Source organism: Neolamprologus multifasciatus, chromosome 1 (assembly GCF_963576455.1).
Source record: "Neolamprologus multifasciatus chromosome 1, fNeoMul1.2, whole genome shotgun sequence".
NCBI lineage: Eukaryota > Metazoa > Chordata > Actinopteri > Cichliformes > Cichlidae > Neolamprologus > Neolamprologus multifasciatus.
Genome location: NC_140439.1, coordinates 38860548 through 38999671, shown reverse-complemented (window position 1 = coordinate 38999671; position 139124 = coordinate 38860548). Strand labels below are relative to the sequence as shown.

Genomic DNA, 139124 nt, shown 5'->3' with positions numbered 1-139124 from the left:
TTACCGACTTTGAAAGATGTATGTGTCGAATCAAAGCATTTTGATGTCACTTTTGAAGTACATCAGTGCATTTGGGGATAATTTCCAAAATCTCCCACAATTACACAACAATTTTGTAAGCCTTAAACAAGATGGGAGGACTAAGCCCCGGCAGAGTGCGCATCGCTTTGCATTCCACCGCATCCCTGCTATCGGCGCCGCCCGCGGGGACGTCAGGGCAGCTCGGCTGGGCTCGCTGCGTCCACACGATGGACCGAACTCTGCGGGATCAAACGCTCGCCGCATAAGACAGAAACCAGCGGGGAAACAAGGATGCTTACTGTACCGCTCTCTCTCTGCCGAGCTGTTATTTATCTGTTGACCTCAGATTTTCTCGTCTGGGTAATCTTCCCCGACGGGAGGCTGAAGAGGAGGGAGAGAGGTGGGTGAAGGAGGGAGGAGGAGCATAAGGGAGTTCAATGACCTGTGAGCCAGACTGCTGTTGGGCTGGGGGCTAAACAACCACAGGAACTTGGACCCCCCTCCTCCTCTTTACCTCTAACTGGATTATAGACCTCGCCATTCCATCTCTTAAGCAGCCCTCACCCCTCCTTCCATCCGAGGCCTCTTCACTCTTTCTCTACGCTCCTCCGTTCCCTCCAGGTGGAGAGAGGAGGTGCAGGGATAGGCTGGGACGCAGAGCACCTACTCCTAGATCCTAACCCCCCTTCCCTTCGCTCCTCGCTTGCTGTCTTTCCCTCTGTCTCTGTGCCAGCAGCTGACCCCTGACAGAGTGGTATGTGTTGGAGATAAGTATGTCAGGACTCAGGAGGAATGTAAGGTTCAGTGGTTTGGGGTGATCTGCAGCGTCTGGCTCTGTTTCACCGCCGGGACTCACTCAGCTTCCAAAGACGGCCTCTTATCTCAGCGCGCGCACACACACACACACACACACACACACACACACACGCACACACACACACATTCTCGTTTTGATATCTTAGTGAGGACATCTAATTGACATAATTATATAATGAATGCCTAACCCTCAGCCTAAAAATAACCATAACCTAAACGTAACCCTGACACTAAAACCACATTTTTAGTCTCAAAAATGCCTTCAACTGATGAGGACCTTTGTCCTCACAAGTGACTGTTGGTCCCCACAAAGATATCTAAACAGGTACACACACACACCTAAATAAAAAAAGAAAGCAGTTCCTCTAACGTCCAGCAGAGGCAGCAGTGAGTCTATCCCCATAGACTCCCATGTTAAAACTTGATGATATACTTGATGATACCTTCATAACACCTGTGCAGGCAGAGAGGATGTTTTTATAACACCTGTTTAAACTGTATTAAGTTTGAGCCCCGCCCACAATGACAGTCCAGAGGCAGCGCAAACAGGTAAAAAAACCCATAAAATCAGTCCTAAACCTCCAACCAGCAGAAGCAGCTCCACCTGTCTTTACTAACGCCCCTCAGTGGTGTTGTGAGTGTGCAGTTGTCTGTTGGAAACAGTTTTGTTCATTAAGGATTGTGTGCTTCATGCTTTGCGTATCTGATTGATATGATTGGAGCTGTGAAGGAGACAGGTGCACAGGTAATACAGGTTTTCATTGCAGCTGGTTGCTTTCTTATAATCCAGGATAATGCTTGAAATCCTCTGTGAGGATTTTGTAGCATTCATGAAAGACCAGTGCACTGATGCACGGCCCAGCACCACGATGCACCCAAACAGTCTGTGCATGCAGCACGCTGTCTCTACCTGGGAAGAACCTAAACTACAACGCAGCAAGTTCAGGTGGACTTTAAAGAACTTTGACAGGTACAACCTGGAAACAGAGTAGAAATCAACCTGTTCATCCTAATGTGGCCACTTCTGGTTCCAAAAATCCACATGGCAGTGCCAAAGTCAGAATCATGTTAGTCACAGTAGCTACCTCCATCCTTTATGTACAGTTTAAGTTTAAAGAGCATAAAGTGGTTCAAACTGTGTCTGACTGTTTCTTAGGTGAGGTGTGTGTGTGTGTGTGTGTGTGTGTGTGTGTGTGGGTGCTGTTTCTATTTTGAACAAATAGCCGTTTTTTATTCACAAAAAAGCTCTGAAGAGGATGCACTGCTCAGCTCACAGAGTCAGGCTCTGATGTGCAGTTCGGCTCCATCCTGCAGTGTTTTCTGGCCGAGGCGGGTCACCGCATGCTAAAACTGGCTCATGAAATATCAGCCTGCACAGGAACAAACACTCTTGCAACAAACGGCCTGTATTAGTGTGAGTGAACGATCACAGGGCAGGATGTGCTGGGCTGCCCACCTCTGCAGCTCACTTCCTTCAGCTGCGTGCAGCCTTGTTGTGTATTTACTGCTGTCGTCCGCAGGGTCGGCCTCTAATCGGTGTTGTGTGTGTTTTTCGGGGTATGAACTGATGCAGCAGCGGCCGTCGGCCCTCAGCGTCTGTCACTCTGACTCAGCGGCTCAGCTCAATGCTAGCCTGTAATTCTTCTCCCCTCTCTTGCCCCTGGAGGGCAACATCAGGCCCATAAACCCAGAGAGAGAAGGGCTGACACGCACTCACTCTCAGAAAACACAGTGTGTGTGTGTGTGTGTGTTTAGTCCTCTGGAGCTGTGCTTGTACCTTACCTCTGGGCAGAATATGGGTCTCAGCTTGACAGCCGACACTATAATTCCCCACTGCGACCCCTGATAGGCAGGGTCAGTACAATATCACCATCACGCTGGCCGCCATGGGCCAGCCTGAGGAGAGGAGGGGTTTGTCCCCCGCCCCCCTCCTCGTAGATACAATGTGAATCCAATTACCCGCTTTGTCTCTGGCCAGAGTGCAATCCAAGATGCATGGCAGGGGAACGCGGGGCGAGGAGGAATAACACCGCCGTCACTGCAATTTCACAACCCGTCCTAAACGCTGCTCTGCAAACACAGGAACACTGCATGTGATTATATGATTTATACGTGTTGGGGTTTTCATACAATAACAGTCTGAATGTACTGAGTAGCTTTGCAGCAAGCCGAGCATAAAAATAACAGCCTTGCACAGAAACAGGCACAGTTCAGTTCACATTGCACCAAATCAAAACAACACTCACTTTATAGGTGCTTCATATTGTGAAGGTGAAGACGCTGCAGTAATACAGAAAAACCCATCATGCTCCCTGTGAGCAGCGGCGACAGGGGAAAGGAAAAACTCTATTTTAACAGGAAGAAACCGAAAAAGACTGTGACTCAGCTGCTTTTGAGCCAATCAGAGGTGGACTTACAGGTGTGTTTCAGATCATTGCATTACCCGAGTGCTCTCGAGCTTTGGAGCAGGAAGCGACAGACGGACATCCTCCTTCAGGGTTTTGTGGTCGAGAGAGTTCATGGTTCCTTCAGTTACAGCAGCAGCGCAGCGCAGACCGTCACACCACCACCGACTGCTGCTGTGCGGACGTAACGAGACCTTCAAACCTTCCGGAAAGTTCCGCTTTTGTCCCGTCTGTCCACAGAATATTTCCCAGAAGTCTCGGGGCTCTTCCAGATGTTTATTGGCAGATGTGAGATGACTGTTTTGGTCAGCACTGGATGGAGGCCATTTTGGCTCTGTCTCATCATTGCAACTTGACCTCTGACCTTAATTGAACCCGGTGAGGCTTGCAGTTCTTTAGATGTGGTGATGGGTTCCTGGGAAGAACGAGAAGCTTCTCCATGTGTGGATGATGGTTCTCTCTGTGGCTCACTGGATCTCCAAAGCCTCAGAAATGTCTTTGCAGACTGACTTTGTTTCTTTAGCTCGTGGCATGACCTGCTGCTTGTTGCCATCTCTAAGGCTGCTTCAGCTTCTATTACAGGGATTTCTTGCCTCAGCAGGTGTGGCAGTAATCAGGCCTGTGTGTGGGAGAGAAACTGAACTCAGCTCTCCAAATGCAGGTAATCACAGTTAATTCATGATTTGACATTAATCACTTTTTTCACACAGATGGTTTGGATACATTTATCCCATTTAATCAAAATGAAATAATTGCCTAAAAACTGCATTTTGTATTTACCCAGATGGTCTTTGCCTAATGTTAGGATGAGTTTGATGATCTGAAACGTCTAAAGATAACCAATCAAGATGGGCAAAGACTTGCATGCATATAGTTTCATCTTTAATTTTATTGTGTGTGACTGTAATGCTTTGATGAGAGCAATAACATTACGAGTGTGCAGAAATGAAACCAAAGGTGACCGAGTGTCCCGGGCTGGCTGATGACTCGCACAGCTTGTTGTGCCTCGATGATCTGATATCGTTGTGTTGGTGTTGTTCCCAGATCAACATAGTAAATGTTGTTCCAGGATCAACTTTGCAAGTGACCAATCACATTGTTGTGACGTTATTCTTTGGCGCTCCAACCCATTCGTGCATTTATGAAATTCCAGTGTTGCAAGGACAATATCAATTCTGCTCAGCGTTTATTAAAGGGTTAGGGTCCGTTGATCGGCGGACAAAGGCGGTTTCTCGCAGCTTAAATATAGTTTTTTGTTTTACGGCGGTTTTTCCCGAAGTTGCAAAAGTCTGACGTCACAACATTCTGATTGGTCACTTGCAACAACATTCGGTATGTTGATCTGGGAACAACACCAACACGACGATATCAGATGCACCTTGTGCCTCACATCCTGCTGCTGTGTATTTAAACCAGTTCCTGAGAATAGAACAAGCAAACAGTTAAATGCAGGTTACCGAGTGTGGAAACACGCTGCCACTCGTGATTGCAAAAAAGTGACTTCAGGTCCATTTATCGACTTATTTTTGTCTCTCTACCAAACGCGCTCTTGCAGGGATATCTTTGACAAGTGCTGCGAACACGCCGTGCCTCGCAGCAAAGTAAATATCACAGGCTCGTGTTTCTGCAGCCGACCCAAACTTATTGATTTCCCCCCCTTTTGAAAAATACATTTGAAAAGGCCCCAAGCTATCTGACACTGCTGAGGGCCCTGACACACACGGGCGAGTCTCCAGGCCCCTCGGGTACATCTTGGGACCCCGAGCAGCTCTGGCAGGAGGAGAGGTCAAAGGTTATCCTGTCAGGCCATGTCCTGCAGGTCCCCCTCCCCTGATACTGACGTCCAAATAAATCTCCAACCACCCCACCCCTCCTCCCGACGAAGCAACATGAAAGAGGGCAGAGCCATTACCGCCGGTTACCACAGCAGACGAGCACCACCTCTCTCTGTTTACACTCCTCCGTCTTCTCTTCCTTCCTCCAGCTCTCTGGCTTATCAGCCCATCCCTCCTCTGCCTGATTCCCTCCTTTGATTCTACGCTTCCTGCGCCTGGTGAAGCTGGCCTTGGACAGCCCGGCTGCTCTGACAGAAAAACGAAGAGCACAATGAAGCTCTGTGGCTTCCTGGGTCCCTCTATCTAATCGCAGCACTTACAACAGCTCAAGGCTTCCAGCTTGCTGTCCCTGAATTCGTCAGTTTCACTGAAGATGCACATCAGGATGTTTATTGCGCCCAAAAAATAATAGAAACTGAACATTTAACAGTGTTTCCTGAAAACCCTCTCCTGTCTGATCATTTCTTGATAACATTTACATTTACAATAATTGATTACGCAGCAGTGGAGAGTGGACTTTATCACAGTAGATGTCTTTCTGAAAGCGCTGTAACTAAGTTTAAGAATATAATCCAGCCACTGTTATCATCGTCAATGCCCTGTACCAACACAGAGCAGAGCAGCTATCTGAACGCTACCCCAACAGAGGTCGATTATCTTGTTAATAATTTCACCTCCTCACTACGTACGACTCTGGATACTGTAGCTCCAGTGAAAACTAAGGTCTCTAATCAGAAGTACCTGACCCCGTGGTATAATTCTCAAACACGTACCCTAAAGCAGATGACTCGTAATCTGGAGAGGAAATGGCGTGTCACAAATTTAGAGGATCATCATTTAGCCTGGAGAAATAGTTTGTTGCTTTATAAGAAAGCCCTCCGCAAAGCCAGAACAGCTTACTACTCATCACTGATTGAAGAAAATAAGAACAACCCCAGGTTTCTCTTCAGCACTGCAGCCAGGCTGACAAAAAGTCAGAGCTCTGTTGAGCCAACCATCCCTTTAACGTTAACTAGTGATGACTTCATGAACTTCTTCACAAATAAAATTTTTATCATTAGAGAAAAAATTACCAATAATCATCCCACAGATGTAATATTATCTACAGCTACTCTTAGTTTCATTGATGTTAAGTTAGACTCTTTTTTTCCAATCGATCTTTCTGAGTTAACTTCAATAATTACTTCCTCCAAACCATCAACGTGTCTTTTAGACCCCATTCCTACAAAACTGCTCAAAGAAGTCCTGCCATTGATTAATTCTTCGATCTTATATATGATCAACCTATCTCTAATAATCGGCTATGTACCACAGGCCTTCAAGGTGGCTGCAGTTAAACCTTTACTCAAAAAGCCATCTCTAGACCCAGCAGTCTTAGCTAATTATAGGCCAATCTCCAACCTTCCTTTATATCAAACATCCTTGAAAGAGTAGTTGTCAAACAGCTAACAGATCATCTGCAGAGGAATGGTTTATTTGAAGAGTTTCAGTCAGGTTTCAGAGTTCATCACAGCACAGAAACAGCTTTAGTGAAGGTTACAAATGATCTTCTTATGGCCTCTGACAGTGGACTCATCTCTGTGCTTGTCCTTCTTGACCTCAGTGCAGCGTTCGATACTGTTGACCATAATATCCTATTAGAGCGATTAGAACATGCTGTAGGTATTACAGGTATTGCACTGCAGTGGTTTGTATCATATCTATCTAATAGACTCCAATTTGTGCATGTAAATGGAGAGTCCTCTTCACACACTGAGGTTAATTATGGAGTTCCACAGGGTTCAGTGCTAGGACCAATTCTGTTTACATTATACATGCTTCCCCTAGGCAGCATCATTAGAAGACATAGCATACATTTTCACTGCTATGCAGATGACACCCAGCTCTATCTGTCCATGAAGCCAGATAACACACACCAATGAGTTAAACTGCAGGAATGTCTTAAAGACATAAAGACTTGGATGGCCACTAACTTTCTGCTTCTTAATTCAGATAAAACTGAGGTCATTGTACTCGGCGCTGAAAAGCTTAGAAATATGGTATCTAACCAGATTCTTACTCTGGATGGCATTACCTTGGCCTCCAGTAACACTGTGAGGAACCTTGGAGTCATGTTTGACCAGGACATGTCCTTCAACGCACATATTAAACAAATATGTAAGACTGCGTTCTTCCATTTGTGCAACATCTCTAAAATTAGAAATATCCTGTCTCAGAGTGATGCTGAAAAACTAGTTCATGCATTTATTACTTCCAGGCTGGACTACTGCAATTCATTATTATCAGGAAGTCCTAAAAACTCCCTGAAAAGCCTTCAGCTAATCCAAAATGCTGCAGCAAGAGTTCTGACAGGGACTACAAAGAGAGAGCAGATTTCTCCTAACAGACCCTGTGCACGAGAAAATGCTAACTTCCTGGTTTTAGGGTTGTACATTTCCGGTAGCTTTACTTTGCGGTCAATCGCTACTGCGAAGATATACTCCACAATCATGTCCAAAACTCGAAAACGGAAAGATTTACAAAGAGCAGAAGATTTTTTAGTGCAAGTTTGTTATTATTCTTATTTTTTTTTACGTCACATTGCGTCCTGATCGCTGCAGACGATCTCCTACGTGACGTCTCTCCTGTACAGTACAGAATCGCTGCATCGATCGCTGGCAGTGTGACTCTGGAGTGCAGTGCTGTATGTCCACGATGTCCACGAAACATTTTGCACCGCCAAAAAATAAAATTGGCTACTTGATTTCACCTATCGCTGGTTATTTTTAGAACCTAACACCCGCGATAAACGAGGGACAGCTGAGAAATATAACATTTGAATCCCTTTTCTCTTTTGCTCTGAGGCGCGGGGAAAAAGATCGACAAGTCGATGAACATCATTTACAGATATATTGGGTAAATGCCCATGACATCTACAGAAATGTAAATCGCCGCTTGATTCATTCATTTGCTTAACTTGTTTTGGACCGTAAACAGGACGCGAATAGGACACCGGAAACAAAGCTCCCCACAGGAGTTTCCGCACCGGAAGTAGCATATGCTAACGTGCACATAGTCTATTGGCTTCCCTTCATTGGCTTCCTGTTAAATCCAGAATTCAAAATCCTGCTCCTCACATACAAGGTCTCAAATAATCAGGCCCCATCTTATCTTAATGACCTTGTAGTACCATATCACCCTATTAGAGCACTTCGCTCTCGCTCTGCAGGCCTACTTGTTGTTCCTAGAGTATATAAAAGGAACAACAAGTAAAACAGCAGATGGCCCCGCCCCTCCCTGAGCCTGGTTCTGCTGGAGGTTTCTTCCTGTTAAAACTGAGTTTTTCCTTCCCACTGTCGCCAAAGTTCTTGCTCATAGGGGGTCATATGATTGTTGGGTTTTTACAATATAAAGCGCCTTGAGGCGACAGCTGTTGTGATTTGGCGCCGTATAAATAATATTGAATTGAATTGAATTGAAAAAACTCAAACCCAGCTGAACCTGTCAGGCACAAACAGCAAGAGCTGTATCTTTGCCTTGGTTTAGATAGTTAGTATACTTCTGTGCAGCATGCGCTGGTGCCACGTACTCCCTGCTGTAGTATAACTCATGACCCAGTTTGGGTGTTATAGATTTGGAAATGATGACAGTTGACCATCTCTGCCACAATTTCCAGATGTTTACACCTCATCAAGCTCCGTCCTGTGTATACAATCCTGTTTTAACTGCTGTAAAGTTTTAACATGGGAGTCTATGGGGACTGCCTCACTGCTGCCTCTGCTGGGCGTTTTGGTGGAGCTGAGGTGGATGTGGGTTGCAAAGTGGCTTGCAGATCTGAAGAAACTGGAAGGGCTGTGGTGTGGAACAAAGGAGGACAGGCGGTGATGTTACATTATAGGAAGAACATTTATGGAAGACTGCTGCTCATTTCCTGTTTCAGATGGTATAACTCCATCAGCACATTAGCTCCAAAATTAAACTGTATGCCAGATATGAAGACAAGTGGGGCAGATGTTGTTGCCTCACCTGTGACACCAAACCTTAGGTACTCCAACCTGGCAGCTGCAGTAGGAGGCGCGCCGAGCGAGCTGACCACAGGTGGTAGATTGATCTATCTGACTGACTTTACAGAGAGAGGTGAGTGGCCGGACTATCTGTCCAAAGTCATGAAGTTGTTTTGTACATGATTGTGTCAGGATTTGCATCTATTGATGTTTGTGGTTGGAGGAGCATGACTGAGCAGCGCATGCATCAATACTTAAAGCCAAACAGCACGTAACAGCAGTACAGTGGAATATATAATGATCCATTTTACTCATGGACATTTCTACTAGAAATAAACAACTAATTAAATACAGGAGCTCGGCTGGTGGGTTGTATGTTCTGTGTCCAACAGCTCAAGCTGATTACAGCGCTAGCTGGCAAATGAGCGAACGTGATCCATGATATTAACTCGTGTATGATGTCACAGAGTATTGATTTTAGCCATCAGTGAATCCTGTTAATGCACAAAACAAAAGTGTGTAACTAACATGTGCTTTCTGCAGTGTTAGCCTAGAAAGCTCTGTGTCCCATATTGCTCACATGCCAAGAGCAATGTGAGACTCAGAGCCCGTCTTAGCAGTAAACCGGTAAATTATTATCATATCTTATACCACTGACAGTAAGCAGCAGCTCCAGCGGGTCCACAAAGGTCAAGAAGCACATGGGAGCTCGAAGAGGGTCAAACGGCTGAGAATAAAACCAAATGTAGGCTTCTTTCAATCAAAGGGGAGGCAGAGAAAACACTGGCAGTTTCCACCCACAGCTCCATCCAGCAGAAACCAGCAGCTCGTGCTGCTCAGCCATATGTGTTTCTCTTAGCTGCTTCACAAACACGAGCTGCACAGCGTGTCCCCGTCCCAGCCCATAAGTCACAGTCCAGTCCTGACCCGAGGCACCGAGAGTGATGGCTTCAGGAAAGGGGGACTTCCTCTGAGGGTAAGGAAGAGCAGAGGGGCGGTGGTGAGGTATGGCTCGGGCAGGAAGCGCAGTGTGCGGCAGTCCTGCGAGGACGGACTGCTCGACACTCGACACTTCTTCGTGGCCATGTGCTGCTGGATCACAAAATGGACCTGAGGGAGATGAGAGGGAGACCTGGGGAGAGAAAAGACTAATTTATGCCTCAGTATGTCCAAAAAGGGCCCGCCGAGGACTCGTCGTATTCCCCGTCTGTTCGTCACGTGCATCGGTCAGAGTTCAGGGAGGACACAGCTGAGGGGAGGCTGAGGGCGTCGCCCTGCAGAAACAGATGAATCACATCGAGGGAACAGAGGAGCAGCCACAGTCAAACACAGTTCCCGTTTCTTTCTTCAGACTTTAAAGTGGCTCTGCTCTGCTTTTCCTGTCATCGATCTCCTGCTCTGGTGGTCGATGTTCATGTTAAACACGGCCAGAGTTTCTATTCATGAGGTCGGTGCGTGCACAAGTAACCCTTATGATAGAAGAACGTTTGTCACAGCTGTTCTGCTCCTGCATATGTATGATGTCACAGAGTGTCCTGATATGGTACTCTGAAGCACACAGTTCTGGCTTGTAGGTAGTGTGCTGTAAAGCTAACATGGAAGTGACCATGGATGACCACCAGGGGGCTTCTAGAGGTTGTTCTAGGCTCCGACTGCGTCGGTGCAGCAGGGGGCGCTCTAATGACTCTCAGTGAATGAAGCTAACGTCTAAAATAATGATTTCCACCTGCTTCCAGACAATAATCATTTATTATATTTTTGTCATTGTCACAACGTGTCTGAACTGAACTAAAATAACTCTTGACGACAGCTTCCTGCTACATTCCTGCTAATGTGTGCTGATTGGTCGGTTAAGGGTTTAGGACAGGATGTCCTCCCACAATGACACCCTTGTCCAAATTATAGTTACAACAAATAAGATAACTTTTATTAGTCCCACACGTGGGAAATTTGTTTTGTTACAGCAGAAAGTGGAGAGTGCAAAGTTACATAGCAAAAATTAGAAAAACAGGATAATAATAAGAATAAGATACTGTACACGATAGAATAAACTAAAATACTATATACAATAGAATAAAAATAGAATAAAAATACTTTATACAACTGAGTAAAATACGAGAATTGCACTTAGTGTCATTGCTGTTGCACATGTGTGGATGTGTGTGTGTTAGGCGCGTGGTATCCATGGGGCTTCATCCTGGACGAGCTAAAGAGCGCCCCCTTTTGGAACAGGAAGTCCTCCCTCTGCAATATTTGTAAATTTGAGTTTCCTCTGGTCACTTGATGTGTGATTTTGGTTCCCAATGAATGTTTTGGTCTCAATTGCTTGTTTGAAGCCCCGCCCACCTACTGCTCAGATCTATGGCGTCACATCTCTGTCTGTATCCCAATTCAGGGTCTGCAGCCTTAAAGGCCGCATTTTAAGGCCAATTACGTCACTGAAGGCTGTCCCAATTCGAAGGCTGCTCGAAATGCGGCCCTCAAATGCGTCCTTTATTTCCCTGAATTTTAAGGACGTGGCGGTGTAGACTTCGTGGCCCAACATATCCCAGAATGCACAGCGCGGCGGTGGGTGTGGATAATTTTGCCGAAAAAAAAAAACGGTGGATGAGGGGCGCCCGAAGAGTAAACTTTAAGTAAGTACTGAATATTATGTCACTTATTTATGTGCAAATGTTTAATAACGAAGAACATTAAAACATTCCTGTTGGCCACATGTCGGCAAAGTCATGTGACATTAGTGACGTTTGTACTAACTTGGTTTTAAAGCCTTTACTTTAAAATAAACGCCGTTCAATAGCTGAGCTTAATCAGAGAATGATCAAAGCTCATGTAGAAACAAACAAACAAATGAACAAAAGATTTTCTTCATTTCTGTCAAACAAAGCTGTATGAAACGTTTCCAGCTGTTAGTATCATGGTTGCTAGGCAACCTGGGCAGCACAACGGAGGCTACACCGTCCCATTTCACAACCCTCGCACTTCCGGCCTTAGCGGTCTTTAAGTACGCGGCCCTTGTGGTTCGTTGAGGCTGCAGACCCTGAATTGGGACACAGCCAACGTCTCTCTTCCACATCCCATCTTCCTTCTCTCACCCCAACCAATCACAGCAGATGGCCCCGCCCCTCCCTGAGCCTGGTTGTGCCAGAGGTTTCTTCCTGTTAAAAGGGAGTTTTTCCTTCCCACTGTCGCCAACGTGCTGCTCATAGGGGCTCATATGATTGTTGGGTTTTCTCTGTATCTATCATTGTAGGATCTTCTGTTTGTGATGAAAGCTGGCTAACAGGGGGGAGGAGCTAAAACAGTTTGAACTGCACTAAGAACCAGTATAAAATAAGTAAGGATTATTTTGAACTGTGAATCATGCAAAGCTCCTCTGATGGAGTCCAAGAATAAAATTGTGGAGCAGATTAGAAACGTTTTCCAGGTTAACTGTGGCAAGTTTGTGTTTTAAAACATTAACAGCTCCTCAGGTGTAGACGCGCTAAAGGGGAAACCATGCAGTGAACACTAGATCATGAGTTCACGACTCTGGGCTTTCTCCTTCTTGAACAGCGTGAAGCCAAAGATTCGGGCGCAGATAAAAAAGAAGGACAGATTCTCAACAATTATTCTGCTAACACCGTCTGAATGTCAAGTGACTCTCAGGTCCTGAACCGAAAGGTCTTCATCAAAGACTAAAGCCTGATGCTTCTGACAAGCTCCCCGCCCGAGTCTAAACATCTTCCTCATGCCCGATCTGTTCTGGTCCTTTACCCAGACGGCCCCCACCAAAACGCCACTCAGCTTTTTATGTCTCTCTCTTACTGATCCCCAGCGTTCCCCTCTCTGAGGCGTCCCACGAGGGAGACAGGTGAGATGAAACAGGTTGGGGGGAGGCAACGAATCAAAGGAGGAAGAGCAGGTGGGGGTTAAGGAACAGAGTGCATGTGCTCGGTGTCATCTGACTTTCAGGCTGGCTTGCTGATCTCCTCTGATGTACAGTACATGACATGGGCCTCGGAGTCCGGCCCCTAATCAAGCCAGCAGACACTGCGGTTGCCCCCCGCCCCCGCTCCTCCACCCCCACGGGAAGGAGGCAGCAAACCAGCAGCTGTGTTCACCTCCTCTGCCTCCTCTCCTCCAGTCAGGTGGAATGAGAGGATTGGAGAGGACTGGAAGTGGAACAGAAGGGTATCGGAGTAAAGCCGGAGATATTTGCATGCCTCCCAATGCTTCAGAGCCTCCAATTAGCATCGGAGGCCCTGCTGCCGGCTGCAGGACCCGAGCGCGGCTGGGCCAGCGGTGGCATTCCTGGGCCTGAGGAGGATTAACACACCCCCTCCTCCTCCAATCCTCCGGGTGGGGATGTGCCAACGCCGTGACCCGACCGTGACCGTGTACCTGTAACACCCGAGGTCACTGCGGTCCAGGCGAAAGCGGTCATTAATAACTTGTTCACAGGTCAAATAAAATTTTTGGTCTAAGTTAAAATAATCTGAAGTCAGGTCATCATGACGCACAGGCGTCGTTAGGCCGGAGGTTCGCTCTAATCCTGCGTCAAAGCCATAAAAAGCATCATAATGATCACTAAATCAGACTTACTTCATCACACACGAGCCCTCAGACTGTTCGCCAAACCGCCGTCATGTCTCACGTTTGTCCACAGGTGGGGGTGGCGCTCTCAGCTGCAGCGTTTGTGTTTCAGGGCTGACTTCGTTGTTCAGCCAAGGTGGTTGCTGCTCTGTTTGTGGCCTCTGCTGTTTGTTTAGTCTATATTTGGAAGTGAGCCTCTCGCAGTGGCAGAGAGAGGGTCCTGGGTTCAGTCTGAAGGGCCTTTTTAATGCAGGACGGTTTGGATAGTTGTTCATCGTTTTAGCAGCTAAAAGGTCTGAATGTGGAAATAAACAGGTGATAATGTGTGAGTGTCTACAGCTTGTTGAACCGCCAATTTATTTCACGCAGCCTTGTTGCCATATAAGCCTCTCTGTACAGTATATGCTACTGTACCTAATCAGGCTGCTGTTTCACGTGTTTCATCAGCTCGTCGTTTTCAGCTGTCGTGCCAACTCGGTCCAGGGCGAGGCCCCCGAGGAGCGGTCCGACTCGAGTACGACTACAAAGACAGCGGCTCAAGCGACTCCAGTTCACGTAATCGGTGCTTTGGGAGCAGATTCAGAGAAGAAATGAACGTCTGCAGCTGAACAATCAATATTGTCACTGAAGGCGCAGCTCGGAGATCTGAGAGCGGCTCAGAGAAACGGGGTGAAAGTAGGCTTTTAATGTGAACATGTGCAGTCTATTAACACGTTCGCCCATCCGCTGCACGCTTTGTGTGAACCAAGACAACAAACAGGCTTAATTAGCGTTCATCGACACATGGACGTGGTCCCTGAGGCTCACCCGGAGCCTGACGCAGCTCTGAAAGGTTCCTCAGCTGTAAAAACACAGCAGATAATCACACTGACGGCCTGCAGAGGGTTCATGTTGTCTGCAACAGGAGCGAGGTTCAAACAGAAGCACGACAGGAACAAACACCAGGACAGCCGCCTTCTTACCGGACAACAGTTAGAGCTTAATACTGCCGCTCGCTGAGGGTCACGTGACATCTCCGGACCGTCACAACATTAACGTCAGAGCTGGGAGAAACATTTTGGGTCTCAGGCGTCTGATAAAGTTAGACAGAGTAATGACACATTACTCTGACAGTAGTGCATTACCAGAGCTGGCCTGCACAGCAGGGGGCGCTCTAAGACGGTTCTCAAAGAACAGAGCTTAGCGGCTAAAATGATGTGGTCGATCTGAGCTGAAATAAAACCGTCTGTCCTTGACAGAGATGGGCAGTAACGCGTTACTTGTACAAGTAACGCGTTACTTGTACAAGTAACGCGTTACTGTAATCCGATTACTTTTTTCAAGTAACTAGTAAAGTAAGGGATTACTATTGCAAAAACAGTAATTAGATTACTGTTACTTTCCCGTAGGAACGCTGCGTTACTGCGTTACTAAAACCGTGATTTTTTTGCGAGAATGTCTCATGACAGTGACGTAAGCGAGTGCGACGTTGGTGACAACAGCTGTGTGCAGATCAACAATGGATCATATATCGAGTGCAGAGAGAGTATGAGCGTGCAGCGTTTAAAGCGTGGAAGTACTGACCTTACTTTGAGTTTGATTCCATAAAAAGTGACAAAAACATTAGTGTCCGTTGTGCGTGGGAAGAAAACTTCTTTTTACAGCGAAAAACCCTAAACTTCCAAACAAGCACCGAGTAGCTACGACGTAATGGGAAACTCACAGAGAAACTCGCGGATTCTTCCACTGACCGCTGCACACCTGCACCAGGGTAACCCTCCGCCTACCCCACTCCTGCTTTACAGGTGAAAATAGAGCAACAGGACCGCTAGTCTTTGACTTTATTTATTTTCTGCTGTGTTTTACTTGCATCTATTTGAAAGACTGAGTGTAAACACACAAAATATTTTATTTTATGTGCTGGAATGTGCAGAAAATAGGTTTAAATATTAAACTAATTTCTTCCAGTCAGAGAATGTTGCAGATAATTAAATTTTTGCTTGATGCATAAAGTTAAAAGATTAAAACTAATAAAACAAGTTTTAAAAAGAGACTTTTCCATTTGATTACATTTTGTATGATGATTATGTAGAAAAAGTAGAATTGGGCTGAAAGATCTATCACTTTATCACCTATTCAGGTTGTAAATCGTGTTTTTAAAAAGTAACTAAGTAACTAAGTAATTGATTACTTTTGAAAATAAGTAATCAGTAAAGTAACGGGATTACTTTTTGGGGGAAGTAATCAGTAATTCGTTACTGATTACTTTTTTCAAGTAACTTGACCAACACTGGTGAGGACAGTAACTGACTGATAGTGTTTCAGTTCACTGATCAAAACACACGCAGACACAGACAGGTAAAAATATTTGTACAGCTCTGAATCACAGGTGTTTGCTTGACCTAAGATGGCATCAGTAAGGCAATTTGAAATGAGTTACTGATTACTTTTTTCAAGTAACTTGACCAACACTGGTCCTTGAGTTTCTCTCACAGCAAAGCTGATTTTAACTGTAAAACATTCGTGCTGATTGGTCCGTTAAGGGTTTAGCACACGCCGTCCTCCCTCGATGGCGGCAGTTTCCTGTGGATGTTAGCAGGGCAGTAAGACCCAGCAGACACTTCCTGTACGCTTTTATTGTGAAACATTTACAGGAACTAGCACCTGTGCAGTGCAGTTTTGTATTTATTCATCCAAATTTGTTTTTTCCTGACGTTCCAGAATCAGGTGCAAACCAAAGCAGAAGAGAGAAGGCTGATAAAGCTGCATGTGACTCATTTCCACGTATCTCTGCCACATGTCACATCATAAATGACCACAGCTCGTTGTTTTTGCTATGACACAAGTATTTACAGAGTTTAAGCAGTCGAACATAAAACTACACAGCTCTGTCTGTGACAGACGTTGCACTCGTTTACCGTCGACTTCTAACCGACGTGTTTTCAGGTGTTTAAAGGTGCGGCGGCGGCATCCTGGTGTTTAATGATGCAAGGCTATAACCTGTTCTCACTATCTGTGCTGCAGCTTTCTGATGGCCGAGGGCGAAGCTCACAGACATCAGACACAGTGTTTAAGGAAAGCAAATACACACAATACAAAAGCACTACTGTGATAATATTCACTGAACTGCAGAGAGGCTTGTGTTTCACTGCTGTGACCTTCACTGTGCCTGAATCTCTAACCGTCTACAAACGGTCTAAACGTGTCCTGGTAAAGTTCTGCTGTTTTCTCTGTTTCAGGTTTCTATAAATGGCAAAATTCAACGTGTGATTAAAAAATGTCCTTTATTTTAAAATGGTAGTTCCCTTATTTTTACAGCTTCATGTACAAACAGAATTATGATCTAACTTCACAACGTTTGCTGCATAATTTGTTGAATGTAGCTAAAAATCTCTCAGATAATAAATATGATGCTGTTTCTTTTATCAATGAGAGGAGCGCAAACAAACGTTTCGCTGTAAAATCATAAATGCTTTGGTTTATTTTAAAAGTGTGGCACAGATTCATAAATAGCTAAGAAGCCCCTCGGTTTGCACGATCTGGTCCCGAGCCGTGGATTTCACATCCGGGCGCTGCAGGGTTCACACGAGGGACTCTACGAGCGTTTCTCCGTCTCACGGCGGCGCAGCAATGCTGAGATGTTTGAAGCTGGACGGACAGACTGACAGTTATCAATAGAGCTGAAAAGAGAAGTCTGCTGAGAGCTGGACTGTGGATAAAAGATGAGCCTAAGAATGGCATAAAAGAAAGACGCACACCGGCTTACAGAGTTTTATTCTTTTACTAGATTTTCTGTGAATGCAACAAAGATTTCATTTATTTATTTCTTACAGAGGAACAGCGCGCGTGTTACTCAGACTCTTATCCTTGAAGCAGTTGTATCCTGAACAACGGCAGCTCCGAGCTGCTGCAGACTTCCTATTGGAAGCTGGTGAGCGTCAGGTTCTCCAGATGACCTGAAGGCAGCGCCGGGCCCATTGTCACCTCAGTGATGAAGGCGGAGCTTCAACTGTCACCTGTCCAATCACAGTTATTGATGAGCTGCAGGTGTTGAGCAGCAGAGGTGCGAAAGCTTCACTACTCTGCTGCTTATTTCTGTTTTTCTGTGATTGTCACAAAGCGGCTCTGATGAATCAGATGTGGACGCGTCCTCAGACAGACATGACACCGGTGAGTCGACCGCTGACGTCCAGCTGTAACGCTCCAAACATGTTTCCTCCAGAAAAGGTGAAACTGGTAAAAATGCAAGAAGGAGACACAAAGTTTTACCTGCTTTCATTTCAGCTCATGAGGTGTTTGATGGGTTTGATGGTTTGATGGGCCGTGTTTATTGCCTTTAAAAACACAATAACTGCAGCTGTGGATGATGTGGATCTTTTAATGTGATATATATTATTTTAACATGTAGTCATGTAGCTGGGGGTCTTCAGACGTGTCCCCAGCCCCTATAATCAGGTGCAAAGTGTTTTAAGACTTTACAAAACCTCTACATCTCATTTGAAACGTTCCCCATCATAAAACGATTATTTTTACGAGGTTATTCGTTGGTCACAGCACCAAGCTGGACTATGGTGGCGCATTCATCCCACAGACAGGAAGCAGACGCTGGGCGAGCTGCAGCTTTCGGCGCTCGTCTCCAGCTCTGCGGGTTGATCGTTGCCTTTAGCATCAACTTTAACGCTTGAAGGAAACATCGCACATTTCTGGTCTTGCTCATCTCTTTGTATCCAAATATCTGAATCCATCAGATTTAGTAACTGTGCTGCACACATCTGGGGTTTGTAACATGTGATAAATTGCCAGTGAGCATTTTGCAGATACCCTTAAGATGAAGTCGGCTATTTTATTAATAATAAAAAAACAGGAGAGCGAGCCGAGCAGCACTCGAAGGCGGCGTGAGTTTACGTCCCTGTTTGCTGGCTGCAGACCAGCACAGGCAGCGCGTAGGAGAGCAGGGAGTGAATATTTCAGCATGGTTGGAGGCATCGGTGGTTGTCAGTGTGAGTGGTGTGTGTGTGAGGGGCTGGGGTGTGCAGCAGATAGCAGAGCACATCTGGTGTTGAGGAAGGGAGGTGGCGGCGGTGGGTCGGGGCCTTGGGAGCAGCCCGTGGCAGCTACCTTCCCGTACCAGCCTCTGGAAGGGAGCTGCCTGCCTGTCGCAGCCTGATTTATACGCGGCTAATGTCAGAGCAAAGCGATGTCGAAACTGTGGCATAAACAGAGTTTAGATTATGATTCAGTGTCGGGGAGGACTGCTGTTCCTCCAACGCAGCCTGATACACTCCAGCAACCTCCAGTTTTCAGGGCTTATCTCAGCCGTGACCTATGTCAGGGCGGTTTCTTCTTCACGCTCCTTCGGCCCGGCTCAGGTAATCCACTTCTCCATCTGACATCATTAACCATTAACAGGTAAAGTCATGAGGTCACCTGAGACCAGTGTGAGGTGAGGAGCAGGCGGTGGAAAACATTGTTCCCATCTCAGATGTAAATGTGTGCAGATACATCAGCTGAACGAGAAACTCACAACTGTGAGGTTTTCAAACTTGAAGCTGGAGAGCGCTGACCGCACAGTCTGGGGGGGTTGTTTTAAAGAACTGCAGCGTGATAAAAAGACGAGGAGACGCTCGGTCAGGAGTCACGGCTGATACGTCAGTGCCAGGTGCGCTAGCCTCTTCCTCTGCTCCCGAGATTATCCAACCTCTGACTGCAGATCAGCCTCAGTTTGAGGCGCCTGCTGCATCGCGTCTGGGAGGAAATCTTCCCGTCGACATGTCCTTCTTTCTTCTGTGTTGTTCTGCGTGCGAGTGTAAGCAAACCTGCGAGCCGCTCAGCAGCCTTTTGTGTCGATGTGTTTGCTGCTTATTGTGCAAGGCTGCACTGAGGCCCTGAGAACAGCGAGACGGGCAACGAGTTCTCCCAGCGTCTGAAACATTAATGCAGAAACCCGATTAGCCATGCCATCACAGGCCTCCTGCTCCTCGCCTATTGATTTTCCTTCCGCTCACCCTCCCCCCCCTTCAAAAAAGCCGGGAGGGAGTCTCTCAAGAGCCAGAGCACCTCTCCTCCTCTCCAAGGCCTCCTCTGGCCTGGGCCTTCTCACCGATCCGGCCCTGCTGATTTCTACTGAGACTTCGGAGGGGCTATAGACTTCTGACGATAACCCTAGGTGCTGCAGGAGAGGGCTGGGGGGGTGGGGGCGGCGATGGGAAGAGGTGGGGGGAGTCTGTGAGCTGCAGTGATCACGGAGGGCTGAATCGGCCTGATCAGTATGCCGGGGTGGAGGAGCGTAGACTCCAGAGAGAGGAGCTGTGTAATCAGAGATGAAAGTTGTGGAGGCTCTGGTCAGCCCGGCTCTGCCTCTCCCCTCTGGTTTCACTGACCTGGAGCGCTTTCACTGAAGGGAGAGATGAACATCTCTGATGGCTTAGCCCAGAGACACGCTGCATCCATACGCTATCTACCTCCACACGGTTGATCAGGGAACTCGGCTGATGTTCCCTGGTAAAAAAGGAGCGTTGTGAATGTAAACGAGTGTTGTGCAGAAGTAACTTTGCTCTCAAACTTTGCTCCTTCGGCTCAGTTTGAGTAGAAAACGTCAGAGCTTGTAAAAATGTTGGATCCACTCATTTCGTAGCTCGGTCAGAGGAATCAATTGTGCTGTTCGCTGAAATGATGCGTCAGTGTTTGGCCCTCGTAATGCGTGTTTGGCTTTAGAGGCTGAGGCGTGCGCGCGATTAAAAATCCTCACAGCTGACAGAAGAGTTTAGTTTTTTAATTGTAGGATGAATATTTGTGATATTTACTGTTTCTATGATCTGATGTTTAAAATGAATCTTCGGTGTAAAATCTGACGGATCACCTCCAACCTCAACAGTTCTCCAGCTTTCTGAACCATCCAGACATAAAGACTTGACTATTTATACACATGGCAAGTCCTGTGTGTTTATACACCTCCCTGCATTTAATCATTAGTTATTATTAATCTTTGGCCCCTCCCACCCAACACCGGTCGCAGCGGATGGCCCCGCCCCTCCCTGAGCCTGGTTCTGCTCTCCTGCTTCTTCCTGTTAAAACTGTGTTCTTCGTTCCCTCTGTCGCCGTGCGCTTGCTTGTAGCGGGTCGACTGATCGTTGAAGTTTCTCTGTGTTACTGTAGAGTCTTTACTAGGGATGCACCGATACCACTTTTTTGGAAACGAGTACGAGTACTTGCATTTCCAACACGTTCTCACTCCCGAGGCGTAACATTTTACGCTAGGTGACAAATCGTCAACATATTACGTTTTCGGCTACCCACCACGTTCCTAAATGACGACCTCGGAAAAATGAGGAAATATGAGAACCGTATGGACTCAATCTACACATGTTCGCTCTTTTTCTTCAAATCGCTTAGAAACACGCTATTTAACATCATTAAAGTCTTGGTTAAGGTCAGGAAAAAGGTTATGGTTAGGGCTGGAATACAGGGCTGGAACGTCTATTACCGCGGGAGCGTCATTGCACTGGATTTCAGCCATAACCCGCCGCGTACCATAAGAACGCCGAAGGTCTCCTTTCGCGTTCCTCAGGAACGCCGCGGGACGTGACAAAACGTCGGCATGTTACGCCTCGGGAGTGAGAACGGGCTCGCATTTCAGTACTCGCCGATACCGATAACTTAATAAAAACATGATTTAAATTTACAGGTAACAGCTTCAGTCCTATAATTTAACAAAAAAACAACAACAAGGGACTGGTTTGGAATTAAGAACATTTATTTAAAATGAAAAGCATGTTGTTAAGTAAGTAAACTTTATTTCTTAAGCGCTTTTCACAGACAGACAATCACAAATATTAAAACAAACAATAAAATCAATAGACAATATACACAATGTAAAAGATCAAATGCAAATAATGCAAAAAATATAAAATATGTAGATAAACAAAAGGCTTGTTTGAACAGAAGAGTTTGTTGTATGCAACATATTACAGAATAAATAATTATGACATTTTTTTTAGCATTATATTGCACTCGGCGCCTGTGATTAACCCCTTACATGCCGCTCAAACACGGACAGATCTCAGATCGTGGTATCGGTCCCCGGTATCGGGGGACTTTTAACGAGTACGAGTACTTTAGAAAATGTGGTATCGAGGCCGATACCCGACACCGGTATCAGTATCAGTGCATCCCTAGTCCTTACCTTACAATATAAAGCACCTCGAGGTTACTATTGTGATTTGGCGCTATATAAATAAAAGTAAAGTGAATTGAACCGGAGTGTTCGGAGCCGAGTTTTCCAGAGTCTTCCATACAAACTACAGGAGACCGTGGCAATTACAGTTGTGACCAGTTTCACTCCGGTCTGCAACCTCCAGGAACCTCTCACCAATCATCTTTGGAGATGTGTGACAGATTTGGAGGCATATTCAGCATAAGAACAAACTCTTAAAATGAGAAGACGAGTTACAACAAAACGAGCCGTCTCGTCTCCAGAAACGTGAAGTTTATTCACACAGCGGTCAAAAGCTGGGTTTTGAACCGCTGATGGAGGATGAACGTCGGGTTACGGCGTGACTGCTGCAGTGCAGGACGCAGTGCAGGACGCACAGCTACAACAATGCTCTGGCAATATTCTCATTAAAATGCATGTAGATCTGCTCCTAAGGCTGTGAGCACATTTGTTACCAGCTGCACTTAACTTTTCTCCAACTTTAAATCAATACGGCGCTGTGGCAGGGGACATCTCTGCCTTTAGAAATGCTGAAATCACTCTGTGTCGAGCATAATTTGCTATTTTTGAAGACAATCGTACCCTGCAGTGAAAAACTTGATTTGTGTGCTGAAATCATGTAGGAGTTACCGCCTCTGCTTTAGGTTCTCTGAACCAACCCCGAAGCTCGGCCTTCCTTCCATTTGTGCTTCCAAACTGCAGCGCTGCATCTTGATGGATGAACCAAAGCGGATGGTGTGCTTTAAATGGCAGCAGGATCAAATATCTGGTGGGAGAGGAGCTTTTTTTTGTTTCCCTGCCTGTGTAGAACAGGATAGGGCCGCCACACGATGAGCCACCTGAGCGTGAGTACAGCTTGTGCTCCGTAGATGTGACGATGACTGGACCAGATATCTGAAGGGAGAGGTGGATTTGTGTGGTTGCTATTGTCTCATGAATAAACAGACTCTGCGTAGGCGTGCTAAAAAAGACTTGATACGCATTGCGAGAGCACTCTGGAACAGCTCTGCTGCTCAACTGATGCAGAAAACAGACTGATGCACAGATAAGACGGAAAATGTTTCTGCGCCGGGGAAAAACGGTGCTAAAACATCATCGCTCACGGCGTAATCGCTGTTAAGTAGGTTGTTGACATACACAGCTGACTGTGTGCAAACAGCTCATTTGGCCAATTAGCCCCTCCGTGGAGGTGGCGTGCTCTACATGAGCCGGTATTGGGCAGAGACGGAGGGAGGAACTCTCCCCTGTGCTGCGTTAATGGAGCTACCAGATGTGTTTTAGAGGAAAAGGAGGTCTGGGTGGCCCGCCACATGTCCAACCCGGGAATGTGCATTTGTGCATACCTTTAGTCCGTGACCACGTCTGTGTGTGTGCAGGTGGACCGGGGGACCACCCTGTGGTCCTGCACTCTCAGAAACACTCATGCATTTCTACAGGCACAATCTGCTCTAATATAAACCTCCTAATGTGCATCAGGACACCAGCGACGGCTGCAGGGTCGCGTTTTTCCAACATTTAGAAACTAAAACCATAGCTTTAAATAAACATTCTGATTTTCTGTTAAGCTTTTTCAAACATCTAAACAATCATATCTCATCTCTGACCTTTGAGCATTAAAAGTTTATGGTGCAGTGTCAGGAAAGCATCAACTTCACTCTTTTATGTTTATATCTTTAAGTTAAATTTGTGTGTAAGTTTGCATTATCACAGGTGGGTTGGTTTGTTTCCTGTCTAAAGACCGCCGCGTCACGCTAACCTGCCTGTGAACCTCTGAGCAAATGATGCAAACCACCAGATTAATGACTGACCTCACTGTGGATGCAGGTTTGGTTTCTTGTTCCTGCCGTATGATAACGTTTCTCACCGAGGACTAGGGATGGGTATCGTTTAGGTTTTATCCGATACCGGTGCCAAACCGGTACTTTTGAAACGGTGCCGGTGCTTAGAGAATGGAGAACACAAACTTTGTCCAAAAACCTCTCATGTTCAGCTGTTTTTTTGTAAAAAGATAACAATGTTAGCCTTTTCTGCAGCTATGGGGCATATATGGTATCACTCTTGGCTGGAAGCAGCTTAAACAATGGAAAAAACACAAACTTTGTCCAAAAACCTCTCGGTGTGAGGTCTCGCAGCAAGCTATCAAATACGGCGCATTTCTCGGCTTTTAAAAAACGCTATGCGTCGCCAGGTGTTTCATCAGATTCGAGGTGTTACCTCCTTTGACAGCATCACAGTATCAGCTTAAAGCACTTGTTGCAGCTGCTGAGTTTGCATCTTTTGCTGTGAAGTACAGCCAGACTTTGACCGCTTCGCCTTGGGCATTTTTAATCTGTAGCTCTGCTCTAAAAGAACGTACGTACCTGGGCCCGCCTACTATCCTCGGAAACTAAAATGATTGGCTAGAATCTAAAGTGTATCACAGCTCAGGAAAATAAAGCACTGAAATGTGCGCTGCTTTTCGGTCTGGTTACTACCGTTTATGACAGAACTGGATACCAGTACCCATCCCTACCGAGGACTCTGTCCTCATGTGCTCATGTTAGCCTAGCCATAGCTAGCCACCAGCTACCACATCATCAGGTGACCCGACTTTGTTGCTGCTGTTCAGTTTTCCATCTTCAGCATGTTTGAGTCTTTTTTGGAGGTTTCTCGTGGAGGTTGAACTTTCTTGCGACAGCCAGGTGAACAGGTGAAGGTTTTATTGGAGCTCAAAGAATTGTTATCTCATCTGGATTTGGAGCTGGAATCGGTTAACGACGTCGGGTTTAAGAAGCTGATCGTAGGAGACGGACGATGCACAGAGGTTCAAACTGGGGCAATGACCGCACCTTACTGGGAACCGTCCCAGTTACGAGTTGCACGATTAAAAGCATTGAGGCACTTTATTTGGCAGAGCGCACTCCCCACGCTGGCAGAGCAGAGCGCCAGCCTCCATCACACTTGAAAAACGATCGTATGATTGATGATTCTCGGAGGAAGCCGATGACTCAGTGCCGCTCGCGCTGTTATCAGTGTTTGCATTCCATCTGTTTCCAGCACTGATAATTGAATAAAAGCGGGACGCTGTGAGTGTTTCTGCACTACAGAACACATAATGGATACGTGTGAGAGATCTGAGTGGGGTGGCTTTTTTTTGATTTCCTGATGGTGTGTGTGATTCCCCGGCAGTTAGAGATGGCTGCTGCTAAGCCTCACCACCTCCACCGCCTCCACGTAGCCTACGGCTGCAGGCCCCTCCTGCTGTAATCAATGACATGTTAAGCTGGCAGGCTTTTGAAGTGAGGGGTTCCAGAGGGGTGCTGAAGGGTAGTGGAGGGGGGTGCACCGAGGAGTTGAGGGGTATTGATGATGTGCGGCGATGGGACACAGGGGAGAAAAGCCAGGGAGGGAGGGATGAAGGGAGTGCAGAGGCAGGCTTTAGGCGGGGGGTTTGTGAGTGTAAGGGGGGGTGACAAGGAGTGAAAGCCAGTCTGGAACTTATCACGGGAAGGAGAAGGACTGGACAGCTGGCTGATGGCTCACCCTGACGGGTCCCAACAGGTCAAACCCGTCCCCGAACAGACGTCCATGTGCTTTTCCTCCTCTGACTCCCTGTGATCGCAGCAGGAAAATATTTCAGATCCAAGAGTTCCTGGATTTGTAGTCCAGGAGGTGCCAGCTGTAGTTCTGCACGCGGTTTATATTCATGAAACAAGCAAAAGCAGTTTGAGCTCTTTGACTGTTTGTTTCTGCAGCAGAGAGGAGCAGAAACCAGTCTTCCTGTTTCATTACGCTGTTCTTGTTTCCACTTCCTGTTTCTGTCTTCCTCCTTGTTGTTGAGTCCCGTCCTCGTCCGAGTGTGCCTCGTGTCTCCTGTTCTGTTAAACTCCTGTTAAACTTTGATTTAACAGGATCAAAGGTGACGTAATCCCAGCGCATGTCTTAAAACTGGAAGACTTACAGTCTGGGAATGATTGTGGACGATTCTTAAAGACAACAGTGCTGACGATCAGATCTCTCAAACTTAACCTCACCCTGCGGCGCTCACTGAAACGCCTGATGCTGCGATAACGCCGACCCTCTGACAGACGCCATGTTCATGTCTAAGTATTGGAAAAGAAGTGAAACACCATACATAACACAACTCGGCTCAGATGTCTTCATGCAGGCAGATATACATTTTATTAAAAACTAGAATATTTTCTAACAAATGCGTGACCCTGCTCTTCCTCAAACTCAGCTGTTGCTTTTCAGAAAGCGCGTTTGAGCTCGCTGGCTGCGGGGATGAGACGAATCAGAACAAAAGAAATCCATTTTCCTGGTAAAATGTCTCTGCTCCTTTCCCTCCCTCCCGTCTCCCTCTATCTCTGAGTACTGTGGAAAAAAAGACGGGAATGTCACCGAGGAGCACGGCGGAGGATATTATGTGTGCTTTTAGTAACTCAGCAGAGCTCATATTTGAAGTGTGAGGCTGTACTTGTGTGTGGGTGTGTGTGTGTGTATTACTATGCACGCATGTGTGACTGTGTCTTCACCCCTGCATGAATATGTACTTGTGTGTGTGTGTGTGTGTGTGTGTGTGTGTGTGTGTGTGTGTGTGTGTGTGTGTGTGTGAGCCCTGAGAACTTGGCAGCGTGTCAGCGGTGAGCTCCAGCAGTGAGGGGGAGCTGCTGTGTTTCTCTGCCCTGTGCTGGATCCCCTTTCAGCCTGACACAATCCCACAATCCCACAGCTCTGAGCCTCTCAGCTGCAGCCTCCACAGAACCAGCGCTAACCCACAGCGCTCTCATACCCACCCAGATCACCGTTTCAGCTCTCCGGGATCTGCCCGCTGTCAGCATCTGTGCCGGAGAGCTCGGCCGCTCTGTAGTTTGGCGGGAGGGAGCCCGGGAATGGGAAACATTCCAGTTTACACGTCCAGGTTTGTTTGTGTTTATCGGGAACCCCGCCAACCTTAACTGCTCCTCCCCGGGTCCTCCATACTGCTCGCACTCTCAGAGACACACAGACTGTAGACCCGCTGTTAAAATCTGAGATTTCCACAGTAGGTAGTGAAAAACATTGTTTACGTATTACTTGGGTGTATGAACGTTCGTGGGCGAGGTCTTCATTATTAGCAAAAGCTGTAAGACTTTATCTAAAAATACAGATAAAAGTCCAAAATCTTCACTTTCTTCAGAACCATCGAGTCGATTCTGGTCCCCAGGCCTTATATTTGATACCCCCGTATAGACCATGTTAACTGGTCTTCTTCCTCTTCCTGTACCAACTTTCACTGGTTTGGTCACAAACTGTATATAAAAGATGGACATGGCCACTATGTTTCTGAAGTCCTGTTATGAGAACAGACGTTTTTGTGTTTCGTGACTGGATGTGATTAGAGAGCGGTGGATTATGATCGCGAGCTTCATATTTTAGTAAGTAAGTAAAATTTATTTATATAGCACATTTCACAGATAAAAATCACAAAGTGCTTCACAATAAGATCAGACATACAAGTTAAAATTAATTAAAAACCCGTTTGTATAAAAATGTCTTCAGCTGCTTTTTAAAGGAGTCAGTAGAGTCTAGACAGCGTAAAGACAACAGCAGAGAGTCCCACAGCCTCGGTGCCTGAAGAGCCCGATCCCCACGTGTCTTAACCCTTTAAAACCGGTCAGAGCGGCACGCTCCGTTTTGCGTAACTATTTTTAAATCCCGGTAGCTCTGCAACCACGTGAGCTAGCGCAATAATTTTTTTGCATATGAAACCGGAGGAGTTGTACTTACATCTTATGCCATCAGCTTGTCCTCGGTCACAGTTTCCTTCCACATGTAGCTTTGCAAAAACTGCATAAAAAGCACTTGCAGCAACAAAAACATAATATTCCAGAAACACGCTTTGCCGATCCGATCAGCTGTTTGTAACACTTCCTACGTCCATCAGCGTGAACTATCGCATGTCCGCCATGACCTGCCCGAAACAGGAAGTGACGTCATTTCACGGGAAATGTAGTTTTTTACCATCAGGGCCTCATGAGCCTATACTGGTGTTTTTAAAAGTTATGTTTGACTTTATGACTTTCTGTGTGGTTTCTGGGATGCTTAGGACTCATATTGCACTGCTGGAAATAGTTTATTTTGATGCATATGCTGCTTTTTTGCAAATTTGCATTATAATATTTATTTTTGTTTTTCCTGCAGTGTATAAAAATTGGTGTATTTCAAAAATAAAACTATGAAGACACTCAAAATAAATTTCCTGTGGTGGGAAACTATTTTGTGCAACTTTTTTGTATTTACAGTTTTGAGGGATAAGCCTCTTAAATTTCTCTAACTAGAAATATATGTTAAAAAAACAAAAACGATTTTCAATTTTTTTGTAGTTTATTGCACTTTCTTACAATTTATGTAATTACTATGCACTTAATGCAGACATATTATTAAAATTTAGGCTGTAATGGTTGTTGATGTATATCAACTTGAAATGCTCCCAAAAATGGCTCCACAGCATGTAAACATATAATATAAGCTCTGGCGGACTTGGTTCTATGGTAGGTCTTAAAGGGTTAAACCTGGTACGTGGGACCACCAGTAACCTCTGACCTGAAGATCTAAGTGCTCAGGATGAAGCATGAGGTTTCAACAGGTCAGAGATATACTGGGAAGCTTCACCGTGCAGAGCTCTAAAAGTTACAACTAAACTTTTAAAATGAACCCTAAAATTTACAGGCAACCAATGAAGAGAAGCCAAAACTGGAGCAATGTGTGACCTCTTGTTTGTACCAGTTAAAAGTCTTGCCGCTGCATTCTGTACAGACTGAAGGCGATCCAGAGCTGATTTGTTGAGACACGTAAAAAGTCCGTTACAATAATCCAAACGAGAAGAGATAAAAGCACGAATCATCTCAAGTTCTGCCTTTGACACCAGTCTGAGTTTAGAAATGTTTCTTAGATGATAAAAACAGTTCCGGACAAGTTGTTTAGAGTGTTTCTCAAGAGACATTGAACTGTCAAATATAACACCTACGTTTCTGAGACTCGACTGAAATGAAGGGTCTAAAAAACTGATATGCTGCCTAATTTCTGAGAGCATGTGATCAGGTGCAATAATCAAAGTTTCTGTTTTTGTCTGTGTCCACCATGACCCGGGTCATCCAGGTCATGGTGATCTAAGGAGCTACTTCATATTTTATTCAACATGATTTGAAATGACCATTGGGAACTGTGGTTACAGGAGTTAGTCGGCCATTTTTATAGCAGTGCAAGTCTTTTTGAAACCAGTGGAGTCGCCCCCTAGTTTCCAATTAAAACGTTTTACTAACACCAGAGTAGTCTCCCACGCGCTGCGGCTCTATACTGTGTTGCTCATCACTTGAACATTTTGCTGCACACATCATTGAGTCATCAGCAAACTGAGCAATCCCTTTTTACTAAAAATGAAAGCAGCCCGATGCATCTGCTCTGAGGTGTTCCTTTAACCTCATTTTTGCTTCTTGTTGGTCAGATTGTTTGTGTGTGTGAAGCACTTTGTAAATGGAGAAAGGAGATTAGATTTCTCAGAAGGATCAAAGTGAATTTCAGCTTCAACATAATTCAGTTTGTGTTGCTTATTTCTTCATTCTGGGTGTTGCTGCATTTAAAGCTTCGAGGATTATCATCGAGAGATGTTGAAAACTTTATTTAAGACAAGTTAAGGTGGATAATCTCGTCTGTGTGTGTGTGAGAAGGTAAGTGAGGTGTTTTATGAACTTTAGATTGAATGTTTCAGACAGTTTTTGGCTTCAAAATGCATTTCTCACACAGCCGACATCATCACGGCGACGTGATGATGTAACCAAGGGGTTAATTCTCAATTTCCGTCCGTCGGTACCCGGCTGTGATTTCTGCTTCCACCCAATGAAGGCGTCAGAATTTCATTCATTGAATCCTCCCCTTCTTCTAAAACTAGCGACTCATAAGCGCGGTGACCAGTGGCTTTATCTCCGTGGTTCTTAACCTGGGTTCGATCGGACCCTAGGGGCTCGGTGAGTCGGTCTCAGGGGTTCGGCAGAGCCTCCGCTGCGGAGGTCCAGACACACCCGAATTATCGTGTAAATTCGTGATGACACGCCCCACTTGGCCATCACTGGCTGCAGATGATCATGCTCCACTGCTTGGCCAATCAGTGCTGCCGGGAATTTGAAGATGAAGAGATTCGATGAAAGGCCCACTCTGCCTGCTCTTGGATTTGTACCCGTTAACAATCCGATCCTCACAGCATCGTACGAAGCTGCTCACCTGATCGCAAAGCAGGGCAAGCCACACACCATTGGTGAAACACTCGTGAAACCAGCTGCGTTAAAGATGGCGAATCTGATACTCGGAACAGCAGCCGAAGGTAAATTATCCCAAATTCCTCTTTCAAATGAGACCATCAGCGACAGAATAGAAGACGTGAGTAAAGACATCTTGGCTCAAGTAGTCGTGGATCTGATTTCAAGCCCTGCAAAATTCATCCTTCAGCTCGATGAGAGCACAGACGTTGCTAATCTAAGCTAGCATGCTATTTTTGTGTGAAAGATGACGTGATAAAAGAAGATTTTTTAATTTGTAAGCCTCTTACAACAACAACTAAGGCAGCCGATGTGAAGAAGCTTGTGGATGACTTCTTCAGAGACAACAATCTTTCATGGGATATGGTTGCAGTTTGTACAGACGGAGCTCCAGTCATGCTGGGAAGAAACTCTGGTTTTGGTGGGCTAGTAAAAGCCGATGCACCACACATCATGGTGACGCCTTGTATTTTGCACAGGCATGCGTTGGCAACAAAAACGTTGCCTCCAAATATGGCAGAAGTATTAAAAACTGTGGTGGAATGTGTGAACCATGTGTGAAATAGTGCTCTGAGGCTCCGCATCTTCAGTGAGCTGTGTAAAGAAATGGGCTCTGAAGTCGAGGTACTTCTGTACCATTTTGATGTTCGGTGGTTGTCCCGGGGACAGGTGCTGAATCGTGTTTTTGCCATGCGTGTGGAACTAGCCCTGTTTTTGCAAGAGCACCAACACTGTCATGCAGATTGCTTCAAAAATCTTGAGTTCATTTTAGCGAACATGGCTGATATATTCGCAGCTCTCAATCATCTCAATCAGCAGATGCAGGGTGGTGGCGTCAATATCATAGAGGTGGAAGAACACCTGAAGGCTTTTCAAAAAAAGCTAACGTTATGGAAACAACAGACAGAGAACAACAACTTTGCAAACTTCCCCCTTCTGGACAACTGTGTAAGTAAGATCGAAGATGTGTCTGGAATCGGAGATATTTCTGTATCCACAGAACTGAAGCAAACGATTGCAACGCACTTAGATGAGTTTGCAAAGTCTCTCCACAGATATTTTCCTACAAGCATCATATCCAGCATGGGTGAGACAGCCGTTCACGTTTGCTGTTGAGACAGCAGATGTCAATGATGAATACCTTGACGAAATCATTGAAATTCAGCAGAAGCAGGTTCAACAGCAACTCTTCAGAACAACAACGCTCTCAACGTTTTGGTGTCGACAAATGGACGAGTATCCAGTTATTGCTAAGAAAGCCCTGGATGTTTTTTTACCATTTGTTACAACTTATCTTTGCGAGCAACCCTTTTCGAGGATGCTGGACATAAAAACGAAGAAAAGGAACAGACTTTGCTGTGAAAATGACATGAGAGTGGCACTTGCCAAGGTCTGGTCTCTCAAAGGCAACAGCAGAAGTCACACTGATTTGCAGGTATGTAATTTGTTGTGAGTTCATGCATTGTGTTGGTTTTCTTCTTTGAACAAGGTGATGTCCATGCACGGCTCATTTTGTGCACCAGTGAAAAACATATCTATGTAAATCCTATTTTATTTTTCACTAAAGAGGGGTTCGGCGAATGCGCATATGAAACTGGGGGGGTTCGGTACCTCCAACAACGTTAAGAACCACGGCTTTATCTTCTCATAGAATTTGCTGGACATCGCCCCCTGCTGGCCATTAGAGGAATCGCAGTCCAGAGGTTGGTTATGTTACTTTGCTCCCAACTGCTTAAATTCTTATCTAGAATATTTTAATTTAACTATTTAAATTATTTTTCCAGTTATTCAAATAAGTTTGAAATAATTAAACTGCTAAAAACAAATCTGTTTACATAACTTTTATACTGCAGTTCAAAACGTCGGACGCCTTCTGACTTTCTCTCTGTGCGATTGTTTTACATGTTAATGCAGCTCATATAACGGCCATTATCTCGGCTGTGTTGCACCAGTTAAAGCTTCAGTATTGATTATTGCTATTATTGTTTTTATTGTTATTGATCCCTGCTGAAGTCCTGAAACCTGAAAAATGTCCCGCTGAAATGCAAAGACTGCACATGAGGAGGTTTCGCCCCAAAAGCAGAGCAGGTACTCACAGTGCCATTGTGTAAATAGATTTATGTAACCCTGAACATGAGTAATACAAGCGCACACACACACACACGCTGTAGGATTTTCACAGCAGTGTTCGAGATGTGGTGCTTTCATACTGATGAGTCAAATTTAACCCATAAAATTCACCTCAGCAAACTGGATCTGTGTGTTTGCAGGTGCAGCCTACTCTACTTTTATCTGGTGTTTTTCTGCTATTTTAGATTCAGCGTTCATCCTGAGATCAAACGCTCACACGAGCGTAGTCATACCGGGTTACAACGTCATCCTTTTTATGTCGCTCATCATTTTAGATGATGAAAACTCTGGAAACTTTAGTCTTAGTCATGAGGAGCCCTGTAAGCTTTATGAAATTAAAGTTCATCTTAATTCAAGGTCAAATGTGAGACCAGGTAAAAATCCAGCTGAGGCTGCAGGCTGCGGCCTCCAAGACTCTTCTGCTGTGTTAAATAAATGTTTGCCGTCGTGTTCGTGTGCAATCAAACCGCTGATTCACTCCTCAGTTTTACTGTAAGCGTGAATCAGCAGATTCCTTCATGGATGAGGACGATGTGAGCGCTCACATTTTAAGCACATGAACAGCAGGCGTGACACGGGTGGATGATGGGGTGAGATGGAGTTAGATGATCTCTAAAGGAAGCAGCAAAAAGAAGAGGAAGCTATAAAAGCAAGGAGGAAATCATCCACAGAGACGTAAACAGTTTGTGTCTCAGGCTGTAAACGTGTTTATTTGAAGTTTTAACAAGCGAGTCTATGGGGACTGACTCACTGCTGGAGCCTCTGCTGGACGTTGGAGGAACTGCAGTTTGTGGTACTTTCTTTATGTCACCATGTTTATTGGTTTATTTCTTGTAAATCCAGGTTTTCCGAGTTCAAAGGTCTCTGGCGTTTCCTCCATTAACACGTGTAGTACATAAGACAGTATGGGAACAATTATGTCCATGATGCAGCTGGCGGTCTGCACGAACGTGGTTAAAAAGCAAGTTTATCTCCGGCCTCAGTGTGCATCATCATCGTCATCAGCAGCAGCAGCTCTCCCAGATGGACCTTCACAAAATGGGTATTGATTAACTCTTCTCAGAGTGGTGGTGATAATGTGACAAGCAGCAGTCATTTCCCACTGAAACATCACTTTGGTCCTCCAGTGAAGCCTTTATCATGAGAGTATCAGAGGCTTACTGGAAGCGGTCTTCCGGCACTGGGGACCTGTCAGGCCAATGAGCCAGTGGATCAAATGACACTGTGGAAACCGTCTTAATGAGCCTGTCGTGGCTCCAGGAAGTGACCATGACATGTCTTGGTTGGAATAAGTGTAAGAAAGAAGCCGAGGGCCTGCGATGAACTTCAGGCTCACAGAAACGTAATGGACATCTGCACGCAGGACGCATTCAACAAATACGATTTGTTTATTAAGAACTATTGATCCTGCAGACAGACCGACAGTGAGTTTCTGAGATTGACCGTTAAAATAAAAGGCATATAATATAAAATATTTCAAAATAAGAGCATATAATTATATGTGCATTCAACTAATTCTGCTATTGAAAAAACCCTGTGGAAAGACCAAATTAAATAAAAATGTCTCTGTATAGATTTTTGAAGTTTTCCGTCTTGAAAAATCAAACGAACATAAAAGCTACAACGCCAAAAACGCTTGTATCAAACGAAGCGTTTTCACCGCCTTGTGTTTTTGTCACTTTATTTTGAATTCATCACTCAGTTTACTTCCTGTTTTATTGTAAAGGTTAGTTCTACAGCATGTCTTTATCCTGTCTTCCTTCTCTCACCCCAACCAATCACAGCAGATGGCTCCGCCCCTCCCTGAGCCTGGTTCTGCTGGAGGTTTCTTCCTGTTAAAAGGGAGTTTTTCCTTCCCACTGTCGCCAAAGTGCTGCTCATAGGGGGTCATATGATTGTTGGGTTTTTCTCTGTATCTATGAAGCGCCTTGAGGCGACTTTTGTTGTGATTTGGCGCTATATAAATAAAATTGAATTGAATTGAATTGAATTCTCCATGTTTATCTTATTTATATTTAAACTGATAATATCCATCAGTGCACTGCAGTTCTGTTTCTGCACTACAAATACTACTGCTATTATTGTTATATGTATTATTAATAAAATTTCCCAAACGTGGGTTAAAAAGATTTATTGATCATCTTTATTTGAAGGCCTCGTTGAACCGTGAGATTGTGCTGACTGTGGAAACGCAGTCACACGTGCTTAAAAAACTACAAAATAATATAGTTTGTTTTATGCTCCTGCAAAGGAAACTATCTAGGTAGAGACTGACCTTTCAAAATAAGAGCGTAAGAATTGTTAGATAATCACAGCACACAACATATAGCATTCTGTATGGGGAAAGCTGGACGTGGATTATAAGTCATTCATTCTGAACAAATCTGAACTGGCTGTTATGAGACTTGCATTTGAAATATGAATTCTTATTTATAAAGTCGTTCTGCGTAGACATTAATCAGACTGTGAGCAGAAGACACAAATAATGAACGCTGTGCTGTTGGATAATATAAAAATACACATCTGTAAACTAAATATGTATTTTATTTAAATAATGAAGTACAGTTTAATAAATTACAATAACGAGCTGAATCACTGAGGTGCTGAAGCCTTGTGAGAAGCAACATTTTCACGGCTGCTTTCAAACAAGCAAACAAACTTGTCCTGGTTCTGCCAGATGGATTTGCAGCAGGTCAGGGGATCAAGGATGGAGATAACAATGTGCTATGAAGTGAAAGAAGTGAGTAGAGAATGTGGAAGGAGAACTGAGAAGCTGATGAATCTTCATTGTGAGCGAGCAGGATTGTTGATGGACGAGAGGGACGGCTCATTCCTGATGATGCTCCTCAGAGAGGAGGATCACGGGGCGCAGGGACGTTTCCATCGCTGCAGGTTATTTTCTGACTGTTTCCTGTTGAGACAAAAGGTTCCAAACTTGTCGTGCAGAGCAAGGATGTGCTCAAACCACGTTTACTGAAAAAACTTTGGTCTCTGTTGGATGTTATCGCTTTAATTTCTATTAAATATCCCATTTGTGGATGTGAAAGGGAGATTTTAATCTCCGGGGACTTCCTGGCTGGATAAAATAAAATGCAGCCAAATCTTTGCAAACAGTAACAAATTGTCCTGTTGTGCTTCTCGGTGAGCGCGCCAACAAGTCAAAGCAAATGAAGTAATTAGAAATCTGTCAAAGCATCCCTTCATATCCCAGCTCATTTGATATAATCGCGCTTGGGGAGCCACCCTGCTGCAGACGGAGACAGTGCCACATCAGCACAGCGTTCGTGTGTGCGTGTGTGTGCATCTCTGCATGTACATGCATGCGTCTCGGGTCTCTGTGTGCGTCTGTGCGCTCTAAATGCTGATTGATGTATCTCTGGCTTTGTCAGCCCTTTGGCATAGGTGGAACAGGTGTGACTCTGCCACAGAGCGCGGCTCAGACAAGCCATATCACGGCACAATGAGGTCATTGTGCAACACGCACATTCCTGCACAAGGCCCTCGGACTTTTACAGGCTGGAGGTAGCCATCTGTGCGTGTGTGTCGCTCCAGGTGAGGGGGATTTGGACGAGATTTGGTGTATGAAAGAGATGCGTGCTCACCAGCTGCATGTCCCTGCACACTCAAGGAAACCTCCGAGGCTCACACACACACACACACACACACACACAAAGACAAGCCAAGTGACGATTCCTGAGTGTTGCAAAATCAGCGTCTTGTCTGAGAGAGTGGGCGTCGGGTTAAGTGGGGCTGGCTGGGTTTTTTCCGACCGTGTCACCGCTGTTCCCCATGCAGACCCCGGTCCATTAGAGCAGTATGGACGTTACTACGGCGATGAAGTCATCCGGAGTGACTCAGGCGGCTCAGTCAGTGGCATCTGTGTTTGTTTGGCTGACACTTCACAGTCCCGAGACGCAGTGAACTCAACTCTTCCTCATATCCCCCCACCGTCTGCCTGTCTGCATTTTTCCTGCATTCATCCTGGAGAAGGAGCGCCATTTCTGAGGAGGTGGGCGACGTGAGCGGCGTCTGATGCAGGGCAGACATTTTTATAGATGTTGTTCAAGGAACTCTGAGCGATATTCCACAGGAATAGTTCCCCACTCCATGACGGTCGTCACATTCATGCCTGTGTTGATGGTGTGGAGCCTCTGGTGGTTTAAAATGAGCCTGATGCTGAAACCCCAAAACATGCAGTTCCACTGATGCCCACTAGTCTTCAGCTAGTGTGCTCTGTCCATCTTTGATACATGGCGTGTGGTGGTGGCCTTTTATTAAAGCAGCCGAGATCAAGTGAAACCGGTGTAGGTGTGACGCTGGATTTGAAAAACCCAATTACAGGAAGTACAACCCGAACGCCACGCTGTCACGCCTGTGTTTGAGGAACACCTCAATCTATGACATGTGATCGGAGATCCCGTGGTGGCGGCTCTGTTTGCGTCAGTGTCAACAAGCAAAGCCGGCGTAATGAGCGCTCTTCTCCTGGGCAGGATAGCGGGATGTGTGTGTAAAACAGGGTACGGTTTAACCAGCCTCGACTTGCTGTGCGGTGACATGTCTGCACCGCACCGACTGGGAGGATCTGCTGTGTGTGTGTGTGGATCAGTGGGTGTAAGGCTGCAGGCTGACTGCTGGGCTATGCTTGAAAGACTTCTGGCATGTGCTGGTGCCTGCATTTTTCACCCTTGACTGGAAGCATATGCTGCTGCACAATCGAGACAGTGTTAGACGGGCTTGGCGTGAGGGACCCGGGCGGCTTCCTCCACATCTGGCAGCGCTTGGCCCTCCTTCCAGGTGAGTCACGTCCCACGGGAGGGTGGCTCCGCTGCGGTCCTCGGCCCCTCGGTGCCCAGGCATCTGGAGGTGTCTGGATCTGTCCCACAGTCACAGCTATCTCCACATGCTTTTCCAATTTCATCACCCCAACCTCCCCCTCCTCGTCCTCCTCCCCCACCACGGCCCCCAGCCACTCGCTGACCCCTACGGTTCCCCGATTAGCTCCACCTCCAAACTTCAGGTGACACGGTTTCCCAATAGAAGATCTAAAGGGGCAGCACAGACAGGAAGTGTAGAGACAAGAAGGCAAAGATGAATATTTAATTATTATATTACGTATTAAAATCAAGCTGCTTGTTGTTTAGACTTGGAGATGTTCTTCATTCCTCGAAATCTTACATTTCCATATAAATCAATGTGACCTTCATATTTCTCAGAATTTTCTCATTGTGAGTTAATCGAATAAATAAAAGAAAAATGCATGAAATGAAAATACGATTGTAGGCGATGGAGAAAGAACCTGAACTATAGAGACGCATAAAGAGATGGTTTGATCCTAAATACTTTCAAATATTGTGGTTTTAATCATTACCACTTCATGAAGTATTAAAGTATAGTAGTATATTCATAGTAAAAGTAAATATTAATAGTATGTCTCCTGTTTCCAACAACATGCTTCTCAGAAACATCTGATAAACACTGAATCTTCGATTTCTTTATTGGTAAAAGCCAAAGATGAGATTTTATTTAAATCCTAAAACATTAAGCACATATTAACCTTTTTTATTTAGATACAGAGATTATTCTAAAAGGTCGAGCTTTCACAAACACAAAACTGATCACAGATCAGCTTTAAATGCTACACATTAAAAGCACATTCGGGAATTTCCCGCCCTTAGGGATAAATGACATAAACCTTATTATGAATAAAAAGTGTTTTGTTTCCTTCCACCGATAATTTCTTTATAATAGCTCACAGATGTTGAATCTTTTCTTTCTTTCTTTCTTTTTATTACAGATCATCTTTTTTTTTTTAACCTGATGTCTCAGGAGAATTTTTTCTTTTTAACTTCTTCTTTCATACTTCTGACTTTCATTGCTTTAGATGTGCAGACTTTTCTTTTACAGCATGCTTTCCCCACTCTGCTGTCTTCATCCACTCACTACATCTGGTCAGAGCAGATGGCCCCGCCCCTCCCTGAGCCTGGTTCTGTTGGAGGTTTCTTCCTGTTAAAAGGGAGTTTTTCCTTCCCACTGTCGCCAAAGTGCTGCTCATAGGGGTCATATGATTGTTGGGTTTTTCTCTGTATGTATTATTGTCGGGTCAACCTTACAGTATAAAGCGCCTTGAGGCGACTGTTGTTGTGATTTGGCGCCGTATGAATAAAACTGAATTGAATTGCTTTGCGGTAAATCCCCGCCCTCCCTCCTGCAGTAAGAACAAAACTGAACATGGATCAGAACGTCTTGATGTTAGTGGATGAGATCCAGCGCAGACATGTTGGGCAGTCGTGTTAAAAGCGCTGTCCTTATGCCTCCAACTTCTCCCCATGATGGTACAGTCATGGGATATTGCACATGTGTAGAGTGTAGCATGTACTTGTGAAGCTGTAGGACAGCGTCTGTGTTGTGTGTTGTGTTGTGGTTGGGGTGTCGTATGGCTTGATGGTAAAAACTGTTTTTAAGTCTTGTAGTCTGAGCAGACTCCTGTAACGTCTGCAGATGGTAGCAAGAACAGCTGATGTGCTTTTGCGTCGTTATACGTTGCAGTAACAATATATGTTGTTGACACAGCACTGGATAAGGCTTTTATTGTGAAATGTGTAGAACATTATAAGCAGTCGTGTGCATTGTTAATGTGACGTCTCCAGTAGAGCTCAGGTGGTGTCGGAAGATGAAACAGAAGTAAAATGAAAGTGAATTCAAGAGAAAAATAGCCCCCACAAAGTAATAAAGAAACTATAAAACCTCCAGGACTGTAAACTTGACTCATACATTACTGTAACAGTGAAAGGAAAGCTTACGTATTTATAGGTGAAAATTCTGGATTGATCGTTTCTGTCTGTCTGGAAACTGTGATTCATGTCACATCCTGCCAGGTTGTTCACAAATGACGCTACGCCATCGACCTTTCCTCTCTGACAGAAGCTTTCCTGTGCCCACAGCCAGCACATGAGCCTCTGTCGGAGTTCCCCACGGCTCTATCGTTAGCCCCCTCGTTTTTTGAAATCGTTCCTAGACGATGTGCTGCTATATGTCCCTCTGTAATCCAACAGCCTTGATCTGACTAGAAAACGCAGAACGCCATGGCTCAGTTTGAAACGTGAAACTGATGATCACACAACCTGATGGTTTATGTGTGTCACCTGATAGCTAACTATAATATATAAGACGATTTAAAATGAAAAACACATCTGAAAATAATGAATAATAGTTTGTTTCTTTTGAACTCTGTGCCTTTGTTTCATGAGTCAGTCAAACACACGTTATTAAATCTGTTTGGATTTAATGTTATTGTTATTATCATTTGATTAAATGGACCCTATTCTATACATTAATTCCACAGAATTAAGCTAAAAGATAAAGAGGGGCGACTATGCAATCTTTCGAAATGTAAGAATTTGAGTTAGTTGTTGTTTTAAAGACGGATTTATTGGAGAGGCTCAGTGGTGGGGGTGCAGAAGGTCCAGATTTTAGTCCTCCTCGGCCTAAATGAAGGACTCCGGTCCAACCGTGATCCTGTGTGGAGAAGCAGAAGAGGATGGCTGGACGTATGGATAAAAAATGCTGTCCCACAGCTCCCTGAGTCTCCAGTCTGATTTATCAGCCGTCGGTCTCAGCAAATTGTGCCATCGAGGCCGACGGTAAACACGGTCTGGGAGTTACTGACACTGATGTCTGTTTGGAGTGTTGCTGTTCCTTTAACTCTTAAATTAGATCTATTACGAGCTCCCTTGTGCCTTTTATTCCTCTCTCTGATTATTAAATCCTTTCTCTCTGGATTCATTTTTCTCTATCAAACTTTTCCCATTGAGATCCAAACGAAACCTTCGTCACTGTCGTTTAAATTGCTTCCTAAAAATGTTTTTTTTAAAGATCTCGATGATAACTTTAGGTTTTTGAAGCAGGACTGAAGGGACGGCGTGTATCGTTGGACTTGTTTGGTGTTGTTTCCGCTGAAAGTAAATAAGAAAGTCATGCATGAAGAAGCGTGAGCATGCGTGCAAAAAGGAGGTAATAGGAGGTGGAGGGGGAACAGCTTCACCCCCGACCCTTAAACAGAAATGTCACAGGCAGCCGAGGTAATTATGTCCCCTAGCCTGATGGCGGTCGGGCGGTGGGGGTGGGTAGGGGGGCAGCTGTGTGTGCTTGCTGGTCTGAGGAGGAGGGGGGGGGGGGGTCTGCTGATGTGTCAGAGCGGATTGATCATGACACAAACAGATGTATGTTGGTGGAAAACACGCCGATGTCCGTGTGGAGTGCGTCTATCTCATCATTAAAGAGACGAAAATAAACATCTTGCTCTGATTAACGGCGGCCGTCCCGGCGGACTCGTCAGCCGCGCCGTTACACGTGTGTGTGTACAGATCCTGGTTTTACATAAATGTGTTCCTGTTCGGAAACGGGTGAGCCATGTCACAGCTGTGTGTGTGTGTGTGTGTGTGTGTGTGTGTGTGTGGGCCAATCATGTGGGCTGTTTTTCTTTTCTTAGGCATCTAAACAGAGAATGAATAGAAAAGATGTTTGTTTTTTGCTGTTAAAAATATAAATTGCACGCAGAATCTCTGTCTTTCACTCTTATATACACACACACACACACACACACACACACACACACACACACACACAGAGTCTCCATAGAAAGGAATGCTGCTGGAGTCTCACATTTCACTAAAGAAGCAGAAAAGAGTGAGCGAGTGCCATCGAAATAGAGGAAAAGGGGGGGAAAAAGATCAAGTGGAGGCTCGTTTGAGTCCGTGAGTGTGTGTGTGTGTCTGTGTGTGTGTGTCAGCTGAACATCATTTTAAAGCTGTAGTCCATGTGCGTCTGAATGCCATTATAGGACAAGCATCTGGAGGGCTAATGAAGCCGGTCTTTGATTCACTGTCACACACAGGGGTGAGCCTTGATTGGCAGAGGGGATGCCACAGTGTGTGTGTGTGTGTGTGTGTGTGTGTGTGAGACGGTCTTTCTTCTTCACTGTCTTGTGCCATCTCTGAGGCGACCCGGTTTCTGGCGTCTAATGGAGGGAGACTGGACGTGTAGCAACAGTAAACAATCCGGCGCGCCCTCCTGGGATTACCGCTGTCTCTTTGTCTGCACGTGTCGAGGCTGTGGAGCACGTTCGAGCTGACTTTTACTGAGAAAAAATAAGTGAAAATTGGCTGCGTCGAGTCCCGCGAACGCCTCCTGATATGGGTCTTGTTTACTGATAAGTTTAAGTCTTCAGTCCTGCAACGGCAGCTTTCCTAATGAGGCACCTCTCCTCTCTTATGTTGAAATGATAGCCTCAGAGAAGATTTTCTGTGCTCGCACCGCGCGAGCATCGATCAGTCCAGGCTTGTAAAACAGCTTCCACAATCCAATTTTCCACCTTGCTGTATTCATTTCAAATTGCCTTACTGATGCCATCTTAGGTCAAGCAAACACCTGTGATTCAGAGCTGTACAAATATTTTTACCTGTCTGTGTCTGCGTGTGTTTTGATCAGTGAACTGAAACACTATCAGTCAGTTACTGTCCTCACCAGTGTCGGTCAAGTTACTTGAAAAAAGTAATCAGTAACGAATTACTGATTACTTCCCCCAAAAAGTAATCCCGTTACTTTACTGATTACTTATTTTCAAAAGTAATTAATCACTTAGTTACTTAGTTACTTTTTAAAAACACGATTTACAACCTGAATAGGTGATAAAGTGATAGATCTTTCAGCCCAATTCTACTTTTTCTGCATAATCATCATACAAAATGTAATCAAATGGAAAAGTCTCTTTTTAAAACTTGTTTTATTAGTTTTAATCTTTTAACTTTATGCATCAAGCAAACATTTAATTATCTGCAACATTCTCTGACTGGAAGAAATTAGTTTAACATTAAACCTATTTTCTGCACATTCCAGCACATAAAATAAAATATTTTGTGTGTTTACACTCAGTCTTTCAAATAGATGCAAGTAAAACACAGCAGAAAATAAATAAAGTCAAAGACTAGCGGTCCTGTTGCTCTATTTTCACCTGTAAAGCAGGAGTGGGGTAGGCGGAGGGTTACCCTGGTGCAGGTGTGCAGCGGTCAGTGGAAGAATCCGCGAGTTTCTCTGTGAGTTTCCCATTACGTCGTAGCTACTCGGTGCTTGTTTGGAAGTTTAGGGGTTTTTTTCGCTGTAAAAAGAAGTTTTCTTCCCACGCACAACGGACACTAATGTTTTTGTCACTTTTTATGGAATCAAACTCAAAGTAAGGTCAGTACTTCCACGCTTTAAACGCTGCACGCTCATACTCTCTCTGCACTCGATATATGATCCATTGTTGATCTGCACACAGCTGTTGTCACGAACGTCGCACTCGCTTACGTCACTGTCATGAGACATTCTCGCAAAAAATCACAGTTTTAGTAACGCAGTAACGCAGCGTTCCTACGGGAAAGTAACGGTAATCTAATTACCGTTTTTGCAATAGTAATCCCTTACTTTACTCGTTACTTGAAAAAAGTAATCGGATTACAGGAACGCGTTACAAGTAACGGGTTACTGCCCATGTCTGGTCCTCACAGAGCAAATAACAGGATCTGACACAATGCGGTCAAACGCTGATTGTTATTGTGATCGTTTATATTTGGTGTTCTGAGGCAGCGAGAGCAGAAACAGGAGGAGGTGGGTTGCAAAGTGGCTTGCAAAGCAAAACAACTATAAGCTAAAGCAGCTTACATAGTGAACTCTGTGATGTTAGATACATGACAGCTACACTTTTATAGGAAATCTTCGCAGATTCATCAAATCAAAACCATCTGACAAAGAAGCTGAAGAGTTACATCTTCTAGTTTAGATGGTTTAATCTAAGCTAGGCGTGTTTAGCATGTGGTTAAAATGTAACCTAACCATTGGCTCGAGAAAATTCAGAAGATAATGTTCAACTGACAAGAACCAGCAGCAGCTGTGAATCGTCCATTCAGCTAAAGATTGATCTGTCCACAGATGGATGTCATGGATGAAAACAAACATATCTAAAGCCTTTTATCTAAATCAGGACTGTCTGACATGTAGAGGATAAATGTGGCGGATATTTGAACCACGTTTTATTCGTGTCTGCCTCTGAGCTCGACACATGAACGTCAACACACGTCAACTTTCCCCGGGAGGCTGAGCAGTTTAAAGCGAGTCCACCAACACACCCCCACATTGATTCTTTAGCATCTCAGGGTGAATGTCATCCGTTCTTGATCTGGTGTTTGGATGAGGAACTTCCTGGTAGGACCTTGCCAACAGGGAGCTTCTAAACAACCCCAGCAAGTTTCTCTGGAGTCTTCAGGCTCGTCTCTTCCAAATAGGACTCTGTATTTGGCTCAGGAGCTTGTCAGAGTGCTCCCTCCACCTCCTGACAATGTCCCCAGCCCCCAGAACATGGCTTGAACCCAGCCCTCCTTTCCCTTACTGAGTTGCTGAATGGCTTGCCAGAACGTCTTTGAGGCCTGCTGAAAGTCCTCCCAAACCTGAGGTTTTGTTTCCACAACAGCAGACAGGTATTGGCCTTCCAATACCTGTCTGCTGCTTCAGGAGACTGCTGGGCCAAACAAGCCTGGAAAGCTTCCTTCTTCAGCTTGATGGTGAGTGGTAAATCATCAGAGGGAGATGTTGCATCGAAAATATAAAATAACTGACTCACGGTGAAAGTGGGAAAAAAGAACGTCAGTAGATGTGAGATATCCGCACCATGATGAAACTAAACTCCAGCGGTTCTGATATTGATTTATTTCACATGGTATTCACAGTTTTTATAATAAACAGAGCGTAAGCCACCATTTCTGAACGCCGACCGTAACCGTCCCTGTCTCGGCCCCAGCAGATGGGACGAATGGTTCCATCGTCTCTTTGTGCCTCGACAAGGCCACCGTTGCATGTTAGGGGCCCTCAGGTGCTGCTGGGCTCAGTGTCAAGACTCTGCTGCTACAAGTCCCAACACGGCCCTGACACAGCCGTGCCACAACACAGAGCCTGAGGTGATCTGTTTCTGTGCCTGTGCTTCCACACGCAGACTTTAAAGCTTTAACTGGAATCATCATCCCCCCTCGCAGCCAGGGAGACGTGAGATGGATCACAGCGCGCCGACGATCAGCAGCCCCGACCCCAAGAGAATCGGTAGCAGGTCTAAACATAATGTATGACGTTTAATTGAAATAAAATTGTGTGTATTGAATGTAATTTGTTCAAAAGTGACTCTGTCCGTCCCTCGACCACGAGCTGTTTTCACTGGCGTATTCACAAGCCCCCCCCCCCCTCGTTGTTGGCTGAGATTACAAAACTACACACACCCTCTAGATGTCGAGTTAATGACGCGTTACATTCTTCATATGCACGGCTTTATGTACAAAAGCCACAAGAAACTACCGGAAAATGATTTACAGCCTACTGGCATCGTCTTTACAAACCTGACAGCAGCACATTACATAAAGGACTCGATGTGTTATTGCTTTTATACATTGTGCACGTTTCACACGGTGAGACTTATACGCCACAGACTCAGCAGTTACTCGTAAGCTAAAAAGCAGCAAAAAACACATTGTTTGGTTTTTGCTGACAGCTCCTCAAAGATGGGGAAGTTTTAGAAAAAGACAAAGGCCAGGATTATCCTCGCGCAGGGGACGGGGAGAAGCGCCCCTACCTGAGCTGAGCGCTCGTAACTTTAGGCGTTTTATTTACCGAAGCCTCTCTGACTTATTTAAAAAATGTATCGTGCAGCACCATCGCTAGGGATGGGTACCGGTATCCGGTGCCATCATGGCACCGGTTCTGACATAAACGGTAGTAACCAGACCGAAAAGCAGCGCACATTTCGGTGCTTTATTTCCTGAGCTGTGATACACTTTCTTCTTCCTTACATTTGTATTGGCGGTTGGCAAACAACTGAAAGGTGCATTACCGCCACCAACTGGTATGGAATGATACACTTTAGATTCTAGCCAATCATTTTAAGTTTCCGAGAATAGTAGGCGGGTCCAGGTACGTACGTTCTTTTAGAGCAGAGCTATAGATTAAAAATGCCCAAGGCGAAGCGGTCAAAGTCTGGCTGTACTTCACAGCAAAAGATGCAAACTCAGCAGCTGCAACAAGTGCTTTAAGCTGATACTGTGATACTGTCAAAGAAGGTAACACCTCAAATCTGATGAAACACCTGGCGACGCATAGTGTTTTTTTTTAAAGCCGAGAAATGCGCCGTATTTGATAGCTTGCTGTGAGACCTCACACCGAGCACATCTACTGCTTGTGGGTTGCCTGTTATCGGACCCGGAATTAGCAACATCCCCCAAAAACCCGAAGAGGAGAGTCCTGGCCCCTAGCCCTGCCAGTGTAGCAGAAATGATGAGGATGATGATGCAGCAGCAGCCGTTCTTCTCTGCGTGAGTAGCTTAATGTTGTTCGTGTGTAATTTACGTTGAGTAGGCTAACCACGTTATTACATTAATGCATGTAAGGTGAACTAGCAAACACCATCATAGCTACATGCAGCTGTCTTCTTGTTTGATGGCAGATACTCCCTTCACCCTGGACAAAAAGGCTAAAATGACCAAAGAAAAAGTGGAAAACAGTTAAACATGAGAGGTTTTTGGACAAAGTTTGTGTTTTTTCCATTGTTTAAGCTGCTTCCAGCCAAGAGTGATACCATATATGCCCCATAGCTGCAGAAAAGGCTAACATTGTTATCTTTTTACAAAAAAACAGCTGAATATGAGAGGTTTTTGGACCAATTTTGTGTTCTCCATTCTTTAAGAACCGGTTTGAGCACCGTTTAAGCACCGGCACCGTTTCAAAAGTACCGGTTTGGCACCGGTATCGGATAAAACCTAAACGATACCCATCCCTAACCATCGCTTATGAACTCCACATTTGGTAGCCTCCATTTCTCTCGTGCTACCTCTGCCTACCCCCTGCTGCAGATGTGGACCCCGCTGGCCTTTGTACAATATGATGGTGTCATTGAAAGGAAACACGAGTTTCCGGTCATTGCAACGTCAGATATCAAACACTGGATTTTGAGCTCAGCATTTAAAAACATCAAGTTTATCTTTCTGGTATTTCTTTTATATACAGATAAATAATCTGGTGTACAATCATTCCACAAAGAACAGAGTCGTCGTTAAAATAAAGAGCGTATGTAGTTTTTGGGGTCTAATAAAAAGCATGAGGCACGTGTTACACGTTGACGTGTTAGTGCGAGGTGTAATCAAAGCCATCAGGTTAAACAAACTTGGATATCGTTTGTGGTTCGGTGTGAGGAACTATTTTTGCCGAGTGCGTATTTCCCGGCTCGTGTCTGCCGCTGGCTAAAAGAGGGCGATGTTCTCTCTCGTAGGTCAGAGCGAGAAGCAGCAGATCAGAGATGAGCAGAGGCAGGGGGGGGAGATGTAGTGGTGTGTTTGTTTGGACCAGACTTTGAGGAAAGTGGAAAGTCCAGTGGTGGTTAATTGGTGTGTTTAGGTCTGAGGTCATGAGGATGGCAACGGGAACACACCGCTCGGCCCTGAGCGGCAGATGGATATACAGCCACCGCAGAGATGCCGGTCGCTCTAATCACAGCTAAACACTGTGAAGACACGCACAGGCCCTCTCTTCTTCTTCTCCTCCCTCACTCCCTCCTCTTTCCCCGCCGTCCTCCCCCCTCTCTGAGCTCTCGCTGTGCCCAAAGCCCAGGGGAGGTCACAATGTGTCACAGCAGCAAAGGCCTCCATATGAACCTGTTGGTACGCCCCCCCTCCACCACCCCACCTCTCCTACCTCCACAAACTCCCCGGAGACTTGCATGACCTCCGGGGCGGGGGATCAAGCGAGAGCAGGAGTGATGATGAAATGAGGATTATTTTTTCCAGAAGCCTTTGAGTTCATCCTTGAGTTGCTTTTAAATCTGTGCTGATATGTGAGACAAACTCAGAGGTGTCCCTGACGTCCAGCTGGCCTGCTGGCCGAGGCGTCGCCGGCCGGTCGCCCCCGCGTGACTGTGCATTTTTATCTTTGTCTTGTAATAATGTGTGTCAGACTGGGGTTGTTCCAATATGTCAGCCTGATTCACATCATAAAAATCCCATCTATGTCTTCCACCTCTGTTATCACAGACACTATAAGTGTTTCCAGAGACCTGAGGCTCACACACGATTGGCTGTCCCGGGGTTTTTGTTTAATAAGGCCAATAACCGATTGAATAATTGAGGAAAAGTGCAAATATGCCAAACGCCCTGACCCCAGAGGTGCACGTCAGCTTAAAGTATTAAACTGCTCGTTCTTTGCACACACCTGTATGTGACACATTGTTTGCCCTTAAACATGTTGCCCTGTCTCTCAGCAGCACCAAACACACTGGAGAGTCCACACATGAGCGCTAATCGCGGTACGAGCCGAATAACTGTGGTCTCTCTCTGTGGAGCTGCCTTGCACAGCCTTGTGTTCAGGTCTGACACAACACTGGACGTCATTATGAATCAGTGCAACGATGATGGAGCAGATACACCCTCAGAGTTGTTGCCAGCTGCTCTGATTTAATCAGTGACTGAAGCAGGAGACGTGTTGGAGTCGCCTTCTTCCATGTTGCAGACAGCTAGCAGCTACAACCGCCTCTGTCACCATCCACCTGTGAGAGGCCACGCCCCAAACTTTAAACACGTGGGCTGCTGTTATAAAGGGTGGAGCTAGCAGCTTTTGTATCAGGCTGTAAACACGTTACTCTGAGTTCTCAGCTGCATAAACGTCTGCATATTAATAAAACACTATAAGTGCACACTGCCAATGCATGCAGAGCCATCCTCATCAGCTCTGACGGATGGGCGGAGTCACTTGGAAACAAACAGCAGCCTACCAGAGGTGAGCCAGCTGAACTAGGCCCGCCCTCCGTGAAGGTCTGTGTGCATGCGACTGGAGCCACTCATTGTTAGTCCCCAGCCACAGTCTGATGTGATGACACTGGGAGAAAGCTTATGAAAGGTGCTGCTCCTGATTAAATTATTCCCTTTGTGATGTGCTCTCCAACCAGCCGCCTGCTAACAGCGTGTGGGAGTGTGTGACTGCTAATTTAGTTTCCACTGAGATCACGTGGCTATCAGAAGTGGGGACAGAGATGTACATAACGCTTCCCCCTTCAAAAGCACTGATCTCCTCTTTGAAGGCAGCAGCACGTAAGGCTGCTGATCCACCGCAGTGCTCAGGGCCGATGTGATGGCACCAGCGGCCCACAGGGACCGTCTCAGTACCACACAGGGTTCCACTGATGGTCCCAAAATGAAGAAAATTTCTCTGTGACAGGCCCCAATTATTTTCTCAAAGTAGTAATTTTACCATTTGTGCTATTGCTTTCATACTGGCTGCTCTTTGTTTCAGGAAACCATGGAATGGAAACATGGTCTCCAATACAACAGAGGAGAACGTGTGTGATGTTACCAAAGGGCCATTTTTATCCAAACTGTATAAAAACCAGGATGTTTTGGGAATTAAACCAAACAAATTGTGACATCGCCAAAGAAAAGTCAAACAAAACATTGTGAACAGGACAGTCCCACATTGGGACTCGGCTGAACTTTGTTTTTATGCAACTTCCAGGAAGTTGGATGCAAACATAACTTTTGGGAGACAGAGCTGCCACTTTGGCCCTGATGATTCTACAATATCAAACATCACCTCCTGTTGGACAAGGTGGACATTTTAATATGGGAGTCTATGGGGACTGAATTAGTGCTGGAACCTCTGCTGGGTGTTAAAGGAACTGGTGGTGTTTGGTGCTTTATTTTTCAAAAGGTTTTGACGCTCAGTTTCACGTCATCAAAAACTGAAACAGCACAATTATGAGGTCAAACATGGTAACATGGCAAAAATATGGTTAAAAAAAATACTAATTTGCATGCAGCGAATAAGAAGTTCACATCCCACTGTATAGTAAAGTGTACTAAAAACAATATTTAATCTTTATATTTAATATATATATTTAATGTTTGTAAGAACTCATCATGATATGAGACAATTAAATATATTGTGATATTTTATTTTTTATAGCCCCAAGATACCTCAGAAACTATGGCCACCTGTAGTGAGCGCACACAGAGCCTGTCACTCGACTGCTTACTTCTGCTGTCAATGCCAGGTGAGGAGCATCCATGTGTTTTTACACTCGAGGAGGCTGTAAAACTTTCTGAAAAGAGTCGATAAGTCAGTGAAGCTCACTTCTCACGGATAACAGCTAGACTGAGGTGAGTTGTTAAGGATATACTCAACTTTTCTGTCTGTTAATGCTGTTATCTCATATTATCTGCCGTTAGCCTTTGTTAGCTGCTGCTAGCTATTGGCAGTTGCTGTTAGCCTTTGTTAGCTGCTGCTAGCTAGCTATGGTTGCTCTTAGCCCTTGTTAGCTGCTGCTAGCTATTGTTGCCGTTAGCCTCTGTTTGCTGCTGCTAGCTATAGAGATTGACAGACCACGTGACTTTCGCGCATTGCATGCCGGTAACTCGTGGCAAAACAATCCAAGTACCGCATCAAATACAAGCATTTGCAGCACCGCAAAACGTTCATTCTCCGGTTCCAATACCTTCTTGCTTTTTCTTTGCCCCCCAAAAAAGTTATGTACAAAACGAAGGAGAACAATGCCGGTCTGTACAAAGACAGACTTGATGAAAAGTCAAAGAAAAGATATGAGGAAAAAAATCAAAGGAGTGAAAGGGTTAGACCCTTACGAGCACAGAGTGGACAAAATACGTTAGCGTGCTGCCCAACTTTCACCACGCTCATATTTATAATCATACGGTTCTTGGAGTGAGTGCATACACTCATGAAGTTTAGTAACTTCAGGTCACTGCAACAAGCCCAGGAACAGTTTACCGACGGATGGGTACAGGACCTTGAAATGCACCGTGTAGAACGAAAGACCATCATACCTATCATAAGTTTACCAGTCTCACAAATCGTCTTCATAAATACACATTCGTTAACCGTTTATTAATAGGACCTTTAAGCTAAACAGTAATTAATTAGTAGTGGAAATAATTTCTGGTTCGCATTACAGAAATGTAGCAGTGACAATAATACTGTATGCTGTAATCATACTGGGCAATTAGTGATACAAAAAAACCTGCTTTATCCTGTGAATAAACGTATATGTTTTTGTCAATGTACCATGGTAATAACAGAAGCGAAACGCAATATTGTGTCAGGACAATTCACTATTTATGCACAATAAACAAATGAGCATAGCGCCACAATTTCTGTTCAGCGCCAGACTTGCTTGTAATCTATATCACCAATTATGTTATGAAAAATGACCTATTAACTACAACAGAAGACTGACCTTTGTGGAAATGTTTGGAGCAAACTAACCTGTGAGCTGGAGTGTTCTGGGACGTTATATTTGGTCTTTGAATGGCTGCAATCCAGGCCATCCGTCGCCTCTTTTTACTTCGGAAACATGTCTCGAACAATTTCTCTTCAACGACGTAATCCGATAAAAAAACGATCTCTTTACCCGTCGGCTTCCCGTGGCTGTCATGCGACCGGCTATTGCAGTTAATAATACAACAGCTTCTTGACAGTTTTTTGTGTTTCTTTTTATCGCTGTGTAACTGATTTCAATTGAAAGCCTGCGTGCGCTAGTACCTCTTGCCACGAGTTCCCAGAATTCTTTGCGGTTTTACCCTTGAATGACGTCACATTTTCAATCTCTATTGTTGCTGTTAGCCTCTGTTTGCTGCTGCTAGCTATTGTTGCTGTTAGCTTCTGTTTGCTGCTGCTAGCTATTGTTGCTCTTAGCCTCTGTTAGCTGCTGCTAGCTATTGTTGCCGTTAGCCTCTGTTTGCTGCTGCTAGCTATTGTTGCCGTTAGCTTCTGTTTGCTCCTGCTAGCTATTGTTGCTGTTAGCCTCTGTTTGCTGCTGCTAGCTATTGGCGCTTGCCCTTAGCCCTCTGTTAGCTGATGCTAGCTATTGGCTGATGCTGTTAGCCTCTATGAGCTGCATTACCTACCTACTTTTTTAGGTGGATGCTAAATTGTTAGACAAAGACATTTTCTCTGTATTACTGTAGGGTTTTTACGTTACAATGTGAAGCACTTTGAGGCAACTGTTGTTGTGATGAGAATATAATCAATCTGTTTATCAGCAGGAAAGCGTAAAGTTTGCTTATACGGTTGCTTATAACCAGCTAATCAATGTAAATTTATGAGCACAACATTTTTTTCTATTAAAAAAGCTGAACAAAATGACTACCTGCACCTTTAAAGAGAAATATTTGAAGGAATGTTGATGGTGCTGAGTCACTAACAACTCAGGGTTAGGCAGGTTCTGGACAACCACACAGTGAAAACCAACTTCAATGCCAAAATCTTGAAATGTTTTCATCTGGATCTCCCATATCAGTGAATACAGTGTGCTGCTTTCCCACTTTAGTCCTTTGAGGGATGAAAGAGTAGCAGATGTCCCTGTATGATTCACTGCGCCCATGAATTTTCTCGGGAAGCATTTTGCCAGCGTGGTGGATGGGAATATGAGTGTTTGTGTTAGGGAGCGTAAGCAAGCTGGGACGAAGTTCAAAGGTCAAACAACGATGAAGGTTGTAGTCACAGAACTCTCACACACTGACTCACATTTTCACTCACAGTGTATCTGCTTAGCTTCTGTCATCTGCCTACACAACCAGCTGATGCTGACAGCAAAGAGGACAGAATAGTAGTGACTAATGCAGAATAGTACCTGTGAGGCTGTTCAGAGATTGTTCAGGTCAAAGGTCAGAGAGGTCAGAGGCTCCTCTAAACAGCGGCAGGCCTGGAGCTGGCTCTGATTTTGCTTACAGGCACTAAAGTGAGAGAGACCCTCTGTCTGAAAAGCATTTTGAAGGCAGATCGCCTGTAAAAGGATCAGAGATGACTTTAAAGTGAATATTTGTCAGCTTGGAAACCCAAGAGCTGAAGCTGACAAAGGTGAAAAGGCCAATATTTAGTTCAGTTTTGTTTATATGGCACCAAATCAGAGCAAGGCGCTTGCAAGCTAAAGACTTGACTGTTTATCATGCGGAACTCCACACAGAGTCCCGTCCAGAGGGCGGAGTCAAACTCTTCTTCTGCTAACCACCATGCACCGTGCTGCCCATCTCTGTATACATATTAATATAAATATGCACAATAGGAATATAATGATTATGAACTTGATGTCTACAACGTTATGGTAGCCTGAGTAATAAAGTATATTACGGTAACACATTCATTGAGTGGTGAGCGGGGCAAGGGAGTAATAATCTCAGTCCCTGTAAATCTAAATGTCTGTCTGCTCAGACCTGGTTCTGCTTACTTGCACTCAGCCACAGTCTGGACCTCCATAGAATAAAGTCTGTCTACCCACCAAACTGGTCTGCTTCCATCTGACATCCTGAATCCTGTCTGTGTCGTCCCTCAGAACCACTGAGGGTTAAAAACAGTCCAGTCCACAGTGTGGCTGTTACGATAAAGTCAAACAGGAAAACAGGATCTGTGAAGTTTAGGATGGTTAGCTAGTGTTAGGCTAACATGGACACATTACCAGACCTGAAACCAGACTGAGACTATAAACTGGAGGCCAGAGGAGTCGCCCCCTGCTGGCCTTTGTAAAGAATGCAGGTTTAAGGCATTTTACAGTTACAATTTTTTATCACTCCTTTAAACCAAACACCGTGTCTTTATCCTGTCTTCCTTCTCTCACCCCAACCGGTCGCAGCAGATGGCCCCGCCCCTCCCTGAGCCTGGTTCTGCTGGAGGTTTCTTCCTGTTAAAAGGGAGTTTTTCCTTCCCACTGTCGCCAAAGTGCTGCTCATAGGGGGTCATATGATTGTTGGGTTTTTCTCTGTATGTATTATTGTAGGGTCGACCTTACAGTATGAAGCGCTTTGAGACGACTGTTGTTGTGATTTTGTCAATGAAACGTTGACAGTTAAAAGTTTTAACAACCTCAGGTTGCCTAGGCTACAGTGGCTCGCCTTTCTAAGTAATCATTATTTCAGATTTGGATTTGGTGGTATTACAAAACAAAAGTGCAATTCATCTAATTACCACAAACTAATTACTACACAGATGGAGTGAGCCAAGAGTTTTCCCACAGACTTCCAGATGAGTCGCCCCCTGCAGTCTGTCAGAAACAATACAGGTGTGAAGCTGCATCCACCTTTAACAGTGACCAACCTCAAACATGGTTGGTCAGTACCAAGAAAGCTTCCAGCCACAAAGACCTTAGATACTTATATGCAGATATATTTGTACACACTAGCAGTGCAGTATTATTTGTAGTTTATATAAGTTGTAAAATCGCCGTCTTTCTGTGCATCAGCGGCCTTACCACTTTTTCCTAACAGCAAACAAGCGTGAAACTCACTAATGAAAAAGTTGAATAATTCAGGAAAAATGTGCAGTTTTCGTGTCACCATTGGATCCCAAACAAAAGCTACTAAGCTTTTGTTTTGTCTGTACTGTAGGTCACCGGATCTGCCCGACCTCACCACATGTGTGTCCTATAATCATTTCCTGTTTCTGGAGTTTCTCAAGTCCCTGCTTAGTACGGCTCAACGTGCCAACTATTACTACAGTTCTGGCTATTTACCACACGAGGTTCAAGTGTTTGGCAAGCCACTTGTCCTGCCAGCTGTGCGTAACTCTGCTCTTTCTGCTTATGCAAACTTCATTTCCAAACAGCAGCTGTACTGAGACAGGAAGTGTGAATGCTGTGAGACGATGAACATAAATGGCAGCACTTTATAGGAAACCTAAACAAATGTGTCACATGTGAGGAAACCTTCACACGTAAAAATGGTATCAGGAGTTTACTGTCAGTAAAACGTAACACGTCGTCACAGTGACAGCGAGTGTTTCCAAATTTGCCTGTTTTTAGTCTCTCGATGACAGAAGTCGTCATTCTGGACATTTATGGAGTCTTTAGATGTCGTCCACTTATTTCAAACTTTTTTCTTCTCTTCAGTTGATGTTCTGTTGGAGTTGGACAGCAAACTGCTCAGATGTGTGAGCGACTGTCACTAAATAATAACTGGTAATAATTACGTTACGTTGTTTTCACATGTTGGTTACATTTAGGTTGTGTGGACGTTTACAGCGTCTTCCTGTTTCTACTGTCTTTCCCTTATTATGGATACCGTTAGCCGTGATGCTCCTGACGGTTGTTTGACTGAATCATCATTTCAGTTTTGCGTTTGTAAGATTACTGGAGCTAATCTGTGCAGGAACTCTCTAACTGCGGCTCCAGGAGCGTTTGTACCCCTGGCTGGGAATAACCGGCTCACAAAGCTCCAACATTGATGTTTATTGTATAGATTGCAGACATCTGGGAAGAGTCCAGAACAGCTTCCAGTTGTGCCTCATCATCATCACCCTTGGAGCCCCCCACCCCCTCACATACCCATCATTCCTGACGCATGAAATATTGTCAATATGCATTCCTAAGTTACAACTGCCTACTACCACGGGAAGCTTAGGCTGAAATTTGTCCAACGGTTTGCAGCCGACACCCACTTCCTGTTCTTCCTTCTCGTCCGATTTAGCCTTCAAAGTTTGGCTCAATAACAGAAGCTTGTCAAACCTGGTAAGTGGAGATACTTGGCACGGGCTGAAATGGTGAAAAAGGTGAGGCGACAGCGCTCGCTTGGCGTTTCTTCTTCATGTTGAGGAGCTGCAGGTTGGGTCTTGCACCCCGGCCTTGCAACTATCTTTTTTTCCTGGCCTGGTGAATGTGTCTCTGTGTCCTCCGTCCCCCTGCTGAGAGATTCCAGAGGCACCTCTCTTGGCCTCTCAGGGCTTCTGGGTCACTCGTTTGTCATTATGACCTTTGACCCCTGTAGTCCAGTGTGCCGGGAGGAATGTCGGAGATGTTTACCTTGGCTGAGACTGATGGTGTCCAGGTGGCTCTCTCTATCCTTGTATTTTCTCCTCTCTCTGCTGTCGGCTGCTGAGTGATGTGAAGGTAGAGCGCTGCCCGGCGTGATTCCCGTCACGGGCGACCCACCTGCCTGGATCTCTAGCTGAGCTCAGGCACATTTGTGGACGGACTCTTTAGGTTTGTGTCAGAAAGTATCGGGATTGTCTTGACTGGAAGGTAATGAGAGAGAGAGAGCTATTGATTGACCCCGTGTCTGGGTTCGGTCGGAGAACGCACTCGTCCAGAGCTCCACTTCCGAGAGTTCGCCATCAGACAGCCAGCTGAGTGGCGTGGCTAGACAGAGAGGGCATTCAGTAATAGGTAATGGACCCCCACTTCCAGCCCCCCCGCCCTCCACTTCACCGTAGTGCCATCTATCACTCTCGCACCGGACCTTCCTAGTGGCTCCTTGCTGGGTCCTCATCTACTGGAAACTCTTGGAAAGTTTCCTGCCCCCAGGCCCCCCCCCGCTCCCCCTCCAGCCCCTCTAAAGAGCCCATTAAACAGTGTTGTAATGCAAACAGTGAGTCCGAAGAGAGCGAGGGCCAGGTGTCGGGTGCGGAGGGGATGAGCGTCTAATGCAGCCATTACGAGTGGCGGCTAGGGTGGGTGGATTATCATAAAAGCATCTCCCCTCCCTCTAATGTGGACATGTCTGATCAATACCAGACTCCAGGGAGGGGGGGTGGAGGGATGGATGGACGGATGGATGAAGGATGAGAGGAGAGGGAGCAGCTTTATTTATTAGCTCTGTCGCCACAGCGCGGGATGGCAGCGATGGGAGGAGAGAGCACGAGCAGCGCCGCGCTGTTTTTAGTCATCCGATGCCATATCTGGGTCATGTGACAACTTGAATTTAAAGTGCAAACCAAAGCAAGCTATTCATTTATTAATGAGCATGAAATGATTTAAATCCCTGTGTTATGAGACTGCAGCTAAACTGATGATGCTAAATTCAGGCCCCGCGGTAATTAAGTAATTAAGAAATCGCAGCTTCATTCTGGGCTAAAACGATAAATGCTCCCATTTATTTGCATGTAATTGGTAAACAGAACAGCAAATGACAGCTGTGAATATGCACTACAATTGTTATTAGTTATTATTGCTGTTTTCCACAGTTCATCATAAGAACGTATTAAACATTATATGTAAATATAATGTTGGCCCACTGTGGGCCACAATCAGGTTGCAAAGCAGACGCATCTTATTGTTACTCAGTCAAACCAAAGTCTGATGATTTTGACTCGAAAAGAAAAACAATCACGCCCAACATGTAAAGTAATTTAATTACATGTAATTTTATTACATAGAAAACTGTAAAACTGGTCAAATTGATTTTACATGATTAGAATCTATTCAGTTCACATCCAGCATGTTGTCCTTGTGCTGAGGGTGTGGGGGCTCGGAGGTGTCTTTGCTGTGGATCTCCAGCTCGCAGCCCAGTGAAGGTTACACCTGCAGCTGGAATCAGACTCAGCACCTCCCATTCTGAGGTTTTGATGTCGACATGTACAATGCAATTTAAGCTCGTCAGGTTAAAACATTTGGAATTGTTGTGGAGGAGTGGCAGGTTTTTGATAAATGGTGTCACACTGTGTGGTGTATGCAGCCCACGTTTTATCTTAAGTGGGCCGGAAGGTTTTTTTATTTATTTATTTTACTGACAAAAGTAGACATTTCTATAGTAGAATAAAAAGAAGTTTTCTGTCATTTAATTGTTTTACTTTGGTGTAGACGGCCATGGGGGAGGACTTGTAGTGGTAAATGGCCTGTATTTGTATAGCGCTTTACTAGTCCCTAAGGACCCCAAATCTGAAGCGTTTCTCCCACAAAACGCTGCGTCCAGATGAACAGAATCAACTTTTGGAGATTTACTTTCCTGGATGATTTTGGTGTTTTTCATTGTTAGCTTAAATCGCGATGTTCTTGCTACAGTTCTGCTGCGAACATGAACAGACTAAAGTTGCCTCTCAAATGTTAACAGAGAGTCAGAGGCACTGACCTCCAAAGCAGGATGAGTTGACCTCCAAACTCAACTCGTCCTCCACATTGTGAGGATGTACTGGAGACCCACCCCAAATTCCCACAGGAAACAAAGGACACGTCACAAACGCCTTGGTACACAGCTCCAAATGTTCACATGTGCGTTACAGGAACGAGGTCGTTGGTTTTCACGGTGCAGCTGATCTGCTTTCAAATGGGTGTAGTCAAAGCTGACGACGGTGTTGGATTCTGGGTAAATTAACAGACTCATCCATTTTCAGACTTCCTATAAAAGAATTGATCTTCCAGTCTGTGAATGTCAGTGATCTCCAGCCTCACGAGCACCATTCGACATCAAGTACCTGCGATTATTCCACTGTCTGGAGGACGGCTGCTTGTCTCGTTGCTTTACAGCAGACTGTTTAATGGCTTTACCTGCAGGTGTGTCCCACATGTCTTCTGCGGGGATGTCCTCACATCATTTCAGTGGCAGTGTGAGCAGACAGCCAGCTGGTTCGCATCAGTTTTCCTCATGCGAGCGTGACAGGTTTCCAGAAACAGCCTTCCTCGGCAGCTCTCATCTACACCCAGCAACTGAGATGGATCCGTGTTGGAAGGCGTCCTGAACGCTGGGTGGAAACGAATGTTTAGCAATGATGGCTGTTTAACGGCTGCACAGAAAGTTGGACTGACAGATAGATGGCAGTTGCAGACTGAAGTGGGAATGCAGGATGAGTGTGTGGTTTCCAGCACTGACAGTTGTTGTACAACAGCCGATCAGAAGTGCTTCCTATTGAACTTCCCACAGATGATGAGTCCCAGATTGTGTATAAAGGAAGCCTGTTTGCATCTCGGCGATTGTTCTCAGTGCTGCTGCTGTCATTTTTAAAACGTGTTTATGCTCGCCGAGCTGCCAGAATCAACTCGATATTTAGCCCACTCGCTGTTCGGTGGTGCCACCAGCTCGATCGTGAGCTTTCCGAGATTAGAAATGGGTGAAAAAATAACAACTGTGTGCCTCAGAAAGCCTCCAGGGCAGCTCCAGCGCTCAAGTCTCCGCTGGGAGCGATGATCACCATTGTTCCAAACACGCCTCCTCATTCGGTGCTGTGATGATGATGATGATGATGATGGTGAGCGCTACCGTGACATGTCCAGAACGGTTCACCGGGCTGGGATACAGTGAGTGAGAAGGCCTGAGCATCTGATTCCCATTATCTTCATCTTCATCCCAGCGTTCAGTGAGTCTTAATGCTCTGTGGATGGAAGCAGAGATCAGGCCTCTCCCTGAAGCTCGACTGCCCCAAAAGCAGAAAAGCGAGGCTGTTAGGTCGGTGCAACCATGGGAGCAGATGCATGCAGGGACAGCGAGCTGCTCCACCGTGCATCAGTGTGTCACGAGCAAGATGTGCGGCGTGTTCTTTACTTCAGCTCTGCGTCACATCGCTGTTCAGCCTCGTGCTTCGGCGCAGTCAAACTGTTGAAATTATTTATTTTATCATTTTGTTTTATATGTAAATATCACAAAGAATTCAGTTCAGTTCATTTTTATTTCAAACATTTCAAACATGAGCCTTCACAATCATTACAATATATTATTCCATTATTTGTTTGAAAAGGAGTAGGTAGAAGTATTTACTTATTTGTCCCTACCCCCTCACGTTTTACCTCTCATTCATAAATTTTCTTAAATTAAAACAAACAACATATGAAACAAAAGTAAAGCAAAACAAAACAAAACATACATAAATCAAAAACAAGAAATTAGCAATCCCCACCAGGGTATAGTTTCTTTCATATGAAAAATAACAGAAGGTTTATATTTGCAGATTCGATTTAACATTTATTAAAATTAAACAGGTTGAATTAATATTTTTGATTGTTATTATGACATAAATGAGTTTAATATTTTATCTGTTTTTCACATATATATTTGTAATGTTTGGTAACAGGTTATAAAGCAGCTGCAGTATCAGTATTTACTCAGACACAGCAGTAAAGGCTCCGTCTGTCAGCGACACGCTCAATCCGTCACTGGATAAATGCAATCATGTCACAGAGCAGTGAGCTGGTGTCGGTAACAGGGCTGCGTGTATGTCGTCAGAGAATTACTGTTTAAAAAACATGCTGATGTTAAATAAATTGGTTTAAGTTATTAGAGGAAGGCATCAACAGAATCACCTAAAATAGATTTATAATTTCAACAGTTAATTTTCACACAGACGAGAGGAAAGTGCAGCGTTTGAAGGGGCTCGGGAGCTATTTTATATATTAAATGATATTTTGTAACCACTTTTAAATTTTAGATTTACATTTTGTCTGTGGGTGGGTGTAATTTACACAATACATGTTGTGTTTAAGTGTTTTTGTGTATGAATCATTTTCAGATGAACAGGTGGAGCAGAACATGTGCTTGAAAAAGTCCTCGCAGAAGAGCTCATTCAGTAGAAACACTTTGAAAAGGACGTTGGCAGAGCTGTCAAACTGTGCACGTGAGGTGATTCTGCATTAATGTTCAGGAGCTCCGTCCTCAGCTCAGTGTGAATAAACAGTATTGAATCATCAACAGTCAGAATGTTGAGAGCTGTTTTCCAGTTTTAGCCTGAGATCTGTTTGTGGAGCCAAAATCGTACCTCAGACTCATCAGCCGCCCGCTGACGATCATTTTGGAACTTATTAGCATGGAACAGGAAGTCTTGGCACAGATATCCGCCGGCTAAACCGGAAGTCTGTCAAGCGCCGAGGCTAATTCAGCGACAAGCTAATGGGCTGCCAGATTGAGTTACCACAAACAAAACAGATTTAAAATTGCTCAATTTTATCTGCATAGCCAAGTAATGCTCACAATGTAACGGCCTGCACACACCGGAAAGTCTGTCCGAATATTTTGTGTGTTGAAAATATTTTTCAGCCCAATTTTACCTTTTTTTTGGTTTTTTTTGCATGTGAATAACCGGATCTGACCAATCAGACGACTGCGTTTGGAAATAAGTGTGCTGGATATACTATGATTTAAGCTCACACACAGAGCTCATCATTTCTTCTTGAATTCTTTGACTGTGGTGTGTGTATATATGCATTTATACCACATGACAAGTTTGCGTCTGAAAATTCTGAATTTCACGTTGTTTATTTGCAACGCGCTTGTTGTGTGAAGCCGTTATTCTAGTTTGACTGCAGATTATTTTAAATGTAATCTGCGGCGCTTATAGAAAACATCCTGCCATCCAAATTTTAAATTGTATTAAGGATTAAAATTTGCATTATTAGGGGCGTGGCCTCTTTGACTGACAGGTGGATGGTGACACAGGCGGCTGTAGCTGCTAGCTTCACCTGAGCTGGACCTCTGCACCGTGTTTGTGCTGTTGGAGCCTTTTGGAGCCTTTTAATGACAACATGTGACCAATAATATGGCTGCTGTGAGGTCACTGTACTAACAGACCGTCCAAGGAGGCGGAGCTCCAGTTTTGATGAAATTGTGGGTGTTATTAATTGTCACGCCACCCTCTTGTACAAATATACACAGAGTTTGATCGTTTCTCAAACACGTCGTGTGCTTCGATATTTTACTCCATGAGGAAACCGGTGACGTCAGTGTGAAACACAGGAGCTGAAATATGTGCATGATTTTAATTCGTGACGGAGGAAACGGCGACGGGGACGCGGTCGGCTGAAAACGTGAAATTGGTCATCTGTGCACAGAGCTCCGTACCATCAGCTTCCATGTATATTTACATCGCCATCCTCCACACTTTACTCACAAACTAAAGAGAGAAGAATATATTAATAGTAAGCACTAATACTCTGTGGTCTTGTGTTAACATTTCGAGTGCACTCAGTAGCTGGTGCTGCTTTCACTGCTGCTGTTTTATATAAAACCAATCTGTATGAAAGCCCCGCGCCTCCCACACGCGTGAACAGCTCTGACCTCCCCTCATGCTGCATGGCGAAAGTGCTCTCCTCACTTTTTTCTTGTTACAGTGTTTTCCATCTCCTTCACACACACACACACACACTGCTTCTCCACATCTGCAGCTGTAAGCAGATCACTCCAACATCTTCCATCTCTCACTTTAAAGCAGCCTTCTGCCTCTGTAATCCCGTGTGATTTACAGTCACCCCGTGAGCGTGTCTGTGCTGAATAATGCCACCGAATGACGGGCGGACCTCGGCCCGTTTGGCGTGGTGGTGGCCGGAGTCTGGTACGGGGAGTGTGCAGAGCACGGTGAGGTAATAGCTCCCCTCTTGGCCTTTCTTACTGTCAACTAAAGTGAGGAAAGGCAGGCCGACACTTGGATGACACACATGGCATGTATGCAAACACACACTGTGCTGTGTTGGGGCAGGTTCTGCGTGATGTGGTAGTCGAGATGAGAGATAAGACAGCACACTTGGAAGCAACGCTAACCAAGGACGAGCTCCAAGTGCATCTAAAGAGGGATATCAGTGCTGGTTCACCCGTGCAGTGATCCAGTTCTGCCGTCTCTCTGCTGTAATGGGACTAAACGGCGTTCACCGCGTGTTCCTCTAAGCACCAAAAACCTTCAGCAGAAATGTCTTTGTTTAGAAATCATGACCCGTCACTCTGAAAGTCCACAGACTTTGTTGTAAATGAAGTGTGCAGCTAAAATTACTGCAGGTTTATCCTTCAGCGTCTGCGCCATCGTGCTTTCTTAAAACTATCGTGCACGCATTTACTCTTCAGCGTGCAGCGCGGGGGTTTTTCTGCTCAAATCTTTAATCCGACCGAGTCGTTTTCACTGCTTACGCCAGGAAATAAAAGAAACACAGTATGTCTGTGAAGGTTCTCAGTCATCCAGGTCATCGTAGTCAAAGGAGCTTGCAAAGAAAAGTGTCTGGACTTCTTTAAGTTACTTGAAAAACTTCAAGTAACTTAAAGAAGTCCAGACACTTTTCTTTGCAAGCTCCTTTGAAAAGAAACAATATCAAACTATATCAAAAGTTCCCTTTGACTCTTTTGGTGCTGCTGAGTTTGTCGCCCTTCACGGGGGGACCGTTATCAGCTAGCGTCTGATAGCACCACAGCTGTGACTCTGAGCCTCTCGCCATGCAGCGATGCACGTTTCCTTCTCCACTGCGATGCGATTGCAGGATGTAATTCCAACATGGAGCTGCCCTCAATGAGTTTGGTAGACTTTAAGTCGTCAGGTCATCGTCTCTGGACTTTGCTGTGTTTATGATGTTTGGTTTTTTGGCCGTTGCACGCCACGTGGACGTTCACTTTCACCACATTTAAAGAGAAGGCAGACATCTTTACAGCTGATGGTGTGACGATGCTACGGGCCTTTTATGTAATGGCACAGTCATGGAAACAACAGGACGTTGTTGGAGTCTTAAAACATGTTGTAGGTTACCAGATTCTCTTTGAAGTCAGCGGGTTTGCATTCGTTTCCTGAGTTCATGTCAGATTTAGACTTTTGGCTTCATGTACGTCAGTAAATCCCCCGCTGGTGAATATGAAGCTTGTTGGACTTCTTTCTTCACGCAAAATTATAAAAGTGGCTCCAGTTTGTGGGGCTTTTGTTGAAAAATATAAATATCACAAACTTTTCTTTTGTCAGGGTTCCTGGGTCGGTGACCCAGTGTTTTCAGTTTTCCCACATCAATGTTTTCACTTCCTGTTTTTCCCCATGTCGGCTTGTCTCTCGTGTCATTAGTCAGATTATGTTCAGCCCTGTACTCACCTGTTTCCAATCAGTGTCATCATTCAACCTGTGTATTTAAGTTCCTCGGTTTCACCAGTTCTTTGTCGTGTCATTGATGTTCGTGTGATGTTGTCCTCCCCGTGTTCTCTCAGTTCAGTCAGCCAGTCAGTGTCCGTTCACCCTCTGTTCCTCCACTCCTTATAATAAACCTTCACCAGTCTTCACCTACCTGTGAGTCCTGTGTTTGGGTTCCTTCTTCCTCGCCTCCACACAACGCCTGACATCTTTCCTTTTGTGCAAAAATGCAAAACCAGCTCTTTGTTCATGGAACAGGAGTGATGCTGTTTTCATGATTATCCTGCAGAAACAACCAAACTGTGCACAGCTTTCAGGGTAAATGTTCATTTCATATTTGATTTACTCATATTTTCATTACTTTTGACTCAAATTCATATTTAAAAAGTGATCGTCAGCCACCCTGCTCCCCGAGCCTGCTTCTGCAGGACGTTTCTTCTTGTTAAAAGGGAGTTTTTCCTCACCACTGTCGCCAGGTGCCTTATAATATTAAGCACTTTGGCTGCTGTAGTGATTTAAATTGAGCTGAACTCTCCTGCTGTTCCTGTAAATCAAACACTGCCTGTTTCAGACGCTGTTTACACAAAAACAGGACGTTTGGACGCCTTCCCGGGGTCAGAGCAGCTGTGATTTTCTCTTTCAAAATCAAATCATTTGTCAGCCCCTCAGATTAATTATCTAATGTTCAGCTTTTCTCTTTGCTGGGAGGCAAAACACTCAAAAGAAAGCGACTCCTGGAATCCCTCCCGGTGCCTCGTGTCGCGTTAAAGGCCGGTGAGTGTGCGATCGGGTTTTTTGCAGGGTTTTTCTTGGCTCCAGCATGTAAAGAATATGTAAAGGAGGGTGTAATGCTCTCCCAAAGCTGCTCATCTGCTGGAGCGCTCAGCCCCGTCCGCTCTCCCCTGCAGGAAGGCTAATGACAGACGTGTAAGTAGGCAGCGTGACCTGTTCTGCTGCACATGGAGTTTATTTGCTGCAGCTTCCACCTTCGGCCCCCGCGGCACAAATACGTCTGCGGCGCTCCGGCCCAGGGAGCAGCAGCAATCTGACAAGCGGCGCAGACCTAATCCAGGCCAGGTCTGCGGCTGTGTTTGCTATGCATCCCCTAGGTCTGGAATAAATACAAGGCCGGTAAGCAGATCTGCCTGCCTGGACGACCGCAGGGGGAGCGCGGGGCTTTCCAGCCTTACGATACATGCCTTGACGGGATGTCTCTTATCCATATATGTAACCTCATAACACTCTGCGCTTTTCACGAATAAGAACAGCTTTGATCTCCTGTGGAAAGTAATGCAGTTTTAATGTCCAACTTCAAGGGCCATTAGTTGCATTTTTATCAGTTAGCGAGGCCGCTTGGCGAATTTCTGAATGTCGAGTGGAGCGGGTGTTGCTCGCCTAGAGGTTAGGGGAGCAGCTTTGTGATTGGACGGATGTCAGGTCGAGCTCCTCGCTGGGAAGAATGTGGGCGGGGAAAGCGGATGAGTAAAACTCTTCCCTCCCTGCAGCGCTGCAGCCGAGCTACCTTTGAGCAAGGCAGTGAACTCCCTCTGCTGCTTCGGAGGGTCAGAAGAAGGAAAACGAGATTATTCGAGGAGAATGGCGAGAAGAGCCGCTTCGCCGACGCTCTCTGCGCGAGTTCAAACTCAGAAAAAGGAAAAGAGTCAAAGCGAGGTTTCATGCTTTCAGTTTCAAACCCGTCAGGTGGCGCCGCCCCCTCCCCGCCCTCTGTCTCTGCACAGGTAGAGCAGACCAGGTGTGCCTGTTTAAACTTGCTGTGTAATTTGTGGATTAGCAGATGCCTCTAATGGCTAAAGTCAGCAGAGCGTTGCCTCTGATGCAGAGAGGAGGAGGGGAAGGAAAGGAAGAAAGGGCAGAAGCTGAAAAGTTACTCACACATCACTTGTCGAATTTCTCGCTCCTTCACTCTGTCAGTGTTCCTGCAGTGTCAGCGCTTTAAAAAAGCTCCTTTTCCACTGTGTGTTCATCGTTTCACACGGAGCTGAGCGCAGGTACGTCGGCCTTCGAGCTGCAGTCACAGGACCTGCACTTGTGCAGCTTCTGGCTAATTTGTGGGCCCAGGTGTGGCCCACGACACACCTGATGTTTGGACTCGGGTCCAAAAAAGACTGAAAATCACTCATCCCCACATTTCCACAGATACAGACACAAAAAGGACATTTCATGAAATAATCCAGTAGCTGTTTAGTTTAAAACATCTGTATTTAATGGATTTGTCCTGCAGGTGTGTGAGGTTTGCATCATCATGTCACGTGACAGCGATGCGTACCACCTGTGCTGTCAGGTCAAGTTTTTATTGGTGCAGTTTTGCTTTCCCCCCCTCAGCCTCAGTTACCTGCACACATGAGACCAGGTGAGCGTTTCACCTGTGACTGTCTGTCTCCGTTACCCCAGTTATTAATTAATAGTAATAATAAATTATCAGAGGTTCTTGGAGGTAGTTTTAAATTTAAATCAGATTATTTGAGCCGTCAGCTGATGCTCGCTGGGTCGATTCGACCTTAGAAAAAGGAAAAAAAGAGGAAACTGATGTAAGAAGTGTTAAATATATGTAAAACGGTGATCTCACTGTTGTTTGTTTAGTATTTCCTCTGTGAATCACTGGCTGATGTCATTGGCTCACAGTTGGGATGTTCATGAGAATAAATGTTCCTTCAGTGGCTGCTGGTTTAAATCTGGAGTTTACATGTTAAACTTGAGGTTACACATGTGTGTGTGCATCATACTGCAAATGTTTAGATTTTATTATCTTTTAAGAGCTGTGCTGTTTCCACTATTCCTGACGTTTGGCCACATTCTTTCAGTCCCACCAACATTTTAGCCCCAAATTTTCAAACTGAATAATCGCTGTGTGGCTCTCCTCCCGCCCGCCTTCACACCTTTAGACAAAGCTTAGGTAATGATATGTTTTTGTTATTCTTCTTGATTGCACAGCATCTCCTGAAAACAGAAAAGCGCTCGACTGTACCGCAGAGATCTGCCGCCCCCGGCCCGAGGTGCACGTCTTCCTCCCGGTAGCGCAGATTCGGTTTTCGCCATGCGCGGCGTCCCCCCCGTCTTCCTGAGAAACGCTCGGCACAGACACTTACGCATTCCTGACGGCACAAGGCATAACTTGTTACGGAGGCCGTTCACAGAGCGGCGCTAAGGTGAATCCAGACGCGCACAGTGGGCTGTGTGCAGCGAGAGGGGCAGCGTTGATTTAGAGCATTACTCAGACGGAGAGGGGAGAGAGGGGAGAGAAGGGAGAGAAGGGAGAAAGGGAGAGTCTCCCCTGACTGCATTAGGAGAGCCTCCAGCCTTTGTGATTCCTTTTGATCAAATCTCTGTGAAAGATGAGTGTCATGCCCTCTTCCAGCCAGCTGTGAGGGGACTGCCCTGTGACTCTGAGGGGGGAGGCGTGTGTGTGTCTGTGTGTGTGTGCGCACATGTGTGAAAGAAAGGCATGCGCACCTCTGCGTGCACGTGTGAGTGTGTGTGTGTGTGTGTGTGTGGGATTGGGAGGGAGCAGCTCCTGAGGTGAGAATGCCGAGTAGGAGGATCTCATTCCAATCCCCTGTGCCCAGTTTCAACACACACACACACACACACACACACACACACACACACACACACACACACACACACACTGAACATCTTGAGTAGTTTAGAGCGAGTCCGGCATTAGAGGAGAGAAAGCAGAGGAGGCGTGTGTGTCTGTGTGTGTGCAGTGAGAGTAAAAGCACAGGGACTTCTTCTTCTTCTCTCTGTTTTTTGTTCGAGTGCCGGCTGCGTGTGTGTGTGTGTGTGTGTGTGTGAGGGAGAGGAGCACATGTGTGTCTGCTGTTGAAGGAGACGCTGCTGGGTGTGATGGCTCTTTCGCGTTAGTACTTGTGCGGACAGGAGAGTTGGAGGCAGTTGTTTTGTGGGACTCGCAGGGAATGGCAAACTCAGCGGTATCCCTGGAAACATCCGACTAATGACAATGGCTGAGGTAAGAGCGCTTCGCCGCCGTCCTCCGTGTGCCACGGCTCGTCTCGCACATCATCAGGACGCGATTAACAAAGATGGAGTTGTGCCGACCGGAGTGACAGGCGCGTTGGGTTGTTGAACGTAGACGTTCAGCGTGTCCTGATCCTGTTACTGATCAGGCGAAAACAGAAAGGTGGTCTCGAGCTGATATTCAGGGTTTCTGTTATCACACCAGCTCTGTGGATTTTTACACTTTACTCCTGCAAAGTAAAGAATTCATGCCAGAAAAACTGTGTTTGAAGTCCTTTAATAAGTTTAAAAATGTGAAAATGAGCATCTGTGCAGGCGGAGAGTTTAAATTCACATAAAGATGATTTTAAAGTTTTTGAAACTTTCTTTCGTGGCGTGTGTGCATCTCTGACTCGCTCGCAAACACTCTGATGGAGACGTTATGTTTATTCTCTCTGGTCACCGACAATCCAAAGAGAAAACAACCCGGATGAGTCAAATTCTGCACTTCTTTATTTCGCCGTTTCTTCCTCTTAGATAATTTTCTGCATTCGCCTTTTTCTCTTCTTTGGATTTATTCTAAGGTGATTTCTGAGGCGCTGAGAGGCCTGTTTGTGTGTCTGTGGGTTTGTTTGCAGAGCGGCGTGGCCTCTCGCTGCCTCTCGCTGCCTCTCGCTGCCGGCCGGGTCCTCGCGGCCGCAGCCTGTCGGAATGTAATTTAAGAGCCGCCTAATGTTTTGTTGCAGCCATCATGTAACAATTAGCTGAGCCGTCTGTGTGGCGGTGGCGGCGGCGGTGTCGGTAGCAGCTCTTCACGCCTGTGTGTGTGTAAACAGTTTAACCAGCGTGGGTTTATGCCCCGTTAGCGGTTTCACTTACACACTGGTGTGTGTGGAAAACGATAACTAACTGTTATCAGCTGAACTGTCTGACCTCGTGTTTGAAATGCGTTGACATAAATCTGAGATTTGAGGACATAATCAGTCAAACACAGAATAATAAAACAGCCTCTCGAAGGTGTGAGGAGCAGATTTATATCTGCGACGTCCTCGTTTTATTTTACAGCAGAATAAAAAAAGTAAAAACTGTAAGAATGTAAATTTCACTCATCGTGTTATTGTGTTTGCGTCCGCACACTTTGTTCCTCTAACAGGTTGTTTTTCTGAGGAGGCCGAGGCAGCGATTATTTGTGCGAGTCGGCCCTCGGTGACTTTTCCTCTCGTCCTGTCTTCATCTCCACCTTTGTTTCCTTCTGTAGCTCCGCTGTTTCTGCGTGTCTCTGCTCTCCTCCAGCGCTGCAGGGCAACAGACCCCGGCCTGTGTTTATAGGGCTGCACTTTGCTTTGTGTGTCTTTATATATAAACGTGTGTGTGTGTTGCAGCCTCATCAGCTTCATTAGCTTCACGAGGGTCCATCCGTGAGAGGATGAGGGGCGGGCGGGGGTATCTGTGTGTATCTGCTCCAGCCTTTTACCCCCTTCAGCGTCTCCTTGAGCTGCGATCCGCCCCTCGTGGCCCCCGTCCTGCCCCCCTAACACACACACACACCGCCCCGTGCTCTGCGCTGCCACCAAAAGGCTTGTGAGGATTTGTCAGCCAGATGTGACAAGATTGTCAAGAGGCGGCGAGGAGAGAGGGAGATCTGATATTAATCAGAGCGTAGCTGGGAGCCAAACTCCCTCAGACTCGGTGTACTAACATGTTCCCCTCATTTACTCGCTCTGCGAGCCAAACACTCCCTACGAGTTCCTAACGGGGAGCCACGAGCTCCAGGAAGCCAAGCAAACTTTGGCTCGCCTCCTTCTCCTTCATCTCTTTGTCTGTGAAGAGGCCGCTCTTCTGCTCCTCTCATGGATCTGCAGGTAAAGATCTTTTATTGTCTGCTCCAGTGTTCAAACATGCGCTGCATTCATGTGTGATTGATTGCTGGATGAGTTTGAAATAACGAGTGTTTCTCGCCGTCGTTGGGCTGTATGGAGTCCTAATAGGCTCAAACGCAGCCTGTCACTACTTGCACTCGCCCGGGCTTTTCCCGGGTTTGTCTCCTCCTGCTCAGGACCGGCCGCCGGCTTCCACAAACACTCTGCTTTCATTTAAGGGAATTTTAAAAGCTGTGCTGATGTGCAGTCCGCCCTGCGAGGAGGCTGGACGGCCCGACAGCTGAGGGTTTGTTTAAAGTTCACGTTTTTGATTTTTTAATTTCTTATTGTCAGCTTCTTCCTCGGAGCTTCAGAAGCTCACGTATCCTAACCTCACTGTAGCTAACGCTCGTCATCGATAAAGACTCAACTCCTGGCTGTCTCACACACACACACACATACACACACACACACACACACACACAGGCTGTGTCCGTGGTGAGTTCAGGTGAAGCTGCAGGTTTTGGTGCTGTGTTGGTTTCACTGGTGGGAGATAAGCGGTACCAGGAGCACGGTCCTCCCTCCGAATTCCTGACTGATACTGTGTGTGTTGGCTTCTATCAAATATTCATTACTCTGTGTGTGTGTGTGTGTGTGTGTGTGTGTGTTTTATTAAACATGCATGGATGCTGCTGGTTAATTTCAAAGTAAAGCTTCAGTTTTCTGAATGAACAGAGTCGCGTTGGTCTCAGTTTTTAGTGACCAAACTGCTGCTGTGTCGTTTTTCTCCTTCATAACTTTAATGTCTGAGAGATCAAATTATATTTGAGCATTTCTGCAGTTTTATGAGCGTTTTCTGTTTGAAGGAAAATGTCGTGTTTGGAGAGAAATTCTTACGTCGTCTGAAAATCCAAACTGGAAAATTTAATAAAACAGAAAAGTGAAAAAAATTCTCACGCCATCGATGTGTGGATCAGATTTTTCTGCTTGGATAAACAACATCGGGCGTTTTAATTTGAAATAAAAATCGTATTAAACGTCATTATTAATTTTATGAAGAGATCAGTTATAAAACAGGTTTGAGGAGGATTTTTACATTTTATCTCTCATCATGAATAATGTCAGTAAATAGTGTTTTCTGAATAAACTGGACGTTTGTTGGCGCTCGTGATAAATCCTAAAAATAAGAATAATAAATGGTCTTTCTCTGATTTGTTGTTTCCAGCGTGAAGAGGAGAAATACGTCCTGGCAGCTCTCGGTGGGCTCGAGGATGTTTTCGCCAAGAATTTATCAGTTTACACAAAAAAGTAAAGCTGAGGGATATCTGTGCCGAATCGCAGACGATTTCTTCACGCACACTTCCTGTTTTTATCCCCTCTGTGTAATCGTCGCGTTAACTGATTAATGGCTGACAGTAAAATGTGGTCCCTCGCACTTGGCCGTCAGTCTCTCCCTTCTCCTCGCGGCTCTTTGGCAGCAGTCAGAGTCGAGCGAGCTGCTGCTAATTGATTAGTTTTCCAGCGCATTAGTCCAACGTGTCCCCGTCCATCCCCGCACGGCCCGCGTCCAAGCAGCTGTTCGCTCCCGCGAGTCTCCGAGGACGCGGACATATTTTAAAGAGTTTATTTTAAACGCCAGAGAGGACGATGTCATTTTCTCTTTGTGTGTGCGGCTGCAGCCGTGGACGCACACACCACGTTCCAGCTTCTTTTCTTTCTGCGTCTGGCCTTGAAGCCGTGTTTGTGTTTTATTCCACGTCTTTTTAAGACGCGGCGGAGCGAGAAAGCAGATCTGATCACCAGGAAGCAGCTGCGTTTAAAGCTTTTAATAATTCTCATAAAAGTGTCAGTCTTTGTAACGGCGGCGCAATAACGTGCGCAGGTTAACCTGCAGCCAGTAAAATCCAGTGAACCCGCTGCTGAGCGTGAGATTTCACATCGTCAGAGTATGGATGCTGTTTTATGGCATACTTACCTCCACCTCCTCCTGCTTCTTCTTCTTCTCTCACTTTTGTCTCGTCCTGCCCTCACCTCCTCTCCCTCCACGGCCTCCATCCCACACACGGCCTCAAACAAAATGCTGAAACAAACCGGAAAGACGGTGTCAGAATCAGAACGTGCACGCCACGAGGCGGAAGCGCAAACGTGTCACACGAATGTATACAGAGAGAACCAAGGCTGCATCGCTTCCTTTGATTCTGCATCATTCATGCACCTGTTTGTTTAACCAGCAGAGCCGAGGTGTCGTCACACGACCTCGGGATACCTGAGACGTGGAGCAAAGCTCCGAGAGTGGATTTTTCTGTGAATGAGAGGAACTCGCATTAAAGTGTTCACGGTCGCTCACCCGGCGCGGTGAAATGAATGCGTCCCCTCCTGACGACGGCGCGCTTTCGTTTTGTCGTTTATTCGATGCCCCGTGCTGTCACGGTGCTAATCGAAGACGTGTAACGAGGCGGAGGAGGCGGAGGCGGGGGGTGGGGGTTACACTGTTGTACATCGGCGATACAAAGAAAGTGACACCGTGTTAACTTTAGCTTGAAGAAGTCTGACGGGGACGCATCATTTTGTGCAATTAGTCTTCTTGTCAGCGGCGTCGTTGATGCGTGCGAGCAGCTGCCACTTTGTTGTGACAACAGCAAAGAGAAAGGGATGGTTGCGGCGGCGGGGAGGGGGGCGGAGAGTTGGTGGGTTCTTCTCGGTCACTGAGAGCGGCGGTAGCAGTGGCCCCGCGCCGCCATATTTCCTCCTCCACCTCTTCTTCTTCTTCTTCTCAGGAACTCATGAAGTGACTCGCTAATTAAGATAAACGACTCCAAGCACTGGAATGTGTGTGTGTGTGTGTGTGTGTGTGTGTGTGTGTGTGTGTGTGTGTGAGATTGAGATGTATATTAGGGGGGGCAGCAGCAGGAGGTGTGTGTGCACCCGCAGCGAGACGGGATTAGACTAATTGGGCCGTGTTGGGTCTCGGCGCTCTGGAATGACGGGATTATGTTGCTGAGAGATGAGCAAAGGGGTTTTCACACCTCGCCGCTGTCCCGAGGAGGCCGCCGTGGTCCTCGGGAGGTAAAACCCAACATAAGAGGCCGGCGGAGAGGGTGGTAGATGGGCGTCACGGGGCCGGAGGCCGGAGCTGCCACCCCGCGCTCAGGTAGCTGCCACCACCTTCACCTCGGGTCCGTTTATTCGTCCTAACGATGCGAGGTTACCGCGAGGTGAAGGACGAGCCCAGCCTCGAGCGTAGAACTGACTAAACGAGGAGGAGGAGGCTTCTTACCCGTCCGCCCACGCTCTCCTCGTGGAGATGAGCATGCTGCTCATGTATACTAAACCCCTGCTGATCATGCATTATAGATGCGGAGGGAGAGAGGTGGCGGAGCGCAGCCACCCCAAGGTTTTCAGCGTGTAGCGCTAACAACAGCGGCTTTGATCATGAATCTGATGATGCTCCTCCGTTCAGATATGACTCTTTTTTTTTAGAGAGAGCAGGAAGTGGAGTCATTTTTAGTGTCGGGCTCCTCTCTGCAGGTCGCTGCACAGTCAGCAGCTCCGCACAAAACTTGACTCATTATTGTCGTCATCACTTCCTGCATCTTCATCCCATTAGCTGAGGAGGTAATGGACAGAGCCCTCTGAACCCTGTGCGTGTGTGTGTGTGTGTGTGTGTGTGTGTGTGTGTGTGTGTGTGTGTGTGTGCGCACGCCTCAGGCTGCCATTGATTGGTTTTGTAGTCCAGGTGTGGCCGACCTGCCCGGCAGCCCTGCACACACACACACACACACACACACACACACACACACACACACACCTGTGCTAACGGGGAAAACCACGAAGTGATGGGGGAGAAATCACCAAAGGCAGTCGTGCTCCTTCTTTCAGTTTCCACGGGCGACTTGACGATTGTACATTTTTTATGTAGCTTTGTAAGGAGAGCGAAGCTACAACTGCACACACACACTCACACACATGCACACACACACACTCACTCACACACTCTGAGCACTTCTTTTTTTCCTTGACTGCGTACTGAGGTGGAGGTTGTGGAAGTTTGTTGTCGGCGTTCCAGATTCAGATCACGTTTGCAAATTTTCTTTTATTTAATAAAATTTTTTTGACACCCAAAATAATCTTCATGTGTTTTATGGAAACACTGACATAAATTACTCTAATTACAATGAATTACTTTTCCTGCACAAACACAAAAGCATGTTTGTGACTCTGCTGATCTGCTAACCATCAGCCAATGATTCAAATAAAGACTAGAATAAAAACATCACGATGCTCGTACGAACAGCTAAACAATCGTCGAGCTGGTTTGCAGCACAGGAGGAGTTTGCTGCTAAATCGACCTGACGTGATCCTAAAATTAATTTTAAAAAACAGAAGAAGGTTTTATATATATGTGGCACACTAAGCAGAAGAAGGCTGCTGGAGAGCACCACAGCTCTCAGGTGCAGCGCTCACCTGGTTTCCTCTGCAGCCGCTGCATCGCTGCATGGACAAAACCAAAAAACTGCACAAATAAATACTTTATGATTATTGTTGTTATTGATGTTATTATTGCCACCTGAAGGTCAGCAGAGAGGAGACTCGCTGACTCGCTGCTGACCTGGAATCTAAAAATGATACAAATGTAACAATAATCATTTTATTCACTTGTGTCAGTTTTTCCTTCTTTTTTTTTCACTGTAATTTTAAATGTTTCATTTTCACAGTTTTGATAATTTTGCTGATTTTTCGTTTTTGACACTTTGATTATTTTTACTGCCTTCAACACCAAATATAAATGCAGCGCTCTGACGCTTATTATCACCAAAGCTGCCATTAAGTGCCTGCCTGTTAATTCATTAGGAACTTTAAAATGTGTTAAATGCTTTTAAAACCTGCAGCTGATCATCTCCACGCTCTGCTGCTCAGATCTGCTTTGGTTTTTCTACCAGTCATTTTAACCCCACACAGGTGTTAAATTACTGGTGATTTTCTGTAAGAAATACATGAAATATTTTTCGTTGAGTAATTTATAAAATTACAGAGAGGCCTTGACATCAGTCGTGTCAGGTCTTGATGTCAGGAATTTGGCGTTTCCGTTTCTTCCCACATCCAATGTGACTAAATGTGTGAAAGGCCTCTGCAGCGTTTTAATGTAAGTTTATTTTATTTATTTATTATTTTATCTGCTTTCATTTTAAAGAATTCTGTGTGTGTGTGTGTGTGTGTGTGTGTGTGTGTTGACAGGCTATCTGCTGCACTTTGGTGAACTGTAACTGTGACAGCTTCAAGCCGGGGAAGCTGAAGAGGAGGCAGTGTGAAAACTGCAAGCATGGCTGGGTGGCTCACGGTAAGACGAGAGTTTGTCGTTATTATCAGTCAGAAATCTTTGATTTAAAAAGCTTTCACACTGAAATCTGAATCTATTTATCTGTGTGCCAAAGGAATCAAATTTCTAGTTTGCTGACAGACTCACAAATAAAACCATTAAAATGGAATAAAGAAAGTAGCTTCCTATTTTTAGTTTTATTATTTTTCAGATTAACTGTAAGTGAAACGTGCAGCTGTGTCCTGTGAGACGATAAGATGTGAGCTGTGTTTAAAAATTAAATAAAGAAGAGCAGAGCACTGTTGAAGTTCAGACGCAGTCGGAGGCTTTGAGAATCAGATGGATGCTGTAGTCAGGGAGATTCTACGACCACGCGGCGTTTAAATTCAAACAGAGATGCAACATGAAGTGTGGCTGCAGAGCTGCACAGTGTTGTTCACATGGACGTGTTTAAATAAAGTTAGAAAAGACTCTGACAGTGAGCGCAGCGATGACACTGTCGCCTTTACACGTTAAACTGTTTTTTACAGCAGACCCAGGTTAAACATCACAAACCGTCACAGAGAGAAAACCTGCGTGTTTAACGTAATCGAGTAACCTGCGGCACACGACGACATGTTTGACCCTCTGCCTTTGTTGGCGTGCGTGAATCCTGAACTTCATGTTTGCTCACTCAGGAGAAAAAGTGTTGATTTTAATGATGACACAGAACCCTGAGCTCCTCCCTGCACTACATCCCAGTTTACTCCCAGCAGACACCAGCTGAGACATCCCAGATTACTCCCAGCAGACACCAGCTGAGACATCCCAGTTTACTCCCAGCAGACACCAGCTGAGACGTCCTAGTTTACTCCCAGCAGACACCAGCTGAGACGTCCCAGTTTACTCCCAGCAGACACCAGCTGAGACATCCCAGTTTACTCCCAGCTGGTGTCATTCTTCCTGACATAAATAAGACGTTTCCAGAACCCTGCAGACACAATCGGTCTATTTAAAAGAAAATCGCAAACAGAAAATCAAAAATAATTAATTTTTCTTGACTGAGGATTTTATTCACTAAATATTATTTATGCAGCTTTTTTTTTTAAGTAAAACCATGAAGTAAAAAAAAAAGTTCTCACAAAGGCCAGAAAAGTGTGATTTAAGTACTTAGAGTAACGCCTGGAGTCACCTGAAGGCTTTTTGTCTCAAGACAAAGAGCGTTCGGATTTAGGTGAACCGAACCTTTAAAGGTCCTTTAGAGTCATCGCTCTGTGGCGTAAACACAGAGGATGATGGTGGACTAACAGGGTGACCGCAGCGGGATTTTAATGATCGCTGAAGCTCTGGAAGTCAGAGTTTACAGAGCGAGAGTCACATTTATTTCCTGTAATTATTCTAATGTGTCCAACACTCCGCATGAATCACCATCATTTTGTGTTCTGATGATTATTTCTGCAACACAGACTTGAACGCTGCGTTATTTGCTCCAGTTAACATCGTCCAGTAATACCCACTCTGTCACACACACAATGTTTCACTTTACGAACACGAAAGTCAAATATCTCTGATTTATGTCCGTCCGCTCAGCGTTTCATTACTTTCATAGAGCACGAAGTTAAAGCCAAATTTCTAAAGGACAAAAAAGAGTTAAAATAAAAAGTGAATGACATAAAAATAAATAACTAAAGAAGTTCAATAAATAAAAATCTAAATAAAAGGTAATAATACCGAATAAAAATAAGCAAAATTAAGGTGTTATAATAAAAAAAAGCTAAATTAAAATTTAGTTAAATAAAACTTAAAGTAGAAATTATATATTTCTTTAAACTAAATAAATAAAATGGTAAAAATAAAAAATAAATAAATAGAAAATAAAATAAAAATAAATAGAAAATAAATAAATAGAAAGAATAAAAAGTAAATTTAAAAAGTAGTAAAACGATCTAATAGGAAATTGCTCAGTGAATGAAAACAAATAATAATGATGATAATAATAAAGATTAAGTTGCTGAGCAAACTGAAGTGCAGTGAACAGATTTCATTTGTTGTCCAATATTTAATCACATAACTAATGAAGATTATTGTTTATTTATTTTTCATTCTTTTTCTTTTGTTCCTGTTTTTATTTGATTTGTTACATTTAGGCCCAAAGATCGATCAAAAATAGATTAATAAACGCTTGAACTCAATTTAATAATGCAAGCGGAGAGAGAGCGGACAGGGATGTGAAATGTGAACATGCAGCAGCACAAACACGCATGCAGCAGCACAAACACGCATGCAGCAGCACAAACACGCATGCAGCAGCACAAACACGCATGCAGCAGCACAAACACGCATGCAGCAGCACAAACACGCATGCAGCACCCTGCTGAACTCTGTGATCTCAGATTAATCTGCTCAAACGTGACCCCTGTGTTTCAGCCCTGAGCAAGCTGAAGGTGCACCACATGTACCAGAGCAGCCAGGTGGAGATCGTCCACTCCAATGTGGTGTTCGACATCTGCAGCCTGATGCTGTACGGCACGCAGGCCATCCCCATCCGCCTCAAGATCCTCCTGGACCGCCTGTTCTCCGTCCTGAAGCAGGAGGAGGTGATCCAGATCCTGAACGCGCTCGACTGGACGCTGCAGGACTACATACGAGGATACGTGCTGCAGGTGAGCGCTTAGGACCGAAGAAGCCTCGGCTGGTGTGCGCGACGTTTCAGGAACGGTTTGACTGAACACGTTAGCGTTCAGCAACGGCCTGCTTGTGTGGTTCATTGATCGTGGTTCACGTTTGAATATAACAGTAAGCTTGCACATTAAAAAATGTGCCTGATGCACCTGTGGACGCCTCATGAGTGACAAATTTAAGGACACCTGTGCTGCATGTGGCTGCAGCTGGAGAAGCTCTAGAAAGAAAGAGGCCTATCGTCAGTGTTCATACAGTTTAAGACTTCAGTTTAGCTGCCTCCAGGGTTTATCCTAAGCTAAGCTCAGCGCTCTTCTACAAAGAAAAGTTCTATAAAAATTAATTTAATAATTTTACAAAAGAAATCAGGAGGTGGGACGTTTACTGCTGATAGCCACAGACTCTCCTTACAGTCGTATCCTGAGTGTATCAGCCTGTAAACGTGTTTAACATGAGAGTCTATGGAGAGCGACTCCCCGAGACTGGAGCCTCTAGTGGATGTTAGAGGAAGTGCAGGCTGATGTCTGACTGTTCACTTATTTCACAACAATCTGTGCATTTCTTTGTTAATCGTAACCATTTGATAAGCACAGACATGTGATCTCTCACCCCAACCAATCACAGCAGATGGCCCCGCCCCTTCCTGACCCTGGTTCTGCTGGAGGTTTCTTCCTGTTAAAAGGGAGTTTTTCCTTCCCACTGTCGCCAAAGTGCTGCTCATAGGGGGTCATATGATTGTTGGGCTTTTCTCTGTGTGTATTATTGTAGGGTCGACCTTACATTAGCCTTGAGGCGACTGTTGTTGTGTATAAATAAAGTTGAATTGAATTTAATGTTATGTAGCTGGTAGAAATGTAATTAGTTTAATTAGAAAGCTGTTGGATTCAGTTTTGTTGTGGCCAAAATCTCTTTCGGGGAAACCTGAAATAATCCTCTACAACTTCGTGTACTGCATGTTTTTTGAGTGCATGGAGGAGATGAGCGTCTGTGAGACAAGAGCGATTATTTCTGATATTATTGGACTTGCATTACGACACAATATCAATGCATATTTTTAAATATCACGCCTTCATTTCCTCCTGTTTTTCCAGCATTTTGTGGACTCAGGTTGTGTTCAGACTCAGTTTTTTGGCCGCCGCAGTGACGAAAAGTTAAAACCCTTTCCTGGATAGTCGTGTGAGCGGGACACCTGAGAAACACCACCACAGCGAGTACATGAAGGGAGAGACTGAAGGAATTTCTGAGGAAGGCGAGGGAGGAGGGGGAGTCAGAAAATCATGGTTGACGCCAGGCAGGAAAGGGCGGGGGGGTGCCACGGCAAAGCGATGCCATGAGCCGGTACCCCGCCGAGGCGGTACCACCGGGCTCGGGGAGGTCTCCGAACTGCCCGCTACATTTGTAAACATTATGTCTTTTGCTCCAGATTTCCTCTCAAGCCGGCGCCAAGCCGGCCGGGTCCAAGGCTGCGGGCGCCGTGTCAGGCGCGCACACAGATCTCACTTCGATTAGTACATCATCAAGTATTCAAGCTGGGCTGCGTTTAATTCATGTTAGCTCATCTAATGGCGAACGTAGAGTCAGAATCCTCGACAGGCACCCAATGAATGCTCTGTGATGAAATATTAATCGCGGTTATGGCACGAAGCCGCTCCTCACTTTCAAAGACCCCCGAACTCACATGTGATTACAGCCGGCAGAGGGAGAGAGGACCCGCTTGATCAATGCACGGCGCCTTCTGCTCCCCCCGCCCTCGCCGCAGATATGTGTGTGTGGTATGTTGTGCACGTATTTATTTGCGCTCGCCTTTGGGAGCGTGCGCGTGCGCATGTGTCCTGTCGATGCAGAGCAGGCACATCCACATGATTTAAATGAAGAGAAATGACCTGCGAGATGAAGCGCTGCGTGTCTGCGTAATGAGCTTTCTCGGGCTCTGCGCTGCCCGCTCGCATTAACGCTCCGTCTGATTCCTTTATTTAGCCGCCCTGCCAATCTGCTTCATAAGGTGTGTCGTGCAGCCCACTGTGTGAATATGTATGAGACACTTTTAATGCCCATGATGAAACCGCTCTCTCCTTTCTTTCTCCTACTTCCTCTCTTCTCTCTGCAGGATGTCGCGGGGAAGGTGTTGGACCGCTGGGCGATCATGACGTTCGAGGAGGAGATCGCCACGCTGCAGCAGTTCCTGCGTTTCGGGGAGACCAAATCCATCGTGGAGCTGATGGCTCTGCAGGACAAAGAGGGCCAGGCGGTGCTGGTTCCCAGCACCCGCACCAACTCCGACATCCGCACGTTCATCGAGCGAAACACGCCCCGCACGGCCGCCAACCTCTCCGCGTCCAAGACCGAAAAGCTGAGCGGCAACAGCATGCACCACTTCGAGAACTTCATCAACAGCATGGCCTTCATGCTGCCGTTCCAGCTGCTCGGCTCCGTCCCGGCGCCGTTCCTGGGCTCGCACACGGGGGCGATGCAACACCAGCAACACCAGCAGCACCAGCCGCTGTGCCGCGGGCCGATGGAGCAGCAGGGCCAGCGGCAGGACGTTCAGGGGCGGGACGGTCTGCTCAGGGACAATCACCCCTCTCTGTCGCACCCGTCGGAGAGCACGCTGCTCAGCTCCGGCGCCATCTCCTTCTCAGCTGACCTCGACCGAAGCGGAGACAAGCCGACGGACGGCCTCTCCGCCAGCACGAAGATCGAGGCCGAGGACTTCTCCACCAGTGACAATTACTCAGACGGGCCCTCCACACCGTGCACGCCGTCCATCAGCTCCGACGTGACCCAGATGTCACCGGAGAGCAAACTGCGCTCATTGGACAGAAACGGGAGCGGCGGCGGCGTCTCGGGAGGCATCGGCGGAGGCTCTCTGAAGAAGGGTCGTGTGTTTTGCAACGCCTGCGAGAAGACGTTCTACGACAAAGGCACGCTGAAAATCCACTACAACGCAGTGCACCTCAAGATCAAGCACAAGTGCACCATCGAGGGCTGCAACATGGTGTTCAGCTCGCTGCGCAGCCGCAATCGCCACAGTGCCAACCCAAACCCACGCCTCCACATGCCCATGAACCGCAACAACCGGGACAAAGACCTGCGCAGCAACTTGTCCGCTGATGAGAGCTCTGAAGGAGAGAAGAGGCCTGAATACGGCACCCCCATCTCCATCTGCTCTGCGGAGAGCCAAAAGTCGGTGTCCAGCTACATGGTGAGCCACATGGACTCGGGCTCCAAGCTCCACAGCAGCTCGTTCCCCAGCATGGGCCAAAGCGGCATCCTCTTCCCCAACTTAAAAACAGTCCAGCCAGTCCTGCCTTTCTACAGAAGCCTGGTAACCCCGGCTGAGCTCGCCAACACCCCGGGAACGCTGCCCTCGCTTCCTCTGCTGTCCTCCTCTGTGCCCGTCAAACCCATCACAGCCCCCGAGCCCTGCACGGCTGACCCCATACCAAAGAAAAAGTCTCGCAAGTCCAGCATGCCAATAAAGATAGAAAAGGAGATGGTGGAGCGAGACGAGCAGGATAAGGAGAGCAGCTCCGAGGATGAGGCTCCCGTACACGGCAGGGACAAGGACGAGTGCGACGGTAACAAAGAGGAAGGACGTCTGTGCACGAGACGAGCTGGGGAGGAGAAGGAAGCCAGAGAAGCGTACCAGGGCAAAGACGTGGAGAGAGAGCAGAGTTTGGAGAGAGGAATGACAGAGAGGGAGGACAAAGACGACGGCTCGAGGCTAGCCGAGACCGCCGTCATCACCTGCGCGTCCTCCCCCTTCGAAAACAGGCTGATGGACAATCACTGTGACGACAGCTCGCTCTGCCAGGACCCCGACAGCAACGCAGAGAGGGAGGACCGCGAGCACGCCCTCAACAAGATGTCAGAACTCAAGTGGGACGACGGCGAGCGCAGGCTGACGAACGGCGGCGGCCTCCAGCTCATAGAGAGGGAGGCGTCCGATGGCTGCGGAGATGACTACGGAGACTCGGGGTTATCTCACCTCGATCCCGACGCCGTCCTGCCGCACCACTGTGAGATCTGCAGCAAGAACTTCAAAAACCCCTACAGCGTGAAGATGCACTACCAAAACGTCCACCTGAAGGAGATGCACATGTGCACGGTGGACGGCTGCAACGCCGCCTTCCCCTCCCGCAGGAGCAGAGACAGGTGAGAGGAGCTCGATTTCTCCTCCTGACACGACTGCACGTTTAAACAACAGTGACTTAAAGTCACGACTCGAAAGACTGCATGTCTGTGCAGCACCGCGTCAGGTTCTGGTTGCACTGACGCTGCAGCTGAAAGTGCCTCTGCTTTAGCAAACTTTCCTCGAGCCTCGTCAATCAAAAACAGAGTCGGGTTCGGCGCTCACAGGGTAAAGACTGTACGTGTGTGATGACAGCCTGTTCTCATGCTGGCTGCGTCTCACAGATGCAGATCGATCCATTTGTACTTATATAGCAGCAAATCACAACAGCAGTCGCCTGAAGGCTCATTAGTGTAAAACATCAGTAGACAATCAGATGACCCCCTATGAGCATTTGGTGACAGTGGAGAGGAAAAACTCCCTAACAGGGAAACACCTCGCCTGCTCAGATTCAAGCTCTTTGAAAGGGGACAGTTCAGCATCACCATAGCGACAGAACAGCAGTGTGGGAGTTTTTCTTCCCCGGTGTCGCCGACTGCTTCCTCGTAGTCCTCACTGACTGTCGAGTCTTTACTGGGTAAAGTGATCGTTGCTGTGTTGTGTTGTTTTGGTGCTTCCATCAGCTAATAGCAATTCTACATCTGAAGGTGGTTCTCAGATACTTTGTACCCAAACCACAGCAGAGGGCTAAACGCTGCCCTGTGTTAATGTGGAAAACAGCCACCGTGTCACCTGAAATCTCGTCACCTTGTTTTGATTATATTGTTAAAAACACTGAAGACACTTTTTATCCGAACCTTCCAAAAGTGATCCAAACTCTTAACCTTCTCTCTCTCAGTGCACCTGGCTGCAGACGGATGCTCATCGCTCTTTGTGCAGCTGCAATAACAATAAATGTTTCAGATGAAATTTTGAGGTAAACAGTAGAGGTGGGAATCACCAAACATCCCACGATACGATATTATCACAATACTTAACGCACGATACGATATTATTGCAATTTTTAAAAATATTTTGCGATATTCAGATTCTGTACATAAAGGTAAACTTTATCAATATTCATTTCCTCTAATATCAAAGTCTCACACTCAGTCTTTCTCTCATTTCAGTTTGATTGTTGACAAACTGAACGGTTTGTATTACAGTCTAGTCCAACTTAACTGAATCAACCATCTGGTACAATTATAGCTATTCTGAACTATGCAGTTTATGAAAACTATGCAGCCCCTTCAGCAACTGAAGAATTTGAAAGTAAATTAAAACAAAATATAATTTTACATTAAATAAAAAAGTTTTAAACTTAATTAAAATAAAACATGTCTTAAATTAAAATAAGTAAACTGTCACATTTGGACAGTGAAGGAATGTCAGGATTCTTGCTCAGAAAAAGGATCAACATGCTCTGAAGTCAGAGTTACAAGTTGTAACAAAGTATCGATTTCTGCTGTCCCTGTATTGATACATTATTAGCAAACAAATATCACGATGCTACACAGTATCCATTTTCCCCCACTCCTAGTAAACACTGTAAACTGACTGAAACACTCACCGTGTCATTTTTGTTTTTCACCCGCAGACACAGCGCCAATCTGAACCTGCACCACAAGCTGCTGACCAAAGACTCCTTCAGCCCGGCCAACGCCCTCTACTCTCACGCCTCCCTTTGTCGAGACAGAGACTCTGCCGGGCTGGACTACTGCCAAGAGCAGCGGGACCGAGACCCGCCCCACCGGGATCCGAGCGGCCAGACCTCCGTCATCTTCCGAGGGCACAACCGCATGGGTCTGGTCTTCCCGATGAGCAAAAGGTCCACGGCTCTGGATGGCGCCGAGGCGTCTCCGGTGGGAGAGACTCAGGGATTGGGAGGTGGAGAAGGCGGCATAAGTGGGGAGGATGGGGCAGTCCTGGACCTGAGCACCTCATCCTCCGCCCCGCCTCGTGGCGGCGCTCAGTCTTCCTGGGACTCAGACGGAGCCGGGAGCGAGGAAGGGGAGGGGGCTGAGGAAGACGAGGAGGAGGCGCTCCCCGTGGAGGACAGCGATGAAAGCTGCGATGGGATCGGCGCAGGCAGGCCCGGGGGCGACGAGCTTGCGCTCGAAGGGGGGAGGACCCTGGGCTGTGGCGAGGGAGGACAAGGAGGGCTTCAGGGAGGTGGGGGTGGATCTCCAATAACGTGCCACGTCTGCCAAAAGGTCTACAGCAACAAGGGCACGTTCAGAGCCCACTACAAGACTGTCCACCTGAGACTTCTTCACAAGTGTAAAGTCCCCGGCTGCGACACGTCGTTCTCCTCCGTACGGAGCAGGAACCGGCACAGCCAGAACCCGAACCTCCACAGGAACCTGGCTGTGAGCTCGGGTTCCCCCATGGAGCAGGAGTAGGGCTCTGACCTACTTTTGTTGTTTTTCCCGGGCGCGTAATAAAGAAGGCTCACCGTTAGCACTTTTGAAACATCACGCCGTCATTCATCCGTTACTTTAGGCGAGAAAGGGACGAGAGAGAGGAAACCAAATCCATTTAAAACAACCAAAACCTGCACAGGTCAGCCAGCTGGTTTCAGCGTCGAGTTATTTTGGTTTTCCTTTGAGCCCTTTAAAAAAAATCATCCGTGTGGACTAAAGTTTTCCTCGTGTTGTCGAATCCTGCAAGTGTTTTTTTCTCTTCCAGTGTTTCTGTCGCCGGACGTCCACGTCAGCCCGTGAAGCCGTAGTGAAGTAACTCCTCCACTCGTCGTTTCACTCGTTCCAGCAAAAGCGTCTCTGTTGAAAAGCTATTGTGTTGTGAGGTAGAACAATAAGTTATTGTACGGTGTTTGATCTGTCTTCACTGTTCTTTGTTGCAAACTGCTAATGTTGACCAAAGATTTATTCTCAGTTCACAGTTGTGTGTGCGTGTGTGTGCGCGTGTGTTTGTGTGTACGGACCCTTCGTGTTGTGGGAGGGGTTATGCAGTATTAAGAGGTCCGCCCGGTCTCCGCCTTCATCATTTTTAACAGCAGTATTCAGGCGTGGGCGTGGCCTAAAACAGTAAAATATATAGAAAATGTCGACTGAAAGGGTGAAATCCTGTTTTTTGTTGGTGTTTTTGTAAAGAAATGTTCAAATGTTCTCACGCAGCCAGACTTGATGTTGTTCGCGTGGTTTCTCGCAGTAACCTCACCGACTGGACAAACGGCAGAAAGATGCCACCTCTGGAGGCAGGAAGGATGTACTGTGAAAGAGTCAAACACTGAGAAATAATCAAGACAAAATGCAGTTTCTGAATCTTTGCCCTGAGCTTCCACAAAGAGCCGGAAACAAAACGTTCGAGCTGTAGATTCTGTGAATAATTTGTTCTGAAAGACACCAAAAGACAAGAAGCTGTGTAAAACGGAAGAATTTCACCACTAACATTACGTTTCTTTACGTGAACACTGTGTTGTACATTCCTGATTTGGTTTACTGTTCTGGTTTCGCTCGGTTTTCTGCATATTTCCTTTCAGTCTGTATTTAAACGCGATGGCTCAGATTTAAGGTCGCACTCGTTTGTTGTTTGGATTCGTTCATATTAAAAAAAAGAGCAAAAACCGAGACGTGTGGATAGATGTTCATGTTTCTTTTGAATTAATGTTACAATATTCATTCAGTTAAATAAAAAGCCATATGTTTGCAAGACTCCAGTCACTCATTTTGAATTCCTGCATTAAAAGCATGTCGGTCTGTACGCTGCACAAAGCTTTTCATCAGGTCACTGAAAACTACTGTTAACAAAAGAGTCAGAGCATCAGGACTCTCAAAAGTCCCAGAAATATTTCTGTCATGCAGTGATGCAACTCCGGAGGTGCAGCTTGTTAGCTAGCTCCTCCGAAAGACAGGAAATCTCTGAAGAAATGAAGAAATAGTAGCAAACTTTATAGTAATAACCAGGAACAAGTAATTAACTGTAAATTATGTTAATTCATGTAATATTAGAAGAAAAAACTGATTCAGTGTGACTTTTTTTCTGCATTAAATCTCAGCTAAATAAACATTATAGCGCGCAGCTGCAGTGTTACATTGACACTACAAACGTGTCCGTGTGTGTCCACTGTTGGACACGTGGAAAATAACTCAAACTGCTGGTAGTTTGTGGACACATGTAGACTCTGCTCTACTGGCGGTTTCGCCGTGTGCGACTTGCAAACATTCAAAGATTGAAAGAGCTGCTCTGTGGCTATGAATACAACGTGAGAGCGCACACTGGACCAGACTCACGAAGCCTGATTTCTCCTGCTGACTGTTGGCGTCTGCGTGATGTCACAGCTCGGCCGACGCAGAGCGAAGCTGGGAGACTGAAATAAACAGAAAAAGGTTTAAAATATAACAGCAGCAGAAGAATCAGTGAAAAATGTTCTAATGTTGAATTAAACAAAATAAAGTTTTTTCAAATCATGACAACAGTCGACTTTAGGTGCGTTGTACACTAAAGATGTTTTTATACAGCGCTTTTCTACTCATTCATCCCCGTTCATCATTCACACAAAACAGTGTTTTCTCTCTACCAATCACACACAGCCGTGGCTTCAGACGACCCCCCGTGAGCAAGCGCCGGCAACAGGAAGGAGAAACCTCTGGCAGAGCAAGGCTCTTTTTTGCTTCTCCTGTGTAAAGCATCCTTTTTTTCTTGAAAGGTGCCAAAACAATTTAACAAATTATTATTGTTATTATTATTAATACAGACCGTATCAGTCTATAATGTTTACACAAAGTAACAGGAACAGCTACTTAATTTCATAATTTACGTTTCAATTGAATCAATTAATTTAAGGTAATTAAAACACCTGATGTGATGCACTTACCTGTCCAGCTGTCCACCAGCTCAGGTACCTCAGGAGGATTCAGGACCCACAGACTCTCCCTGACTCTTTATTCCTGTTTTTATTAAATCAAACATTTTGCATCCCAGCGGTCGGGTCTTTGTTTGTGAGAGAAGAAGTTCAAATGTGCTTGAATATGATTCATTTATGTATTTATTGTTGTTGTAATTCACAGTTACAGTAGGATTGTTCTTTCTCCACCTTGGTGTCAGACGGATGACTGTATATGTAAACTCTTATTATATCATTCAGCACACAGCAGCAGACTGTGAGATAGAAAAGGACAGAACTGTGTGACACGCTGAGATTTGACTAATCACAAGGAACATGAATATTAAATGTGTTTATATGTATAAAAACAGACACGTCTAAACATAAAAACTGCATTAATACCATGAAAGGGTCAGTTAGAAGCAGTGAGCCGTGTTTTCACAGCAGATTTCTGCAGGACGGAGAAGCTCCTGTTACGCAAACAGAGGGAAATATATTTGAGTTTGAACTTTCCCTAAGCAAGCACACGCGTCCTCGTGCTCGTGCACTGAATCATTCAAACATCACTGACAGTCATCTGTCCTCTGAAGCTCTTAAAATCAACGTATCACTGAAATTTCTTAAAGCCTGAAATTCTGTTATTACTGAAGCCACAATGCAGAAAATAACGAAGCCCAGTTCCAAAAAATTGTGCAAATAAAAAGAGAAATCAATGACTTGCAAATGTCATAAACTTATATTTTATTTATAATAGAAAATATATGAAATGTTTCAACTGGGAAATTTTACTATGAGCTCATTTTCAATTTAATGTAACATGAAATGTTGTTATGGAGCAACAAACAGCGAGAAAATAAACCCTGAAACCATAGAAACAGCTGGAGGAACAGGTCACGTGACCTCGTGTAAAAGGAGCGTCTTATAGAGGCGGAGCTTCTCTGAGGTAAAGACGGACAGATGCCTGATTGACGTATGAGGATGTTTGGTGACAGCAGCTGCATGTCCACGTGTTCCTCCTTCAGCTTTGCCGCCATGTTTCTGTGGCCGACCTTGTTTGTGTTTTCCAGGCGATGCCCATCCTGGAGCGATCCGAGGACACGGCCGAGCCGCCGTGAGCACTTTGTCTGTGTTTAGAGCTCTCTGCTCGACTGACTTTTGGCCAGATGTGTCATATTTTCAGAGGCATCCATTGTGAAAGCTTTTAATCTTATGCCACCTTTCACCATGTGCCAGCATTTCAAACCACAGAGGAGAGCACCGCCGTTTACAGTCTGACCTTTGTTCTGCACGATATGAACTGTACGTGGATGAACTGTACAGCTGTGACTTCTTTGCTTGGCAGCTTCCAGAACATTTTACTTGGTTTGCGAGCAGAAGCCAGTCTGTCAGCTCTGCATCATCTCCGGCAAATGCAGCGGTATCGTATGAACCCACCAACGCCAAACGTGTCCGAGCGTGTTGGGCTCCAAACCTGCGCTCTTTACCGCCAGGTCAGAGACACCTCGCTGACTCACTGGTTACCTACAGTTAACTGGACTCCTAAGTAGGCCGGTAGTGGCCCCCGGGCCATATGTTTGACACCCCTGAACTAAAGCGTCTCTGTAACGGAGACGAGGACTCGCTGGATGATTTAATGATGTCAGCAAATGCTTTTGGCTGTTTTCTTTAAACAACAAGGCTTTAGAAGTGATATGAGGCAGGTTATCTTTCCATCGGGCCTTGCTCACAGGTCAGGGAGGGGCGTGGCCTGCAACATGACTGTGCTCAGGTCAGCCTCGGCTTGACCCTTTCACTGCTACGCCACCCAGACGTGGCGAGCAAACAAAGCAAACACAAACTGCTGCAGACGCACACACAGGTGACGTGTTTAGTGTTGACGTTGATTAACAGGTTTGATATCTCTGTGATTTTTGCTTCTTTTGGATGATAACACGGGGGAGACACTGAAACTGCACTGATTAACATTTACATCCCTGCAAAATGGCACGCTCTCCACTGTCCAAAAAGAAGCTCTCAGAGTTATTGAAGAGGTGAATTAATCACTGTATTCCCGCTGCACAAAGGTAAAGGGCAGGGATGGAAATGGACGGGGACAGTGGAAGCATCGTTGGACTTGCATTAAAAAAGCGAGGAGGACAAATCTGTTACGCAACATGCCAAAGTATTGCACTATTACAGAGGGCTGAAAGCCTTGCATAACTCAACAATCCAACCCACCCGTCACATTTACTGTACATTAGTGAGCCTGCAGAGCCGTTCTCATCACTTAGGAGCTGAAAAACCCAGTTCTGACAAGTGGCCCCCATCCTTTTTCTCTGGCACATTGCAGAAATCTAGTACCACTCAGAGAGGGCACAGTGGGTTATTTCAGTCCCTCCTGTGTGCTGCATGTAGGCGACAATATCCAGCAGAGAAGCTGGTTGATCTGTAGAGGTGGAGCACTCGCTCAGCTTCCTCCACAGAGTCGTATCTGTATCCGGAACAGCTTGCATCTTTGGGGCTATTTTTAAGAAGCAGTGGACGCTTTCAGAAGCTGTTCGCTGGTAAATTTGGAACAGATCGAGGAGACTACGGAGCTGCAGAGGTTTGCTGTGGTTAGGACTGATAGTCGAGACAAACATGAGCTGCTGCTGAGCTCAGTAACACTTTCCTGCTAAGTTTATGGTCTCAGTCTGACTGAACCAAACACGAGGTCCATCGATGAACATTGTACATTTGTTTTGCCCACTAGGGGTCGCTGCAACAAACTCAGAAGCAGAGTCAGGAATCACGTGGCAGACGTATGACTCGTGAGGCAAGATTTAATCTTAAACACAGACTTCATTGGTGGCGACAGATGGAGTAAACCATAACAGAGCAGAACAGGAGCAAACTGAGGGTTTAAATACACAAGAAAAGTTCAGGGGAGGATGGAGACACCTGGTGAAACACAGCTAAACTAAATCTACCTGATGAGACCAGAGGAAGAAACTGAACATAAGACTCACAGGAAGTAACAGACATACAAACCTGATCTAAACAGGGGAGCACAGAGACTGAAACAAAGATCTCCAACAGGTTCTCCTGGACAACGCAGGTGAGCCTCATTAGCTCACAATGCTTCCATGCAGCATGTCAGGCTTTCTTGAGGGAGTTGACAGGGGAGACAGAAAGAAATCACAAAAGAAGGTGAAACTAGAATACACACAGAGGATATATATCAGTGACCATCTCACTCAAACATCATGAACTCATGAAGCTCACTGGGATGAAGAACATTAGCATTCATTTGGAGCTGTGTTCCTGTCTGATATTTACTCTAATCCGTCTGTTTCGGTGCATCACCTCTGACTCTTCAGCTTCTAAATTCCAGAGTTCAGAGAGGATTTTCTTTACATGAGTCTTTTCAGTGAAAATGACTCCCTGCTGCTGCAGGAAAAGGCTGATACAGCAGCGAGGCTCAACCAGACAGCAAAGCGGTCAAATTAATGATGCAAAGGAGCCTCAGATCAGCTGAGCCGAGATAAAATCTCACGGTGTATTAGTCTAAGTGGCAAACTTTCCACAACACATCTTTTAAAAATATATTTATTACCTAAAAAGACAGAAACCTAAGCACACTAATGTTAAAAAGTAAGAGAGAAAATGTCTCGATCCAATCACTTAATCCTTAAAGCATTCTTGTAAAAACAAAAGCGTCCTGTTCATGCCCGAGTCTGAAAAGTTGATTTTACACAATGATGTTTTTAGAAAACATGAGCTGAGCGCTCGCCACGCCGGGCTCCTTTTTTGTGTCTTTATTTCCTCACATCTCAGTGAAACTGTCCTCTGTTGTAACCAGAGAACATGGCCGTCGTCCAGTGGCTTAATTATATTATACTCATGTAAATGACATTTAAAGCTAAGACTCTATGTTCATTTTAAATCTGAGATACATAAATATGAAGCAGGTCCACATTTGAACACATGCATTACATCTGAACCAGCACCAAGAAGGTTAGCTTGGATCTGAACCCCACTGAGTGTCCTCACTGTTGTGAGGAGGCACAGAAACCTGCAGCTGTAAAGCAGCTGCAGAGATTTTGGAGAAAAAGTGGTCAACAGATTTTTTTTCTGACTTTGGTAAATGTTAAAATTAAATTTTTTGTATTTCAATAAATTTTTGAAATACTGCTTCTCATATAAATGCATTCAGTTTAATCATGTTAAATTAATAACAGCAATATCCTTTATGTTCACATGAACCACGTCTTATAAAACCCCATCCTCTTCCTCGTCATCTCAAGCCTCTTCCCCTGAAATGAAGTCAGGGCTGCAACTCACGAAAACGTCCTCATTTATTCCCAGTAATGCTGCTGTTACTGATTGTCAGGGGAGTGGATACTGTCTCCAGACAGCTACACAGCAACAACAGCTGGTTATAAGCTAACATTATGCTAGCTAATGCTAGTTAGTCTAGTAAAAATCAGTCTTCACCTCTAATAAACAGTTTGATTACGTTCTCATATTGTATGAGAGTTTTTAACTGAGCGTCAGCGACTGACAAAGAAAGTTTAACCAGTGCCAGCTAACAGCAGCTAACTTCAGCTAACAGCAGCTAACAGCAGCTCTAACAGCAGCTAACTCCAGCTAACTCCAGCTCTAACAGCAGCTAACTCCAGCTCTAACAGCAGCTAACTTCAGCTCTAACAGCAGCCAACAGCAGCTAACTTCAGCTCTAACAGCAGCTAACTTCAGCTCTAACAGCAGCTCTAACAGCAGCTCTAACAGCAGCTCTAACAGCAGCTAACAGCAGCTCCAACAGCTGCTAACTTCAGCTCTAACAGCAGCTAACTTCAGCTCTAACAGCAGCTCTAACAGCAGCTAACTTCAGCTCTAACAGCAGCTCTAACAGCAGCTAACAGCAGCTCCAACAGCTGCTAACTTCAGCTCTAACAGCAGCTAACTTCAGCTCTAACAGCAGCTAACAGCAGCTAACTTCAGCTAACAGCAGATGTAGCGTACTGACAGCCTACACTCACTACAGATGAAGGGCAGCCAGATTTGTACGGTAGCTCGGTTACATACAGAACTCAGCTGACTCAAATCTACAATCTACTGACATCTAGTGATGAGAATTTACACGCTGCAAGTTTAAATACCTGCTTTTATTTTTATTGACAGTTTTTATTAATTAATTTGTTTTTATTATTTTAATAGCGTTAATGTTTTTGTTGTTGTTTTTCAAACTTGTTTCTTGTAACTTAATGGTTGTTAGTGGTTTTTAATTCGTCTTAAGCCTGTAATGACATCTCAGTTGCCTTTGTTGACATTGCATATGTCAGTATGCAATGTCCATGACTGTTTTTTTTTTCAGACATCATTACTTTAGCATGTGGAGTGTGATTTAGACGGACGTTAACCTGCAGACTCACAACGTGAAAATCTTCATCGTGTCAGAGGAGCTCTTGTTTTTGCTCTTCGTGAGAAAACTTGAGCACTTTTCTGTCCCGGCTTTGCTGCGAGCTGCCAGCACCTGGGAAGCGTTGGATATGTTGCAAGCTACTGTGAGAATCCCAAACAGTGAAACTGAGCCCTCTGAGCAACACTGCTGCTGATCCCCCACATGTTCCAGAGAGAGGGGTCTTTCTGGGGCACTGACACCGGATCCCACCTCTCGGTCCTGGGACAGGGATCGGGGCCAGTGGGGGGTTGTGGTGGAACTGGAGGGTAAGGCAGGGACGGGGAAGGGTGGGGGGGTGAGAGAATGGATTGTCCACGGGTGCTTGGGAAGCAGAGGAATATGAGGGGGTATTACCGCCCAGCACAGCAGCCAGATGGACAGCAGATGACTTTTTGTTCTTCCAAACACTCTGCAGGCTGGGGGAGGAAGAGGAGGAAGAGGAAGATGAGCTGGGCAGGAGGGAGGGGGGAGAGGAGAAAGGCTTAAGTGAAAGTTTTGGTTTTACAAGGCAGCTTTTTTCCCTCTCTGGATCATAAAATGTTCATCAAATCCATTTGTGTGTCCCAACATGTGGTGCTGTGAAAGAAATCCCCCCCTCTGCATTTTTATTGAATCCTTCACCTTAACTTAACTGTGAGGTTTGACTCATGTTTACCGGCCTCTGAATCTCAGGACAAAACACGGCCCCGACTCTCAAATTAGAACCTGGTCACCGTCAAACAGCGAGGACACCATCACAGGAGGGAGAGCTGCTGCCAGTCTGCCCTCTGCTGCTGTGAACCACATCTGTACTGAGTCTGCATCACATCTGTACCAGCGCCTCAGCAGGTCTGTGCTGCCCCCTGGTGGTCCAGAAAACCAGTCACAGCTTTTTCCAGTCACCTCAGCAGGTGTTTAAGAAATGTTTATCCTGATCTGGAGCCTGTGCAGTATGCAAATATATGGTGACGTGCACATTATCTGAGGTACAACAGTGCAAACGCAACACGGCTGCTTTGTTCTGTGTGATGCAAAGTGAGAAAAAGCCGCCTGCGAGTGGCTGTTTACAGGTCAGTAAATATCAGGACATTATAAAAGCTCTGGAGGCAGTTAGTCCAGGGTCTAAATGTTCAACCTATGATAGCTTAAAGTTTTTGGTGTTTTTGTATTTTTAGGATTATTTCTTGTGTTTGTGTGTATATTAGAGGTCTTCAGAACGATGTTTAGAATCCCCAGATACGTCCCCATCAAAAGTTTAAGACCACTTGAAAAATGACAAAAAATCATATTTTGCATGCTTGGATTTTAACAAGGTTCCAAATCGAGCTTCAACGTGCAACAAGAAGCGACAGGAGTGAGACACAACATTTTTTTAAACATGCAGTTTATTAAATACAACACTTGTTTTTACAGCTGATCAAAGGTTTAGGACGCATACCTTTAAAAGGACAAATCTGTGCAGAAATGTGGATTCACTGTGATTTTCTGTCAGGTAGTCGCACTCATGACGTTCTGATGGCAAAGGCAAGAAAACATTCCCTTTGTGAACGTGGTCGGGTTGTTGAACTGCATAAGCAGGGTCTCTCGCTGAGGTGGGACACAGTGAGACAGTCATTTGGAATTTCTTAAATCATCCTGAGGGTTATGGACCAAAAGTCAAGTGGAAGACACAAAAAATGTCACCAGCACTGAGCCAGAGGATCCAATTAGCTGCCCGTGGAGACGATCCTCGGCCTAAATTAGAGCCGTTTCTGGTGCCCACTGCAGCGCCATAACCATCAGACGACATCTGAGACTGAAGGGCTTCAAAAACAAGAAACATCTTCAAAGGCTTCGTCTCCTTGAACGCCACCAAACTGACCGTTTGGACTTTGCTAGAGAGCGCCAAACACAGGACCTTTAGGCGCCGGTGATGTCAGGTATCTATTGGAATTTCTTAGTGAGAGCTGGTTCCTTTCCGCCTCACTCACGTTTCCAACTCGCTGATGTTTCAAACCTTCCTTTGCCGTTTATCTCGTATGTTCTGTTCACTGCTCTCAGTTCTTGGAGGCTCGTTTGTTTTATTAGCTGCCTGAGCTCTCAGAGGACTTCAGATAGGTCTGCAGGCCTTCCTCGGGTCTTTTTTTAAGACTCAACCTGTCGAGAGTCAAATCTGAACGAGTAAGGCTCGTCAAGTTCATAAGTTTTACCTTAAACCAGATGATCCTCCTGGATCGCCCCTCCTGCTCCTACTTCATTTGTCAGGTAACTTTATCTGTAGGTAGATTTGTTCTGCAGTCGTGAGTCATTCATCCACACATGAACACTCTCAGTACAGCCACAACAATAACACATGCAAAACTATAATATGTCCATCTGAGTAACGGCTGCAGCTATTTTTAAAGCTTGTTGTTTTACATTTTGGGAGCAGAAACCTCCAGAAGGACGAAACTGAAACTGGCGTAAATCATCCAGGAAAATGAAACCAGCCCACCGCTGTAACCGTGTGCTGTGCTTCACCAATCAGCTGATTGACTGAGTGAGTTTTTTAGATAAATATCCAAACACCAAAGGAAAAGATCAATCGGACTAAGGAAGATAAAATCAAATCATCGTGGTTTTATCAACGTGGAAACGAGAGAAGCTTCTCGAGCACGAGCGCTGCTGCTTCCTGCACACGGCGTCAGGCTTTGCTTCAACACTGAGCTTTGAATCAATAACTGTTCCAAAATATTTATAACACTGAATTCAGCCTGACGCGTGATAAAAGAGAGAAATCAACGTTCATATCAGGATCATTTTAGCTTCTACTTGTTAAAGTAACAGAATCCATGTATTTTATTTTATTTTGTCACAAATCTTTACAGTTTTTGTCTCCACAGCTTCAGTGTGGACACCACCCAGATGTTCTCTGACAGCGATGGAGACCCCAGTTTGGGATGTGACATCACGTCCTGGAAACCAGGATAGAAACGACTGGAGAATAAGTTTCAGAGTGTCTCTGCAGGAACCTGAAGGCTTCGACGGTGAGATGAAAGTTTCAACATTCATTTATTTCCCAGAATAATCTCAGATTTTTACGTTCGGGGATGTGACTGCTTTGCTACGCGTCCACCAGGACAGGAGTTCAGAGTTTCCCCTGGAATCAGTCCAGTTACAGTTACTGTGGAAATACTGCATATAAAAATTTAGAGCTACTCTCACAGCAGCACAACATTATCCATATTAATCTTTAAAATTATTGATTAAGTAGGATCGTTTTTCACAGTATTTATCTCGCTGCATGTAAGTAAAGTCAGCCTAGAGAGCTTGTCTACGAGTCAAACATATGCAGTATGGTCGTGTACTGGTGGACATAATACAGTAAACTACAGTAAAAATGTATTTTAATAAACTCAGACTCTCGCGTCTTATTGTTGTCACACCCGTCCCACTGCGCTGTGCCGCCTGTGTCGCAGGTGCTGCATGGTTCAATAGTTTTATGCAGTTTTCATCAGTGTGTGGGACACATGAATGCAGCAGCTCTGCTTTTCTTCAGCTGTGCCTTGTGTGCATTCATATGCTCCACACATGACATCAGTTTTTACATGAACACTGTATCTCACGATGGTGGTAAGCAAAGCTCCACACAGACATTAGAAACCATCAAACAGTGCACCTGAAATCATCATTACAACACTACATAGCAGCAGGTGGCGCTGTTCACACGTCTGTACGAGCCTCAAAGAGTTTGCACCGACTCTTAATATTTCATATTTGGACAAAACCTCTAACATCTGGCTCCACGTGCAGTTATTCAAATAACGTCAGAGGCGTTGTGTAAATGTAGTCACGTCCGTTTCTGTTTCACAGACTTTTCTACAAATAAAAAAGCAGAGCGTGCGTGGATTGAAATGTTGAACTGAAAGTGAAACGCGTCGCTCTCAGATCTATGAGCTGTTTGAACACGCAGAGCGTGATTCACGGTCAGGTGAGACTCTCGAATCCCACACACGAAATACAGGATGTGCTGAGAGAGCCGCTGATGCAGACCAGGGATCCGCGTGGGAACCTCAGGAGGCGCAACTGGACTGACGCTTATTTACATGATTTACGATGACGCGTGAGTCACAGACACGTGCGTGGGACTGAATAAATAAATATATCGAGTATATGAACGTTCATCCTGTTTACGAACATGGTGACATCATCAGTTCTCCCCGCTCTCACCCAATGGTCTTTGAGAAGTGGCGACATCTCTGAGAGTCAGGAAACCCTCTCTCCCGGAAAATAAAGCGAGAGCACGTGAATGCAGCTTCCGGTCCTTTCTTTCCAAAATAATACGCGCGCCTCAGCTTGAGTGTGACAAAACATTTCACACTCAGTATTAAATAATTATAATAAAAATTCAATTAAAAATATTTTGTGAATTTTTTTTAATAAATGTATGACGTAATCATCTTGAGTTTATTTCTTTTATATTTATTCTCCTTCGCCCAGACCCTTCATTTTCTTTTTAAAAATGTATTGTTATAGATATATTTATAGTCCTAATATGCTACTGCTAAGAGGTACTTTTTAGTTTTCAGAAATGTGGAACTTCAAATGTCACTGAGAACCACATATATGCCTATAAAATATGTTTTTAAGCCAATTTTTTCCAACAGAAACAGCTGCAGGGCTGGACCGGTAATCTGGCATTTTCCCGGTGACCTGATGGGTCATTTACCCACCGACCCAACACACACTGACAGCATCCATTCGCTCATTTACAATACCGACGCTGCCCAATCAAATCCCTGAACTCCTCCCCTCATGCAACTTGTAAAAGAGAGTTTACCTTGGAGGAAGTGATGAAAAGGTCAAAATGTGTCAACAAAATGTGTCAAATTTAGCACCAGCAGAGAAAAAGTGCAGGAGGCGGGACAACAGCAGAGTGAGGAAGAGGCAGAGGAAGGTGAAAATAATGTGTTAAGAACATAGACAGAGGGACTAAGTGATCCTCAGGACTTTCTATTCAGGTGCTGTGGAGAGCATCCTCACACAGAACATCACATCCTGGGATTAGCTGTGTTCAGCACCGAAAAGCTCTTCACAGAGTGATGTGTGCTGCAGAGCGCTGCTGCTCAAGTCAAAATAAACTTTATTGTCATCTCTGCTGTACACAGTACAGTATATAGAGACCGGATGAAGAGGCTCCAGTTACATTCAGTGCAAAAGACAAGCAATAAATATAAGAAGTGTAAGAAATAAATATACACTTTAAGACTAAGGTAAAAGGATCAATAACAGCATCTCCCTTCCCTTCAGGACATTTACACCAGGAGATGTTGGTCCAGAGCAGCTCCCATCCCAGTAACTTTTTTTTGCAATCAGGTGGAAGGTTCCACACCATCGGGGCAAAAACAGAGAGTGAAGAGGAGCTTCTATCCTCAGGCCATTCGAGCCAGGACATGCCCCCACTCCCCTCATAGCATCACCATAAGGGTCTGGAACTGGATTTTATATCATATTCTTGTTACATTGCAGAACTTTCACTGTCATAATTCATATCATGTCTGATTTATTATACGTCACGCGCTGCTACACTGATAACGCTGCTTCACTATGCTTATATTACTCTGCTCAGTACGTTACTTTGGTAGTTTTGGTTACTTTTGGTCACATTGCTGTGCCAATGTGGCACGAAGCACTTTAACATTCCATTTGCACAATGTACACTTTCAGGTTTTTTATTTAAAATTTCAGATTTTTGATTATTGTTTATAATGTTTTGCAGTGTCAGGACACATTTCACTGTGTGTTGTACTTGTATGACAAGTGGCAAATAAAGAATCTTGGAATAATCAAGGATTCACGTAAAATGCATGACCACTTTGACCAGGACCCACTCCTAACAGCTAAAGTGTGCAACAAAGAAGGAACCAAGCAACAACTGAACCAACCGAGAAACAATTTCAATATCAGGAATCAAGCAAAATGAAAAATACACATGCACACATCATATTCTCCACCTCATATACATTTTTTTATATCCAAGTCCAGCCCTGCTGCTCAGTGATGTCATGCATTAATTATTATTTATCTTTTTAAATCCTCGGAGACCTTTATTTTGAAGCAGTTTCCGGTTGGGCCGGCCTCCCGCCGTTAGAGCTTCACTGAGCTCGGGGTCATGCTGCAATCTTAACGGAGTCTGACTGATGAGTGCGGAGCTGTGGTGTCGGCTGCTTCGTTCTTGAGCCCAGCCTCCGTCGGCCGTGTGTTGAGTCGTTTTTACCGGAGTATTTTGTGCGGGGTTGAAGCCGTTCGTCCAGGATGTCTGTGGCCGGGCTGAAGAAGCAGTTCCACAAAGCCAGTCAGGTATGGAGGCGCCCGACAACAGCGGTTCGGATGCGGACCCTGATCTCCGCTTTAACGTCAAACCGTTAACGGAATCAGGCTTCAGTTGGTCTGAAAACACGACGAGTCTGAGTTGTTATCGCTTAAAAATCGAGGGTTTCGAAACGTGTTTGCAGGGTGTGGATGGAGCGTTACTTTTCCACCCAGATAAGTTGTTTTTATCGGAGATAACGTCACACCAAACACTGCTGGGAAAATCTGATGATTTAATCTAATTTCACACACACACACAAATAGATTCATCTTAAGCCACAGTTATGGACTTTTTATCAACTTATGTAATCCGGTGAATAATTCGTCTTCATTGTTGTTGCCATATAAGTTCTTGTGAAACGTCAGACTTTGCTGTTTCCACAGTAAAACCAACAGGAAACACTAACAGAGAAGTACACGAACTGTTTTTATTATGAATATTTTGAGAGGCTTTAGGTCGACGTCTGGTTTGATTTTATCCCCTGAAAGGAAATCACACATGAAGCCCGTTTTTAAGGCATCATGGGTGTTTGCGTGACTGAGGCACCAGCCAGATGTTTCGCACCTGCCACAGCTGCCACACAGTTTAAAGGCAGGTGGAGCAGTCTTTATCAGGTGGATTTCACTCCCGGGCTGTACGGTTTGTGTTATCTGGGTGAAGCTCCATTAGACTCAAATACCTTTTAACATTACATGATAAAAATACCATTGAACCAGTGGAAGGACCTGCTATTCCCACTGCCACCAAAATACACTGTGGTTTGTGGGCGGCTGTGAGTAACATCTAACATTTGGACAACTTGGGAACAGCTCGCAGACTGTTAGTCTCAGTGAACCTTCATCTTCACCTTTAAATAAGAATTGGCTCCAGTTATCAGTAGACCACAGGCTGGTTTCCATCAGTCTCAGTGGGATTCGCTACACGACACTGAATCTGTACTTTTAATACCATGATATGTACTGGTGATGCTGGGTGAATCTCTCTGTTGCATTTGATACAGCAGAGCATGCGAGAAATATTGATTTCCATCAGTATCGGTGACTGTGCTTGTGGCGCACCACAGGGCTCCATTGTGGTCCCTTTGTCATGTTAGCAGCTGTTCCTTGTGCTCATATTTAAATCACTTTTATGCTGATGATACTCGGATATATCTGCGCTTTAAACCAAGCAGAAGCTCCTTAATAAATTCAAAATAAATGTAATTTATTTTAATTTAATTTAATAAATTTAAACCATCAAAACCTGATGGTATAAAAGATAGATGTAGCTGCCATTGTCATCTTGGTGTTTTTAAAATGATGTTAAAAGAAGGATTCTGACGGTGAAAGCTGCGAATTTGGGATATGTTCTTAATGTTAGATTCAGTATGTCCGTGCAGCTTCTCGTGGTAGTCTGAAGGTGGTGACTGGACTGTTTTAAGAGTTCTTTAACAACCACCTCCTAAGGGGACAACCCCGACCAGGGGTTAAATAGCTGGGACTCTCCACCTTTGTTTTTAGAACTGAAGACGCTTCTTGGATGAGAACTGAAAGAAGTCCGTTTTATTCAGTACGACCCCAAATGAGTCACTGAGTATTGAAGTGTTAACAGAGGTCCGGGGCAGCGCCGCTTTGGAGCTGCAGGTATCACCCGGTGGTGGAGATCCGTCATCAATGCGAGCATCTTCTTTTTAAGACGTTTTAAACCACTTCGTTCTTGTTTTAACCTTGAGAACGTTATCTCTGCTCTTCTCTGATTTGCCTTTTCAGTTGTGTGTTTCTGTGAATGGTGTAAACTGTTTGTAATTACGTCCCCTGAATAGTTTCCAGGTTGTTTTTTGATCTGCTGTTGATTTGTTGTTTCAGATCTGCTCTCAGGCTCAGTGGGGCAGTAGAATAAACTGATTTGATTTGTCATAGGAAGCGGGACTTGTGTGTTGGTTTTAGTCTATTTGTATTGTGTGTTATGTCTTCACATCGTGGCAGCAGGAAGACACTGCGGTTTGCTGCGGTTATCGAGGCAGCTTCATGTTGAACCCTGTTTGTGAAGGTGGTTCACATCTCACTGGGATAAATTGCCACGGTAACTGATGCTGCGGACCCAACCTGCTCCGAAGCACTTACGTTTGAGATGAGCGCTCGATAGGTGTGAAGTCACCGCTGACTGACCAATACGATCTCTGGAAACTAGCGTCAGAATTCCTGAAAGTTCCATGTGACCTCAGAGAGTACGGAGCATCTGTAAGATAAAGACTCTGAGTCACAACTTTATTGCTGATTCTAGTTTTTACGGCCCTGTAAGCGCTGCTATCTGATCCCACGCCTGTTTGTATTTGTGGACTCACAGTCGCCACTTTTTCTGCTTTTACTTCCTGCTTCAAATAAACTTCACGCAGCAGATTGGGAAACCCTCAGGAGACTCATGGACCTGATAACCATCTACGTGTGACCACTGAGCCTGATGATGATGAAGGGGAAGATGTCCTGGATCCCGTTAAAGTCGCTTAATAGTGCAGAGTTGCAGATGAACCTGAACTAAAACGTTAGGAGCTCGGTGTGTTTAGTAAGACCGTAAACTCATCAGCAGGGTGTGTAATGAGCTCAGAGATCACGTGAGCAGCAGGCTCGTCTTCTCATAGACTGTAATCAGATTTCTTTTATAACCAGAGGAGTCGCCCCCTGCTGGCCATTAGAAAAAATGCCGGTTTGAGGCCATCTTTCCGTCTTTGGTTTCCACCTTCGTGGAGCTGTGAGCAGCTCTGGTCAGCCTCCGTTTGAGGCTTTGTTTCAGTCAGTGCAGATTTCTTCTCTTTCCCAGCAGTTAAACACTCGCACAGTGACAGTGAGGCGTTACAGGCCTGTGTTATTATTATCTTTAGCCACATAACGCGATAATTAGTCAGCTAAAGGCTGCAGCCCCGTGTGACTGTGCGCATGAATAAGAGAAAAATCATCCATTATAAAGAGCGATCCAACCTTTTATTCATCAGTGATCTGTGTTCAGTATTGCTTTTTTTAAAAATGACTTTATGTTTTTATAAATAGAATAAAATAACCCTTCATTGTCAGTGTACATGTGCAACAAAATCGTGGGTGCTCCACACCAGCTGTGCTGGAGTAAAATATAAACAGTAGAATGTACAAAATAAGAGAAGGGCCCACGTTAGAGAAGACTCGGTCTGAATAGAGTCCGTGTATGAGTGACGGGGGTTACTCAGGTGGGTGAGGTGGGTGGGCAGGCGTGGTGCTGCAGCCCTTTCACCATCGACTGAGGAGGTGGCGTTGTGTCTGTCTCTGTGAGTCTGCAGATGTGGAGTGTGAATAACAAACAGCTGGCTGATACAGCTCCCACTGTCAGCTCTGAGGTTTGGAAACGCGCCACATTCCCCAACCGTATTTTTATCTTCACCAAACTTGAACATGTACCCCTTTACTCCTTGAAGGGGGAGTGGGAGTTCCCCTTGAAGCTCTTCTCTGAACTGAGGCGTTTCCGTCATATTTCAGGCTGTTTACAGAACGAGACGACTGGGTTTGCTTCAGACGTCAGTGCCGGTGCTCTCTGCCAGTCCAGCCGCCCTCACAAAAACACAGAAACTGCTCAGCGTCATCAAACGGTCACAAAACCAAGACTTTATATACTGAGGTGTCATGTGGGTACTGGGAAGGTCGTCTTTAAGGGGGAAAGAGTTCAAGAAAATACATAAAGGCAGGGGAGGGAACTCCAGGCCTCGAGGGCCGGTGTCCTGCAGGGTTTAGATCCTGGGTCAGCACACCTGAATCACATGATTCGTTCATGCAGACTCAGGACCTCGAGGCCTGGAGTCGCCCACACCTGCATTTAGGTGTCGAGTGATGATGGTGGATTGATCTCTCGTGGTTGGAGGACAGGCAGGTTATGTATCGTGGGATCTTGTTCAAGAATGGTGTTAAGGTGGAGCGCGTGGTGACTGGCAGCATGGTGCTGGTCCACCTTAACAGCACCATCTGTGGAGGTTGGCGGTGGAGAGAGTGGCTCCGCACCTTTTCAGCGTCTTTAAGTGTTTCCTGTTTTACACAAACAGGTTCTCCTTCTGTTGAGAAGGTTTAATTTACCCATAATTCCCTGCACCAGTATCCTGCTTCAGATGGGCTCTAAGCTGCAGCCACACTGGAAGCGGTTCATTCGCCGTGCGTCGATTTGAGGCTGATGGACGGTCACTAGTGGAGCCAGGATTCCTGGCTCTGGTTGCCTAGGTAACCAACTAATGCATTTACTACCAGGTCGTGTGTTAATCATCGGGTTCCTTCACTCTCATTGGGAGTGTGTTCACCGCGCTGACAGCTGCTCTGAGTGTTTGTCTCCACACATGCTGCTGTGCTTCGTGGACGGACACCTCGCTCCGGCCTCGCCTGCTCTGGGCTCGCCTGCTCCGGCCTCGTCTGCTCCGGCCTCGTCTGCTCCGGGCTCGCCTGCTCCGGGCTCGCCTGCTCCGGGCTCGCCTGCTCCGAGCTGCTCCGGGTTTCTTTGCTTTGTTCAGTCTGACCGTGCTGCCATGGTCCTTCAGACAGAAGAGGCTTCTCCTGCAGCCTTTCCAAACAGACATACTTGTTCAGTCTTTTTCTGCTTGTGCTGTCATGAACTTCGACCTTTAACCGAGGCCCGTCGAGTCTTAGATGGACCTCTTGGGTTTCTCTAAGCGTCTCACGGTCTGAGCTTGGGATGAATTTGCTGGGACATATTTTCCACACCTGACTGCTCCAGACCTGACTCTGCTGTTCAGGTGAGTCCACAGAGGCAGCTTATTCGAATCTGACAGAATAAAACTTGTAGGATTGCAGCTGTGATTAACGAACGCTGCATACCTCGGCCTCCGCCCTGCAGAGTCTCCTGCCTCATGAAGTAGCTTCAGTTATGTGAGTGGTGTGAGCGCTGATGCTGAGCTTAGGACGACGCTCAGGCTCTCTGTTTAATCACGGCGTCCTCTCACCGCAGGCTGTATGAACGCTGTCGTGTCTGTGAAATTATTCGCACGTGCACAAGCTGAAAGTCAACCTGCCACTTCCTGTTTGTGCATGACATTACAGATTGTGTTTTATTTTAAACACACGTGAAAGATAAACTCGAGGTCGACTTGGTTTCCACTTTCACTTATTTTCCGACGTGAGAAAAAGATGCAGACTGAGTGAAACCCGATGAATGCTCAGCGTTCCCCGCCTGTGTGTTTTTCCAGGCACCTTTGATCTGTTTGTTCGAGTCCTGCACTGATAACAGTAAAAATCAATGCAAAGCATTTCAGAGCTTCTCTAACGCTGGCGTCACCCGCTGTGGTTTCCTGCTGCTGGAACACAGCGAGACAGACTGATAGTGGCGCTCGTCAGCGTCGGCCTCTCCCGCACAGAAAAAACAAATCAGACGTTCGTTTGTACAGCGAGCAGCTCGTCGTGCGTTTCACCAACATTGTTTGCTGTTCACCTGCTTCCTGACACCGGGGTGGAGACCAGATGAACCAGCAGGAGATAACAGGGAAGGGAAACGCTATCACTTCCTGTTTATTTCAGCCACATCTCTCTTTGTTTCCACTATTGTTGGAAAAGCAGCACAATTAATATAGTAGAATATTTTCCTCAGTGCTGCGGGGTTTATATTTGCACTCAGGTCCAAACCGCTGCTGCATAAGCCTCAGATCCAGAGTTCCCTCTGATCTGTCCACTGTTAGTCCAGTATAGTTAATGTAAGCCAACTGGAAACAAGATTGGAAAACGTGGTCTGGTTTCTGTGGCGGCGTTTAGGTAGTAGGGTCACAGTGTGCAGTAAACATCATGAAAGCACGGCTCCATCCTGCCTCGTATCAAAGGTTCAGGATGCTGCCGGTGGTGTTCGTGCTACACTTTGAGCTTCATTTAAACTCCACATCCTGCCTGAGTATTGCTGCTGACCGTGTTCGTCCATTTGCGACCGCCGTGCATCACGCCACAAAGCTCAGATCGACTCAAACAGGTTCATTGAACGCGATGACAAGTTCACGGCAGTCAAACGTCAGTCAGCAGAGCGCCTTTGGAAGCAGGGAGGACGGGAGGTTCGTGTCACGGATGCAGACGATAAATCTGCAGCAGCTGTGTGACGCCATCCTGTCGACGCGGAGCAAAATCTGCGCGTTTAATCTGAGCCGCGAAGGAGAAGCTGTAGCTTCAGTCTCGTTCCATCAGAACTTTGTGTTTGTGTGTGTAGTTAGATGTTGGATGATGCTGTGATCAGGTCCAAGATTGGTTCAGAGTGCTGGATCAGGTATCACCAGAAACTGCCCGTCTATCCATCTCACTCCATGACGCTCTGTGTTTACTGAGCTAGCATAGCGTGGAGCTCAGAGGAAGCTAACAGCACCGAGCCGTCAGTGTGGAGGAGTCTCTGTATGATGAAGGTTATTTCTGTTTCTCTTCTGCTTCAGTCTGCTGCTCAGAGACGCTCTCACAGCCAGACCGAGAGCAGGAAACCAGGAACTAACGTGACGAGAACAGAAAGACTCTCACACTGAGCTGAAATCAGCCTGTAATTTATCCCAGTTTACTCCTGAATTCAGTAACTGTTTATTCTTGGATTTATTTACTTGTTAGGTTTCAGTGAAGAAGAGCTGAAGCTGCTGTTTTTACTGATGGACACAGTGTTACACACAGAGACTTCAGGAGAACAAATGAGGCATTTTGTGTGTAAAACAAAGATCTGAACTTTAATGAGTAACAGCAGGAAAAAGCTTCGATGGTCACGTGGACTCGAAGGAAGATTGGAATAAAAACTGAGGAAGAGGAGCTGAAGTTTCAGCTTGGAGAGGATGTCATGTTCAGGCAGTGGATGTGGATCTTTAAAGGTCCACAGCAGACAGGACAGACTTCACCAGAAATAGTGACGATGATGTCATCTACTTGAAACCACAGGCGTCTTTATTTAATCTTATTTAACCTTTGGGTGATTTTTCTGGTTGAAGCTTCAGGTAAACAGACCGGTCGTGTCTCAGCGGCTCGATAAAGACGAGCTGTGTGACCTGAGCGCGACGTGGGTTTGCGGTGTGTCGGGGTCGCGATCTGCCCCGGTCTGTCACTCAGTCACAGCTGTGGTTTCCTGATCTGCTGCTCTCTTTGCCGTGCAGTCGCTGAACAGGTGGAGCTCGCCATCCGTGACGTTTTAACACCGTTGTCGTCTCGCACACTGAAACCAAACGAGAGCCATAAAACTTTGTCTTCATCAGAGCGAGCTGATGAGGCTTGTTCGGGGATTTTTAGCCCAACCTCGACTTTCAAGCTGACGGGTCTTTAGTCTGATGCAGCTCACGTACGATTTCACCGTCTCGGGCAGCTTTGGGCTGCAGAGCATCGCCTCCATGTCGCCCAAGCGCTGCGTCTTTACCAGCGTTGTCCAATGAATGATGACTTTGGGATCAGTGATGTTCATCAGCAGTGCTTCAGGTTATACTGTCTGATCCTGAAAGGCTGATTCGATGCTGTAAAGCCTGCAATACTTTGTCTTCACGCTGGAGGATGGAAATGAACTCTGTCGTAGGACTGTTGTGTTTGTGTTTGGGCCACACGGTGTGATCGCACATTAACACCCCGCCCCCCCGACGATCAATTACCTGTGATTGGACGGGAGTCCAGAGAAGACTGTTTCTGTTCTTTAGCACGCTTTAAGAGACAGACCGCGTTTCCGTTTGCTGCGAAGTGATCTCTGTTTTTAGGTGATTGCTGACAGGTGAACTGTGCAGGTGTAGCCCACCTCCATCCTCCAGGATCCTGACTGAATGTCGACACATTACATCCTGCTATATGAAGTATTTTTGTCTAGTTTTTATGCAGATATTTTTCTTGCTTTCACCCATCAGAGAGTTTGTCAAAGGCGTTGTTGCTCCTGCAGTTTTGACTTTGACGCGCAGCTTTAGTGCTGAAGTCGTTCTCACACTCGCTGTTTTCTTGAACTTTAGTTATTAACGGCTGAATGTGAAGCGAGTCGAACCTCAGCGGGCGCTGAGGCGAAACCACAGGAATGAAATCGAACTGCGCAGAAATCGTTGTTTCGTGTTCTTTTAAAAACACATTTTGGCAGAACTTAAGAAGCATTGATGTGAAACGATCTCAGGTGTGAGCGGGGGTCTTGATTTGGGGTCGGGTGGAGGCCTCGCTGCACGCCCGCAGCATCAACGACCTGGTCTCTCTGCAGCTGCAGTTTGTTTTCACGCTAACCTGCTGCGTTCGCTCGCCGCCTGCAGCAGGAACACGCTGCTCAGAGATACAGCAGACGCCTCGCTGCGCCGAGCCCATCCATCTTTAATGATCGGTGATGGAGGACCGAGCCCCGGTCGCCTGGCGGTCTGGCAGGCGGCCTCTCAGCTCATTAACATTTCAGCAGCTCATCATCATCATCATCACTGTGTGCTGCTTCCCTGTGACGTAAATCAGTCGGTTTATGTTGGCAGTGCGAGACGAGAGTTCTCGAGCCGAGCAGCAGATTTATGATGCAAAGATTTCAGGTGAAACGTTAAACTGGCTTCTGTTTGATCCCCGAGGAAACGCCCGGTTCTAGCACAGCACGCCGTTTCCTGCTGAGTGTCGTTTTAACCAGGTTTTATTTTGTTCGTCAGGATAGCAAAGGAAAGGTTTCTGTCAAACAGGGCAACAGTCTCGGTGCTTCAGCTGTGCTACTCGCCGAGCAGACGAACATCTGGAGGCAGAAACCTGCAGAAGATTCCAGTGTGTGTGGTTTCACGTCTGTGTGGTTTCACGTCTGTGTGGTTTCACGTCTGTGTGGTTTCACGTCTGTGTGGTTTCACGTCTGTGTGGTTTCACGTCTGTGTGGTTTCACGTCTGTGTGGTTTCACGTCTGTGTCGATAGCAGAATATTTTAAAATCAGGTGGAAGTGATTTTATTGACGAACGCTGGGCTTTTATAATGTCCTGTTTATCTGCAGTGGTGCTTTAAAGGTGTCAGGTTGTTACTATTGTTACTGCTGTGTAACAATCATGTTATTTGAATTGCTTTAGTTTTAGTTTATTGTGTAATAACCTTTGATCAGGAGCTCGTGTTTGTGTGGCTGAACTGACGCATTCGCCTGATGGACCTGAAGCCGCGGTTGGCGTATGGTGACATCATCACAGTGGTGCAAACATTTATACTGGTTTCATATATCGGCTCTTGCGGTCTTCTGCTGAGTGATGGTGCAGATGAGATCGTTGTTTTGGTCTCTGCAGGACGTCGTCTGTGCTGGAGAAACTCACTCAGACTGTTAGCTGCAGATGTTGCCTTCAGTGTCACTGGGGGTTAATTAAGCGTTGGTAGCTTAACTGGGAAACTCTGACTGGTTCTCATCTGTGACGTGAAGCTTGATGGTGGCCCTGCAGCTTCAGCAGAGCCCAGTCAGCACATTTTAATCATTTTATTTTATTGTGAGTTTGTTGAAAGTGGAAAACGGCCCGACGGTCAGACCAGCTGTTTAAAACTGTGGTTTTAATCCCGACTCCTGGAAGTTTGTATTAACGTCTCCATTCACCCGATGGAGACGTTTCCTCAAAGACACGGGGAGTCATTTATCAGCACGAGCCGAACGAAACGACGAGAATCAACAAACCAAAACGAAATGATTATGTGAAGAAGGTCAAACAGACACATGTGCACCGGCACAGCCCACACTGCAGCACTTTATCACTAGTTCACTTGTTCATCTCCCTGACCTTTGACCCTGAGATGTTTTAAATCTAATATTCTCTCATGGCGTCTCTCGGTCGTCTTATCTGACCTTAATGATTCAGAGTGCATCGTCACTGCGCACTTTATTAACTCAAGTTAACAGGTGAAGAAAGAAAAGTGTCAGATTTGTTTGTGACAAATACGTGATCGGTGTGATCAGCTGCCTCTGCAGCCCACAGACGGACTCCATCTCCTCCTTACTCTGCATCTGTGACTCCAGCTTCATGGAGGTCTCCACCTGCTGCAGGTTCTCGTTAGAAACCCATCCAGCTCACGGAGGACCTGCAGAGCAGAACCAGGATCACCAGCTGCAGGAGGAGGAGGAGGCGGGAGAAGCAGCTGATTAACATCAAGAACCGAAACGAGCAGAGCGACGTGCCTGCAGGGAGGCGGGGACTGTGTCGCTGTCGAGAGATGAGAAATAAAACACGAACAAGTAGAAATTGACATTTTTCTGTAACCATGTGATCCATAAACTGAAATGTTGTGTTTAATAAGGGTTGAAATTTGAACTCGAGCTCATCAGACGAGTGTTTACTCGGCTCTCGGAGCAGCTGAGCAGCACGCTCTTTTTCTGCACTGCGTTTACAGCTATAAGAGTCGCCCCCTGCTGGATATTAGCAGTAATGCAGGTTTAAGACACCTGTGCATTGTTTCACTTCACTTGTCAGAGCTTGAAGCTACGCCTGACTTATGATGACATTCAGGGATGTTCGAAGGTCTGCTTGGTCTGTGAACACAAAACCCCACAGCCAATCAGAATGAAGCTGGCCTAAAGGGGGAGGGGTTGAAACTGTATCACAGGTTTCTGCTCTGAAGGCCCAGCATGGTCAGCAGACCTGACAGGAAGTATGTGAGGTGATGTGTCTGACTGAAGGAACCATGATGACATCAGTCGTGACCATCAGCAGTCGACGCGCGTCCCTGCTGTGGCCTCTGAGGCAGGTTTGACCCGGCTGTAACCACGGGGGATTAATCCAGTAATTTCACGCCGTCCTGTCTGACGTGTGTATTTTATTTTCCCGTAAATCCTCTCGCGTCTGTTTTCTAGGAGACGACCTCGTTAACTCGTTCCTGTTCGAGCTTTGATTCCCTGAAACGGAGCCGCTGTTTGTAGGTCGCGCTCAGAAACAGAAGTGACGGGAAACGCAGCACAATGTCTGCAAGGCTGCTGCTTCCTTCCTGCTGAACGCATGAGGGAAGCTCCACCCACGGCGTGCGCACACACACACCTGACTGTGAACGCTGTGGTTGCATTCACTCACTCTGTAGAGTAAAGGCTGCTTAAATATAAAATAATGACTCTGGTGAGTGTTGATCAGTCAGCTGGGGGCCTTAAACACACCCCTGTGTTACTCCTGCAGTCATGAGAAAGTTGCTCCTCACGCTCAGACCAAAGACTTTCTGGACTCGATCACAGCTGTGATGCGTGTGCGTAAGTTTAGCGTGTCCGAGGTGATGGCAGCGCAGCTTTGATGATAAATCCAGTCGCAGGTCTGCAGAGTGTGTGCGCCTCCTTTAGTGCGCTCTTTTATGGCGCAGTCAGATTGTTGCTCAAAGTCCTCGAGTGTAAGTTCAGTCTTATGAAGTCAGCTTTGACCTGACGATGGTTTTCATTAAGGTCACAGGAAGTGTTTCCACAAAGCAAAGTTTTTTATTTTTGACTCTTTGCTGATTAGCTGAGGCTCGATTAGCAGCAGACACAACAGAGAGCCAATCAGAGAGCAGGAACAGGTCAGGTTGACCTAAGACGTGATGAGGTTGACGTGACCTTTTCCACATTGTTAGTGGGAAGTTGTTGAAAGCCTCCTGAGGCTGCTGATTCGTCTTTTTTGTTCCTTGCGTGCTCTGACTTTGTTGTCGTGTGCTTTTGCCTTTAAACGATGTCTGACTGTCGCGCGTACACTCTGACGGACGCATCGGGGCAGCCTGAGCTCGTCATCCTGCTTTGTTTCGTTTTGCCTCCTGCACGCAGCGAGGCGGTCACTTTGCTCCAGTCTGCTTCCTCTCTCCTGTTTCCCTGCAGGCCTCCGGTCAGCTCCCTGTTTTCTTTTTCCTGGTTCTCGGTGTCAGTCGGCTGCTTCTCCACAAAGTCTCTGGGTCACTGTTTCCAAAAGCTGCAGCAGGTGGAGAACCGGCTCCGGCCTGAGCAGAACAAATGAGCTGAAGTTTATCAGTGGTGTTGTTCGTGTACACGACGCTGTCCGTGTGGGGAAACACCGACCGAGCTTCACGCAGACGTGTAGGAGCGTCTGAGGACCGAGTCACAGCTTTGTTAGCAGGACAAAGCGAGCACTGACCTCCAGCCTGTAATCACATCAACCTATCAGCTTGTTGATGGCGTGAACAGCAGCGAAGCTTCAGGCGAGCGTCCCCTCCAGCTCAGCTCTGTGCTCGGGGAGCTCGCTGAAACAATACGTTCCTGCAAACACACACAAAGCACACACAGCTGAATTCCTGTGTGCGTGCGGAGGCCGGTGACTCAGCGTCGCGAGAGATTCCTCTTTGTTTTGACGGGAATCTGCTGCTCGCTCCGGCGGGCGCTGCGGTTTGACTGGTGTCACACTCTCCCCGTCGTTAATAACACACCTCAGCTCAGAGCGTGACGCTGACTCACAAACGCACAACAGCTCAGCTGAGCTCCTGTTTCTCACTTTCTCCACTTCTCCAGACAGATTTTCCGACATGATCCGTCACGCCGTGAGGCCGAGGCGAAGCGCCGAGCGGGGACCGGAGCACGCGTCGGTGCGGACGAGTGTTAAAGCGTTTAATTAACCTCCGGATGCTTTTGATTAACCTTAAAATCTGAAGTCAGACGTTTTCCAAGAGGTTAAAACAAAAACTAGTTTTTAGTTTCAGGGGAGAAAGAGATAAAAGTTTTGGACCTGAAGATTAAATTAAGTTTAATGAATACTTAACGAACAAACTGTCTTTGTTCAGTGTGTAGAGCTGTCACATGGACATTTATTCAGAGCATTTATTGAATGTTAGGAGGAGGTGGGACAACGGGCCAATAGGACCGCGTTCCTCTTCTTTGGTCAGCCGTCTCACAGAGGCGTCGCAGACAACTTTCCCTGGACTTCCTGGATGTTGTTGTGTGTGTTTCATTTGGACGTGCTGCAGACGCTCAGAGACGCAAACAAATGCCCCAAAGTTTGGTTTGATTTTCAGACGTCGGGCATGTTCTTGTCCCAACTTAAGATCTTCTGAAGAGCTTTTAGAGTCATACATTTTTAGGTCTTTCCTGTTGGGAAAGTCAGAAATATTCAATAAAAATTGAAGAGAATGCAACAGGTTAATATACGAGGCCTCGGACGCCCTCGCAGAGGCTGGAAGCTGATGTTTACATGTGCGCTCTGGCTGCAGCGTTATTGCTTGGCGTGTGTGTGTGTGTGTGTAATCTGAGCTGCACAATCAAAGAAATGCTGCAAAGCTGCTTTGATCTGTGAGGAGACGTTAACATCCTGATGAAGATGGCGGCGTGCGGAGAGTCGGCGCGTTTTCACTGCTGAGCCTCGCGTTCAGCGCTCGGGATCATTTCAGCTCTAATGTGTCGGTTCAAGTGGAGTCTGAGTCTTTAGCCACCTGTAACCTGCTGCTAATGCATCTGCGTCTCCTCCTCTGACATCCATCAGCTGCCAAAGGCTGCGTTACTTCGGAGAGATGCAGCCTTTGGAAACAGTTACACATGGTTACATTTACAAACAGTTACACATGGTTACATTTACAAACAGTTACACATGGTTACATTTACAAACAGTTACAGTTACACATGGTTACATTTACAAACAGTTACAGTTACACATGGTTACATTTACAAACAGTTACACGTGGTTACATTTACAAACAGTTACGCATGGTTACATTTACAAACAGTTACGCATGGTTACATTTACAAACAGTTACACGTGGTTACATTTACAAACAGTTACGCATGGTTACATTTACAAACAGTTACAGTTACACATGGTTACATTTACAAACAGTTACACATGGTTACATTTACAAACAGTTACACGTGGTTACATTTACAAACAGTTACACATGGTTACTTTTACAAACAGTTACACATGGTTACTTTTACAAACAGTTACACGTGGTTACATTTACAAACAGTTACAGTTACACATGGTTACATTTACAAACAGTTACACGTGGTTACATTTACAAACAGTTACACATGGTTACATTTACAAACAGTTACAGTTACACATGGTTACATTTACAAACAGTTACAGTTACACATGGTTACATTTACAAACAGTTACACGTGGTTACATTTACAAACAGTTACACATGGTTACTTTTACAAACAGTTACACATGGTTACTTTTACAAACAGTTACACGTGGTTACATTTACAAACAGTTACAGTTACACATGGTTACATTTACAAACAGTTACACGTGGTTACATTTACAAACAGTTACAGTTACGCATGGTTACATTTACAAACAGTTACACATGGTTACATTTACAAACAGTTACACATGGTTACTTTTACAAACAGTTACACGTGGTTACATTTACAAACAGTAACAGTTACACATGGTTACATTTACAAACAGTTACACGTGGTTACATTTACAAACAGTTACAGTTACGCATGGTTACATTTACAAACAGTTACACATGGTTACATTTACAAACAGTTACACATGGTTACATTTACAAACAGTTACACGTGGTTACATTTACAAACAGTTACACGTGGTTACATTTACAAACAGTTACAGTTACGCATGGTTACATTTACAAACAGTTACACATGGTTACATTTACAAACAGTTACACGTGGTTACATTTACAAACAGTTACACATGGTTACATTTACAGTTACATTTCACTTTACATTCAGCCGAACTTCCACGTCGTCCTTCATGATAACACGTTGCCTTTAAAACTGCATCTTTTGCACATGTTTTAAAGGAGACTTGTTAGCGTAGCTTAGTATAAGTCACAGTTCAAACTAATCCATCTTTTTGTTACACAGTGTCTTAGTTTAACTCCTGGTGCTCTCGAGGCTGCTGCAGGCCTTTGTCTCACTCTCCTGTCTCTTCCCTCATCATCCTCACCGTGCAGCTCATCTTTAAGCTCGGCGTGTGAGAGCCCACGGGGGTCAAGGTGTCCCGGACAGGAACCTCCTTGTGATGTCATTTGTCTGCTCGTACACAAACTTCCATTGAGGGTCATTTAACCCCCATCGTCCTCCTGCTCGCCCGTGCTGACTGTGCTGATCCAAGGATAAAAACCTGTGAAAATGTAGCCTGAGCTTGGATTACTGTAAATACGCTGAGCTCATTATTATTAACTTCAAACGTTCAACGGGAACGTCCAACGCTGGAACGTCCAACGCTGGAACGTCCAACGCTGGAACGTCCAACGCTGGAACGTCCAACGCTGGAACAGGAGATTCACGTCAAATGCGGAAAAGAAACCTGAACGTTAAACTGATCATTCTTTGTTTTTAGGAAAAGTCCCGGTCAGCTCTGTGCTTGTGCTTCTGTGATGATCTAGACGGAGCGTGCAGCGAGACATTCAGCCTTCCTGTTCAGCCCCCCCTCCTCTGTCCTAGAAAGGCTCTGCCTGTCAGATTGGGCTCATTTCTCTGAGTCTGCTAATTTTACCCAGGCTTTGACCCACTTGGTGAATCTTTCCTGCTACTCGGCAGCACTTGTAGTCGAGCCTGAAGCGCTCACACACACACGCACACACACAGACACACAAACACACACACCCCACTCTGCGGAGTGTTTGGACTCGACGGTTGGCCGAGCGATCGTGTTGTGACTGCGTTCGTTAAACTACTGAAGGTGACACTGATGCTGTCGGGCACGGTCGGCTCGTAGCTCGGCGTGCAGCCAATCAGAGCTCTGAGTTTATTATGAAACTGAGCTCTGATTGGCTGCAGCTTGACTTCCTGACGTTTCAGTATCAGGTGGATAACATCCCAAAAACCTTTCTGGGCTTTTCTCAGAGGTTTATACACTTTTATCTGCTGTGGTAAAAGTGATCGCACAGCTGGACAGGTGTGCAGCTGGACAGGTGTGCAGCTGTGTGCAGGTGTGCAGCTGGGTGGGCAGCTCACAGGTCTTAGGTTGGTCGGGAGGACGTAGGCTCAGCATTAATGACGCTGTGATGAAAGACTACTTGTTTTGGGACAAATGCCGGCGGCGGCGTTTCCGGCGCTTCGTCTCGTTTATTTAAATGAGATCTTCAGGCTGATGAGTTACCAGGTAAAGCTCATGTAAGGTGATGTTAAAAAGCAGACCTGCAGTTATGAAGCTGAATATTAGATTATGCACAGGTGGGTTCTGCCAGAAAACGTTGTTAGCTGCAGCGCTGCTGGCATGTTCATGGAGTGTGGTCCACCAGTACAGGCAGCTGTGTCTCTGCACTGGTTTGTACTGGTTTGCCTTCTTTTGACTGGTTCCATTCCATGTTACTGTCCTCAAAGGTTTAAAAATGGTTTCCCTCACTGGTCTGTGCCTCGCTGCAGTTCAGCGGCGGCCTACAGGGACCAGAGATAAGATGGGATGTCCTGTATCGATCCTCGTATTGATCTCATTCTTTGTATTTAATCCAGTAAAATCAGCACCACGAGTAACTGACTGACTGGATGACGTTCAGTTACCTGAAGGAGGAGCTGCATCCGATATGGCGCCTCGCCACGTCGTCACTCCGCTGTCATTTACAGCTGTTTGTGTGATTTGTCAGTGGGCTGTAAACGGCGTCGTATGATTGGTTTATCACATGAGCAGCAGGACGCTGAGGGTCCAACAGCTGAGAACATGACACAGCGCTGAGTGGACGGGACACACCTTTATTACCGGGTGTAACGTGGCTCACCTGTGCTTTTTACACCTAAGAGAACCAGAACGTCCCGACGTCTGACCTCACAACAAACATGACAGCAAAGATGTTGATCCAGAGGACGGCGTCTCAGGTTCTGCGCTAACGTACGATCAGCTTTAGTTTCTTCTGCACCTGTAACGGTGCTAATGGTCCAGTCCTGGGCTGTTCATGGATCTCACGACGATTTTTACTCTTTATTTCCTGATGTAACAGAAAAATCTGTCTGTGATAGAAAGTGTCCTGTATATGTCCAACAGGTGAGTTACAGGTGAACATCCTCCACCGTGCAGGTGTTATGAAGGAGAATCATCTACACAGAGCAAACAGTTTGTATCAGGCTGTAAACATGTTTAGTCTGTGGGACGGACTCACTGCTGCCTCTGCTGACCGTCAGAGGAACTGCAGATGTTTGGACTTCACGTGTCTGAAGGTTGATGCTCAGTTTAAGTTGTAGCGGTGCTGCGTGGTATGAAGGTTTGTGGTTATCGTACTCGTGTAGAAGCGTCTCTGTTGGAATCTCTGAGGTGGACGACGCGCTCTGTCTGCCTCAGTAATCCTGAATTTCCCCTCGTGGACGTGATTTCCTGCCGCTCGGCGCCCGTCGCGTCGTCTCACGTCTGGTTGAACCTGAAAGTCTCGTGTGGTGTCTCCTGGCAGTTCTCAGGTTAGCAGAGCTGCAGGTTGCTGTGTGATCTCCAGGCTCTGAGATTTTACTGAGCTGCTGTTACAGGAAGACCTCCACGGTACCCCCCACCCTGCTTCTTCTAATGTTTTCTACAAGTGCATGTTTTTATTGCACATTAGCTTCTGGTTTAGCTCAACGTGTCTTAAACTTGCTGTTTAGTTTTTATAAGCAGAGGATTAAAAAGGCCAAACAGACCTGGGATCAGCGTGCAGAAGCATGAATCAGTTTATTGATCCCTAAATAAACACAGATATGGGTCAGATTGCAGCTCAGGCTGCAGTCTGAGGTCTGACTGGCCCACTGCCCCAAATCTGAGAGCTTTACTTTGTGTTCGGAGAATTTTTATCCTCTTTAAACGGCGTCCGCGCTGCTGTTACTGCTGTGTGAGCGCCCGGCAACTCCAACCAAACCGTCAGCCAATCAGAGCCTCTGACAGTAACGAGTAAATGTAATTAAGTTAGTCTCAGCGGTCTACCCCACACCTTTTTACTTTAGAGTGTCATCGCTCTGATGTTTTATACCAGCACCACCTTCAAAGTGTCGATGCAGTTTACTGTGTGATGTGCGCTTTTATTTTGAAAGGCACCGGCCTAAACGTGCTCTGTAACTGATCAGTGTGTTAATGTTGTCCAGCTAAATGCTCACACTAATAAAGTTTCTTTGAAGTGGCGACAGCGTTACTGCGGCTCGTTAGTGATTGGTCGATGCTCGCGTTTCCTGTGTAAACCCGGCACGTTTACCAGATCCGTGTCTGTCACACAGGCTGCGAGTGAAGTCGGTCTATCCGTGTGGAGCTCTTTATAGCCCAGAAAACATGGAGTCACATACGGCGCCGTGCGAGCCTGCTTCAAACAAAGATGTCACACGACGCGGGAACGAATTTAAACGTGTTTAAAATCTGCATTTCTAATCGAAACGACCGTCACAGGAGGAGGTTCGTGTTTCGGCGTCTCTTCCAACACCACAGTGACAGATTGTGAGGATGATGTCATCCTCGGATAAATCCCAGAGGCGTTAAACGGTGATTAATGGAGCGACGGCTGGAGCGTGAGCCGGGTTCACTCAGATGTGTTGAGATTTGAATGCAAGCAGGAAAAACTTTATTGAACACATTCAGAAGCACAAACTTGATAAAATGTTGATAAATAAAGAAGCTTCAGGCCTCCTGACTCTCTGTGCTCTCTCTGTGCAGCTCCTCAGTGAGAAGATCAGCGGGGCGGAGGGGACGAAGCTGGAGGAAGACTTCTTAGAGATGGAGCGGGTGAGAAACACTCGGGGCGTCCGCTTTATTTAACTCGCCGTTAAAACGTTTGTCAGCTTTAGGAATTGTAAGATTTAATCCTGACATTTAACTGCAACCTTTTTTCAGAAAATCGAGGTGACCAGCAAGTCGGTGCTCGACCTCCTGTCCAAAACAACAGAGTACCTCCAGCCTAACCCAGGTGCCAAACACCTCCATGTTTGCTGTTCTTTGAGCTTTCTGTGCTACAAACTCAAACCGGCGTGCGTTTGATTCTTTGTTTTCCTCGCCAGCGTCTCGAGCCAAGCTGAACATGCTGAACACGATGTCCAAGATCCGAGGGCAGGTGAAGACCACCGGCTACCCCCAGACCGAAGGCCTGCTGGGCGACTGCATGCTGCGCTACGGACAGGAACTGGGAGAGGACTCTTTGTTTGGTACCAGCTCTCAGACGCCTCTAACAGCTGCACAGAGGCCGTTACAGGCGGAGCGCAAACCCTGCACTGGCGCCGAGGCGTGAGCACGGTTATCTTTGGCCTGCACAGACTCACAGAGTTACAGCTTTAGTCCTTTAATGCAACATTTAACATGGACGCAGCTGCTTAATACAAGACGCATGCAGAGGGTCGGTGTTACAGTGATGCAGCAGTGTTCAAAGATGCTCCGTAATAAAATCTGCACAGTGCACCACAAGTTTAAAAGCATCAATGTTGTAAATGCTGCTTTGCCTCCTTCATGAACGCAGCTGCTCACGTGAGGCGTCAGCGGCACGCCGGACCTCGGTCTGCAGAACGCTGCATGTCAGACAAAAACCTGCAGGAGGTTACAGTGCACAGTCATACAAGGCAGAAGTGTCGTTTGTAATAATGGCCAGCAGGGGGCGTGGCCTCAGGTATGATTGCAGCCTGACGTTCATTTTAAAATTCTGGCCGTCAGAGTTGGAAAGCAGCCGAGTCTGAAACCAAGTCACCGGCCAATGAGAGTGCAGTGTGCGTCCTTTAGCTCGTCACTCGTTGTGAGGTCAGGATGCAAAGAACTACAGATTTCCTCCCTCGTCGTATCTCTGTGTTTGCCACCTCTGTGCTGCTGTTGGTCGGCTGCGTGTATCAGTTTGTACCTTGTAGATGATTTTATTGAGATCGCTGTGATAACAAGTCGGCGTCTCTCTCTGTCCTGCAGGATGCGCTCTGGTGGATGTGGGTGAGGCCATGAGGCAGATGGCAGACGTGAAGGACTCTCTGGACATAAACGTCAAACAAAACTTTATTGACCCCCTGCAAAGTCTACAGGACAAGGACCTCAAAGAGATCACGGTAAAGACAGACGAGAGGCTACTAGGTCCTCTGACCGCCGGCGCCGTTTGCAGCGCAGCAGAAACACGTTGAAATTTCTGCAGCGAATTTGCAAACTGTTTGAAATCTGCCTGTCGGGGCTGCACGCACAGATCATCCTGCCTGCACTTTACTGCGCGAGATGCTGCGCAGTAAACCGAGCTAATGCTAGCTGCTAACCCTCTGACCTGCACCTGGACTCTCAGGTGTGTGGGTGGCCATGCTTCTGATCGTGAATCTCACTCTTACACTCGAGTTTCCTCAGTAAACTCGCCTCTGATCCGCTGATCGTGGCGTTTAGCCTCACGTGACCTCCACCTGCACACACCTGATCACTTCGCCTCCACATGAGCCACGAATCAGTTCCGTAAATCTTCACGATGGTTTTAAATGTTTTTGTAAAGAAACACACGGTGTGACGTTTGCGTGTCGACGTGTTTCTGTGTTCGCAGCATCACCTGAAGAAGCTGGAGGGCCGCAGACTAGACTTTGACTACAAGAAGAAGCGTCAGGGGAAGATCGCCGACGAGGAGATCCGGCAGGCGGTGGAGAAGTTCGACGAAAGCAAAGAGCTGGCTGAGAGGAGCATGTTCAACTTCCTGGAGAATGACGTAAGAGACGCGAAGACGCGGGTAACGGGGAGGGTTTCACACGTGAGACGTTATCGATTAACGTGTGTGTGTGTGCGTGGCCACCAGGTGGAGCAGGTGAACCAGCTGTCAGCACTGATCAGGGCGGCGTTGGAGTACCACCAGCAGTCGTGTGAGATCCTGGAGGAGCTCAGCGGGAAACTGCAGAAGAGGTAAGAGAGCCGCTTCTCCTGCGATCAGGGTTCGTGTCTGCGTGGCGTTCGCGGCGCTCGTGAACAGCAGGTCTGTCAGCAGCGTTTTTAAAGCGGGAGCTCACTGAGTTTGTCACTGAAGGTGTTTTTCACACTTCAGGTTCTGTTCTTGATGAAAGCGTCTGGATTTGGCCGCCGCTCGCTGTCGGCAGCTTGTGCAGACATCAGAAGTTTTATCCTCCTGAAATGTCAGAGGCTGTTACTCCATGTTTCCATCAGTAAAGGCTAAAAACACTTTGGTCCTCGTTAAACAGCCGCTCAGTGAGGTAGAGGTAGCGAGTAAGAGCGAGATCTGAGATCTGAGGTTTAAAATGTGGCCCGTTTCCTCTCGGAGCGTCCGGTCTGCCGCCGGAGAGGAAATGTCGGCTTTGATTCGAGTCGCCTCCCCCTCTCTCTCCTCCTCCAGGATATCCTCGGCCAGCAGCCGGCCCAAGAGAGACTTCAAACCAAAGTCGATCAGGAGCAGCATCGAGGCGCTCGACAGCAACGGCCTGTCCTACAGCTCCTCGCTCAAGTCCACGGGTACGCCGTCCGTCTGTGCGTCTGTTTGTTTCCATCGTTGCTTTGAGTCACACTGTTCTTCTTCTGCTGTTATAGATACGCAGATCAGCCGCACACCGAACGGGAAAAGTAGGTATTCCTTTATGTAGCCCCTCCCCCCCGAACACACACACACATCATGTTCATCGTGTGGGAGTGTTTCCATTTTACAAACTGACAGTGAACGTCTCACCTGTTTCCTGCTGCACACAGATGAAAACTCGAGCTGTGACGTTTAGTCGTCAGCTGTAGTTTGAGTGACGCCTTGAGTGTGTCGCGCTGACAGGTCAGAGTTCACAGGAAGTTTCTCTTCATTTATGTTTAATTTAAAAACTGAGCTCAGCTGCACGTGGTCACCTTAAACTCTGTGACGAGCTCAGACAGATGAAGTGAGGACTGAGTGAAGCTTTTCCTGCAGCTGTTGTTGAAACGCTGCTGCCCCCTGCTGGTGGCAGTCTGACACCACAGCGCTGCTCTGCTCCTCTCATTGTTTTTGTTTTGTGCTCATCTCATCTCCATCTGTCTCCACATGTCATCCAGCTGATCACATACCATCTGTGCAGCCGTCATGGCCCGACACCCCCGCTACCAACGGCAACGCTCACCGTGAGTAACGCACACCGACGCCGTCACACATCTGCCCGCATCTGTGAGCGGCAGTTTTTGATATCCAGCAAAACTACAGTAAATTTTCAGCTGATCAAACATGAGATGTGGCTGAATTTTGTTCTTTTTCACCTCGTGATCTTCGTCTGTCGGTGTTGTCACGGAGCAAACGTCACCCACTGGATGTCTTCTTACCGTCTTTGTCTGGATGAATGACCTGCTCTTTAACCCTGTTTCAGACAAAGCTGGGATATAAAATTTTAAAATATGAAACTATTTGCAAATAATGAATTTTAAATCTTATTTTAAAGACAAAATTCCAAAAATGGCAGATCAGAGGCTGAAACTGAGATTTGATTGTTTCTGTTCGTCCATTTAGGAAAAAATAATTGATCCAGAGACGAGCCCCAGAGTCAGCTCTCGACCCCATGGAGGGGTCTGTGTGCTGCTGGGGGGGTCTGTGAACAAGACCCCTCCAGCAGAGGACACAGCAACCTCGCTCAGACCTGGTGTACAGGGCCTGGAGCCGGGGCTGAGGGAGGGGCTGCCGGGTACTAGGAAGGAAGGAGGAATTATACTACGAAGGAGGGAAGGAATTAGGAAGAATAGAGGAAGGAGGGAAGGAATTAGGAACAATGAACAGAAGGAAGGAATTAGGAAGAGTGAATGAAGGAGGGAATTAGGAAGAGTGAATGAAGGAGGGAAGGAATTAGGGAGAATGAATGAAGGAGGGAAGGAATTAGGAAGAATAGAGGAAGGAGGGAAGGAATTAGGAACAATGAACAGAAGGAAGGAATTAGGAAGAGTGAATGAAGGAGGGAATTAGGAAGAGTGAATGAAGGAGGGAAGGAATTAGGAAGAGTGAATGAAGGAGGGAAGGAATTAGGGAGAATGAACGAAGGAGGGAAGGAATTAAGAACAATGAACAGAAGGAAGGAATTAGGAAGAGTGAATAAAGGAGGGAAGGAATTAGGAACAATGAACAGAAGGAAGGAATTAGGAAGAGTGAATGAAGGAGGGAAGGAATTAGGAAGCGTGAATGAAGGAGGGAAGGAATTAGGAACAATGAACAGAAGGAAGGAATTAGGAAGAGTGAATGAAGGAGGGAAGGAATTAGGGAGAATGAACGAAGGAGGGAAGGAATTAAGAACAATGAACAGAAGGAAGGAATTAGGAAGAGTGAATAAAGGAGGGAAGGAATTAGGAACAATGAACAGAAGGAAGGAATTAGGAAGAGTGAATGAAGGAGGGAAGGAATTAGGGAGAATGAACGAAGGAGGGAAGGAATTAAGAACAATGAACAGAAGGAAGGAATTAGGAAGAGTGAATAAAGGAGGGAAGGAATTAGGAACAATGAACAGAAGGAAGGAATTAGGAAGAGTGAATGAAGGAGGGAAGGAATTAGGAACAATGAACAGAAGGAAGGAATTAGGAAGAGTGAATGAAGGAGGGAAGGAATTAGGAAGCGTGAATGAAGGAGGGAAGGAATTAGGGAGAATGAACGAAGGAGGGAAGGAATTAGGAACAATGAACAGAAGGAAGGAATTAGGAAGAGTGAATGAAGGAGGGAAGGAATTAGGAACAATGAACAGAAGGAAGGAATTAGGAAGAGTGAATGAAGGAGGGAAGGAATTAGGAACAATGAACAGAAGGAAGGAATTAGGAAGAGTGAATGAAGGAGGGAAGGAATTAGGAAGCGTGAATGAAGGAGGGAAGGAATTAGGAACAATGAACAGAAGGAAGGAATTAGGAAGAGTGAATGAAGGAGGGAAGGAATTAGGAAGAGTGAATGAAGGAGGGAAGGAATTAGGAACAATGAACAGAAGGAAGGAATTAGGAAGAGTGAATGAAGGAGGGAAGGAATTAGGAACAATGAACAGAAGGAAGGAATTAGGAAGAGTGAATGAAGGAGGGAAGGAATTAGGAACAATGAACAGAAGGAAGGAATTAGGAAGAGTGAATGAAGGAGGGAAGGAATTAGGAACAATGAACAGAAGGAAGGAATTAGGAAGAGTGAATGAAGGAGGGAAGGAATTAGGAACAATGAACAGAAGGAAGGAATTAGGAAGAGTGAATGAAGGAGGGAAGGAATTAGGAAGCGTGAATGAAGGAGGGAAGGAATTAGGGAGAATGAACGAAGGAGGGAAGGAATTAGGAACAATGAACAGAAGGAAGGAATTAGGAAGAGTGAATGAAGGAGGGAATGAAATAGGAAGAAGGAAAGAGACTCGCGGTAAATCCGAGCGTTGTGCTTTCATTTCGCCGCTGCGTCTCGAGCCCCGTCCGTCCATCAGAGGTTTTTAAATAAAGTTTTTTGTTTGTCTGCAGAGCCGGAGGTTTTGGATCAGCCCTGCTGTCGCTCCCTCTACGACTTTGAGCCGGAGAACGAGGGCGAGCTGGGCTTCAAAGAAGGCGACATCATCATCCTCACCAACCAGATCGACGAGAACTGGTACGAGGGCATGATCAGCGGCGAGTCCGGCTTCTTCCCCATCAACTACGTGGAGGTCATCGTCCCCCTGCCTCAGTGAAGAGCGCCACCGCCGGGCCGCCGCAGACTCTCCTCGGGCGCGAGCGTGCGGCGGGCTCTGTTTCGGACCACAGACGCGGAGGTTTTGTCCCGGCCGACTTCAGATTAAACGTCTCCTTTACTTTTGTCGTCTGTTGATATTTAAGAACCTGAACGGAAACCCGAGCCTTTAACGGGGCACTCGGCCTCGCCGCTCCGCCCACCGTCCAGCGCCGCCGCCTGTGCCGGGTATCCCGACGCCTCCGTCTGACCACTACGAACATTCCCTCACTTTATGGTCACGCTAGTTCTGCTAAAAGTCACCTTTCAATGTTTCCTGGTTGTGTTGCAAATCAGAATCAGACAGGAAGTGAGCTCCACATTCCCACAATCCAAGGATGGAGGTGCTTTTATTTTGAAATGGAGCTCGGCGAGGTCGTGGTTTTAATGTGAGAGACGTGAGCGGCTGGAGTTTGGTCTGTGTGACGATCCAGATCCAGATCTCATCCAGTTCATCCTGACTTCACTTTGTTTCTTTACTTTTGTGGTTTCGTTTCTGTCCTGAGTCACAGCTTCACGCAGAGACGGCGACGTGGACAGCAGGAGACGTTTGAATGGTTCCAGAAACACGAGCAGTCGGGCGATCAGTCGTGTTTACCTTTTGGAGCCACGGCACCAAAACCATAGTGACCGTTTCTCCCCGCTGTGACTCCTCCTGCCGCCTGCTCGCCTCACTCTGCGTTCTGTGATGGGGTTTGGTGGCGGTCACGTGCCGGTCACGTGCCACGCCCTCAGATCTCAGCGGTTAGCACAGGCGTCACCCTAACGGACAGAAACGGTGACCCAAGCTCCAAAAACCCAAACTTAACCTTCTGTAAGTCAAATGTGAAGCTGAATGTTTGATCTGTGTTGTTTTCTCCACTGGATTTTATTCCTCTGTTATCCTGCTGCCCCCTCGGTCTGTGTTTAAACCGCCTTCACGTTCGCCCGCCGGACGCGTGCACGGCGTCGCTCTGAATGTGTCTCTCTGTGTTTACGTGCTCTGACGGTCCGTTCTCAGGATCGGGGACGCCGCCTTGCCCGACAGCCTGAAGGTGATGTTCGAGCTGTCGTCTGCACTGAAGCTTCTTAGCCTCCACGTCGCACCTTCCTCCTCCTCTTCAGCACTTTGAGTTTTTCACACAATCACAGTCAGATAACCACAGATCTGTTTCTCATCTTCAACCTGAAGGAGTCTGTGAAACTCGTCCAGCTCCTGTTATAGTGGACGAGGCTTTTAACCAGCTGCCGTCTGTTTAGAGTCACCAAATAAGAAGGAAACCAACAAACGCCGTCCTCTCTTTGGCTTTTTATTTAGTTTCACACTTATTTTATCATATTTTTGTAAGAAAGCTCCTGTTTTTATTTCCCATCACTGTAAATCAGCCCCGTGTGCACCGCTTTACAGGACGTGTGTGATGATGATGATGGTGGCGTTGTCTGTGACACGTGACTTAGCCCGAGAACAGCAACGTTTAAAAACTTTGCATCATTAAAGTCCAACGACACGTGATTGACGAGAGAAACAAAAAAGGTTTTTTAAACGACCACTCGGTGACATTTATGGAAACATCGCGTTGCTGCTTTAGGGTTAGAAGTGTGAGCTGTGCAGAAGTCACATGACTCTGTTAATTGCGGCCTTATTTGTCGAGGCGAGTCAGATCATCATCATGATCATGATCATCATGAACTGAAGCTTAGCTGTGAGTCGGCTGGAGTTAAAGTTCACCTTCAGGTCGGACGATTACGCGTGATTTATTACGTCTCGATTTTCGGTGTCAGACGCTCTGATCAGAGGTCAACAGTCACAGCAGAGCAGGTTTATTTCCACATCGAGGGATCTGGCTGTCGTCTGACGATCGCGTCGCTTCTGTTAGTTCATCTGTTTCAGGTCAAATCAGCAGGTGAGTGAACGTGAGGAGGAAAACTGTATGAGCTGCGATTTTAGGCTTTTAATTTGAAAGTTAAACAGGAAGTAAAATAAGTAAAATTTATTTATATAGCGCTTTTCACAGATAAAAATCACAAAGTGCTTTACAACACAGGAAATGGGAATAAAAACAATATAACAGTAAATAAAACAATAAAACTATAAAAACAGCAGAAGAAGAAATTAATCAACAGGAAGTGAGCCCAGTAAAACCTGCTTATTCTTTACTCCAGCACAGAGGAGCGTTTGACCACCTCAGACTTTCCACCTGTTTTTGATTTTATTGTAGTTTTTTACTGTAGTCCAATCACAGACTGACGCTCGGCTGCGTCGTGTGTGGATCGACCAGCTGTGTTGGATTCTTACTGTTAGCTTAGATGAATGAGGATTTTTTTTATTTACAGTTAATTGTGAGCTTAGTCAACTCCGTCCAGGGGGGGGCCTTTCCAGCTTCTTATCGCCCGGACCTCTCTACACACTTCTCCCCACGCCTCCATCACTGTGGCTGTGTCCCAATTCAGGGTCTGCAGCCTCAACGATCCTCAGGGGCCGCGTACTCAAAGACCGCTAAGGCCGGAAGTGCGAGGCTTGTGAAATGGGACGGTCTAGCCTCCGTCGCGCTGCCCAGGTTGCCTAGCAACCATGATACTAACAGCTGGAAACGTTTCATACAGCTTTGTTTGACAGAAATGAAGGAGAAAATCTTTTGTTCATTTGTTTGTTTCTACATGAGCTTTGATCATTCTCTGATTAAGCTCAGCTATTGAACGGCGTATATTTTAAAGTAAAGGCTTTAAAACCAAGTTAGTACAAACGTCACTAATGTCACATGACTTTGCCGACATGTGGCCAACAGTCATGTTTTAATGTTCTTCGTTATTAAACATTTGCACATAAATAAGTGACATAATATTCAGTACTTAAAGTTTACTCTTCGGGCGCCCCTCATCTGCCGTTTTTTTTTTTTTTTCGGCAAAATTATCCACACCCACCGCCGCGCTATGCATTCTGGGATATGTTGGGCCACGAAGTCTACACCGCCACGTCCTTAAAATTCAGGGAAATGAAGGACGCATTTGAGGGCCGCATTTCAAGCAGCCTTCGAATTGGAACAGCCTTCGTCGTGTCGCTGTGACGTAATCGGCCTTAAAATGCGGCCTTTAAGGCTGCAGACGCTGAATTGGGACACAGCCTATAAAGGGGGGAGGGTCATTAGCTCCATCATATTTCACTTGTCCCCTCTGACATCCTGGCACCGCCCCTCCACTGCAGCAGGCCAGAGACCACACCCCTGCCACAGAGACCACACCCCTGCCACGGGAGTTTTTTTTAAATGCATTTATCATAAAAACACCCGGATGTTTGGTTTTGTTTACAGGCTTCAGACTGAGCCCACGATGGGCCTTCCTCACACTCCCGCGGTGAGAATAACTGACTCTTTGATACACTAAAGTAAACGCTCTCTCCACGCCGCGCCTCCGTTTGCTTTTGCAGTCTCAGTGTTCAGTCTGCAAACCTCTTCCCTGCACAGGAAACGTCACACTTCTGTGTTTTAGTTTTTCAGTAGCATAATTTATGTAAAAGGTGTTTTATAGATGTTGTAAATGAATATATTCCAAAAATATATTGCGTAAATAAATGACGAGTAAATATCGAGGCAGCGTTCGTGTGTTTTCTTTCTTTGTTCTGTCTGTACACACAGAATTATGTCAACATCAGGTTTAAACTTTACATCCAAATATGACTCAATCAGAATATTTGTAAGAAACACAGTCGGACCTGTTCACGTAGGATTAGTGTGTCCGCCATGACAGCGTGCGTTTAGCAGCTTAATGCATTTTATTTATTTTCTGTAGTTCATATTTATTTTTATCCATTTCTGTGTTTTGTGCAGGACTTTGGTCAGCATGACATATTTGATAAATGTGCACAGACTTCTAATCTAAACTGATAATTACAGGACAGTCTGAGCAGTTCCACAGCTTTTAAATGCAGTTTCACTGTCCCGTCCCTCATCACAGTGTAAGATGAGTCTCTGCTCCATACATGAGGTGATCCAGGTGGATATATCTCGAATATATCCAGAGTGAGCTCCATGGATCGGTATAAATAAAGACAGCGGTGTCATGGAGACTAAATCCAGACCTCGGCACTCCTGTGTTTGGACCCCCTGATCTCCCTCTTGCTCTTCAAAGGCTGCCTCTCTCCTTTATGGGAGTCCTCTCTCCTTAGGGGCTCCGGTCTTTTCTCTCGGACCTCCTCCGGCTCCCTCATCCTGCCACAGTTCACCGCACAGGTCCAGTCCGGCTGGTGACCCACCACCAGGTTCAGGGTGGGCAGCGAGGTGGTGCTGGTCACGTCCCTGAAGCCTAAAGAGGATGTGAAGGAGGGGCTGTCTGGAGGGAAGGTCTCGTACGCTCCCCAGGACGCGTGCTCCTGCAGCCGCACCGCGCGGCGGATCTTCTTCCAGCCCAGGTGGTTGAGCTCGAGCAGGTTGAGCAGGATGCAGAAAACCCCGACACAAAACATGAAGAGCAGGAAGATGGTCTTCTCCGTGGGCCTGGAGACGTAGCAGTCCACCGGCTGGCTGCAGGGAGGCGAGGTGCACAGGAAGTGGACGGGCACCTGGAAGCCGAACAGCTTCCACTGAGCCAGGACGAAGCCCACCTCCAGGACAGCCCGTAGGCACACGTGGAAGATGTAGCATTTGGACAAAACCCCTCCGGAGCCCGCCTCTGTGCCCCCCTCCCTGAAGGTGCAGGCTCGGGCCTGGCTCGAGTTTTTGGGGTCCAGCCTCTGGAGGTCCTTGGCGGCGATGCCCTCCAGCACATTCGCCAGGCTGTGCCCCAGGTGCTTATGGGACTGGATGGAGCAGCTGTCTGAGTCGCAGCTCCGATCATAGGCCTCTCGCCCGCCGTCCCGGCCTCCCTGCCCCGCCGCGTCGCCCGCCCCCTGCCCCAACCTTTGGGTGGCGTTGTGCTTGGACAGGTTGTGCCACGTGTAGATGATGAAGCAGAGCGATGGCGTGGACACGCTGATGATGTGGAACACCCAGAAGCGAGGCTGGGAGATGGGCGCGAAGGCGTCGTAGCAGACGGTGGAGCAGCCCGGCTGCAGCGTGTTGCACACAAACATCTCCTGCTCGTCGGTGTACACGTCCTCGGTGGCCACGGCGACGATCAGGAGCCGGAAGATGACCATGACGGTGAGCCACAGCCGGCCAATCATGGTGGAGTGCTGGTGCACGGCGTCCAGGAGGCGCTTGAGCAGAGTCCACTCCGTCATGGTGGCCCCCGGCTGCCGGCGGCCTCGAGGAGGGACAAGCTGCCTGGAGTGGAGCAGTCTGCTCCAGAGCGGTCCACTGCCTGAGAGCTCGCCAACGCCGCCTCGATGTGGGCCGGGTTTGTTTATGACAGAGGAGCCAGGACGCCTTCACCCTCTGAACCTGCAGCTGCTCTGAGCCTGAGCGCTCGCCGCCGCTGCCTTCCAGAGAGAGAGAGAGAGTCGCCCATCTTTGGGAGATAAGGATGTCCACTTGACACGAGTCACTTGGCGCGCTCGGTCCTCTCTCGTCCTCAGGATCCATTTAAAACCCGAGAGACATCCGCCTTCCTCTGCTGGAGGAGCTGATAGTGCGCTGATACAGCATTCTTCACAGATTAGGCCTCTAAAAGCTGGCGTGCTCTTCCTTTAATGGAGACGCCCCTTTTTTTAAAAGATGACTAGTGCAGAAGAACACGCGTGACCGTCACACAGAAAGTCACAAAGTCGTTTGTGTCTGGAAACACGACGAGCAAAAAGTGGCACAGACGAGCTTCCGGGCGGCCACAGCTCGCTCTGAGCTTTTCTGTCTCTCGGCCTGTTTTGACGGCTCCTCTCGAGCCACTCGCCAATCCTCTTATCTGTGTTTTAAAAAAAGCTCCTTGAAAGGTCTGCGAGCATCAAACCGTCACGTCCCCGAGATAAAACGCCCCCCGACCCCCTTTCTGTACTTCAAACGGTCCCGGGAGCCCCGTGCGAGTCCCTCCTCAGAGCTCTGCGCTTTCTATTTCTGACACGAGCGCTCCGAAATGTTGACTCAGCCTCAGCATGAATCAAATCCTCGTGAGAACACCTGAGCCCCGCCTACACCTGACAGACACATGTTTCTTATTGCATGCAGCTCACTCAGCCAAGCTGCTTCTCTGCAGGAGAAACTAAGTACAAACAAAGGCAGAAGATTTTTAAATGGGATTTTTGGCTTCAAAGGTAAAAGTAGCTCCTCCCACAGGTTCTCTGAAGGCCAGGATGCCAATGCATAGGGTTAGGGTTGTTCCACTTGATTGATCTATATTATCATTGTTTATTAATTTAACCTCCTAGGACCTGCGTCCACATATGTGGACGTCACATTTTGGGTTATTTAGACCAAAATACTCAGTTTTGGTCTACATGGGCCTGATATCCACTTACGAGAACATCATGGTGCTGCTGTTCTATCAAAATTTTAAACGAATATCCTCATGTGTGGCTCTGATTTTTCTTAGAAACAAAAATAAGGTTAAAAAAAATCTGGTAATTCTTTGTTTTTACTTTCATCAGGTTCCAATGTGACCAAATATCAAAGAGAAATTAAAAATGCTGCCGTGGAAGAGTTCAGGTTTTAGGAGGTTAATTTGATTTAAAGTTATTACAAGTTGCACAGACAACTATACAGAAAGAAAACAGAGGGGAAGGAAGGACAGTGAAAGAAGATCACCTGTTAAAAGAAGAGAAAACAAGACAACAACACAGACGTGGGTCACCCAGCAACCACGGTGCAGAAGCCACAGAGGCCGCAGTGACGAGCCCGCAGGCCCCGCCAGTCGCACCAGAGCGGGCCGAGCCACGGTCCCAGAGGCCTGAGGGAACCCCACTCCCATCGGGAGTGAGCCGGGCACGCGCCCGAGTGCCCAGCCCCGAACGCCGACGGCTGAGGGCATCAGCCACCGGCAGGTAGTGTGGTGGGTGGAGCTAGGCCTCCACACCTGGACACGGGCCTGAGATGTACCCACAGAGGTACCCACAGGTTCAACTACAGGAGAGGTGTTAAATATCAGGCCCGTGGGCCAGAATAAGCACCACAGTAATTAAGTTACAGATTTCTGTGTCTTATACATTTACTTCCTAAGTTCAGGCCCAAAGAGTCACAGCAGCAGCGTCGCTGTATCGCGTAGAGAAAGTGAGACTGTCTCTCATATTCAGAGAGCTCAGACGTTTGTACACTGACAGAAAGTTTCAGCCACATCAGATCACAGCGCTGGGAAATGAACTTAGGTTTCTTCACTTGGTTTTCCCAAACATGGATAAATTCCTAACAGCCGAGACGTGAAGCAAACAATCAGAGCAGCGATGTCACACCTGCTGACTTCACCAAAACGTTCATCTAAATGTGGACAAGAACACTGCTGAAGTTTGTGGGGTTTCACCCATCATAGACATCTCTCAGATTTAAAAAGGCATCCTCTCCACATAAAATAATATCAACACATGTGCATCACGTCTTTTCCTCTTGATTTTAGTGGCCCAGTAGCAGCTCAGTCTTAACGTAAACCTCGTCTATGGCTTCAAGTCCCAAGTGTGGATTCATTTGAATGATTTGGTGAACAACAGGAAATGTGTTTTCTGTGATGTGGAAAAAGAAGAAAACTGTCTCTCGATGAATTTACTCCATTTTTTCTTTCCTGTTTTTAAAGCGAGCAGCCGCTGGGTTGATTTTTTTATGAAATTAGTTTTGATTTGACTGATTTGTGCAAACAGCGGTCAGACTGAAGGCGAGCGCAGGGCTTTGAAGGAGGTTCATACAAGAACAAACTGTTATTGTCAAGTACAAATAATCATAAAGGGCCACAGATCTTTGTGATTTACACCAATGAGGCTGCGTCACCGTCATGAGACTCAGGTGTGTTGATTCTTACAAATATAGTATTTTAGTAAAAGCTTGATGTTTCCATCTCTGGATTAAAGCAGCATCTGTAACAAGCAGGGACCAGCAGCAGATGGAGTCGTTCACATTCATCGTCCACACGTGAGCTCAGATAAAAGTCCCGCTGGGATCAGAGGGACAGAGGTGGGAGGACTTTCTGTGCCTCTCTTTCTCCTCTTCTTCCATCCCGCCTGTTATTCATTCCCAGGCTGCTGCTAACAAAGCCCAGAGGAAAAGCACATCACTGGGAATTCCTTCGTGATAATTCCTCCGACAGCAGACGTTAAAACGCACAGGGGGAGAGCCACTTCCTGTCCCGGCTCCCAGTCTGGCTCGTGTTGTGTCTGTCTGGGTCTATTTGTGAACCTTGGTGTGCATTATGTTAAATGGGGCCGGGGGCCCCTCTCTAATCCTGCTCAGGTCGGCAGCGAGGGGCCGCTCTCCAGTCCATCGATCGCTTTCTTTGCCGGGTCCTTTAACAGCCGTCGGGCATTAATCCAGCGTGTGCCTCTGTCTGGATCGATAGCAGACAAAAGCACCGCAGGAGGCTGTCTGGATCCGAGTTCTCCATTTACCTGCTCGCCCTCATCGTCAGCATGAATGCGGCTGCTCTTCCTCACTTCCTGTCGTATATCTCCGGCTCCAGGACCGGATGCTCTGATTATGACCGACGTTTAATGATGAGCTCGGTAACCCCTAAACTCTGTTTAACTTTTTCATCTCATGGGTCTGAATGATGTCAAGAGAGGACATCAAGCCCCGCCCATCTGCTGCTTGAAACTTCTGTTTCTGAGGGGCCAGCCAATCAGAAGAAAGCTGTCTTAAGGCAGGAGGAGCTGTGAACCATTCCTCCAACAGAGACTGAGAATAAACAGTGATGGCGACGGAGGATGGCGCTGCTGACCATTTTATTCTGCAAGACAACAGGACTTGTTGGGTTTTAATGCGTCTGCTCATTGTTCCCGATACTGTAGGATTAGGTTAGTGGTACTCACAGGATTAAAAGCTGAAATCAGTTCAGTCTCACTTCACTTTGGGTCACGTGTTAAGTGTTAGCTTGTAGCTGTGGCTGTTGGCTCTTCATTAGCCATTAGACAGCACCTGATGCCTCGTTTATACATGACGCACAGTGTCCTCAGTATCCTCTCTTAATGATTTGCTTTGTTAAATAAAGCTTACACTGACTCACTGCACCATCTTGTGGTACAAACTGGTATTAACTGGAAAGAAGGTGCAGCCCGGCCCTACTTCACATTTAGCTGATATCTCTTCAACAACACAAAGTTTATGACATGAAGTCACAGCTGATGTGTGGAAAATGATGAGAAACGACTGGAACCGTGAGAAAAATGAGCTCGTAAAAGACATTTTTACATTTTACAGTTTTTTGAGTTTTTTTAAAGTGTAACCTAATGTTGGAGCTATTTGTTCTTATTTTTTATTATTTTGAAATTAGTTAAAGTTTGTTGTTAGTTTACTTATATTTTGGGATTTATTTACAAGTTTATTTGTTGGTTAATATTTTGTTTCAATGTTTGTTTGATGTTACTTTGTTAAATTAGTCAGTAAGAGCTGTAGGGCCATTTTTGTTTCTATAAATAGAGAGATATAGGACCAGCATGCACTGGGGTGGGTCTATGGTTTTTTACCAGAGCAGGAGAAGCAGCAGGAAGTAACAAAAAAAAAAGGATCTTGTTATTGTCAAACTGGATAAAACAAACCATAAAAAACGCAACTTTCAAGTCTGGACAGTGGACTTCTTTTGCCTGCGTACGAAATAGTATCTCAGTGCAGCAGTGGCTTGTGGACTTTTAATTGTGGGATGTTTGGTTTGTCAAACAAAAGGAATTGCCACTACACCTAACTTTAACCTTCTGGATCTGGTGGATGTTTAGTGATTACTGCGTGAATGAAGCTGTATCACAGACAAACACCATCCCTCCCCCCAGCATCCCGTCTGCACCCTCGGCCTCCACCGGCCTGGAGCTGGGAGTCTGGTCTCGCTCCGCTGGCTTCCTGGAAGCCCCCTAACAGGATTAAAGGGGGTACGGCGAGGTGCTGTGACTCCGTCTGATGTGATTTCCATTCGTCTGGCCCGGCCCTTACTTTCCTCTGCGTCTAATCCCTCGGTGTTCTCACCGGCGTCCGTCAGCCTCTCTAATCTGCTGGACGGCTTTAGGAGGAGAAGCCTCGTCACTCGGACTCTGCCCGATGATAAACACGGAGCTGGTCCTAACGTCGGCTCGGGCTGGAGGTAAGGCTGCTGCTTGACTTGTCATTGAAGCTGCTCGTTGTGTGACAGACTTTGCTTTGCACCGGGTCGTGTTTCATGTGAAGAGCGTGAGCTGAACCTCACCTGAACAATAACAATATTTACAGCGGACTAACTCTGGAGTGGAAGCTCAAAAGTAGAATAAAATAAATACCTCGATAAGTAAAAAGCTAAATTTAAAAAAATACAATAAATGGATCTTTTTTCATAAAGATAAAATGAAAGAATAGAATAACTAGAAGAATTAAAAAAGCTTGAGAGAAATATTTGCTGTTCTTGAAGAAGAAATATTACTATTTTTTATTACTAATTTATTCTCAGTGTAAATGTGTTCAAGCACTGACAGGTTATTTAATTTCTTGCATGAAAACTTAAACCTTTAAAGCTTTAATTCACTGATTTCTGGCCACTTGGGGGCAGCAGAGCAAACAAAATAAAAATCATAAATAAAATATTAAATCACCTTTCAGCTCCGTAACTTTGTGTTTGGTGCTGAGTTCTGGCTAATCGGTGAAAACAGCTGCTGGAAAATAAATTACAAACCGGCAGGTCAGCAGAACTTCCTTAATGTCTGTGATGCTGACCAATAGGAGCACAATGCTCCTCCATCGTTGACCGTTTATTTTTTTAAACCTGTCTGTAAATATGAAGGGTTCTGTTACTGGAGTCGGGAGACCAGTTACTGAAATATAATTTATTTATATTCAGATCCACGTGTGTCCATATTTTTATTTTTATTTATTTATTTTGTGTCACGATGTATTTTCATTCCATCTGTTTTACATTTGTGTGTGTGTGTGTGTGTGTGTGTGTGTGTGGCAGATGTGAATGGCCCCTCGTACTGCAGCAATGACTGTGGAGGATCCGGTGGGCCGGTGGGGGTCCAGTCCTGTGGCGGAGGTCAAGTTCATCCCTGAGCCTGCGCTGGATGAAGAGCTCCACAGCAGCAGCCAGGAAGTGATGTGCTATCACGGAGACACGCCCACTGCGGAGTGTGTATCCATCACAGACAGGTAACCGGAGCAGGAAGCACAGAGGCTGAAAGGTCATCACCTCTGTGACGTACGCTATCAACGTTTGAAATCACCCAGAGTGACGAAGCCTTTCCTGGACACGAACTCACAGCCCGAACCACCAACCCAGTTTAAACGGGTTTTATGGGAGCGTCGCACAGAGACGGGTACCTGCCAATTAGTGCTTCGTCCAATCACAATCCTCGAATTTTACCAGAACTGGAGCCAGACGGGCTGTTAGTGTGTTGACCTCACAGCAGTCATATTATTGGTCACATGACGTCGTTAAAAAGCTCCAACAGCACAAACACGGTCCAGGTGAAGCTAGCAGACAGCCACCTGTCAGTCAAAGAGGCCACACCCCTAATAATGCAAACTTAAAACCATTTAAACAGGTGAGTCATAGAAACATCCTCCCCTGTACAGGTGTTATGAAGGAGGATCCACAGACACAGTTTGTGTTTCAGGCTGCAAACATGTTTATTTCTGCTGTAAAGTTTTAACATGGAAGTCTATGGGGCCCGACTCACTGCTGCCTCTGCTGGACGTTAGAGGAACTGCAGTTTCTAAACGATAATTTTAGGCCCTTTATGTTGCCGCCTGGATGCACCTTGCAGATATGCTGGTGATGCATTTCCCCACTTCATCTGATAACGGTGGACGTCAGGGTTCAGGGTGTAGTTTGTGAATCATCCAGCTACTCGCAGCCAATAGGAGAGGAGTACACTGTGGATATAAAAGAATGGACATGGTTAACAGCAGTACTCACAGAGGCTGCGTTTCTGAAGGGTTCTTGGTTAGTGACGAGAAGCTACGACCTCGATGACTTACCTCAGAGTCTCCAGTCAAACGAATGCTTCACCCCTGAATCCTGCACGGTGTCGTTTCCACTCAGATCCAGTAACATCACAGTGAGATGACACATATTCAGAAACACCATGAAAGAGGTCATGATATATTTTCATTATACATTTGTGAGTAAATCTACAAGGCAGGATGAATCCTTTCCTTTCGTTTATGCAAAGTTTTTACCTTCTGAACGTCAAAGTAGAAAACGGCCTTTGCAGACTTCCTGTCGTCTCTGTTCGTGTGTCTGTGCAGTGAGGACCAGTTTTGCAGGATCTGCCACGAAGGCCGGGCGTCAGGAGAGCTGCTGTCCCCCTGCGAGTGCTCCGGCAGCCTGGCGTCGGTGCACCGGAGCTGCCTGGAACAGTGGCTCACCGCCTCCGACAGCGGCCACTGCGAGCTCTGCCATCACCAGTTTGTGCTGGAGCGAGTGCCAAAGCCTCTGACTGAGGTAGGCCCATCACCACACTGATGCTCAGGACTCACACAGGGTTTTAGCGACCGAGGCAGCCACACTTCTCTAATAACTCAAACCTGGATTAATGAAACTAAGTGGCTTCGTGAGCTGAACATGAGAATATATTTGTCACTTTCTGTAGTGTCCTCTCCTCGCGTCACGCTCATCTTTGTGAGATGAGACAGATGAATGAGGCTGATTGACGTTAAAAAAGAAGGATTCACCGGCTTCTGCTGCAGAGCAGACAGAGCAAAGAGTGAAGCTGCCTCTTTTTCCTGAATGGTGGCATGTCAGACTCAGTGGGAGGAGTTTGTTGGCTTCACGTTGGAGAACCTGTTGCCATCAGCTCGCTGTCATAAAGCCACTTAGCCTGAGAGGCAGATTAGCCGGTGCTTGTTTGCTGCAGAGGACAGGAGAGTGGCCTCGTGCTCTCTGAGGTGCATTCTTGGCTGGTAATCTGCTGATTAAGCACCGTGTGCTGTGCCAGGCTAAGCTACACACTGAGCAGCACAGGCCTGCTCAGGCGATGCTCCACGCACGCAGGGGAGGAAAGGTGCAGCACTTCCTGTTAGCGATGCACGAATCGAATCACACACACGTTTATTCTGCTTCGATTGAAGTAAAAGCTGAACTGGGTTTGCAGCTACAAAGTCTCCTGTATTATCACACAGTGAACAAATAAAACATTAGTTTAATGTATTCGTTTGATGTCACCAGTTTCACTTAGTAAATGCAGGATCACTAAACATTCCCAGAGGATTGTTCCTGTCTTACGTTGGTCTTAACTCCGTGTCCTGCTGATATAAGGGACGCAGTCTAAAAAATAGACATTTTACTATTTCATGGGAAACATGAGGCTAATCCTCTTCCTGCCTCCTCTTTCTCTCCATCAGTGGTGGTGCTCTCCAGCCATGCAGCAGCAGAGGAGGACGCTGTGCAGCGATGCGGCCTGCTTCCTGGTCATCACGCCGCTCGCGTCTCTGTCGGGCTGGCTGTGTGTTCAAGGAGCCATGGAGCTCTACTACACCAATGGGACGGAGGCCCTGGGACTCCTGGTGCTCACTCTGGCTCTCATCATCATCTATGTGTTCTGGACTGTGGTGAGTTTAGAGTTAACATGAACTTATTTTACTAACTCGAATGTGGAAGACGTCAGTCCTGCACGGGGACACTTGCAGTTACTAAGTAGCAACTTCTAAAACTAAAAAGTGACGCAAATACTCAACTTCTGCTCATGGCTCCAAACGTGAGTCGTCCCCATGGACTCCTACAGCAGAAATACTCATGAGGGCAAAGGTTAAAGAAGGCCCACCCAGCTGCTTTTCAAGCCTTTTGCTTCTCAGGGCCCCTAAACATTAGGAACAGCTCAAAGGGTTCAAGAGTACAGATTTATAATAATGCAACTATATAAATTCTAAAATATATTTGAAATCACTATTTAAATGAAAATCTTGGAGACGGCAGATTCAGGTGGTGCTGAACACCACTCAGGAGAAATCTGCTCTCTCTTTCTAGTCCCTGTCAGGACTCTTGCTGCAGCATTTTGGATTAACTGAAGGCTTTTCAGGGAGTTTTTAGGACTTCCTGATAATAATGAATTACAGTAGTCCAGCCTGGAAGTAATAAATGCATGAACTAGTTTTTCAGCGTCACTCTGAGACAGGATATTTCTTTAGAGATGTTGCACAAATGGAAGAAAGCAGTCTTACATATTTGTTTAATATGTGCGTTGAAGGACATATCCTGGTCAAAAATGACTCCAAGGTTCCTCACAGTGTTACTGGAGGCCAAGGTAATGCCATCCAGAGTAAGAATCTGGTTAGATACCATATTTCTAAGCTTTTCAGCGCCGAGTACAATGACCTCAGTTTTATCTGAGTTAAGAAGCAGAAAGTTAGCGGCCATCCAAGTCTTTATGTCTTTAAGAGGCTAATAACATATTAAATGCTGTGTTCAGGCTGTCAGTTGTTTAGCATCTACATGGATGCTAAAATCACCCACAATGATTATTTTGTTTGAGCTGAGGACTAAATCAGACAGAAACTCAAAGGAAACTGGTGTTTGAGTTTTACCGGCTGCGTGGACCAAAGCTCTGTCTGGGTCTTTGGTTGATTAACAACCTGGAGTGAAAGATGTTTTAATGTCAGTGTTTTACGCTTTGGTGCATTCGTGGAAAGCATAGTGTGCTTTCTTTATGATTTTGTTTCATGTTTAAATCGTCTTTGCTGGTTTGGTGTTTGCCAGGTTTCTGTGCGCTACCATCTGCATCTCTTCAAAACCTGGAAGACGACTGACCAGAGAGTTCGACTGTGGGTTCCCGTGTCAGCGCAAACACCTCCTAACCAGCAGGTGGCGCCCATAAACTTCCTCAGCAAAGCCATCAACAAGGAAACGATGGTGTAGGTGGAAGTCTGCACAGCTCAGGACGGAGCTCACGACCCCATGAACTTTTACACCACAAAAGACTCAATGACTCCTTTTATTTTCCTCTGTATGTTTATTATCCTGTGTTTTGTGTTGGTGGTAATGGCAGGGGGGGGGGGGGGGGGCACTGGAGCAGATCAAAACTGCTTTGTAGTTAAACCCCCCCCCAAAGAACGACAGAGGCTAGCCTTGGTATAGTGTCCACATCTTCATTGTTGAACAGGTGGTAGTTCAGTCCCACAGATCCCCAACTTAAGACCTTCTAATGACCACCAGGGGGCGATACCTGTGGCTCGTGGTCAGTTTGTGGACTCAGGTACTCATTTCAGGTCACATATAATAAAACAATAAGTTCATTTTGTAAATTGTTGTCATTCTGAGAGGGTTACGCTCATTGATTACGATGACATCAAATCCTCAGCTGGAGGCTTCAAAACATCCTCAGCCTTTTACGTCTGTGCTCGATAACTATTGGTCTGTTAAGGCGGCCTGCTTTAGTCGAGATGTGCTGGATAGACGCATCCCGACTGAAACGCAGGTGACTACACAGGAGCAGCAGCGCAGCTTTCAGAGTTGCTGAGAAAAAAACAAAACTACAGTTTCGTGTCTTGGTGCTCCATCATCCAGGTAAATCCCAAAGAGAGAAATGTTTCGTTACCATGACAACCACGCCAGTCTACCCACCCAACCTGCAGCTTTTACCCAGAAGCTGAGCTATGAAAACAACCCAGCACTTTAGGCTGTGGTTCCCCTGCAGCATCTCTGCTGGAAATAAGCACAAGTTGTATTTGTTTAGAAACTTTTAGCTTTATTTATTACACTTCAACAAAAATTAAAATCAAAGCTCCTGTTGTGAAGCGAGAGCGACGAAACGTGAGGGACACTGGAGCTTTAAGGCAGGTGAGATCATCTCATCGTCCTACTGTAAATACAACTACTGGAGCCAGAAAGCAGCAGTCTGAGGCCCGAGCTGCTCCAGGGTTCAGACCGGCGTCGAGGTCTGTGGCAGAGAGCAGGCGTCACATCACAGCACAAGCGGTCTCCTTGGAGAAATCCTGAGGGGGACAGAGCAGCAGCGTTATCGTCACAAGAAAGGTCTGGTTAGTAGAAAGGAAGCAGAGGGCGGGGTGCAAACCTCTGGATGTCCAGATTAATGAGGATTACAGGCTGAAGCTTCAAAGCCAAACAAACCTGAGGGCGTGATGTGCAGGGCGGGGTTAATCCTGCTCACGGTACCACAGCAGGAGGCCGCGTGCGCTACTGCACACGTTTGTGTTTGGGGTTTCATTTTCGCCGGACGGTTAGCGCTCGCATCTTAAATTCCTCCACAGCTGAGAAACTGATGCTTGTTATTTATATTTATCCCCTCGTGACGCTGTTGGTCTCTTACAGATCTTTTTAATATCGTCGCCTTTCCACTTTAGATGAAACCTGCCCGCCTGCTGTTTCAAACGATCTCAAAGTTCGTGTTTATCTCTAAGAAAAGCTCAAGCAGCTCACAGCCGTTTCAGACAAACAGCGTTCGTGTCATGTGTCAGTCTGACTTTCGTAGAGCTCATTCTACTGAAACAGCTCGTCGCATTTTGCTGTGTTTTCATGCAAAATGATGCAGGAAAAGGTTTTTCTGCTAGTGTTGGACCTCACGTTGGTATTTGATACGGTTGATCGCCACATGCTGCTCGATAGGCTGAAATATTGGGTCGGCGTATCTGGATCTGCCTTGGATGGTCTGAACGATGCTCATCTGCGGCGGTTTGTAAGTACAGGTCATCCTCCACTTCTCTCAGCCATCGTGTGCCACAGGGGTCTGGACTGGGCCCCTTACGGTTTCTAATAGATCTACTTCCTGTTTTGAGCCACTTTAAGAACATTTGCCATCACTGCTATGCAGATGATATTCAGTTCCACATTTCTGTTTCTGAGATGTTTCTAAGCTGCACCTGAATTAGTGCTTAACCTCCATCAAAGGTTGGATGGCTGACAACGTCCTCCGACTCCAGTCTTTCCTTCATGAAGGAACGACTGGAGTCCTTGTAGGTCCTGACAGATTTGTTAAATCGTCTCAGGAACCTCGGGGTGACCTTTGACCCGCTCTCACTTTGGATCTTCATGTTAAGTCTCTGGTTTGCTTTGATCACTTAAACGTTGCCAAATTAAGTCCTATTGTATCTCACACTGAACTGGAGACGGTCATTCATTTCATTTGATTACTGTAATTCATTGTTTACACGTTTAAGCTAAAACTCCCTGAAACGCTGCAGAAATGCTTCTTCTCACGTGTTGCTACAAGGCTCGCAAAATTTCAAAATCTCTGGTAGCCCTTCGGGCAGGCATTCTTCAGTTTTTGGTGGCCCAAAATAAATTTAAGTAGCCCGAATAAAAAAAGAAATTTTTTTTTACGTTTGGTTTCCTTTACAATATTATACATTAAAGTATAATGTTGTAACGGAAACAAAAATTAATCAAAAAAATTGTTAAAATACAAATCACAACAACTGTATAAAAATTACAATCAACTCAAATACTTGGTTCTAATTGAACAGAAATTTCTATG

At 46.1% G+C, this 139124-nt stretch overlaps 5 protein-coding genes and 1 long non-coding RNA gene across 15 annotated transcripts in view; 4 read left to right on the top strand and 2 right to left on the bottom strand.

The window, feature by feature from the left end:
- Positions 1 to 17673: 17673 nt before the first annotated feature.
- On the top strand, positions 17674 to 86522 carry bnc1 (basonuclin zinc finger protein 1). Of its 5 annotated transcripts, XR_014874222.1 has the most exons (6): positions 17674 to 17784; positions 73923 to 74025; positions 76411 to 76646; positions 78770 to 80817; positions 82371 to 83335; positions 83462 to 86522. XR_014874222.1 is itself a non-coding variant. In XM_085160469.1 (5 exons), exons 1-5 carry the CDS (start codon positions 17743 to 17745, stop codon positions 83173 to 83175), a joined length of 3234 nt encoding a protein of 1077 aa, XP_085016595.1. In that variant the 5' UTR covers positions 17674 to 17742; the 3' UTR covers positions 83176 to 86522. The 5 variants fall into 5 exon arrangements, 4 of the variants coding, with proteins under 4 accessions (XP_085016595.1, XP_085016625.1, XP_085016606.1 ...); XM_085160469.1 differs by having other exon boundaries at positions 82371 to 86522; XM_085160499.1 differs by lacking the exon at positions 17674 to 17784 and adding an exon at positions 49326 to 49442 and having other exon boundaries at positions 82371 to 86522.
- Positions 86523 to 97108: 10586 nt separating this feature from the next.
- On the top strand, positions 97109 to 125264 carry sh3gl3a (SH3-domain GRB2-like 3a). 3 transcript variants are annotated; one of them, XM_085160745.1, is made up of 11 exons: positions 97109 to 97338; positions 115771 to 115839; positions 115948 to 116020; positions 116112 to 116255; positions 116998 to 117131; positions 117602 to 117760; positions 117848 to 117951; positions 118397 to 118512; positions 118588 to 118620; positions 119071 to 119136; positions 121465 to 125264. In XM_085160745.1, exons 1-11 carry the CDS (start codon positions 97294 to 97296, stop codon positions 121665 to 121667), a joined length of 1146 nt encoding a protein of 381 aa, XP_085016871.1. In that variant the 5' UTR covers positions 97109 to 97293; the 3' UTR covers positions 121668 to 125264. The 3 variants fall into 3 exon arrangements, with proteins under 3 accessions (XP_085016871.1, XP_085016881.1, XP_085016889.1); XM_085160755.1 differs by lacking the exon at positions 118588 to 118620; XM_085160763.1 differs by lacking the exon at positions 119071 to 119136.
- Positions 97345 to 115760, top strand: LOC146526290 (uncharacterized). 3 transcript variants are annotated; one of them, XR_014874256.1, is made up of 3 exons: positions 97345 to 106069; positions 106187 to 113067; positions 113102 to 115760. It is a non-coding gene; the product is annotated as an uncharacterized LOC146526290 (long non-coding RNA). The 3 variants fall into 3 exon arrangements; XR_014874257.1 differs by lacking the exon at positions 113102 to 115760 and having other exon boundaries at positions 97345 to 101746; positions 101847 to 106069; positions 106187 to 112762; XR_014874258.1 differs by lacking the exon at positions 113102 to 115760 and having other exon boundaries at positions 106187 to 110868; positions 110999 to 112762.
- Positions 125265 to 125701: 437 nt separating the features above from the next.
- Positions 125702 to 131158, bottom strand: gjd6 (gap junction protein delta 6). Its single transcript, XM_085160733.1, has one exon. The coding sequence runs from the start codon at positions 126897 to 126899 to the stop codon at positions 125748 to 125750; it is 1152 nt and encodes a 383-aa protein (XP_085016859.1). The 5' UTR covers positions 126900 to 131158; the 3' UTR covers positions 125702 to 125747.
- Positions 131159 to 131194: 36 nt separating this feature from the next.
- Positions 131195 to 136935, top strand: marchf3 (membrane associated ring-CH-type finger 3). Its single transcript, XM_085160837.1, has 5 exons — positions 131195 to 131812; positions 132653 to 132843; positions 133945 to 134140; positions 135040 to 135246; positions 136391 to 136935. Exons 2-5 carry the CDS (start codon positions 132659 to 132661, stop codon positions 136547 to 136549), a joined length of 747 nt encoding a protein of 248 aa, XP_085016963.1. The 5' UTR covers positions 131195 to 131812; positions 132653 to 132658; the 3' UTR covers positions 136550 to 136935.
- Positions 136936 to 137425: 490 nt separating this feature from the next.
- lmnl3 (lamin L3) overlaps positions 137426 to 139124 on the bottom strand; it is an 8332-nt gene continuing 6633 nt past the window's right edge. For both annotated transcript variants that reach the window (XM_085160629.1, XM_085160620.1), the window contains one exon: positions 137426 to 137625. Coding sequence is in view for 1 of the 2 variants with exons in the window: in XM_085160620.1 (XP_085016746.1) it covers positions 137590 to 137625 (36 nt within the window). In the remaining variant the exon portion in view is untranslated. The remainder of the gene's footprint in view (positions 137626 to 139124) is intronic.

What these genes read in the sequence shown, in the direction of transcription:
- sh3gl3a (XM_085160745.1), top strand. Translation starts at nt 97,294, where the DNA reads ATGTCTGTGGCCGGGCTGAAGAAGCAGTTCCACAAAGCCAGTCAG. An exon ending in GGGAGAGGACTCTTTGTTTG is followed by an intron (nt 116,256 to 116,997) that starts GTACCAGCTCTC and finishes TCTGTCCTGCAG; the next exon opens with GATGCGCTCTGGTGGATGTG. An exon ending in AGGACCTCAAAGAGATCACG is followed by an intron (nt 117,132 to 117,601) that starts GTAAAGACAGAC and finishes CTGTGTTCGCAG; the next exon opens with CATCACCTGAAGAAGCTGGA.
- gjd6 (XM_085160733.1), bottom strand. Translation starts at nt 126,899, where the DNA reads ATGACGGAGTGGACTCTGCTCAAGCGCCTCCTGGACGCCGTGCACCAG.
- bnc1 (XM_085160469.1), top strand. Translation starts at nt 17,743, where the DNA reads ATGAATCAGATGTGGACGCGTCCTCAGACAGACATGACACCG. An exon ending in TACGAGGATACGTGCTGCAG is followed by an intron (nt 76,647 to 78,769) that starts GTGAGCGCTTAG and finishes TTCTCTCTGCAG; the next exon opens with GATGTCGCGGGGAAGGTGTT. An exon ending in TCCCGCAGGAGCAGAGACAG is followed by an intron (nt 80,818 to 82,370) that starts GTGAGAGGAGCT and finishes TTTCACCCGCAG; the next exon opens with ACACAGCGCCAATCTGAACC.
- marchf3 (XM_085160837.1), top strand. Translation starts at nt 132,659, where the DNA reads ATGGCCCCTCGTACTGCAGCAATGACTGTGGAGGATCCGGTGGGCCGG. An exon ending in TGTGTATCCATCACAGACAG is followed by an intron (nt 132,844 to 133,944) that starts GTAACCGGAGCA and finishes GTGTCTGTGCAG; the next exon opens with TGAGGACCAGTTTTGCAGGA. An exon ending in TCTATGTGTTCTGGACTGTG is followed by an intron (nt 135,247 to 136,390) that starts GTGAGTTTAGAG and finishes GGTGTTTGCCAG; the next exon opens with GTTTCTGTGCGCTACCATCT.